The sequence below is a fragment of the Electrophorus electricus genome, chromosome 1 (assembly GCF_041902795.1).
Source record: "Electrophorus electricus isolate QZ-2024a chromosome 1, ASM4190279v1, whole genome shotgun sequence".
NCBI classification, from domain to species: domain Eukaryota; kingdom Metazoa; phylum Chordata; class Actinopteri; order Gymnotiformes; family Gymnotidae; genus Electrophorus; species Electrophorus electricus.
In genome coordinates this window covers 38,703,734-38,834,505 of record NC_137497.1, presented here as the reverse complement: position 1 = coordinate 38,834,505, position 130,772 = coordinate 38,703,734, and the positions used below count along the sequence as shown (strand labels likewise).

Genomic DNA, 130,772 nt, shown 5'->3' with positions numbered 1-130,772 from the left:
GATGCCCATCGGTGGAATGATGTGGGGTGATGCTTCTGGTGCACTCTGGTTGGACCAGAGAGGACGATGAGGGGTCCATGGTCAAGAAAACCGATAAGAGATACGGGTGAAAGAACATGTGAACTGGATGACTGTTTCAGTTCTAGCCTTATCATTTGTAACACGCTCTGGCCACCATTTTGTTGACGAGAAATGATTGTATGGGATAGTATGCGTGCTATCAGGCTATTTAATTGCAACGGGTATGTGTTCCATACCCAGTAGAAGACATTTTTAATATTTCAGATAACACACATAACAATACCTATAATTATAACACAACAATATAACAGTGTATTGTTGTAATTTAAATATTTTAGATGTTAATTTATTTTTACATCTAAAATACAAATCATTGAATTCATCTAAAATTATTCAGTTCAGGTGTTTCATGCAGACTCATTGCCACATGTGTATAAAATCAAGCACCTAGCCATGCAGTCTGTCTTTAGAGACATTTGTAACAGAATTGGTCATTGCAAAGAACTGTCTGAATTCAAGCATGATACTGTAATAGAATGCCATCATTGCAATAAGTCAGTATGGGAAATCCATGAGTGGTATTACTGAAAAAAGGAAGAGTTTAGGAACCACAGCAACTCAGCCACAAAGTTCATGTAAAGTTACGGAGTGGGGTTGCCAAGTGCTGAGGCGCATAGTGTGTAAAAGTTGCCAATGCTCTGCTGACTCAATAACTACAGAGTTGCAAACCTCCTCTGGCATTAACATCATCACAAAAACTGTGTTCATCATCACGTGAGTTTCATGGCATGGGTTTCCATGGTTGAGCAGATGCATGCAAGCCTTACATCATCAAACACAATGGCAAGCTTTGGATGAAGTGTTGTAAAGCACGCTGCCACTGGACTCTGGAGCAGTGGAAATGTGTTCTGTGGAATGAAGAATCAGGCTTGATTTTCATCGTTCGGCCTAGGCCCCTTAGTTCCAGTGAAAGGAAATCTCACCAAGACACTTTGGACAATTTTATGTTTCCAACAGTTTGGGGAAGGACCCTTTCTGTTCCAGCATGACTGTACCCCAATACACAAAGCAAGGTCCATGGTTAGGTGAGTTTGGTGTGGAAGAACATGACTAGCCTGCACTGTAGCACATTTGTCAAACAAAGTATGATATCCGCAGACAACTGACCAGCCACAATTGGGAAAACATTTACATTAAGGAATAACTATCTCTGAGTGTCCACTATTTGTAGCCTTTCTGGTGCTCTTACTGCTTACTGGACACTGGGAACATGTCCCCAACATTTTCCAAAATACATGGATTTATTCATACCACAAATGATTTTTTAATAAAAATACACAGAAAACAATTGTACTACAAAATATAGATTTTGTAAATATATCTTAAACCATAGTGGTAATATTTCTTATATTGTTTAACGTGGGTATAAAACCTTTCATGAATCTCTTCCTTTCAGTCCCAGCGCTGATTTCTTTTCAGTAAATGTGCTTCCCAAGGACTTTTTCTTAAAGGCAACACGAATTTGAGGTGGAGCTGCACTTAATACAAAACCCAGTTCACATTCTTGTACTCAACGCTTTTCAAGTTTTATGCCTCTATTTCTCTGTGTTAGATCAAAAATATTTCTGCACACTTTTCTTGTCACATGCAACCACAGACTCATTTACTCTTCAGAAAAAAAGAACTTCAGAATACCCCAATATACTTAAACATTCACTGATGTTGAAATTAAACAGAGTTGTTTGCAACAAGCTAATGCCCTATTGTTTAGTAAAATAACCCTTTAAATCTGTGTATGTGCTACTGCAATACATATTATTCTATAATAAATTCAAAGAATTCAATGATTTATCTTTAGGTTAATTTTTTTTGTATGATTCTAGGATTAGAAGTTTAGTTGTAGAATTTTATTGTGATAAAAGTCAATAAATCTCAGATTTCTTCAGTGATTCTTGACCACCAGCCAGCTCCTAGTGGTTTATAAATACATTTAAATCTATATATTTATTTCCCCAAAGTCTTGGGTACAAATCAACAACATACACTTTTAGTACATATAAAGATTAATATAGATATAATATAGATAAATATGTATAAAGAGACAGAAAAAAGAAAACACGAAAATATTAATTTTCCTGGTGCCCCTAATAGACCAGGATCTTTATTCTCTCATCCAAGTTCTCAACACTCATGAGAGGAAATTGCCTGATTGTGTCTGCATTATGAACCATGGAAAAGGACTGAGCATGTGTCTGCGGAGCACTTCCCTATGGAAGGACAAGTGGGTTCACAAAGTGTGATAGGTTCCTCTTAGACTGATTCCATTTCAATTTGCTTTCATATTCAGCCCATCAGGCCATTAGACCTATCAGATGCTATAAGAGCATATTTGAATCTTGTGTTTACAGACACAGTAAACAAACAAAGCCTCAGATTGTTATTCCTCTTTCATGGGTTGTAAAGTGTTGGCTACCTGACTCCTGCACTTATGATTTGTATGTCATGTTGGTATCATAGACTGCTGAAATATGCTATGCCATATGGAAGGTTTGGGGTAAAAAAGGTCTATGCAGTAGTATATAACCCAGCAGAAAAAAGCCAAACATTTGGAATACCCATTGGAATTGTGTCTGGCCTCTTCCCCCACTGGACAAGCTTGACATTGGGTTTAAGATTTCTATCTAGCTATGTAAATTTTGCTTCATAAAACTCCCCCATCCAGATGATTTTTAGAATTGCAAGTGTAAACACTGGCCACAAAGACTATATATAATGTAATAAAGCATGGACTTTTTATTAGTTTGATTAGATGGGTTCCCTCTTAGGTCCTTACAAGGTTTCCTCCTTAATTCGCCTATGGCTTGCTCATTAGGGATCTGGATCTAAGCTTGTGCAATGCTTATGTAATGCTTGTTTTAAAAAGTGCTATATAATAAATTTGACTTGACTTGTAATACATTTTGATGATGCGTTGCCATCTAGTGTCAAGTTGCAACAACACTACCAATGTGAAGTGATTGGTCTTTTGTGCTTCTGCTGCTGTTTTAAGAAGAACCTCAGTCTTTCTCCTGAAACCCAATCTTCCTATTGTAAATACGTGATAATTAGCCGCTTTACCAGAGACTTGTTTAACCGTATTTCCACAAGTTAAGAAGTATAGCCCTTAAGTGGCATGGTGCTGTCCAGGGTTCAACAGTAGAGAGTTCAGCTCTCGATGGACTTTGAAATCATCCTACCAGAATGTTTTAAACTTTAACACCACCGTAGATATATCTTTCCTGACATCTACCTTTTTGTTGAGTCTTAGCTAATGGCAGTGATCTATAACACTGCAGACACAGCAGTCTTATCAACTAGTGACTAAAGTACAGTCAAATGTCAGACAATTATTACTTATCAGTAAGGTTTCTCAGATTTTTTGCCCCTGTACATTAAAATATATCAAAGTATTAAAAGTTTATTACTGATTTAATAATCCATGGATTAAACAATGGGTTAAGATTGTAATTTATTGCACATTATACAGTTAGAGTGAGTCAAAGTCAAACAAAGATGTGATGTGACATTTAGTCTGTCATTATCCAGTATGGCTGAAAGTTCAGCATTCCATGAAAAATCCACAATGTGATATGTCATTCTTTGCTATGTAGGCTGATACCCATCATTCCTCAAGCAAGGCACAGTACAGTGACGGTAGTATTGTCTGACCATGCACCCATACACTTCCACATAATATTTACCAGTAGACAGACTGGTAATTTCTTTAATTTCTTTTCTTTTTTGTTTTGTAACACTGCAAATATCTACAGTAGCATTAACATTGTAATTAGTATCTTAGTTTGTATTCTTTTCCCATATTCTCAGTTCATTGGGGTTTTTAAAAATGAATCAGTGTGTTGTAATGCTTCAGTCTGAAGCTAGCAATTCAACTGCATGTTGGATTGGCTAAATAGATTATAATCAATTATAATATTCAACAAAGTAAGCATTCATAAACACCCATTTCTTGGCCAAAATTAAATTCCTGGGTTATTTTTACATGTAAATCCAGAATATTTAGTGAGATTTTTAAAGTTTTTATTATTGAAATCCCTTTACTGCATAAATAGATATCTCAAGGCTTATCGGTATATTCAGTGGGTACATGAAATGTAAGAAATTTATGATGCTTTGAAATTTGCCTAAAGAATTGCTGTCAAAGTGAATCATTGTAAGGACAGAGATTTCCATCTGTTTGTAAACAGATTTACATCATTTGTTGGACACAATGCTGTTAGACACACTGCTGGAGAAGTACTGCATGTCTTGTTTGTTGCTGGTTATCTGCTGAATGTTTACCACCCTTTAACCATCAGACTAACAGACCTCACTCTATACTGGACGCTTGTGTTTAGTGTGTTTATAATACCAGTAAACTGAAACTGATTTGAACTGTGCCAGTCATAATCTATTTATAACGTATGCCTACAATTAAGATTTAATTACAGTTAAAATATCATGCCTGATACAATAATTTCTTCAGACTGTTCTCATATATATTCTACACTTTGCCTTAATTTCTTTAATTTCTCCATTTGCCTCTTCCTGCATTCCTCCACCATATTGTTACAATGGAGAGCAAACCACCAGTAGGAGAGTGGATCTCAGAGCCCTCTACAGGTCATTGACGTACCGAACTTAACTTCCACTTACATGTCCCATAATTCTTTCTAATCAAGAGGTTTTCTGTCTGGTCTCCTTATACAAATACAAATATGAATTGATGTGATGTCCCCTGAAGACTGAATTTAGAAACTTTGTGTTAAATGTGGCATATGAGTATGTAAGACGACTACAGACTCCAACTCACATATCTGTGCATTTGTCTACCTGAAGCGACTTTCATGGTTTTAATTCCTGCTGTATGTGTTAATAAAACTTGAGTTTCACCTTTATCAATGATTATCTATTCTAATGTTAAATTAAAAAAACCTGCGTGATTTTCTTTTTTTTTAATTCACGGAAACATCTGGTAAGAATGGGTAAGGTGTGTGTGGGGGGGGGGTTTTACACATCATGAGAGGAAGGATACAGAAGGGCCAGATTGCCGGTGTTTTTGGTCTCAGAGCAAGTGCTATGGAAAGAGAACAGAAGTCAGTAAATATGTGTGTGTCTATGACCTATGCCATATTTTTATACTTCAAGCCAAAATGATGGTAGAAGTTGAAATGTACAGTGCAGAGAGACAATTTGCAGTATGGGGAGAAATAATTTAGTGATTTATTTTATAGTTGGTATTCTGTAGTTGGCCATAAAAGCAGAAGTCAAGCAAACTGAAACTGAGATGATCCCTGCTAATGCTTCTGTATGAACTGACATAAGAATCCTAGTGGCTAGAACTTTTCCTTTGATCTTGGCTCTGTGTGATGATCAAGTTCTCTTTAGCTAGCTAGCACATGGAGAAAAGAAAAGAAACTAGAAAAGTGTCCTAAACAAGAGAAATATGAATACATTTTAGCCTTGGGAGAACATCAAGTGAGGGCTATTAAACTTGGGCCTGCTCCTGTAGGCATAGCAAAAGTATAGTAGTTTTTCAAAACAAGTGTAATAGAATTTGCAAATGCTCTATTCTATCCTCTTCTCTACTATTCTGCCTTTTGATTCTATTCCCTTTTCTAATATTCTGAATTGTTATACCCTTGGAAAGGCTAGGAAATAGGGACAGTGTCATATAAATACAGCACCCCCTAAGAGTAGCGAATTCCCAAATAATGCAATTTCAATTGAATGAGTTTCTCATTGGTTGTATTATTCTTAGAAATGGTTTTGAACACAGCTGTGGCCACATCCTGCTGACATCTTAATTTAGCTTCATTCACCATTCTTCCTCAGTGTTTGTCAACAGGGTTGTTTTGAATCCAATAATTCAGCCTTCACAACCTCCGGCAGTGACACTCCAAGTCTGTCCGAGTGTGTCCTACTGTGCTTGTGTGCTTCAGGGACTTACTCTGCATTCTCAGACAGTGTCCTGGTGATATGGTTAGACAGCTTTTTTTGGGGGCAGACAGGTCGAAATTCCCAGAAAAATTAACTGGACATGTCTTTATTAGTTGGTTTTAAACATACTCCAGTCATGTTTGTATTGCTTTCTTTTAAAAAATGAAAGCTATAAAAACTCAAGACTTCGACAGTCACTGACCTCTGTTTGACATACTTAAATCACATTATTCATATGTGATTTACAATGCAACAACATTCACCATCAAAATCCTAGTTTAGTCAGTGTGCAAGACCATGCTGCAGTCTGCCAAAACACAATGGTCTTATCAGTGCTCTGATTTTTATACAGCCAGCACAGGTCCTGATCACTGAGGTGAAAGGTGACTGTCCAAGTGCCTTTTTTTAAACTGCAGTTTTTCCCATCTGCTTGAGTACAGATACTGTATATTCAGACGTGAGTCAAGCGTCCTATACACCTGTTTCCTGTTTTGGTCTCTCACTCTCGTTTTCTAAATTTGTCTCTTGTCATCATCGTCCTGCAGACAGTCACCTTGTGGCTTTAGGGCAAAAGTTCACCACAACCAAAACAAAACGAACCCTTCCTTCTCTTCAGAAACAGTATAATGGCATGATTATTAGAGCAAGAAAAAAATAAAGATCCCCACTAGAGTTTTAATCATTCTGCAGGAGGAGAACTAGCATGACTGTTACCATGTCAGTTCTTCCCACAATTAGACATAATATTGAAATACATGTTTATAAATATGTGACTTTATTCTAAGGGGAATTTCCCATGCTCTCTCTCTCTCTCTCTCTCTCTCTCTCTCTCTCTCTCTCTCTATATATATATATATATATATATATATATATATATATATATATATATATATATATATATATATATATATATATATATATATATATATAAAAATTATTTACATTTATTTTTTTCCACATTGGAGAGAAAAGATCGTTCACTGGTCATTTTTTAAAAAGTATGCAATGCCTGCCACTGTCCACAAGAGGGAGCTTAAAGGCTCCTGTCAGAGGCATTATGAGGATACGCCAGCAATTCCCGCTGCATGAAATTCACACACCTACCACCCGCATGTGCCCACATACATTCCATAGTACTGTGAAGATTTGCATGATTTGGTGGAGCCGTCCATGGCTTTAAACTCCTTTAAGATCAGCTTTGCATGTCATTTTCATTTTTCGCACTGGAAAATCTTTCCATTGTCCTTATGACACCAGTGTCCTTTTCTGTGCTTCCCTCTCACTGTTAGATAAGAATCATCTCAACCTTCAAATATTCCGATCATGCTGCGTGATATTTGTTAGTGGTGACAAGTTAATGGCACGTACAGCCATAATGATTAATACGCAGTTAGGCAGTCTTGTGACACAGTAATTTAGGCATTTTCTGTCTCATTTTCTATTACTTGCCGCTCAACTCACCCCACATTCGTCGGTCATGCTGTTATCTAAGTTTCAAACAAACTCTTTCTAAAATGTAGTATACGACATTACACCAAAGGCCAACTTGCAAACCAAACATATTTTAAGATAACATTTAAATCCGTCAAGTTGTGCCATTTGTGCTAATCATGGACCACTTTTTTGGTTTACAACATAAATATGGGACTAAAAGAAAATACAGTCCCAAGGGCGATTACAAAGGCTAAGTATTAATCTTGTAGTCAAATTGTAGTGAGTTTAAGTGTACTAAAACTCTTTCTTTGGGCCTTCACTTTTTGCCTCAGAATTTAAATAGTGAATTTGCTTTCAGACACACCAGACGTATCTGCATCCTTTTGACATGGGCGAACAGTATCCTGTATCGCTTCCCAGACAATTACGTCTGATGCAGTTCGCAGTTCACAATTTTAAAGGGCGACCAAATGGCTGAGAATCGCCTGAAACATGAAGCGTAAACGGTTATCTCCCGGAGGAAGAACACACCGGTTTCAGCTACTCGAGCCGAATGGGCTTCGGCTATATCCACAACCATGCAAAATTGTTACACATTTGCATGCTGTCCTCTGAATTTGCAACCTGTCGTTTTTGTTTTGTTTTTTTTTAAATCAGAAGCAAAGGTAACCGGTCCAGCGCGCTCACCACATGTCCTGGTCTCTTTCCACTAGAGGCAGGCTGGGCTACCCAGCACTGTCGAGCTCCGTTTGAGCAAACAAAAGTATCGCTTTGTCTTTCATTGTTTGCTCGTATACCTGGCACATGTTTCAACAGAATAATGCAGTGACTCAGGAAAAACACATCACATGAAATATTTGTTTAGCCAGCACTGAACGTATCTTGTTGTGTGTCAAAACATTTGTGTTTGCATCTACATGTTAATTGTTACATCCAAACTAGAATGTTTGTGCCCCTTACAGCAATTATTATTACAACTATTATTATTATTATTATTATTATTATTATTATTATTATTATTATTATTATTATTATTATTATTATCACTATTCTTCTTCTTCTTCTTCTTCTTCTTCTTCTTCTTCTTCTTCTTCTTATTATTATTATTATTATTATTATTATTAATAATAATAATAATAATAATAATAATTAATAATAATAATAATAATAATAGTTGTTGTTGCTGTGCATAAAACGTGGAGTGTCTGGATTCTTTAGTGCGTGGGTTAGGAAGTGTTAGAAATGATCATGTTCTCTTATTTATCCTACTTCTAATGATGGTGGGCCAATACCTTTGGACATTCCACAAGTTGAGTTTAAGTGCAATCACATAATATAGGCTGTCAACTGTAAGGGGCACAAACATTCTATAATAATAATAATAATAATAATAAGAAGAAGAAGAAGAAGAAGAAGAAGAAGAAGAAGAAGAAGAAGAAGAAGAAGAAGAAGAAGAACAACAACAACAACAACAACAACAACAATAATAATAATAATAATAATATTCTAAATACTATTGATAGCTATGATAATATGAAATTGAGTAAAAAAAGTTCAATATCGAGAACTTATGATTCTATAATATTGTCAAATGGCAATTTTTTTTTTGTTGGTCACCTATTTGTCAACAGTTGTAGGCTATTTACCTGCATCTTACGCTCGCAAAACCCGGAGGCCTGAGTTTGCCAGCCAAGCGTGTGTGGCGTGTCGCTATCAGTGCAGCGTTACTTCCTGTAACCACAGCGAGCACTGCTGAGTTAAAGGCAGAGAAATACAAACCGAATTTTAGATAGAAAAAAATCCCGAGCGGGGAAAGAGGAGCGACAGCGGAGCCTTTGGCAAGATCCCAGCTTCTGCCTTTCTCCACTTCCAATTATTTTGACTATTGGAGTGTCTTTTAATTGCATTATGATGCATATACTTACAGGATTTCATTGAATCTGTTCGGATTCTGTTTGTAAAGGGGTGAAGGGGTTAAAACGAAACCTTTTTTTTCGTGGCGACGGATAAGTGGCGCACGGATTTTTTCGCTCCATTTGTTCGTCTCATATATTTAAAGTAATAATTAAATAGCCTTTACTCTGCATTGTGTTAACGAGAAGAGGCTGTCTGAATATGGGTTGTTTGGGGAACAGCAAGACCGAAGACCAGCGTATCGACGAAAAGGCTCAGCGAGAGGCGAATAAAAAGATAGAGAAACAGTTACAGAAAGAAAGACAGGCTTATAAAGCCACACATCGACTGCTTTTATTAGGTAAGATACACCAGATGGACGCGGTAACGGATAAGCAATGTATCATGCATGTTTTCAATTTCGCCCTCAGCCCACATCATACCTTGACAGGTCTGGATATTGCGAGCTCCGTCTTGGTGGATGGATGTGACAATTAACATGGATTCGCGTGTATTTCGGCATCGCCGGGGAAAGTGATAGGCGATATATGCTGTCCTACATTATGCTGACAGTGTTTCCTTTATTTGTTTTCATGTCAAGGGGCCGGAGAATCCGGAAAGAGTACAATTGTCAAACAGATGAGGATCTTGCACGTCAATGGTTTTAACGCAGAGTAAGTGTTTGGTTATTCCTTTTTTGCGCATAATGTAGTCACATCGTCTGTTATTTGCCTCTTATTATAGTACGTTACCGAGTGTAGCTAATTGTATGTCCTTTTGTGCTATTTTCGATAAGCAACGCCTCTGCGTCCGGTTTATTTTTCATAGCGATTGAGAACCGCAGTATAGAGGGCCCGCAGTTAGGTCCAGCATGGCGACAATCTCGCTATGTCCAACTGATTTCTAATAGCTGTCAGAGAGATAAAGACGTCATATTGAAAGATATGTATGTAAGTAGACTCCAAGATTCCCAACCCTCAGCTAAACCTCCGGATTCAGGTGAGAAATGATTCTGGTGTTTGTGTGTGAAAAAAGATATCGTGTACAATGGGTAGGGAAACAGAAAATGTAATAACTCCTTTTAACTGCCTTCAATTCCGCACGGGCAGGACCTTGCAGATAGTTTTTAGTATGGTGTGGTGTCCATTCTCTCTTCATTTGTGCCTGACACTTGCAAGCTAAACTGAATACTGTAATGAAGGGCTGGAATTAAAACAACATCTTATTTTTCTGTTATGCAGTAAAACACAACTAGACTGTAACTTTATTTCATCTTCAACAAGAATAAAACAATTAGTTATTAGGTGGCTCGAGGCAGGTCTAACATCAGTTACAAACAGACCTAATTTCGATCCTTAGTAGCCTACTGTTAGGTTTCCATGCTGCTTGATAAGATCACATTTTCCCTTCTTTTGGGCTTGCTTTTACCATGTGGACCACACAGTCTTAACAATGGCTGTTTTGTTATTACTTGTAACATATCATTGATTCATTGTTTTATTTATTCATTTATTAATTTGTTCATTCATTTATTCACTAATTCATTTATCAATACTTTCATTCATTCATTTATTCTTTCTTCACAGAGAAAAAAAGCAGAAAATATTGGATATCCGAAAAAATGTGAAGGATGCCATTGTGGTAAGTTATTTCGCCAAAACTGCCAAATTAAAAACTGATGTCTGTATTTTGTGCTCCACAAGGCCACTGCATTCAGCAGTCCCATATGGGTGATCAGTGAGGCTTAGCCTGTGATTTATCTCACTTTTATTCTGCTTAGTGCTGTGTGTTCTTTTGTTTCATCCACTTCCTAGACGATAGTATCGGCCATGAGCACTTTAATACCGCCGGTACCACTCGGCAACCCCGGCAACCAGTTCCGATTGGACTACATAAAGAGTATAGCCCCGCTGTCAGACTTTGACTACACCGAGGTAAGGAGTCTGATCTCTTGCTGATAGCACTCAGCGTTCCTGCACTGTGTTTGTGGCCTCCGTGCTTACTTGCATGGAGTGCTTACTGTAACCAGCTACTAGCAGCAGGTGCCGTAGTGGGTGGAGAACTGCACACTGTATCAGTTCACTCTCTATTCAAACTGCATTCAAATGCTAAATGGAAAAATGCATTCTGGGTTTTTATTTTATGCAAGAAACAAAAGACTGAAACACCGCAATGCTATATGTGATATGCAGCAGTGGACTAGATCAGACAGAAGCTAATCTGTGGCTCACTGGCAGATTGTGTGCTTTTCTAATGCCCCCATGCTGACTGAGCTAATTCTTAGAAGATGTCTGAAGACATAGTTGGAACAACAGTGATACACCTTGCTGATGTGAGCAATTTTTCTCCATGTGGCAAGCATCAGATCTTGCAGGGGCAGTCATGTGTCTGACACGTTATCACACTCATGCAAGCACATGCCCTGGCTTCGGGCTTGCCGCCCTAAGGGCAGATGTGAACGCACCTGTACTACCTCCTTGGCTTTATCTTGCCAACATTGGTGCTGCGAGTAGGAAAAATCTAAAAACAGGCTGTGCCTTCAGTGGCCATTGTTGATTTGTTTACAGTTACAGGGAAGGAGAGAACACACATACCATGTCTATACATCTGCATAGCCTCACTATGGCATTAGAGCTGCAATGGCCAACCCCCCCCCCCATTGATTAGCACACCTAATGACCTCTTAGTTAAGCATTCACATATTGTGCTGCTCTCGTTGTCTTAAAGAGATATCAGCATACAGTTAGAGACTCCACTATTTTTACTTTTTTCTGGGTTTTTTTTCAGACTGAAGTGAACCAGTAACCAAATTAAAGCCAACCGTTTCTTTCTGTATAACTCTCACAGAAAGAAATGGTCTCACTGACATGCAACAGCCTATGGTTTTTGAACACTAGCCGAGCTGAGCTTGAGGGTCTTGTGCAACTCGTAGGATTTTGGCTACTGCACATTTGACTGAATGGCATCCATTTTGTTGTTTAGCAATTTGAGCCAGTTAAGGTTTGATAGGGCAGATATAAAAGGACAAGGCTCAAGCTGTTGCTTATGGGACGTTATGAAAGATTTTCAAACAGTTCCTCCTTTTGGAGCTGAAATAGTTTGTATTTGATAACTGTTGCTTCAGGGGAGATGTTCTGGAGAGTCATTGAGCGGGGTTGTGTGTTTGTGTGTGCTGCTTTTATCTAATTGAGAATCCTTTTAGTCGAATGTTAGACAGAAATAGGACATGTCTTGAGTTTTATCTGGTTCATTCGAAAGTCAATAGCTGTCAAAAAGTCTTGCCCTCAGTCCCTCTCTCTCATACACAGACTCCTCCTTGCCTTCTTCTCTCAGACCTTGGCCTTCCCCCATGTCCCCTGTCCTAAGATCTAATGGTGTGCTTTCAAATGGCAAAAAAGAAAAATAAGACAAAAAGAAAGAAGCATGTAGGCACTGTTGATGTCATAGATATAATCGTTTCACCCCAGCTTGTAGTATCAGTTGGGTAAGGGTGGGCTGCAGCTTGTATGGAAACAGTGGAGAAGGCCACAGCCACCAGTCAGTACAGTATCTCAACTTCTCCCTTCCTCTGGCAATTGGGTTTTGAGTGGTGGTGATGACAGCGATGAGGCTCGGGTTTGAATCCTTTCTCTCACTTCTCCTCTCAGCCATACTTCATTCATTCCAGGTTCCAGGCGGTTTGGGGTTGTGAGTGGTACGCCTGTATGCCATTTGCCACCACAGGCAGTTTATATATATATATATATATATATATATATATATATATATGTTAGTCAATATATAATATAATATAATTCAAGGCCACAACATGTCCATGTACATACACTCACTACCACTCTATTAAAGGCACCTACCTTGCAGCCACACTCACTGTCTTCTTTATTAGGTACACGTGTCATATGGGTGCATTTTATAGATGTATGATTATAGTCTCCTGCCCATCTGTTGTCATGCACCATTTGTTAGCCAATTTCTACCCAGTGATCCCTGGTTGGTTTCTGGCTGGATATTCTCTAACTGGCTATCATTTGGCTGGGGGACTATTCTCACTTGGGGAGTGGCATGGTTGTGGGGCTTCGCTTGTAAAAAAAAAAAGAAAAAAAAAAAGCCTGAGGCACAGGACTGTTGCTCAAGTTTTTATACATTCCAGTGTCACTGCGATGTTGACGGTGGTCTAGCACCCAAAAATGTCCCGCCAACAATAGTGCAATGGTCAGAAACTGACTGATAGCAGTGTGTTATGCTCAGTGACAGATGGATTCTAATTCTGAGCACTTATATTGGGTTTCTAATAAAATCAATATGTAATGTTAAAAAATGTTCCTAATAAAGATCATAGTAAGTTTATGTTTTGTGGTATGTATCCATGCATGCTTATATATAGAAGGGAATTCATAGACCTCCTCATAGCTTGCATACAAATGTTTTATTTGTTTACAGAATTTGGGCCAGATCTGTTTTTAGGGTCATGTGTACCTGACCTGCAGATTTTAGGTTAACACTGAAAATAACCATTTTATGCTTCCCTCTTCCCCTGTGGAGTGCAGTTCATGACTTGCTACAGATTTTTGCACCTGGGGCTGGAACATCAGGAAGGTGTGACATTGCGTGTGTGTGATAGAAGATGACACTGTGAAATTCCTTACGTATTGCTGTCCATTCATATTGTACTACAGCCCTTTCAATGTTGAAGGTTTCAAATGCTGTTTGAATTCTGAATGGTAGGTAAGGATAGCTCAGCACTAAATGGTTTTAGGCTGGACTTTACATGTATTAGCAGAAGTGCGTGTTTGTGTGTGTGAGTGTGTGTGTGTGTGTGTGTGTTGTTTAGTCCTACATGACTGGTTATGTCCACTGTCTGTCAAACCATGGACTGTGAGAGGGAAAAAAATTACCACCACACTACAAAACTGCAAAAATAAAATGTCCATTTCCAGATTTAGCTCAATTAATGAGGTCTATTATGTAATGGCAAAGGGATTTTGACCACTTTGGATGAGGGCTGGGCACAGGACAGAGGCACCTGTGGTGTTCAGGATTCAGCTCTTATGGGTGTTCATGGTCCTGCTCTGGTGGGTCTGTGGTGTTCAGGATTCAGCTCTTATGGGTGTTCATGGTCCTGCTCTGGTGGGTCTGTGGTGTTCAGGATTCAGCTCTTATGGGTGTTCATGGTCCTGCTCTGGTGGGTCTGTGGTGTTCAGGATTCAGCTCTTATGGGTGTTCATGGTCCTGCTCTGATGGGTCTGTGGTATTCAGGATTCAGCTCTTATGGGTGTTCATGGTCCTGCTCTGGTGGGTCTGTGGTGTTCAGGATTCAGCTCTTATGGGTGTTCATGGTCCTGCTCTGGTGGGTCTGTGGTGTTCAGGATTCAGCTCTTATGGGTGTTCATGGTCCTGCTCTGATGGGTCTGTGGTGTTCAGGATTCAGCTCTTATGGGTGTTCATGGTCCTGCTCTGGTGGGTCTGTGGTGTTCAGGATTCAGCTCTTATGGGTGTTCATGGTCCTGCTCTGGTGGGTCTGTGGTGTTCAGGGACCTACTCTGATGGGTCTCTTGTGTTAAGGGTCCTGCTGTGATGGGTCTCTGGTGTTCAGGTTCACAGCTGTTGGGCCTTGTGCTAAGGAAGGTTTGGGAAGATTGTAACTGACTGAGGTAGTGAAACATTTGGTTTTGTTGCTGTCTTGACTGGCACAGTTTTGGAAAGGACTTCATATTATGAACAGTGTCTATATTCTGTGACAAAGGTGGAATGTTTAGTTTGGAAACAGACCCATCCTAATGTGATGCTAGTGATTGGAGAAATCATCTATCTTTGCATCTTACAATTATTTGAAAAACATTCATTCATCCTGTATAACAGTGTGGTAATATTGCATTTTGATGCTGCATAACAAGCGTTTGTTCTTCCCACCCCCTTAACAAGATATGACCATTAGCATGTGTTATTGCATAACTGAGAATCATTATTATTATTAATAGTAGTACAATGCAACAACAACAGTAATAATAATTATAATATTATTATTATTAGTGTAAATGTTATTTTTTAGTGTAAATGCAGTGTAAATGATATTTATGTATTTATTTTACACTTCTGTGTTTCATGAACAGTGTCAGAGACTAAATCAAAATGCTGATTGCATGCATCGCTCCATGCAGCTTCATTCTCATGACTTCTGTTCAGACTCTCAGAAAGTGCCTCACACTTTCATACTGTCCAAACCGAATATCTTGATGAATTCGGATTTATTTAAACTATTTTTGCACCGTCTACTGTCAAGTATTTATGCATCTATTTTGCAATTGGACTTTATAGTTTTTAGCAAGTCTGTATTTTAGTTACAGAATAAGAATCAAAGCATTATACCTAAGACATGTAAGTGTATAAAAATTTTAGCACGTGATTTAGCATACAGAGAGTGGCGAGTGCACATGTGTACTGATCTCTGTCAGCTTGCAGCCATTTGTGATAAGCAACATTAATGGGCCATGTCCAAGCCTCTCTCTTTCTCTCTAGCTATCTCTCACTCCCTCCCTCTTTCTTTACTCATTCTTGCTCTCTTTTTTCCTTTTTTTCTTTTTCAAGGCAGTAAAGTGTACACTGCTTTCATTCAAAGTGTGTCACGAGCCTCACTGAGCCCAAGCCCTGAGGAGGTCCTCCCCATCTTTCTGTCTCTCTCTCCCTCCCTCCCTCCTCTCTTTTAACCATGCATCTCTCCCCCTTCTCTCTCTCTCTCTCTCTCTGTCCACTTGTCCCTCTGTCTCTTTCCTTCCCGCTTCTCTCTCTCTCAATTCAATTCAATTCAGTTTAATTCAGTTCAATTCAGTTCAGTTCAGTTAACTTTAATTCAATGTTGGTTAATTGGCTAGATAAATATTAACAATTGTTTTGCCAAAGATTTGGTGTAAAGTTTAAGAACTTAAAAGAACATTGTAGTACAAACGAGCATTGTGGAGCATAAAAGAATGAATGTGATTTATGCATTATTGTAATGTTAACAATTAGGTAAGATATTCTAATAATAGCAATAATAAAAAGATAGTAATAAAAAGTAGAAGAAAAAGGTGAAGAAAATAGTGATGATAATAAATGAATAAAAAGTGTGTGCTTATAGGAGTGTATCACGTGGTGTAAATGCAAGTGTAAATGTACCATGCTGCTTGTTTGCTAATTTTTTATATTCCCCTAGAACATAGGGCAGCTTCTCTGTATTGGAAATGGGCCTCACTTCCCTTCTCTCTCTCTCTCTCTCTCGCACTCTCCCCCCTTCTGTCTCTTTCTCTCTCTTCTGAATTTGCTGCCTTATCACTAATAATTTACTAAGTTGACATTCTCTTGTATCTTCTTGTTTTACCACTTAAGCATAAGGTGGGCTTACATGGTCCTTGTAGGCCCCATCACCATGTTATTGATTAGCTTAGGAGAGCACTGAGCCTGCTCTCACTTCAGCAGGAACTGACGTTCCTAATATCAACCAGACAGTGGGGTTTTCACTGCGGAGTACTCTTTCCGTTGGCTTGGTTCTGTATTCGACCACTGCTGAAACTGGTTGTCTTCTATGGATACCTATGATAGAGATGAAATATTATGAAAATTTAATGTCACAATTATAGTAACCTGAATTATCATGGTAATCAGTATTATTATGGTATTGTTCAAATTTGCCGAAAATGTCCAAACAAGTATATTATTATTATTAATTATTATTATTATTATTATTTACATAAGTAAAAATGAGCCTTAAGAAGCCAGTGTAATTACTGTGTTTCTCCTATTGGAAGAATTTACAACAAATTCTATGACTGCTGGATTTTAAATCAACAAAATGCCATGGTTGGGTGACTAAACTATGTAATGTGCTATCATGTGCAATATGTGAATAGAGACACACGATGATGCAGAGAAGACGCGAAGAAGATGGCAGTCAAAGGCGTCATAATTATTATGCCTATTAGTGTTATTGTTGCTAAATACCCACATCAAAAGAAGGTAGTGGGCTAACCTACTGTCATTGAAATGACCTTGAAATTCTGTACTTGAAATGAATTAGCATACATAGTCTACTAGGTGTTTTACAGACAAAATTACGTTCTCGGGCTACAAAAACACTCTAAAGGCAGAAGTTAGGCTGCCTGGTACAACTTTCCCATACCCGGCTCCAGTTTTTTAAATGAGCTTGTAAGAAAGATGTGAATTACCGAGTATGACCACTACTCACTACTCACACTACTCGAGGATGCTCAAATGCAAAGGAAAGAGTCAAGTCTGATTTCTACAAGTCTTGGTATCATAGACTAATTTTAGTTTCCTTCAAAATATAACAATAATGCTGAAGAGGGCAAATTAAATAGCAGTGTCTTCCAGTGATCAGTTCCCCCTGACAGAAATCAAAACTATTTACTGAATTTATATACATACAAATACAAATAATATAAATAATGCTGTCATATTGTAGTTATACTGGACAGTCCATACAGCAGAAGGAAACAATTGGTCTAAATTGTGTTGTTTCAAGAATGTTCAAATACAAATGAACACAGAGCTCATTGATGGACATTCAGCTCTGAGGCTGAGGTGAAAAAGTACCGATTTCACTACATCAGTGCACCATTGACATTGTTTATTGTTTTTATAAGAGTAGGTAACATCAAAATCTTCAGTTTACATTATTGACAAGGTATGATCAAGTTAGACAATTATATTTTCCCCCATTATGAAGTCTCTCGACTGCACTTCAGACTTAGTTCTCTTAGAAGGCACTGTGACTGCCTTCTACCATGTTTTCACTTTCAAAAAACCCATATTGTATGCGGTGCCTGCATCTGAGAGAATGTTGGAAATTTTGATAATGCTAGACAGTATTTGACTTCAGTTTTTCTAATCAACCATATAATCAACAATGGTTTTAATGACAATTACATTTTTAAATGATAATACTAACCATCAGGAATTTTACCATGGTTTACCAAGAAATTGGTAACCACTTCCTCCCTAGTAGTCTGCACAATAGCTATCTCTCCTTATGTCGGGATGAACCAGGTTCTAAGTAATTTGTGGGTCCTGCGCTGCCGTTAAAGGAAATGTCCGCTCTAGGGATTCAACCCTCCAAGTTCACTTTCCCCTCTCATGTCTTCCTGCTAATCCTGTTTCCTGTGATCGTCTGCTTTGGTCTGGACCTCCATTTCCTGAAGCTTCCAGTCCGGCAGTGTAAAGCCTTGCTGTGTGTTTGTTAAAGGCAGTATTACAGACTGAGATTCTTCACCCCAGCTCAGGAAAAGGGATGGCAGGAGAGGAAACACAGAGAGCCCTGTTTTAGCCAGGGTCAGCCCTGGATAACGTACACTGTTTGGGTGAATAGGGTAGGAGCTGAGATGACATGCAGCATGTGGGACGTATATAGAAGTATTGTACGAATATAGATGGCCTGGTTGAAGGAGTGATGATTCTGTGGTAGCTGTGTGTTCAAGCTCTTTGAGTTGCTCTTCCTCTCGCCTTTCCTCTGTCTTTTTCTCTCTCTCACTCTCTCTTTCTTTTGTTCTCTCTCTATGGCTTTCTTGTGCCCCAAGGATTTGAGACTTTTTCATCTCCATCAAACTGTCAGTTGCTAAATATAGTCTTTTCATTTAGTTGATGCCTCACAGTGTGTGACAGGCGTTGCTAAACATAAAGTGCGAGGTAAACTTCCTGTCTGACTGAGACATTACTATAAGCTAAAAAATTGCAATGCTGGGGGCATTGTTTGTGTTTATCTGATCTTCCAAATATACCACTTAGGACCCCAAACAGTAGACTTCTCTTTCACAATTCAGCTTTGATGAGGTGGGGCAGCTCCAGATTAATATATGCAAGTGCACACTGTCTCTTTCTTTTAAAACACTGCTCACTTCTTTTCTGTTTTCCTGTATAGAATAGTGTACAGAGAAGTGTAAATATTGTACTTGTGATGAACGTGATACAGTGCTTGGAACTTATGAAATACTGATTACATGCACACGCACAGAATACAAAATAAAAACAATGGCAATGGAAACTTTGACTAAATTAGATTTTTCATGTGAAAAATCTATACGTTCACACCACATCTTTCCTTGTTTATCTGTCGAATATGTTTATGCAGTAGCAGGTCATACCAGTAGACCTGGTTAACACACTCATATTTAGCCCTCCCCCAAGAGCAGAAAAAAGAAGTGGCTCATCAAAAACGTTGTAGATGGGGAATGAATTTGTTGACGCTGCTGGGAGCTGAGTTTTTCAGATTGGTTAAGGGAGGAAGTGTGTGCATGAAGACCGGATGTGGTTATAGCATATGTTACCAACATCAAAGCCCAAAAAAAAAACACAACCAACATGCATGCCCGTGTGTGCACCTACACACACACACACACACACACATTTTTAAATAAGCCTCTAGAAGCTATACTGAAAGATGAGCATATCACTGTTTAATTGAGCTCATAAGGACCAGTGCTTTTTCTTTTTCTCATCTCGATAGGGAATCTGACAAGCATGTTACACAGAGGACAGAAGCAGCTTTTAGCACAGATGATAGCAGTGATGGACGGGTGAACAAGGAACAAGTGTGTGTGTGTGCGTCTGTGTGTCTGGAAGTTTGTGTGTGGTGTGTGTGTGTGTGTGTGTGTGTGTGTGTGTTATGTTTATTTTACAGTCAGCTCTCGCTTTTTCGCCTTGTTTTTTCACACTGTGAAGGTGTGCAGTTACCCAACTAAAACACACACCCTGTCATGCATGCATACACCGATTAATCTGATTGTATTGGTGTCACCAGTGGACTCACTTTGTGAGGGTTACATCCTCTCTGTTTCTCTCTGTAAATGTGTGTGTTGTCAAGGCTGGGATATGTTAGTACCTCATGATTTTCTCCCACTGGCAGGAAACAGGGGAGACGCATTCTGTTCTTTGGCCAGTTTAACCCATGTCTGCTGAACTCTGGGGGTCTGGCTGCACAACGCACAACAAAGTGAACTGGGCATAAAAAACAAATAGCTGTTGCTATTACTTAGCCATATCTATCTTGCATGCTTTAGCAATAAGATGTGGCCTGCATAAGTACGTGTGAGTAAATTTACTGGAGTCTGCAGTAGATTGGCCAGTGATTCACTAAGCATTAGCGTGGCATATTGCAGGTTAGCCTGGAGAGCTTTATGGCCTGTGTCTAGGACTGGAGGCAGAAAACAAAACCAAGTGGGTCATTTAGAGGTATATCTTTCTCATGGCTACATTTGAACTGTGTGGGCTGTGTGTGTGTGTGTGTGTGTTTTGTGTCATAATTATCATAAAGGACAGAATTTGAATATATGTTTTTTCCTCTTGCTTGTTTGTGGGTAAATAACTAGGCAGCGCAGGAAAGCTTTGCATCTGTAATTTAAGCCAGAGCATATTTACATCTAAAGAGAGCCTAAACAGTTCACCCTATTCTGAAAGAGCATGAGCGTGTGTGTGTGTGTGTGAGTGTGTGTGTGTGTGTGTGTGTGTGCGTGTGTGTGTGTGTGAGCGTGTTAAATTGAAGGGGAACTGTGTGTCCAAACGGCTTAGTGTTGCTCTGTGTGTTTTAGCAAGCGTGCACATGTGTGAGTATCTCCGGATTCGCATGTGCATCTGTTTGGGTTCGAGTGAGTGTGTGTGCATGTATGTGTGTGTGTGGGTGTGCAGTCCCTGGTCTCATGTTGAGCTCCTGGTGGAGGAGCTCCAGTAGGGCCCGTGGGAGTCCCAGGGCAGCAGCGGCTGTCATTAGCCATGTCCCAGGAGCTTGCCATCGGCTCTACTTACCCTTCTCTTAATGACTCTTTTGCCTTCTCCTCGTGCTAATGAAGCTCAGGTAGGGAGAGGCCTGTCTCTCTGAAAGGCCACAAGCTGGCTGTTAACGTTTGTTTTCATGTTTTCCTTTCGTTCAGGCTCCCTGGATGCTTCAGATTGGCATGGCGATATTTTATTTTGTTTTTGGACAGGATCCCCTTGTCTCTCACCACTCTTCTCGGCCTCCTCCGCATTACCAGTGAACACAAACTCTCAGAAACACCCCGGCCTGTTGTTTGCTGCTCAGCCGCCACCCGGCACCAGGACTGTGTCCACTTCTGTAAAGGAAGCTTCGGCGTTACAGGCCTTGGTGCAAATGCAGCGTCCCAGCAATGCTTATGCTAACAGTCTGAGGACTGTGGTCTTACAGTGTTTGGTCATATAGTGGAAAAAAAACCTGATCTCTTTTTGTTATTTTTGGTTAATAACAAGGAAGATGATAACCAGTGATGGCATAGCACTCAGTCTAACTGACACTTTCTATGGCTGTGGTAAAGTAGGAAGTAGTATTGCCTCATCAGAAACAAACACACTTACTAGATCACTCTGCTGCCACTCTTCTTATCCAGAGTGGATTCCTGCTGGAGAGACTGATGTCCTTTGACCAGGAGGACAGCCAATCCAGATTTGAATATGGAGATGAAATGAAGACCTCTCTACTGGAGATCAAGCAAGGCACACATGGAACTAGTGTTGCACTGTATTGACAAAATTCTACATTGGAATTTTAATATACCCTGGAATCGAGTAAAAATATGTTGGTGACTCCATGATGTGACATGACTAAAGTCTTGACCAAAATTCTTTACATTTGTTGATTAACGTTGTGAATGCTGTGATTTCCTTAAAACACCCACAGAACATTCATCTGAGGCCAGAATACTCACAGTGCACCATAAAAACTTGTGTGATTTGTTAGAAGGCCAGTTTGCATATTACAGCCTTCTGTGATATCAATGTTACAAAGGCCATCACTGCAAGAATGATTAACAAACGATACATTGTGCAAGTCTACCTGGAACCAGTGACAAAAAAGGAAAGTAAGGGTTGTGTTAGTTTTATAATGGCCAAAGGAACATGAGGAATCAGTCAAAGGTGGGGAATAGATGGTCTTCTCTGAGAGAGTATATCTGTACAGAATACACATTGTGCATTGTATATGGTCTAAGTAGAAAGATGGGTGTGTTGGATTGCACTCATAAAAAACCTTTGTTGGGTGTTTGCTGTAACTTATAGTTTTAACATCAAGATGGTCACCATTGGATTTGTTGAGTAGGTAATAGCATGGTTAAATTGTCTTAAAATAAACTTCAAATTTGAGTACAATGTTTAGGCAAACATTTGGAAAATTAGGTAATGCTGGCTCTATATTATTATTCTTGTTGTTGTTGTTGTTATGTTTTTTAACTGCATGAATACTGAACCCTTCCTGTAGGTCCCTACCTAGTTTTATATCATTAGTAACTGTTTATGCTCTGTTATTGTACCAGAAGAAACTTATCTTAGATGAGAAGTCCTCTTAGATGCTTCAGGTCAGGGTTGCCATATTTCTTAAAACTACATTACACAGACTACAGTTTAGACTTTTGTTATTTTTCTTTCTTTTTCTTTTTTTCTTTTTTGCTTAGGCCTTGGTGCATTCTCTCACTGGTTTGTTTTGCGTCTCTGTAGCCATTTGTTTTGTTGTATTGTGGTGATTATATGATGGGACCTCACTGGGGGCCTAATTACCGTATAGCTATCTCTACTCTCCAAGGAAGAGGGAGAGAAAAACAAGTCTTTTTTGAGAAAGACCCCCTTCTCTCTCTCTCTCCCTCTCTCTCTCTCTCCCTCTCTCTCTCTCTCGCTCTCTTTCTCTCTCGCTCTCTCTCCCTCCCCTCTCCCCACCGTTCCCACTTGTTTTGGGGTAGGGCAGGCAGGTCGACACACTATAAGCATGAGTTTAATTTGAATGATGGGCAAGATGCATGGCATCTGATGGCTTGTTGTTGAAGGCAGATGACTGCCCTGAAAGCAGATGTTCACCTCAGTGAATTCTGAGAAGCTGCATCAACAGTGCTTCCAACCAACCACAGTCATTAAGAATAACTGAATTACGTGCCTAACTTAGGCAATGTCAGTACCAACAGATAATTGGTAATGGCAGATAACTGTAAATCATAATATAATAAATAAATAATATGATAAATGTTTATTGTCAGGATTGTGAGGAATTAATTATTAACCCATGTTCCGGATAAACGAACATGGTTTGAGATTGAGTCCCTTTTTTACAACTAGATGAACTTCAGGCAAATTTCAGTGATGACATGTTTATTTTCGTATCAGACTCACTGATCTGAATGAATTTGGTCTGTTATCATTGTAACCTTGGTGGAATTAGCTTATACAGGTATGAGCTGACACCAATGTGAAAACTGATCTTTGGCATGAGCTCAAAACATTTATATTGCATCACATCCTTTTCCTGTAGCCTGATTTATGCAGCCACAATGAAGGGGGTTCCTGTCATCCTGCTTCATATGCCTTGGTGGCACTTTTCCTCTGTAAACAGGCCAAGAGAAAGGAGACCTCATGCTAATTCATGAGTCTGATGAATAGTCATAAACATGTTGCTGCTTTACATGTGAATCATGTAGGGTTCTGCTAATTGAAAGTGGTAAAAGAACACCTCAGTGATCAGTGCTGTGTCCACAGCCTTAACCTTTCTGTTTTCTACCCCACCCAACTTCATGGACCACAGAATCCAAAGGAAGGCTGAATTTTGAAATCTCTGTTGGTAGACTTGTCTGTGTTGATTTGCTTCTGAATTGATTGTTATAAGGCAATGTACATACCAAAAAAACTGTTTTATTTCAGTGTTTGATTTTTTGTAACTGTTGCTCTTTCTCTAAACAAAGAAGAAAAAAATTAAAGGAAAGGTGCTTAATAAAGGAAAATAAGTAAGAAAACATTTTACCACAACCAATGAAGGCTCTTTTTTCTCACATGTTTTTTTCTGTCTGTTTAACAGGAATTTTTTGAGCACGCTAAACAGCTTTGGGATGACGAGGGCGTGAAGGCCTGCTTCGAACGCTCAAATGAGTACCAGCTTATCGACTGTGCACAGTAGTGAGTAGTATTTCCCCTTCTGTGAGCCATGTTCATTTATGAAAACATGTTTCAGGTTAATTGTGAAACACTACTGGTCTCATTATAACAGCATTCATCCGTAAACCATACTCTTAATGACTAGCCAAAGTGATGAATGGGAGAGTTTGGAGAGTTGTAGGTGCTTCAGAATAGTGAGGACGCTTCTTTTTTGTTTCCTCCATTAAATGACTTTTTCAGCGTCCTTTCCTACTTCTCTTCCTTTTTTTGCTGGTCTGTTCTGGTTAAACACTTCTTTTTTTTCATGCTCTCTCTCTTTCTCTCTCTCTCTCTCTCTCTCTCTCTCTCTCTCTCTCCCTCCTCATTCTATTGGTTACTTCATCCTTCCTCTCTTCGCTTCCTCTCTCACTCCCACTCCACTCTTTTCTTTCATCCCTCTCACCACTTCCCTGTGTGTTGGGCTGCTGGTGATTAGCGTGAGGTGTAGGCTTCGTGCCTCTGCGTGCATCTCTTCAACCTCTGGAGGGTCAGTGTGAAGGCAGGCAAGCTCAGGTCATGGCACAATATCAGGGAGCGTGAGTGTGCCATCGCCCACGCCTGCACTGTCAGGCTAGCTGCGTGTTGTTCTCCTCACGCAAGCTGAGGCTGAGGTAATTGTTGTGTCATAAGTTGACGTCCCTGAGGTCCTGTTACCTGTCCTCAGAGGAGTGTTAGTATCACACCTGCTAATACACCATTATCCCTTTAAAAACAGGTGGCATAATAATCTGCATATGTTTTGCCACAAATATATTTTGTGTTTCAGGTTCTCTTGTCATTATGGTCTTTGAAGGGATTTTTTTCAGTCCCTCTAACGCAGTTCTTAACATTATTAGAGACTTGATGCTAATTCTTCAATCCATTCTCCATGTCTCTGATTCTCAGTTTCTTCAAGAAATCCTGTACAAAATCCCTAGTGTTGGCAGCTGCATGCAGCTGTTATACTCTAAGTGCAGTCTACTGCATATTCATAGAAACAAACTGTTATTCATGTCAAAACCACAGACAGTCATTTCCTTTATATTTAGTTTTTATTTGCTATTTATTTTGCTGCTGAAATCAGGAATGAACAAAAAATTGCACATTGTGGAAGTGCAAATGCATCTGCAGAGCTAAAAATGTAATAAGTCTCAAAAGTGAATTTAAAAGAATAGGTCAGAAGTCCTAGTATAAAAAGGATTGGAAGTTATTCAAACAAAAAGCATTAAATGCAGAGTCTACTGTTGAGGTCCCTTTTGGTTCAATGATGGAGAATCAGCAGCGTTTGTGGCTCACTTCTTCTGCAGCAGAAGTCAGTGTGTGAGAGCAGTCAGTGAGTTCGAGGACTTACTCTGAAGGTAAGTTACCCTGAGGTTAGCATTTACTTAAAAAAATCTCTAGTGGCTAATTGTAGAAGTAAACCATAGCCAACGATAGGAATGGGACAATACCTAATGTTTTTTGCAGCTTGTTACATGAATCTGTGAGAAAAAGTACGAGGCAGCATTAACAAATAAAAATGGCAAAATTGGCTCCATGCCTTGCAACCTTATCAGTGTATAAGGGTTCACTGCAAATTCATGCTGGGTATATTGGGAACTGAAACATCTGTGAACAGTATATCCAAGTATGAGACATGTCCACTGTTAAATGCATTTGCGAAGTTAATGCTGACGTAGAATTTATGTTGTTGATACACTATACTATGCTGACTTTTGATAGACAGCAGACCATCATAAGCAGCTCTCTTTGGCTGAGATGGCATGTTATCACGATAACAAATGAGAGCATGGCAGAGGCAGACACAAAACACACACACACAGACACACACACACACGCACAGACACACACACACACACACAGACACACACACACGCACAGCGAGGTCAGGACACTAATCTGAAATGCATAACTGCAGTTTCATTGCAGTGGCTTGAATAAAGCTAATGTCTCTCAGGGGCCCAATCATACATAACCGACTTTATTTCAGGGATTGTGGTAGCATTCTTCAAAAAGTTTATGAGCGACAGAGAAAGACAGAGAAATAGACACAGAGGACAGAAGGAAAGCATCCAAAAGCATCATAAAGCTTGAGTCCCTGTTTCTGAGTGTGAATGATTTTGTGGTCTGATTAAGATTTTGTTTTTTGTTTTTTGCTTTAAACACATTTGTGCAGTGTTGATTATTTCTGAGTATGTACCTCAGTTACTTTAATAATGCCTATTGCACATGCACGCGCGCGCGCACACACACACACACACACACACACACACACACACACACACTCACACACACACACACACACACACTCACACACACACACACACACACACACACACACTCACACACACACACACACACTCACACACACACACGCACACACACACACACACACACACACACAAACACACTAAAAAACAAACAAACAAAACAATGAGACCATGAAATGGGTACAGCCTGTCCTCTCCTAATCCATGGTACTGAAGATTGTGTGATGTCAGTAAACATCATACCTTCTCCCAGGAAGTTTCATGTTATTAGTAGGATGTACCTTGGAAGACACGCTCGCTATACACATGTACCACACACAACACACACATTCACCAGCCTGCCTTACAGCCTGGCTTTCTCTTTGAGAAATGTAGAAGGGAGTTATTGGTGTCAACATGTTTTCATCTTATTCTGTAGATTATTCTACACCTGAGACTGAAATGAATTTTGGAACATTCTAACTAGTTTGACTAGTTTAAAAATTCTCAATATTCATATGCCGTCAGTCATGCCTGCACAGTGAGATCTTTGCTTAAGATATGGGTGTTGTTAAAATCAATGCTTTGTGATTTTTTTGTGTCCATTTTAATCCCTGCTTGTCTGCTATATCAATGTAAAATGTCAATCCAGTTTCTTAATACAGACTGCTTCTTTCTGTGATGTAAATTTACTTAATACTGTGCAGTACTCAGTGCTAGTCTGTTGGTCTGCTGCAAACTGTTTAAACAAAACCACAAAAGAACAATTACAACAAAAAACATCTATAAGTCAGTTCAAACATGCAGGCTTGTAGCTGACCAGGCCACGTGATCTACAGCAGCTTTTCCCTGTCCTGGTGCTGGATAGTTGAGAATTTTCTCTGCTCTGACACACTTGATTCTAATTAAGCCTTCAAGAGTGTTTGGAACTGTAAAGCACAGATCTATGATCTTGTCTTTCCTGTTTCAATGTAGGGTGTACACAGGTTGCTTTGCCGTCTGGGTAATGGATTCTGTGTCCGGGCTATACTGGAGACAGCTCTGTCTAGCAGTGTGAAAGGGTGTCCAAACTGGGGATCGTAATGTTGGATTAAGTGCTGTTAAGATTTTTTCAGATTAGTGCTGATGTCGCACTGATGAATAAATGAATATCAAACCACTCAGATTATATGTTACACTTACTTTTTCGGGCGATCAAGTTTATCAGATTGATCAGATGATCAGATCTTTGTGCCATAACAGAGTCATTAATCCAGGTAGTAGACTCATGAGGGCTGTAGCGAGGAAAGCGTTTGCTTCATAACTGGGTTGTTGCTTGTTCAGATGTCTCCCAGGAGGGCCTAGTTACATCAGGTCCGATGGGCTCCAGTAACACCTGCTAAAGCTCCTCGCTTGCTCCTGGGAAGCCTTGAGGATGCAAGAGGAATGGAAGTGCAACAGTACAAATCTTGCTAATGGACTTCATGAGCACCTTGCGCCATCAATGCCTGAAAGTCAATAGACTGAATTTTTCGTTTGCAGCTACGATGCTGTGAAGTCAGGTCAATTCAGCAGTGAGTCAGAATTTGCTGCATTGATAAGATTACTATTTAATCAATTGACTTATTAATGGTAATGTTTACATTTTAATTAGATAAATAAAGATTTGTACGCATTTTTATTGTGTCAAACCCTTGCTCCCATTTTGTCAAACCCCTGCAAAACTCACCTTAGAATGCATTCAGGTTTATATGTAAAAATAAAACATTTCTTAAATGTTAAGTAGAAATGTGAAAAATAAATATAAAATCATAGCATCCTATGAGCAATCTTCTTAGCTGCACAACTCCAAGGTTTCCCTTGTGGCACTGTGGCTTGTTAAAAAACTCCAGTCAAAGGATATGTAAATGTTTACAAATGTAGAGCATGTCCAAAGTGCCTGATGTAGATTGTAAGTGTAAAAGGCTGATGAGCCCAGCTCTGTGTGTGTTTCCAATCAGCCTGCATCAGTCATTAGGTGCTAACTGACCAGGTCTGGAACGAGCTTGAATTGTCTTAGCGTGATTATCACTGCATCCTGGACATAAACACTGACAGAATACTCCTGCAGTTAACTATGTAAAAGAGGATGTCCATATCAATATCAGACTAGCCTATAAGTGCTCTCTCTCTCTACTGTACTCACTTCTTTTTTGTCCCTGTGTTTGTCTCTTGCTTATTCTTTATCTCATACTTCTCTCTCTCTCTCTCTCTCTCTCTCTCTCTCTCTCTCTCTCTCTCTCCCTCTCCCTCCATCTCCCTCTCTCTATCCTACCCATTCACTGTCCTTGAGTCTGTATGTATCTCTCTTCCTCTTTCCCTCTCTCTTAGTCCTAGGAATATGTGTCTGTGTTTGAATTGATTGGGGGCTATATTTGGCTGCACATTCCAGGCCACTGGAACATGGCACATACACAGTCAGATGGGAGGTAGTGCAGTGTAGCTGCGTGGGAGCCAGGCGGACGCCTGCATCTGCACCCCCAGATACCCCTGCACATTTCATGTTGTCCCTGGGCACTCTGGTCTTCTTCCAGCTGCCCATATATATATATATATATATATACATATATATAAAAGCACTAAATGTGTAATGAAAAACAAATCAAAATCAAATGTTTGAAAGTTTTACATTTAAAATCTCAATACTCCCCTCGATCAAATTGTATGGTCCCTTACACGCTGTATAAGGTTTTCATTTTTCATTCTGTTTTTTTGTATTTTTTTGTATGTATTGTTAAAGCATATGACTTTGAAATCTTTCGTATTCCAGTTAAACTATTTAAAATAGTTGGGCTCTTAGGAATATCAGATCCCTTTATGTGAAAAAATGTGTAAAATTATTATTAGTATAATTCCTAAAAATGACCTCTGAATGTTATGATTCCAGTCATTTCTTTTTTCCTCCTGGAACTCTGAGATTTAAGAACAGTCAATAGTATGCCCAGGGTGATTGTTTTCGTCTGATTTTATAAGTGTTGCGTTTCGCTCCCCCTGAATTGTAGTGCCACACAATGGCTGTGTTTTCCTCCCTGGCACTCTTCAGTAGGAAGCATTAGAGATGCGTGGGGCTGATAAGAAGCTGCTCTTGCTCTCCGTGACTACAGAGAGCTCACTGTTCTCCACGCAGAGCTGCCAGGCAAAGAGTAAACACAAAGCTCCCTGCCACAGACGCTCACAAACTGGAGGTGTGCGCTGTGGCTAATAGCCAAGGCTATGCAGAGCAAAGAGTTGAATATTTAAAGAGGTGCTTTGGCTTGGACATAGAACCTTTTTGGGTGTTTGTTTACATTGATTACGTTGATTGCAAAGTCTGATTAAAGTTTAGTTACAAATTTGGATCGGTATCTACAGTGTTTAAAAAAAGTATAAAGTTAACATTTATATCTGTTAATCTGGAAATGTCCCATTTTTATTCGAAAATATACAAATATTTGAAAATATATAAGTCATGTCATAATGGTCCTCACTGTTCAATTATGTATTGTTCGTAAACTTGCATGTAATATACTGTGTGCAGTACACATGCTGTACTGAGTTGTCGTTCATGCTATCCTTAACGAGGAGACTAGGTCAGATGAAGAGCAGCGCATGATACCAAATGTTTAGTTCTGTCCGGTTTTGGATGTGAGGAGGCACTTCCCCTCCTGTGGAAATGCTCCAATACAGTAGGCCTTCAGCTATGGCTCTGCTTTAGAGGAGAGCACCTATCTGTGATTGAAGTTTGATGAGTGTCGGTTCATTTTTATTTTTTATTTTTTGGCTTGTGCTGGTTGTGGGAAAGCTTGGAGCAGTTGAGCTATTTGTGGAGTGGCACTTGCAAGTCCTGCTTTGAGTCAGCCATTGCTGAGTTAACCAGACAAAGACACACAGCGAACAGCGACGTCTGTTTTGGGGTTCCTTTGTTACTGATTTGTGGAACGTATTAAAGTGGACAAAAGGGGTTGAAGAAAGCAGTGGGAGAGAGAAAAAAATAACTGAACTGGTTATAATGTTATAAGCTGTGGAAAAAAAAGTTAGCATCAGCCTCTTCTCTTCTATCTCTCAGTCGATCTCCTTTCTTCCCTCTCTCCTTCACTCTCCCAGCCTTCCTCTACCAGTGTGTGTATGTAAACTAACTGCGGAGCCGGGCTAGGCTGCTGCTAATTTTAGCTCTGCTTTGTGGAGCCCTACCCAGGCTTCGATCACATGGTCTCTGGCCAGTCAAAGGGAGAATCCGACCAATGGCCAGTAAACAAAGGAAGGTCAGTGGCAGAAGGTAAGGGAGTGAGAGGACAGAGGGAGAGACGGGAGAAGAGAGACGGAAAAAACAAAGTAAGACAGAGAGATAGAGGCAGAGATGCAAGTCTTCTGTGTTCCAGTCAGCTTTCTAATTTTCATTTGTCCACACGCATCCTGTGTTGATCTCGCGTACACTGTGGTTGGTGAAAAGGCTCTGGAGAATGCAAGGTAAAGACTAGAGCATGAGGAGCAGGAAGTGACACACTTGACCCAGGAAGTAAACAAGACTGAGGTCCCAGGCATTGCGGAGAATGAACTTGTGACACATGTAGGAAACAGCAAATTCACAGGTTAATATTTTCCTAGTGAACAGTTGGAAGTGTATGCTGAATGACTTTGAGAAGTCAGTCTGTCACAAAGACACTTGCTGCCTTCAGAACTCTCTTAAAGAACTCGCCGAGTGTGTGCGTGTGCATGTGTGTGTGTGTTTGTGCATTTGTGTGTGTCTGTCTGTATGTATTGAAATCTTCTCACTGTATGATGCTTCAGTGAGGTTGGAATTTCATAAGAGAGCAGAGAAGAGGAAGGGAGAGGATAAGAGGGGAGATGAGAGGATAAGAGGGGAGATGAGAGGATAAGAGGGGAGATGAGAGGAGGAGACAGAGGAGAAAGGGACACCAAAAGCTCATAAAGCTACTTATAGTTAAGGAAATTAATCAATATATAGTCTTATAAAAAATCAGAATACTTCAAAGCTTAATAGAAAAATGAAATCATGTAATATGATTCGTTGTGTTGTGGGTTTATTCTTCTGCCAAATTAGTCATTATAAAAAGTACATTGTGAGGGTTTCACTGACCGGATACCCTGTGTGTGTGTGTGTGTGTGTGTGTGTGTGTGTGTGTGTGTGTGTGTGTGTGGGTGGGTGGGTGGGTGCATGTGTGTGTGTGCCAAATGCTCTCTTGCCCAGTTAAAGAGGAAGAGGAGGAGCACTGACTATTGACCTGCCAGTTAGAGTTACCATGGTGATCCAGCTGCAGGTCCTAGCTAGGATGGTCCATTTCTCTCTCTCTGCCCTCCCTCTTGCTCTCCTTCTCTCTCTCTCCCTCTGGGTATGCATCTTCTTTACTTTCTTGCTCTTTCTTTCTTCCTCTGACTCTCATTTTTTCTGTCTCTCTGTCGAACAGCTGCACATTTAGTTCATCCTGTGAGAGTTGGCTGAGTCAATGCAGATTCAGGCTGATACAGTTGTCTAATATCCCAGGCCAAGCACAGGAAGAGCCATTTATAGCTTATGGAGTCCATGAGCAGTCTATGGACCTGCTTGCATCCTCTCTCTCGCTCTCGCTCTCTCCCTCTTCTCTCTCTCAGTCTATATAGTTCTCTGTAACTATTTTCTGCTTCTTCAGTATATAGCCTTTGCATTACAATTAACTGTTGAATTCTAATGTGAATGTGTGTAGTCTTGTCAAGAAGCAGCGTTTACACTGGCTCTTAAAAATGACATTTTCTCAAGCTGCAACAGAGGGATGACTTGGGTATCTCCTGGCTTGGAGCTCAGCTCCAGACAAAATCTCAGATCCATTTTTAGCACGGGTGTGTTATACACCAACCATCAAGAGGTAGCCAAAAATAACACCTCAAAAGTTCCAAACTGCAAGCCAGCAGCTGTTCCTCGAAGCACTCACTTGTAAACAGCACTGTTTTAGCTGTGCCTGATGAAGACGAGCCTGGGAGTCCGGCAGCCATCTTGGGCAGGTACTTCACTAGGGCCTGTGTGTTTATGTCCCCAGGACTGGTGTGAGAGACTCCATACGCAGGCCTATTTTTAGCAGATGTGTGTATGTGTGTGAGAAAGCGTGTGTGTGAGTAAATGTGTGTGTGTGTGTGTGTGTGTGTGTGTGTGTTTGTGTGAAATAAAGGCAGACAAGAACAGACAGGGAGAGTGAGGAAGGGAAAAATAGGCAGAAAGAGAGCGAGAGACGCTGTACTTTTAGGAGGTGCATGGCTTCATGTGTTTACTGTAGCTGTCAGGATGTGAAACGGTCTCATCTCCTCTCACGTAAACCTCCGTTGCTCTTCTAGGAGAGAGAGTTCAGAGAGGATAGAGAGAGTGAGCAAGATGGGGAATGGGGTTTTCGAGAGGAAACAGGAGCGAAAGCCGTGTGGATTGAAGGAGTGAGAGATAAGGAAAAAAAAGGGGGTGGAAAAAGGAGAGAAGAGTCAGTGCTGTGTGCTGATTGTGAGCCATAATGAAGAGAATGCACGAAGGAGAAAAAAGGGAGACGTGAATGAGATTGCATTGTGATGTGGAGGATCACTGCTGACTAAGCACTAGTGAGAGGAAATTGCTGCTCTGTGTGTGCTGGCTGCTTTTTTTTTTTTTTTTTTTCTTTGTGTACATTTTCTGAAATTTCATTGGTGTTTGTTTATGTGGACTTCCTTGATTACACCAGTTCAGTTACGTTTTTGCAGAGAATTTTCTTGCTTTGACAAATGTGTAATCCTGCCACCCACAATAAAAAGGTAAACATTTGTCCAAACACATACACTGGCACATGTGAAAACACAACGTGAATTATGTAACCACAAGACGAGACCCCACCTGAAGCCAAGCCATCTGAGTTATAGCTTGCTGCCGGTAAGAAGCAGTCTGCAAAGTGGAGTGTTTCCGTGTGTGTTTGGTTCCACTTTGCCTTGCAGACAGACAGAGAGTGTATGTTCTGTGAGTCCACAGAGAAGTTCTGCTTCTATCTTCTTGCAAACACTACACATGGGAGGGCCTCAAAATCATGGTGAGCTGTTGAGAGTAGTTGGACCAGGCTTAGGATAGACACACCACTTTGAGCTGCATGGAGGTCTGTCTGCTCTTAGAGGAAGAATGCTCGCCCAGCCTCTGGCCACACCCACCTACACTTTATTTGCATACCAGTGATGCCTTTTTTTTTTTAAAGGAATCTCTTCTAGCTACAATAGGGTTTAACTGGAATTGTACCAGAATTGGAATTGGGTTTAACTGGAATTGCACTGGGTTATTCTTGTAGCCTTTTAAATTATATTTATTTGTTTGTACATTGAAATTCCATAATGGATTATGGAGTTCATCTGAGATGACAGTTAAGGATCATTGTTGCTTAATCATAAGTCTGAGTGCCTTGGCCTTAGCAGTATGTAATTGACAGCATGCGTTACTGTCTGTTCTTTCTCAAACTTTTGTTTTAAATCAGTGTGAAATTGCAGCTAGTGCACTATAGCTGCCTGCACTGGTGACCAGCAACACTGCTGGTTTTATGTAAAATCCCAGCTGCGCAAGTATTTAACATAGTGCACAAGTATTTAACTAAGCTAAGACATTATTGTATTGTATTCTATTGTAGTGCCATTCCAATTTCTGCCCTTTTCACACACCGGACCACAGGAGGCAAACACCAAAAGATCAGATCATAGACAAAATAAGGTTGTAAGAGATGTAATACCTATGTTGATTCCTAAGCAATGACCAAGCAAACACTGTTCACCTTGATTATGTAATGGGTAACTGACTGGTGATTCATTGTAGATTAGGTCATGAATGTAGAACATGAGACTATCTTTAGGGTTGGGATGTTAAATGAGTATGGTTCAAAGATAAAGGACAGGGCAAGGGCCAGGGCTTTGGGACTGACAACGTAGGCATTACATAAAACCTTTCTGCCATTAGTTAAAAGAATCTGCTAAGCATTATTTACATGCCAGAAACAGAACAATGTCAAAAGAGGCAGCTGCACCTGTGTTGATTTTTGCTACATGTGTCAGAGAGCATCTAGGCTATTTCAACGATCACTGCCATTCACAAGTTGGAAAATATCAACACGCACTGCTCCCTTTCAGCCAATTAATAGGGCCCATTCTTTTGATAAAGGTTGCCCAGGTTGAACTGGTTGGGTGAAGCAGGCCAGCTGTAGGAGAATGCAGCTGTCATAGGGCGGATGGGAGTCGGACAGGGGCGCGCGGTCTTGCAGCGCTAAGCCACAGCAGCTGCATGTTCACATGTTAGCATGAATCATAGTCCAGTGGTTCCCAGGGTGTCTTGGAGACCCATGGGACCATTTCTGAAGCACCTTACAGATCTCATGAAGAATCTGATCTGAATCAGTTTTATAAACACACACACACACACACACAGAGTGTGTAACTGCAGTGTACTGTAGTAAAAGATAAAAAATTATAGTGAACTACACAAGGTTTTTTAGAGAAATGGGACGTTTCAGATAGATGTGCTTCATTAGCAGTGCAAGCAAAATGTTTCTAAGGAACCAGTTTATATTTGGAAAAGTAGATGTTTAAATCATAATATTCATTCTATGGGGTTCCAAAAGTGTAGACCAGTTATTTGTCTTTGAGTTTCCTAATTTCATATGTGTGTGTGTTGCGTGTTGTGTGTGTGTGTGTGTGTGTGTGTGTGTGTGTGAGTAAGAGAGAGAGAGAGAGAGAGAAATTCACATGAATGAAAATATAGTGTTTACAAATATATATCTGAGTATATAGAAGTATATACAGCTGTATAGAAGTATATAGCTGAGTTATTGCACATTGAAAATATGAATTCTCTATAGCATCTGATACATTGCACAATTACTAAAGTGTATTAGTGCTATGCACAAATAGTGCCATTTAGGAATGTATAAATATATAGGTCTTATAGAATCTGTTCCTAAATATACCTAAATATAACTATAGTACTTTTGTGCTGATGATTACACATGTCCTAACTGTCAGAGTCAGTGTTTGGCAGTGTTTAGTGCTCTCATGGCCATGGGGTAGAAGCTGCTCTTAAGTCTGTCTCTGATGTGATGGACTTAAACCAGAGGGCACCAGCTCAAACAGATGATGTCCAGGGTTTGATGTCTTTCAGTATGTTGGCTGCTCTACTGAGGCAGCAAGAGCTGAATAAGTTCTCCACCGAGGGAACTGAGCAGCTGACTATCTTCTGAAGGGCTCTCCTCTCCACCGCTGAGCAGCTGACGTACCACGCAGAGATACAGTGTATCGGCACACTCAGCTTTTCTTGCAGGAGGTGGATTCGCTGCTGAGCCTTTTTGACTGCTGTTGTGGTGTTGGAGGTCCAGGAGAGGAGCTTCACTGATGTATGTACCCAGGAACCTGAAAGACAGAACCCTTTCCACACAGCCCCTGTTGCTGTGTAGTGGATTAGGGTCTCGTGTTCTCCCAGAAATTTATTATACATTCTTTTGCTTTTGAAAATTTCAGTGTAAGATTGTTCTCAGACCACCATGCTGCCAGTCTTTGGTCTTTATCCCTGTTTGCTCCTTAGATGAGTCCAACAGCACTTGTTTCATCTGCAAATTTGATGGTGGTGTTGTTGGGGTGGATGGGAGCATATCATGAGTCATAAGTGTACAGGGTGTAAAGAAGGTAGCTCAACACATCCTTGTGGGGCACTAGTGCTGAGTGTGAGGGTGGAGGAGAGGTATATGCCAAGTCTAACAGTCTGAGGGTGTTTAGTCAGAAAGTCTTTGATCCAATAGCAGGTGGGAAAGTGCTAAGTCAGTGTGTTTAGTGACCAGTCTCACTGTGATGCACATATTGAAGGCAAAACTGAAATCTATAAAAAGCCTACTCACATAACCCCCGTTATTCAAGGTGTGTGAGTGCTGTGAAGATATGTGCTATGTGCAGTAGTGATGCCAGCTTCTGCAGACCAATTTGCAAATCTTTTGTAGGCAAACTGTTGTGGGTCGAAGGTGGATAGGAGACTGACTTTAATGTGCTGAAGGACCAGCCTATCAAAACACTTCATAATGATCATTGTGAGTGCCACTGTATGGTAGTCATTGAGACTCCTATGGATGGATGGATGGATGGATGGATGGATGGATGGATGGATGGATGGATGGATGGATGGATGGATGGATGGATGGATGGATGGATGGATGGATGGATGGATGGATGGATGGATGGATGGATGGATGGATGGATGGATGGATGGATGGATGGATGATTAATCTAGACAGGGACAGGTTGAAGATCACTGAGAAGACCCAGGCAAGCTGGTCTGCACATTCTTTCAGCACCCTCCCTATGCCACCATCGGGGCCACTAGTGATGTGTGGATGCCCTGCCACACCTTCCATGAGTTGTTGTTGGTGAAGTGATCGTCGGTCTTCCGGTACACCTCTTTAGCCTCGTTGATGCCTCTCTTCTGGTTGGCTCTAGCAGTTCTGTATAAGGCGGTCACCAGACCTAAAGGCAGAGTTATGGAACTTAAACAGAGTTTTGACCTACTTTGTCATCAATGGCTTCTGGTTGGGGAATACCCGGATGTGTTTATCGATGGTGAAATTTTCACCACTGTCTTGTATGTAGAACAGTACAGTTGATGTGTACACCTCCAAGTTCTGGTCCTCAAAATATATCTTCACATGGAAGCTGAAAGCTATTGCTAGCCAAACTGTAACCTTTATTTTCACAAACCACATGCAAATTCAACTCTGCAGCAACAGTTAGGGCATGCTTCTGTCACCAGAGGAGAGTACCGATGGTGGTGTTTTGGTGTCTGAGCGCCCTCTGCTGGGACTGTCCATTTTGGACTGCCTAAAGCAGGTATCAAATCAAAGAACACCATTGATTGTGTCTTGTTGTTGAGCCCTGAAGTACTCAGTGGAAAGAGGAAGTCAGAGTTTTGTGTTTGGTTTTGTGGGGTAAACTATCAGTCTAATTTATGCCAATCTAACCAGAATATTATGGACTATATTATGAATGTTAAACTGCAGAAATCCATATGGTACAAATGTGTATGCATGTGTGTTTGTATGTGTTTGTTAAGTCAAAGTAACTGAGTTTCATATCCAGGATTAATCAACACTGCACAGACGTGCTTAGAGCAAAGACCCCCCGCCCCGTAACACACACAAATATGATATGTGACTCGGAGAGGGAGAGTGAGGGAGGAGGAGGCAACATGAGATCGAAGGATATAGAGAGATGCATAATGTGTGTGTGTGTGCGGCTATGTGTAGATGTGTGGATTATGAGCCTCTGTCTGGTACAAGTAGGTGTTTAGGGAAGGGTGCACCATGGCAACACTACGGAATGTCTAAAATCCTTCTCACTTTCTCCTGGACTCATCTAGTAAACCCTTATGCCTCTCTCTTGCTCTCTCTGTCTCTCTGTCTCTCTCTCTGTCTCGCTCTCTCTCACAGACACACACACACTCACACACACACACACACACACACTCATATGTTGTCCCTATCAAGAACACACACTGCCATGGCAACAAGGATATGTTTAGATTTGTGAAAGGTCAAAAGGTCATCATGTAGATCTAGCCGACCATGTTCCTACCTGGAATTGTTGGGTATCTCCCAACTTGGAGGACTTAACATTTAAGTTCAAATTTGAATTTCACAGCAAGGACTGTTCAAGATCTGTGTTCAAGAATGACCAAAATGGCACAACAAATTGGGATTAGTGAGATTATTGGTGCAACACATTGTAAACGCATAGGCTGCAAAAGTTGTGTCACACTATGAACCACTGTAGGTTTGCAGAGATTAACTGAGCCAATGTCTTAGGTTAAAAAGTGTATCTAATAGGTCTCTCAGACTAAAAAAATTAATATGAAGGTTGGAACTTAAAGGAGAGACCTCAGGCAATAGACCATGTTCCTGCTTAATGGCTGTCGTGGTTGTTTTACATCCTGGTCTGCCTGTGTGTTATCCCTGTAATGGTGGATTAATGTGTCTTTCATTTGTGCTTTCCAGCTTCCTGGAGAGGATCGACTCTGTACGACAGAACGACTACACGCCAACAGACCAGGTGGGAGCATACTAATATTTAACATTTTTCAGTTGTGGTAAGGTTGGCATGAGAGGTGTAGTAATTAAAGTATGATAAGAGTCAGACTAGTATATCAACTTCTAATTCGATAATTAATCAACTTCTAATATCAACTTCTAATTCGATCATTAATTCAGCTTCTAATGCCCACCTATGTTTCATTTTATAAATATTTATGGATATTGACATTTAGTCCACTGATATTTTGTAATTTTTTCCTTTGAAAATTTTAAAATATTTGTCCACAAGAGGGTGCTTTTTGTATTGTTATGGGCCTTAGAGTGAGACAATATCATAGGTTAAGTGACTCTAAGACGTCTCGCAGACTTTAAAAATTAAAGTTATTTCAATGCAATACCTGTCATTTTTGAAAATAAATTATTTAGATTATTCATCTGATTATATAGAGGCAGTGTATGAATATTTATTTAACACCATAAAATCTGGGAAAGATACACAAAACAAAGTACATTGGTTTAGGGCAAAAATATTTTTTAACCTAAAACTATAATTCAGTTTCTGTTTCAGCCACCAAAGTAAGATGTATCTTGCATTTTTGGAATGAGTAATTCATTTTTTCCAAACATTTTGGTTTTTATTTACTTATGCTTTAGTCCAAAATAGTTTTGTTTACTTAACAATATTGTAGCTTATATTGTTGTAGCTTCTATTGTTGTAGCAGTATTGGAGTTATGGATAATATAGCACTTTTACACAGCTCAGAACATTTGTGCTACAGTTGTGCTCATCTGGGCTCCAGTCTTGCTCATCTGTGCTATAGTTTTGCTCATTTGTGCTCTAATCATGCTCATCTGCATTCCAGTTGTGCTCACCTGGGCCCTAGGTTTGCTCATCTGGGCTCCAATTGTGCTCATCTGCGCTCCAGTTTTGCTCATCTGTGCCTTAGACATGCTCATCTGGACCCCAGTCGTGTTCATCTTCCTCTTCTTGCATCTGGTTTTCCATCTTTTCGCAGGATTTGCTTAGGTGCCGAGTTTTGACTTCAGGGATTTTTGAAACACGATTTCAAGTAGACAAAGTCAACTTTCAGTAAGTCACTGCATGTTGGTGAGGTCTTTGCTTTTACCTTGTTTTACATTCTCAGCGTTAGTGCCACTACATCAGTAACTGCTTGCAGATTGTGCTTTTGCTTTTGCGCCCCATCAAATGGCAGTGTACATGATCTAAACCGTGTACACGAGCCTGTTGATCTGGAGCCCGATTTGTCAAAAACTGTGTTTATCTGTATTTATCATATCAGGGCTTTCATATCATACTTGAAATCATGTTTATTGAATGAAGGATGACAGTATAATAAATGCTGCAGTATAATAAATGCTATGATCAGATTTATTCTCAATTTATAGAAGATCTGTTGTTCTAAAACCACTTGTTTCCATTTTGCAGAAATAATCTTTTAATCTCTGTCTCTCTCTCAGCATGTTCGATGTGGGAGGTCAGCGAGATGAAAGAAGGAAGTGGATCCAGTGTTTTAATGGTGAGTTGTCATGTGTTTGCAGGCCAGTTGACTGCTCCTACAACTCATCTTTACTATTCAAACAGCTGCATTTGACAGCATGAAGCCATTCTGTACAGCATACCCTTTCTAAATGTGGCACATTCAGTTCCAGATTGCAATTCAAAATAAAAGAAAAGGAAAGAAAAGAAAAAAAGGCCTATCTGAGTGCCAGTGTGTTTTGTCGCTCCAGACGTGACAGCCATCATCTTCGTGGCAGCCAGTAGTAGCTACAACATGGTGATCAGAGAGGACAACAGCACCAACCGCCTGCGCGAATCCCTAGACCTATTCCGCAGTATCTGGAATAACAGGTTCCCTTCCTTCTCATTCTCTAGTGTTTCTTCTCTTTCTTCTTCTCTGTCTGTCACTTAATAGCTCCCCTTCTATCCCTGTTCATTACTCTTGCAAGAAGAAAGTGTCAGTTGATTGTGGATGAAGTCCAGTGTTTTGCATGGCAGACAAAGGTGGCAAATTAAGTGAATCATTTCTAAAGAAAGTTTTCGCTGCCGTTGGATAGAAAGGTCTTTCCTTGTTGCGGCTATGCACTTGTGAAGTCTGCCTGTCTGTTTGTCCATCTCTTTGATGTCCAGGTTTTTACGGACCATATCAGTGATCCTGTTCCTGAACAAACAGGATATGCTGGCTGAGAAGATTCTGGCTGGCAAATCCAAACTTGAAGATTATTTCCCTGAGTACACTCGCTACACAGTCCCACCTGAAGGTATCAGCCCTCCTCACCAAAACTAGCCGGATGTAACATTTTGCTCTCTGTTATCAGAGGGATCTCAAAATGTGTCCCATAAGAAAGCTTTGCCGGTTTTATAATCATTAAAGTATCACTCATTTTAGTTTCCTCTCTCTGACATGAACAGAGCTCAGAGCGCCATTAGTAATAAATAAGATTAACACGGTGAAGGTTAGCCTGTAAACTGGAATTGCTGGCATTTGTTTTTGATTCTTCATTCTACCAAGGCCTGTAAGACATACACCATTATGACATGTAATATTTGTCAAGGAAAAAGCATATTAGCACTTGCCTGGGAGTCTAACAGTGGTTGCAAATTGGCAGCAATTAAATTTGGCAGAAAGATAAATATACAGATATTTAAAGATAAAGGATACAAATAATTGTAAAATCTAATAATTAGATAATGGGTGACTAGGACACTTTTGTTACCATGTATAAATCTTTAAATTATTTGTTTTATTCTGTTATCATTAAACTGTCTTAGACTTTAATCACTTGAAAATACATGGTCTGTACATAATCCTGAGGGTAAATAAAAGACATTGATCTTTTGACCCCTGTATTCCTGTGAACAGTGACCCCTGACCCTGGGGAGGACCAGAAAGTCACCAGGGCCAAGTTCTTCATCCGGGATGAATTTTTGGTATGTTCAAAACATATCCAAGTTTTATCACTTGTTTCTCCAGGAGCTCCATAAGGGGATGGATGCTAAATTGTATATATAGATTCTGCATATTTGCAGTGTGTTGGTGTGCATGGGTGGGTTTGGTGTGGGTGTGATGAAGTCTTCAAGGCATTTGAATAATCAACAGTCCTTTACTTTTCTAAATAAAAACTTCTTGTTTTCTTTGTGTGTATTCCTAGAGTTTTAGAGTAATAGTATCCTACCTTAATCCATGTATTCCCATGGTTTAGAGTAATGGTATCTTAGTTTAAAGTGTGTATTCTCAGGGTTTTAGAGTCATTTTATTTTATCTTAATGTGTGCATTTCCAGGGTATTAGAGTAATGATGTCCTAGCTTAATGTGTGTATACCCAGGGCTTTAGAATAATGGTAACCCAGTTTAAAGTGTGTATTCTCAGGGTTTTAGAGTAATTTTATCTTATCTTAATGTGTGCATTTCCAGGGTATTCGACTAATGATGTCCTAGTTTAATGTGTGTATACCCAGGGTTTTAGAGTAATAGTATCCTAGCTTAATGCATATATTCCCAGGGTTTAGAGTAATGGCATCCTATCTTAAAGTGTGTATTCTCAGGGTTTTAGAATAATTTTATTCTATCTTAATGTGTGCCTTCCCAGGGTTTTAGAGTAATGATGTCCTAGCTTAATGTGTGCATTCCCAGGGTTTTAGAATAATGATATCCTGTCTCAAAGTATGTATTCCCAGGGTTTTAGAGTAACAGTATCATATCTTAGTACATGTATTCCCATGGTTTAGAGTAATGGTATCCTATCATAAAGTGTGTATTCTCAGGGTTTTAGAATAATTTATATAAATTTATTTTAATTTTATTTATCCTATCTTAATGTGTGAATTATAACCATTAAGTTAGAACCTTAGTTCTAACTTAATGGTATCCTTAGACCCAGGTCTAGTGTGTTAGAATAAGGATTTATTCCATGGAGACAACTAACACTTTTGTAAGTAGCTCTGGACAAACACATCGGCTAAATGCTGTAAATGTATATAGACAGATAATATCTGTTGAATTATGTGGTTTCTCTGCTTTGTGCATTTTTCTCATTCCTACTTTTAACATAAACCTTGTCTTGTGAGTTTGCATGTTATGTGTATTAAAAAAGTCCATCTGAGTGTTTTGTCTCTTGGTATAATTGTTGCATTCATAGTCTTTAGGTAACTTGGTCTCTCTCTGTATGGATGTGTGTGTGTGTGGGTGTGGGTATGTGTGGATTGTACAGAGGATAAGCACAGCGAGTGGTTCGGACAAACACTACTGCTACCCACATTTCACCTGTGCTGTGGACACAGAGAACATCCGCCGTGTCTTCAATGACTGTCGTGACATCATACAGAGGATGCACCTTCGTCAGTATGAGCTCTTGTGATTGGCTGCTGCAGTCTTGTGACTGGCCACTCCTCCAATAAGATCACTTCTTTTACACTCCCAGATAGCTGCAGGACTATGTGAACTACTGACAAGTGACAATGTTGTCATGTGATCTTTTCCCCCACCTTTTGACGCTTCCCTCCGTTTCATCTGATCCTTATTTATAGCCTTTTTTTCCAAGATGAGTGTGTGTGTAGGTGCACACACAAGAAATTCTTGTTTTCAGTTTGTTTGGTTTTTTTGCTTTTGCTTTAAAGTGTTTTCATTTTTACATTGTGCGAGCACTGGTTGGATGTGGACCAGTTATACTAATGGAAATCTGTGGTAACTTCAGGCATGGTAGTCTGAACTTAGACCTTCCGACTTCTCCTCTGCAATCTTGTGAAGGTCTTTTAGGAGTACTTGACATAGGGTGGATAATGCACTTTGCATCAGGTTCCTAAAATGAAGGCCAGGAAGCATAATTCACTATGTAGCACCACCATATTTATTACTCATCTTTTTTTTTTTTTTAATGTGTTTTGCATTTCTTTTATCACTTTTATGTCAAGCGTGCAGGGGTTGCAGGGATAGATGGGGGTTTGGAATAATATAAAGAGCACAGACTTAAGAGTAGAAGTGGTGGATTGTAGGACTTCAAGTCCTCTGCAGCTCTAAGCCAATAGGCACCAGCCGCTTTCTGCCTAGGGAGAACCACCACACTGATTGGCTGATAGATATCGCTCATACCATGGGGGTTGTCTTGGTGGGCGATAAACCTATATAAATAAATATAAATAAACACATAATATATTTTTGGGGGAGGGGGTGTTTTATTATACTAAGGAATGTGTAAGGTTGCTTTCTCTTGTACAGGCCTGCAAAATGTAATGTTATTTTGTACAACTTAATTGAGAAAGAGAAGAAACTTTGACTTGTAGAAGCTCCTTGTGCCTTTGATTACGGCTGTACCTGTAAATGGGGATTAGATGTAATTACATTTTTGACAGCGTTGTACAGCTTGATGTCAAACCTTAACTGCAGCACAGCCGGCTGATGGGAAGTCTTTGTCTCTCTGTAGAAACACATTTTTTCTTGTGATTTGTAAAGATTAATGAAATCTTTAGTATAAAATGAAAATTAGGCAAAAAAATCTTGTATACAATATGCAAAATTAACCACTTACCTATGTTGAGAACTTACAGATAGAGTACATGTCTTTTTTCTGTTCATTTTCCCTTTCTAGGACTCTGACAGCTTTAAAACCATTGGAAATCCTTTTAAGTGTCCAAACTTGCGGCCTGCTGATGTTTTGAGTAGGAAGCAACTTTTTAGACATGGACTGTGTGCTTGAGGCATGTGCACAGGGTTATGGCATTAAATGTGTGAATGCGTGTGTGTGTGCTTGCATGCACATGTGCATGTGTACACTCACATACACACACATTGTGTTAAAACCCAAATGTACATCTGCATTTTTATATTTATATATGTACATATACATTTATAAAGTTACAAAAAGAAGCTATATTCTATAAATATATAATTATACATAGAATGTGTGTGCCTATGCGTATACATATTTATGAATGTCTAGCAAGGTTGTTTGCATAGCAATGCATACACGTAGGCGTACTTTAGAAGCGGGAAGGAAGGTGAGAGAGACTAGTTCCTCACTGACTGTCCCATAAACCTTCAGGACTACGCAAAGGTCTGGGACATATAGGCACTGACTGTCCCTCCTCACAGCCACTGAGCAGCACTGAGCCTCTTCCGCCTGCCCACTGAGTACATCACAGGACAGTCATATGTGAACACGGAGAGCTGGCTAGATCAATGGAGAATGGAGTTGTGTGAGAAGTTTGGGAGAAAGCCCACCTTCACTCATCCATTTGTCACTGCCTGTTTTTGTGCATTAGCACCCACAGCTCACCATTGTCACAATCACCACCATCTGCAAAATGCCAGGCCAAAATACTCTTCCACATTTCCTTTCTGCCCTCAGTGTCCAGGTTTAGTGAACTATGATAGACCCATTTCACTTTATGATGTAATCTGTACATGTGAGTCACATTTCACCGGGGCCCAGATAAATCTGCAAATCAGATGAACAGAATTCTGAATGAATGACCTTATCCCACCTTCAGCTTGCACACGGAAGTGAGGTAAAGGTGAATGTGTCCGTTGGCAGTTCATATCTGTGTGGTTCCCTAAATAGCTCCAAAGCACATATGTCCACCATTTCACAGGGAGACCTGGCCAGAGAGGGGGGTATGGTACTCTATTGTACTCTATCTGGATGGTTGGAACAGGCTATGTGGTGCCACAGTCACTGTATGGTGAGGCCATAGCACTGGTAGATAGGCTAATTCTTTCTTTTGAGGCTTCTTCATGTTCAAATACTGAGTGATGACTGAGTGAAGAAAATTAAACAAAACAAAAAAACCCAACTCTATCTGGCCTTCAAGGACTTCACCATTTTTTTTTATTATGTTTCTTAATTTTCATTTTAATAAAGAGGCACATTAGAAGACCTTTGTCTTTGTTTAGAATGAGAATGTCAGGAGAAATGTAATTTTGCAAATAAAATACCTCTAAAAGAAATGTTATGTTTTATTACTCAACTAGCATAAGAATAACAAATTCCATTAACAAACAGATTTAGATGTTCATTTTTATTTGCATTTGTTTCAGTCAAAACTTTATTCAAAACATTTCTCATAGAGTAAAAAAATCTAATCAGGCCTTGCCACCTGAGTTAGTGAAGACATTTTAAGGTGAAAATCCTTAAAGACTTGGGAAAACATAGGTGAAAGAGACTTTAAAAGTAAATGGATTAATACACAGCTTTAAATAAAAGTAAAGCCTTAGTCACACACACAATCATTAACACAAAGGTTTCAAAAAAATTCCTAAAAATACTTCCAGTTTCAGTTGACTCATCACAGTTCAGTCCAAGTGCATTAGCTGGCATCTGGATCCACTTCCCTGACAGTGAAACTCTGTGCAAAATGGCTCTTTAAAATACCTCGAACGTGTAATCACTGAGCATATATTCACATTAGTGTTAGTGTGCATTTTCAGATAGACTTCTGCTTCCCTAGAAGCCTGTTTGCCAAGCGCAGCGCCCTCCTGAACACACTGAGGTGGCTGAGTGTGATGAGCGCAATTACCAAGACGCTGCCACAGTATACTGCTATAACACTGCTCTCTTCGGGCAGGAAGCACTTAGACAATGCAAAGTCAGACTGAGAAAATGATCCCTGCACATGGAAGCGTGCACACACACACACACACACACACACACACACACACACACACACACACACACAGTAGGAGGCAAAAACAATTGTCAAATTGTCAAAAAGGTATACATGTACCAGAAACAAAGCGCTTTTAGCCACACTCCATTCACTTTGGAAGGTATATGGAGCCCTATCTAGCAGATTTGCAGATTCCTCCTCAAATGCTGAACTCTGCCCACAGGCCCTACTTGGGAGCTCATTTTTTATTACTCCTTACTTTAGACTTCATGCATGTTAATTTGCTTTTATTGTGATATTGTGTGAGTGCCCTCAGATTCTTGATCTACATTGTCAAATTAATTTGCAGAAACTAATTCAGTCATTTCTGATGATTTATACATTTAAACAAGGACACAATCCCTCATTATGAGAAACCATATTAGCCTCAGAAGTATTAGCGTACATATGTACTAACTAAATGAGTGAATTATATACATTGGATATTATTGAAACTAGCTTCCTAACCTACATTGTGTAGCTTCAAATAAATTACCAAAGAGGTTATGGTTACCAATATGAAGCTGGGGTTGTTGCGGTTCCTCCAGCTGAAAGACGGAACACTGACCTCGGGGAACCGGTTTTCATGGAGAAACTCACAGCCACTGTGGGTGTGGCCACTCAGAATAAGGCGGGGCTGGAACCACCACAGCAGCTGATGATTGGAAGAGTGGCAATGTGTGAGTGTGTCTTGTTCTCAGTTCCCTTATTTTTATTCATAATTTTTATTTTGTACATCATAGGTACCACAAGATCAACAGATGTGTTACTGTGTACGCGTGTGCCTCACCATCTTTGAGGCATCCTGAGAGAGCACATCATAGCGCTCATGAAATTGCTTGTAGCGTTCGTTAGGTGGCGCTGCATCTACCCCTGTGCACTTGCTGTCACTGGCCCGATACAGGGGGTAATGCTGGAAAGCACACACAGGACATATACTTGAAAAGTTATCCTTTACACAACTGTCCATTGGTACACCCACCCAGGTTTATTGAACTATTTCAAAGGATGACAGTTCACTTATTTGACTTGCCCACACTTACCTGATTATTTTATGTTATTTTCAGTATTTTCTTAAAGACGTATAACTGAGTGTTACAGAAGCACACTTAGAATAGTGATATTCTGTAAATCTGACTCACGTTTAAAGTGTGGAAAACACACACACCCTGCCCTACCCTTTGTCCCATATTGCACTGCCCTCTATAGGCAAATGAAAGATTTGCATATTTGCTTATATTTACAGCATTTGACATTCATTTAAATAAAATTAGTATGACAGTGTGTGTACTCTGATGGGTATCAAACCCATGACCTTGGTGTTGCACCACCTATCACATTAGTTGAGCTACAGGAACACATAGACAAATGCTTACAGCTAGATATTAGTGCAGTGGCACAATAGCAGTTCTGTGATATAGCTGGTTCTGATCTGCCTGTACAAATTGAGAACACTGGTGTTCTACAACTGACTCAAAATGTTGATTAAGGGAACCATGCATTAACACACCTGGTTCTCCTAAATTATCAAGATGTCAGCCTATACAGTTGCACTAAAAGTGCAAAAAAAACACTGCAGCATGGCATGCCTATGGGTCAGCCCTTGCTGTTATCTTCAGTCTGAAGATATCTTAATATAGAGGTTAAAATTATCTGCAGGTTGATTAAGGAACTGAACAGCAAGGACTGGAGATCTGATTCATCCACAAAAAAAAGAAAGAGACAAAAAACTCAATACATTCAAAAGCAGGTTAGTTGAGAGGTTTATGAAACATGATACAACACTGTTCCCTGAGCTTTGGTCAATGATTGTAGAGTGTCTCTGCTGTATAATGCAAACCAGAGACTGAAGTAAACCAAAGGATTAAAGATTAGAAGGTACATAGACCAACACTACAGTGTTTGCCCTTTAAACACAAACATAAAATGTATAAGGGCAATAGCACTATGCCACTGTGATTAAAATATAACCAAAGAGTACCCTGAACATCTCAACACCTTGCGTACTTAACATTGAGGCTGACCTGCTGTTTTACATAATTCCACAAGGACTGCTAATTTCTGACCAGTGTTCAAAAAACAAAACCCTGATTTGTGCATCAGTATTGCCTGCACACGAGTCAGTACTCATCTCCACAACTCCCAAGATTTTGGGCCAAGCTCTACTCCCTGGCCTGAGCACGCCCTCTCATGCCTACCTGCAGTATGACGGGAGGAGAGGATGCATATTTCTGCACATCTTTGCAGCGATGCCTCTCTCCACCAGCATTATGGCTCTGAGGAGATCCACAGGGACAGTAAGCCTCAGTCAGCACAGCAGTGGACGGCTCTTACAGGACCCATATGATGAAGAAAAAAAATAAATCTCATATCTTATAGGTTTTCATTTTTTACACAAAAGATAAAATCTACGAGAACTTGTAAGAAATGTGTCCATATGACATTAAAGGCTTTTGCTAAAAGAAAATAGGTGAACAACATAACTAAGTGCTTCAGTGTACGTCTTGACAAAGATAAAATGCAGGCACATGATGTATGACTCTGGCCTCTGGCTACATGGCTGCAACACTGAAAAATCTTATTTTGATGTCTCCCTAAAAGTCACTTTGCAGTATACATCTGTTAAAATGATGTGCATAGTAATACAGGAGTAAGCTGTATTTTCATGCTAAAATAAACTGGATAATGGATGAAATCCTACCTTGAAACCCTGAATTCAAATCAGCATGGCCCTGCCTACACCAGCCCCCCTCCCTCTAGACTGCAAATACTTCAAATGCAAGTCAATTTATTTTAGTGAATCACATGCTTAACTACTTCCGCATGACCTTAACCAAGCAGATGATCACTGTAGCTCAGAGCTGCTATTCAAATGTTTACCCGGAATTAGGTTCTAAATCTGAAACTGTGCCAAATAAATATGTTATGAGAATCTGACAGTCGAAATCATGACTATAATCCACAAAACCAAAAAGCTGCGAATAAACTAAGCTCTTCTTTAAAGATGGCTGTGTAGTTGGAGTCTTCTGCTCCTTAACATTCTCTATAAGCAAATCAAAAGTATATTAACCAGACCACTATGAATAATGAACCAGACAACCTCATTAAAAATACCCTACTTTAAGGGCAAAAGGTACCTAACATCTTTAGCAATTTCGTAATAAGGAAACTGTCTGTAAAGGCCTACAGATGATTCATTGAAGCCAGCTTGGGGGAGTCCCTAAAGGGTTGTCGTTATTGCTAAGATATGACGGAGAACGAGAAAGCTCCAGCATGACAATAAGTCTGACCTTCTACCCTGCAATGATTCATATACACTAATCACACAGAGATAGCAATAAGGAGTACATTGACTTTAAACAATACTACAACACAAGTCCTTTATGTGAAAGAGAGACAGACAAACAGATAGATATTCAACAGACAGATATTCAGCTAAAGATATCCTGAGAGATTAAACAAACATTTCATAACCAGTGATAAAGGCGAGCAACACTGATGGTACCTGCTGATGTGATGATGGTGATGATGATGCGTGGGTTGCCTGTACAGAGCAGTTTAGTGCCTGTGAGAGATGGTGCAGCTCACTCTCCACACTTTTACAGATTGGACAGTGATCCCCATGCAGTGCCACACTGTTCACTAGCAAAAAACTATGATGCCCCAAACACACACACACACACACACACACACACACACACACACACACACACACACACACACACACATGTATCATAGTTTACAAGACAAAGTGCACATAAAACACTAAAAAAGTAGTGCAATCTGAAAGCTTCTGTAAAAATGGCTTACTTGACACCTCTCTTAGTGATTATGCGTGCCGACGTCAAATTGAACACTTTCTCAAAGCGCTCCAGTTTATAGCGTGTCATCCTGTTTAGAAGGTAACAGACCTTGGGAAACGTTGCAGCTCAATAACATAATTCCTATGCCTGTTTTGACATTTGTTAACCTGCTAGACTATCAAGTTTGACATGTTCATATTCTTCTTTAATTTCTCAGTAACATGTCCCAACACAACCCATTTACTTATCCTTGTAACTCTCCATACACTTCACTTTTTTCCCATCCCTTTCTCTCTCTCTCACACACACACACACACACACACACACACACACACACACACACACACACACACACACACACACACACACTTTCAGTTCAACCTTAGCAATTTTTTTGCTGAACACTTGACCCTGGTGTCTTGATTCACTGTCACTCTCCAACCACTCATATGGAGAAACCAACTAAACACTCGAATGAAAGCTGGGTTAGTTCATCACAATTTTAACCCAACACTGTCCATTTCTGTTAATTCTTAAACATTAGACAATAGAATTGTAATATTGTTCAGTAACCTTTGAACTCACTCATGATGGAAGCCGATGTCATGGTTGCCAATAAGAACCACAAGTTCCATGTCACTGGGGTGACGGAAGATTTGTTTGAAGCGTCTAACGTCATCTTCCCAGTCCTGAAGGGAATCACAAAGCAATCCATCAGGCAAAAATACAATTAATTAAAACAGCCTTTATGTGACCAGATCAGTTGTGTAATAAATAGGAAATAGTCTACATTTACAGTTGAAATGGCAGGTAGCGGAAACTACAGCACAGTATGACTGGAAGAATTTTAAGAAAGGCAAACATGGAAAACTATACAGTGTGAAACAAAGCAGCAGTGGGAACAGGGAAAATGATATATTATCTGAGACAATACCATAAGGTTAGCTCGCTCATATTCATTTGCATTCATTTGTAACACCAAACCAAATCTACATACAGTCAGACCATTCTGGGGCCTACTCAGCATCCGAATGAGATCTCAGAGCATGAAGAAACGTAGGATAGTTAACCAGGAAGAAAAACAAACAGTGTCATTTGACCCAAAGAGATGTCACAATAAGATGTCACAGTAACACAGTAAGTTATTTTTCCTTTTACTTCTGCCCTGCCCTTTAAATGTCAAGCAAATATGTATGACTGCAAAAACGAATTCATTTCAGATTCAAAATAAAATGAATGATGACGCTGACTTTGGTTGACCTTCCAGAGCCTCAGCTTTACCTTGGGGGAGCTCCATTTGCCCTCATCAAAAATGTCCCCCAGAATGAAGACCACCTCGGGCTTGAGCAGCCACAGCGCCGTCTGGAATGCTCTCTCCATCTGCCACTCTCTAGCAGGTGCAAATGGAAGCAGTTAGCGTGCAGAAGTTCAGCGATGCGCCTGTTCAAGGTTCACTTTAACATTCTCTGTGCAGCACTCCTGTGTCTCAGACAGAGCTGGTGTTAATACATACTGATCTTACACTATATATGTACTTTTATGTGTAGTATCAGTCTTCACACAGGTTGATTTGCCTTGTCAACTTTTTCCTGAACATTCTAAAAGACCATATCCAAAATCCAAACATTTACATTTGCTGAAAAAAAAAAATCTAAGAATAGGTTACAATCCAGGTTTTTAACCAGGTCCCCCTGCCATGTACATATATTTCAGCTCTCTTAAATCTCTTTAAAGATGAAATATTAGACATTCTTCACAGTCTCTGAAAAGGTATAGTTACCTAAACTGGAACGTGGCAGCATGCTGAAAATGTTAAATAGTAAACCTGCATATTTTAACATCTTAATTGCATCGGCCAGTGGGCACAGACAGTGACTTAAAAAAAGGGGATAAAACCTTTAAGGAGAAAATATGACGGCATAACCCGAGTGAATTTTCCAGTAATCAAATTTTCAATATCAGTTATATTCACTAATGGCAATAGGTATTTTATCAAATGAGCTGCGTTTAGGTAACAGATACTGTTTAATCAGTTAACTAGTCTTTATGGCCCTAAAAAATCTCTTCACTTTGTCCATGTAACGTACTTGTACGTGTTCACAATTAGCTAGCTACTTATTTCCCGAAAAACGAAATGCTACCTCAGCTAAGGAGCCAGATAGCTCAATCAATAGTGCATTCAATGATCATGGAACTAGGCAAATATTTATAGTATTACAGCAATGTTATGACTGATATGTCGTAACATCCATGAACATTTCTAATTATTGCTAAACTTTGAGTCCTATTTATGACATGTATCATACCTTCTCAGTTTGTCGAACCAGTGTCCTCTAATAGCCCCGAGGAGATGAGTATCGGACAAGAACAGCGCCCGGAGAGGAGCCCGAAAGTCTTTGTGGTCGGTCATCTCCGGCCACGAGCATCGTAGAATTGTAGGGAAATATATCACATATTCACAGAATATAAAAACGCAGCTAACCCACAAAACGAGCACCATTAAACGCAATTTACCCGTAAAAGCAGGCATGATCTCTGGACAAACAAAAACGCGGCTAATTCATCACTGAATCGCAATGATTTAAACCATAAATCACTGTCAACGAGCTAGCTAGCTAAATTGTTTCACTATTTAGCGAACGAAAGGATTACGATACTACACGGCGATAATTTCCCAAACCATCTCCCATTAAGGGTAAACGAAGCAAACGCGGCGTTGTCACAACATTGGACTTGTGAGTCATCTTCGTCACCAGCCAGTGACTATGTCGATACGCCCTATTTAGGTTGGCGTGTTTGCGATCAAAAATAACGATGAAGAGTCCTGTTAATAGCTGGTACGTCATACATGTGGATTTCACGAAACACCTTGCACGGACTCTTGGCACCACATTCAGTCTGCAATTGCCAGTGGTATCCTCAACACTGAATTCTGTAAACCCCAAGCATCAAAACCCAAATATAAGTCTTTTTGTTGTAGGCAAATCAGAGAGCCGGATGTACAACTGCAGCTGAACTGCTTTGCACTGCCTTACAGCACCCTCTTATGCAGCGGACTAAGACATCATCAGAACTGAGCTGTAACCATCTGCGTAAGCGACAAGTAACAGAAAAATCATGACTGTGCACACAACCTTTGCAAACGCCATCTTGTGCTAGTCACGGATGCTGCAACCACATAGCTGACTCAGTATTCGCAAACCAGAATTATTCAATCTAAATTAATTACGTGTAGATTCGGCACAGTACTGAATAATACAGTGTTAGTGGTGTAAATTAATGGATGACTGTTAAACGTAAATATTAACCCCCACCACTTCTGAAAATGTTTATCATTACAGAAATAGATAAAAGGTTCATTTGTTGAATATTTGTCAAAACGGTTTCATTTGGTGGAGAGCAGCTATAAGGCCTGTTCTTAGTGTTAGCTAAATCATTTCAGATCAATAAACAGTGGATATGACTAAGCAGTTTTGAACATGATTACATGTTGCAAAATTGTTCTACAAATGTTGAATCCAAATCGTTTGTCCCTTTTTCATGGTGACGGCTAAAGGCCTGGATGAAGGTAAAAGGTTTGTGGGAAACCGCACCCCAGTAATAAAAATCGTTGTGAAGAGAGTTGGAAGATAGTCAAAACAGACACAGTACAACAGCAAGGCAGTGTGACAGGATGTAACTTTAATTAATTTGAAGCATGGTTAAATAGTAGTACTTGCTGCATGAAATCTGTAAACACTGTTCCATATGAAGACACAGAGAGAAATTTGCATACTCGGGGAATTTTTAAATTTACTAAACTTCTTGTGTCTGTATAGCTACGGGCAATACTGGGTCATGTGTGTGGTGAGGATCCTGTGGATGGAGTCCACCGTACCTAAAAAAAAAGCAGGACTTATAAAGATTACATTGCATTATCAAGGAAGTAGAATTCGTGATTTATCCATCACCCATTCACTTGCACACTCATGTACTAACAGTGATTCATTCACTCCCACACTCATTTGGCCATACTTGAACATACATATTGTCTTTCAGCAAAATGTAAAAAACTAATTTTTTAAAAGAAAGCCACATTAGCTCACCTGTGCTTTGGCAACATGTAACTCGGCATGGATTCTCTTGCACCTGTTCGCCAGCTCAGTGTACTTTTCTTTCAACCTGTCCTTGTCTCTCCTCTCCTTTAAGAAGTCCTCCTTATAGACCTGGGCCTGATTTACACCACACAACAACAGCCACGATCAGCTCTAACATTAAACACAGAGGGGGAATCAAGGGAGAGTGCTGCAGGGCACTGTCAAACACATAACCAAATATGACACATGCTTTATGAAACATGACCGTCACTCCGCACTCCGTCATCAGTGATTCACACGTCGTCCAGTAACCGTTTGCGCAAATATTACCCTATGGGAAATTTGGGGATGTAAGGCTGTTCAGCTTCTCGTTGCTATAGTGGTAAAAACAAATCTTGGGAATTAAGGGATTTGTTATGCTTAAAGTTTATGTTAATCGGGTATAAATAGTTTTTTAAAATGTGGGCATCTGATCATCAGAACAAAATTTTTTATTGACCGGTGCTTTTTTTTTTTCCATCCATGGGTCCTTATGATAAGATTCTATGAACGGATATGTTTCAAAATTAAATATAGAGAAAAGTCACTTAGTGGGCTTCAATGTGTGCTTCAGTTAATACCTGATGCATCCATATGTTCTGTCCTGCCTGTGAATCATCCTGGTGACACACTGAGCTCTTGTGCACCTCAGTCAGGGCCTAACAGAAACCACTGTGTTAAACAAGCAGCAGGGTGTTCACTGTGTTCACACGCTTTCGAGTGTTAGTGCTGGCTTTTTATATATGTGTAGGATTTCTGTACCACCTGTATTTCTTTTTTGTTGCTTGTTGATGTTTACTTATAAGTAAAAATAACACTAGGAATAGTTTTTACTATTATATGAACAAATTATCAAATTATCCAAATGAATTTAGTAAATTGCTGAATAACTGAAAGTAAAAAAGCATAGGAAACTCAAAGATGACTCCATTTAACTGTTTAACTATATATATGGAAGGAGAGAGAAAGAGAAACAGGTTTCACTTTTTGATCCTCCAAAATGCAACTGATTTTTATCTTTTATTTATCATTTTACCTTATTTAGTCGCCTGATCTCTTGTTCTTGTTGCTGCCCTCTACTAGTCAAAGTCTCACATTGCATTCTCAGGCATTCGATCTGTCCATCAGCCTCATGAAGCTGAGACTTCAACTCCTGTCAAAATCCGACAACCAAAACCTTGCAGTAATCATAATTATGATTATTAAAAACAATTTTAAAAAGAAAGAATAAAAAAGAAAAACTGCAGAGACACACTATCACTACATTTATAAGCATTGATATACATTAATTGATTACATATAATAATTTATAGTGGGTTCATGAATGTAGACCTGATTAGATTCAGATTCTAACAGGATGGACATGACATGTGCATTACACACTTCAAAAGAAGTGAACTAATAAGGTGCTTAGTCATATCCTGTGTAATGTAATGAGGGTTATGCCTGCACATTCTATTCTAGTGTAACTAGTTTAATGTCAGAGTCCTTGGTTCAGTTTACCTGCTAATGTTCACATAGAAGCTTTTGTTTCAAAAGTATGTTATTAAAGATCAACTTTAAAAAAATTGTTTACCTCTGCTCCCCATGGGGACAAAAATTATAAGCTTCAGATATTCTGTTTTAGTAGACTAAGTATAAATAGGTCTACATCAGAATGACCAGTTCACCTTTAGTCACTTTTGTGAAGTTCTCCATCCTTTTCTCTTTATCTTCTTTCATCTGCTGCCAGTTTTTCAATTCAGTGTGTGCACAAGACTCCTCTTAAAGAGGAAAGAGTCCTTACCCTGCATTCACATTGCTGTTTCAGAATTCTGTACTGTTCAGCCCATTTTTTGTTGATGTAGAGAAGCTGATGGCAAAAAACACTACATTTCAGTGTGTGTGTGTGTGTGTGTGTGTGTGTGTGTGTGTGTGTGTGTGTGTGTGTGTGTGTGTGAGCGCGTTGTGTGTGCAAGCATGCGTATTCGTGTCTGACAATACTGACCTCTTGATTTTTTTCCCTCAAGGTAGAAAATGTGATGTATAAATTTGCCATACTAACCTGCAAAAATGCACAACAGTCTGACCCTCATAAAATAACATTTTATTTTGAAACTCTGTTAATCAAATGAGAATGGAAGGGAAGAGTTAGTACAATACTGGAATTTTAGTCCTGCAGACCACATCAGCTTTTTTTGACATGGTTTTCCAGTAATGCATAAAGACGTTAACACTTCTCTTGCATTCCCTTTGTCTTTGACACACACCCATTCACCCACCACCCCCAACATACACACATCTACACACATATCATCTTTTGCTTCTGTCTTCTCCTTTTCGCTCACCTGTGAGTCAGGTGTGTGTTCTATGTCTTGGTCTGATGAACTGTGTGTGTGACAGCAAGTTTTAATCCAATTCTGTAGAGAAGTGTCAAGCTCTTCACCGTCACACCTTAAAAAAGACATGAATAAAACTAATACTAGAAATACTATTTTACATTTATACAATTTAAATTTGCATTTAATTTTATAATACATGTATTATTTTTACAAATACAAATATTTTATAAGTAATATTATATTTCTGCAGCCCTCTAGGAAAGGTGTACATATTTAAATTCAACTAAAATAAATACATGTTAATTATTAAAGATAATAGTAATTTGCCATCTTATATTGTAATTTGATATCTCTAATGAAATAATCAATTTGACAATCCTAAGAACTGAGATTCATTGAAGGTGCTTCCAGTTATTTAAGCTGTTGGTGAATAGCATAAATACCTATTGTTGACGCTGAGAAGATATCCTACCTGCCAGAATGCAGCACATCCATGGCACTCTTCAGTTTTTCTGGCTGCAGGTGCTGACTGTGAAAACAACACTGAAAGCAAATGTTTCAGTTCATTACTTAACCACCACGTGGCTTTATCTTCTCACATTTGCAAGCCCACAAGAACACTCACCATTAAAAAGAAATCCTGCGATACATTCTAAGAAATACTATGAGTGCAGTCTTTATAAAACAAGTACCCAGTAACTTTCATGAGTCATTTAAATATTTACTGGTTTTTTTTATCATCTTTTTTTAAGTAGCCATGTTCTGTTCAGAGTAAATAGGCTGTATTTTAGCTAGTTAGTTTGTTTTACAAAACGTACAGTTGGCTTGTTATCACTGTGGTAAGTTATTATCACTGTGAGTTCAGGTAAAATGTAAAAATTAAATACTGATATATCTCACCGGTTTTGGTTCGCTGTCAGTGTCGGCCTGAAGAGATCTGTGGAGCGTCGGCAAAACTGCTTATTTAAATATACAGGGAACACCCAACCGAGGATTCCCCAAACCAAGCAATTGTCGGTTTCCTAATACAGGGAATCCCTAACCTGCGCGTGGGTAGGAAGAAACGCAAGCGAAGGTGGGCGTGTGCTCTGAGCAAAAGATTTACCACATTTTCACATTCCGCGTGGCACATGCCGGTCATTACACACAGTATGCTATCGGTAACAGGTAATGAAACATTTCGAGCAATATCCTGCTAATGTCAAATCTGACTGTATTGAACAAATTTAGAAACCCCCTCGTGTGTATGTGCGTACGTGTGTGTTTGTTTTTACAGTGTGTTTTAGCCTATTAGTGGAGTGTCTCAATAAGTGGCACAAGATGGAAATATAAATTTGTAAATTTATACAGCGATAAGCTAACCTATTTTCCCATTCCCTGTGTAACTCAGATCTTGTAAATACTATTAATTCACTTAGAAATAATTTTTAGGACATAGTTCTTAAAATGGGTCTTCAAAAAGGACACTGCCTAAGAAAATAAACACCACCCACAAAATCCTAATGCACACATGTTCTAAATCTTACTGACCAGTTGTGTCTTTCTCATTTGGAGCGGATGAAAAGTTAGAATGGCTGTTCCAGTAGGTAACAATATGTCAGAGGTTAAGCTTTCCTAAGATAACATTATGTGATAGACTGATTCAATACATACTGACAGCAAGCAATATAGAGATTTTAAAAGAAAATATCAAACAAACTAACATGTTGGAATGGCATTTGAATTATTATTAGTTGTCTCTTTAAAAAACATGATGTAGATCTCACCCATATTTTTTAGATAATAAATATTTTATATTAGAATTTGTAGGAAGAGAGTTTTGCATGCGCACGCACACACACACACGCGCACACACACACACACACACACACACAAAACAATAATAGAAATAGAATGGACACTTCATAAGGTTCTGTAACTGAATTTCATAATTTGCATTTAACAGTATGTTTACTAGGATATAGACATACTGTTAGCCTCTAACTGTAGTGTTTCAAAAATAAAACCATGGTGTCAAGATCACACAGCACAACCATTAATGTAGCAACAAGCTGTGTCTGAAATGCATGCTTTCCTACAATACTTAAGATATACTTCCTATTGTATCTAAAAAGGCAAAAGTGTTATAATCAGTGTCAGTAGAAATCAAATGCTGTACTAAAATCTTAAATTCAGGGCCCCTGGTGACACATACACAGTTTATTATAGATTAGGTCATATTTACATACTTAATACATGGTAGAATGATAAAGGTAAGGACAGAATAAAATTTTCTGCTAGCATACTCATCATCTATATTATGTAAACCTTAAGTTAAGAAAAGACAAGAAAAGTCCTTATTCAAAATAAGGTCATCCCTTAGATAGTAAATCTAAAAGGATGAAACCACAAGTTATGACCCAGGCAACAGCTTGTAAGTTTATAATGGGAACAGAAATATTTTTGATTGGGAATTTTAAAGGCAGTTGCAAGAAAACCTTAAAAGATTTCATTGACATCACGAAAGAGATTACATCATAGCTTGTTTTCATGTATTGTAGGTTTAAACTTAGGCTTTGGTTAATAGAAACAACTGATCCAAAGTAAAAGCCTAGTTTGTCAGTTCATGACATACCACATCTGATAATATTGTGGACAGAAACATAATTGACTGGGAAAATGAAAGCCCGTGGCAACAAATCTTAAAAGATTTCACCCAAAGATTAAAATATTTTCAAAATAAAAAATCTAGAATTGTTAAGAAGTATGTTGGCTATTTTAAAACACAAATTACCTGTTCATTCATAACATGTGAGCTGCTCTTCAGTAAGCAGGAGGATAGGGATGGCTAATTGACCCATATTACCTAGGAGCCACCCTGTGTCTCCTTCTGGTGCCCAAAGGTGGCCTATCAGATGGCCTTCTTACAGATTCTTACAGGCAGGCCTGTAGGTGCCATTCATCCCTTCCAGATGCATTCTTATCTTTCCAGAATTATCATCACCCTTGGTAAATATGAGCAAAAAAGTGAAGAAATTGTGTCTATTTCATGTCAGTTTGATCTTAAACAAAACTATAAGAGAAATATAACCTTTCAGAAATAAAATATTAAAAGAAAAAGAATATCACTGGTTCATATTAAAACAAAATCTCAAAAACGTCATAATAATTGGCAAACCTAGAATCTATTGTTAATAACATATAATTTACACTATTTATATATTCCCTGCTATAGTCTAAAGAATGTATGATTCACGGGTGTACTGTAGGTTAGACTGCATTTTTCACAAATAAATATATATATGTTCAGCATGTTCTCTGTTAGTAAACATGTTCTCTGCACAGAGGCATATGTCAGGATATGTCAAGAGGTGACACACACACCACAAAACAATCTTGATTAGAGGTGCAATTGAGTTATTTCAACTTATATGTTTTGGTGCCGTGGTGGGTGATGTAGAGCTAGGCTGAACTGACTGTCTTCTTCAGCAGCTCAACTTGTTTAGAGACTATGCTTTGCTGCAGTATTCCAAACCAGGCCAGATCTCCTGGAGCCTTTCTTAAAGCAGTCACTGCAGGGGATGTCTAGATTCGAAATGCAGCCTTGAACTGTGGTCCTACAGATCAAGAGAGATAGTCAATCACTCATACAACAGTTACAAGTACAAGCCTTTTAAGATAGTGCCATGAAGATAGCTAAGTTAAGATCCTGCACCATTACACTTTACTTACAAGGGAACTTCTCTGCAGTTGTAAGTAATGTTTGGGTTCAAAGCACTTTGTAGATCCATGAATGAAGCATTTTCACAGGTAGTCCTGATGACAAGGAGAAAAATACACCTTAAGGGAATGGTGGAATTTTATCTCCAAGAACATTTGCAGTCTAGTAATTACATGGCATGCTTTATATCCTCTTTCGTTTGTAAACATTGCTGACTTGCTTTATATGAACTACTCTTGGTGAAGTTCTGTTCCTGGAAATTATTATAGGTCTATTAATGCTGTAAAACAATTGCAAAACCTTTCAGCATTAATTATTAATAAAGTGCACTTGTAATAAGACAGTGTGTCTAAGACATTGGGCCCTAGTCCTGGTCCTGGGGCAAGCACTATCACTGCTATGTCGTTAAAAGTCCATGCGATTTTCAAGCATTTCTTCACACTGCGGACAAAGAAGGTGAAGTGGAATAAAACAGGAGGGTGATTACACAGTCTCCCAAATGTCAGTCTATTACTCCTTCCAAAAATCCATGCTCACATGTTACACATCTCTTACAAAGCAGTCCAAAAGGCAAAAGCTAGACATAAAAATGTTCAAAAAGAGGTTACGTGGCTCAGCAAAGGTCTGCATCTCTCTCTTTCTATCAGTTCCCTCCCCCACGCAAACTGATCTTATGCCTTCTCTTTCAGACCTGACCTTCACCACAACTAGCACATCCTACCACATTAGCATAATGTTAATCCAGTTATTTTAAGTGATGTTGCCTATCCTCTTCCTAAACATCTTAAAATTGTCTTTTAAAAGTAACAATTTAAAGAATTTCTACAATCCTAATAAGATGGACTTTTTTTTTTTTAAACTGAAATACTTAGATATGGTTGAAAGCAAAAGAAAATGTGCTCCTGTTCCGGTCAACATATTTATTTTTGCATACATTTTTGTATTTTTTAATTTTAATGCCACACCAAACCTGTAAACAGGTAGACTGTCCACAGTAATTTATGTTTGGTCAGATTTATTAGTCTTCAGTCCCAAATATGTCCTAACATAATACTACAGTGTGTATGGCAATCTTTACATTCTTTATTCTGATATTTGACTTTAACCTTGTGTGCCCTGATGTTCTGGTGTCATCTTTTATGGGTACTTGCCACAAAAATGCTAAAAATCACTGCTATTGGAAAATAGGTGCTAAATAGTAGAAGAAAAGTACTGCCATATAAGGAGGGCACAAGTGTAGGAAAATATGCATTGGTATGTGTATTTACCATCTAAAGCCCCATAACTGTTTTGAACAACTGTGTTCTTCTATGATGGGCCTTTGATAACTAGGTCACAGTAGCGTAAGTCATTGTGATGGGTTAGTGTGTGGTATTGTTGTTTGTTTGGGAGACTAAAATACTAAATGGAAAACAAAATGACATGACTGTTCTACTTTGTATTTTGCACACATCGAAATACAATTGTGCTGTTCCTAAATTACATTTTCTTATTCCATTCTGAAATTCTGAGTTTTTGTTATTCCATTCTGCACATACTCTCAAGCATAAACCACAGACCCCTGTCTCAGCCTCATGAAGGGGAGAAAGAAAAACAGCCTAGACAGAACAACACCCATCACTGGGCATGCAGACATACAGTCACTCATGTTAGGCCTCTTTTCCCTGTTAACACACTTTTATTACCTCACTACCCATGTGTTTAGTGACAATCTCATAGTAGGATTAATTGAACTGCACCCAGTTGAACTAATTATGAATGCCATGTGGCACTGAGACAGTAACAGGCAGTGCTGCCTCTCCCACAGTCTGCCAGTATCATGGTCTGTCATTCTCATGGCTATTGGGATATCAGTTGCTTGTTAACAGAGGTTGCAGTAACTCACATACAAGAAAGTCACAAGCAAGTCTTAAGCCCAGTCAAGGAATCAAGCAACACGAGTCAAGTCAGTGCTCATGTTCAAACAGGTCAAATCAACCCAAAATTAAAAAAAAAAATTAAACACTTAATAAAATTATATATATATATATATATATATATATATATATATATATATATAGAGAGAGAGAGAGAGAGAGAGAGAGAGAGAGAGGTGTTTTCACAATAGGGATAGCACAGTTGGCACTCTGAAAAGTGCTAGGTGTTAAGGATTATCTTTTCAGAAAGTAGGAGGAAATCAAGGAAATAATACACTGCAGAGAACATAAACATTGAATGAAATGTATATGCTTACCAAATTATCCCTCACCTCTGTTTCTTAAAATAAAAAACTCTAATGCTGCTGGCTAATTTGACAATGCTGATAGGACTGGATCAGTACGATAAAATGAGGCAAGGCAGCTTTAATTGTATAGCACTTTTCATACACAGTGGCAATTCAAAATGTTTTACCCAGACCAAAGCATTTAATAATAATGTGTATTACATCCAGACATTTATTACCTGAGGAAGGTTTTAACCAACAACAGAGAAAAGAAAGGTGACATATACTTAACATTTTATTGAACTAAAATGCAGTTGATTTACATAGAAAGCCAATTAAATAATGAATTATTGTGAAAGGGGCTATGTGGGTGATAGGCTATGTGTGTGTTTAGCTAGGTGTGGGCCAGAGTGTGACAGATATACTGGCACTGACTATGAAATATGAAACTACCTTTTTGACATTTTCACATTTACTAAGAATATTGGAGATTTCTCAGAAAAAAATGGTATACCAGGAAAACAAGGGGCAAACTGTTTCAGCCAAGGTTTTTAATCTGACAATGGGCATTCCTTGAACATAATCACCTCTTTTCTAGCTGTTTGAGTGATGGCTGAAAAGGATAGGCAATGAGTATTCAAAACATGTTTCAAATTTCAAAGAATCTATTTCTCTCTACCCTCCTCTCTCTCTCTCTCTCTCTCTCTCTCTCTCTCTCTCTCACACACACACACACACACACACACACACATACACACACACACACACACACACACACACACACACACACACACACACACACACACACACACACTCACACACACACACACTCACACACAAAGATTTAGAGTCCAAAGCAGGCTACTTACATGTCTGTGTCCTTGGTGACAAGCAACACAGTCAAACTATGCACTTTTGTAGAGTCAAGGTTCCTCACTTCTACATCTCCAAAAATACTCGAGTTAAGAAAAGAAAACACAAACATTAAAAGCAAATACCACTACAGTATACTTATGCTTTAGGATCCACATTAATGATGGCCCCACCTTGCCTCCCTGCTAAACCTGCCCCTAATCATTTAGATCTCTTTGATTGGCTCTTATGGATACTTATAAATTAGCTTGGGTAAGGATAAGTGGTCCACAAATATGGGTTTCTCAATGGCCAATGCCAATATTTAGAGAGCAGGGAGCTCAAAAGCTGTTATATATGTTACTATTGTTGTTTTTTGGCATCTTATAAAATTCAACAATATAATAACAAATAACAAATTAGGCACCAACTTAAAGGAACATTTATTTAACACTGTTACCGTCTGAATGTCTCTGTTTTCTTAAGTAGATCTACACTGTCTGCAGTGCAATTGTTTTAACTAAATAAAAAATGTTCAATTGAGTGCCCACATATAATCACAAAATTAAACTTTGTAACACAAGAACAACTGATGCTAGGAAAAAAAAATTGGACAATGCTCAAAATTGACTTTTACTAGTAAGCAATTGTCTGCTCAAGACTGGCAAGGTTGTAGTGAAGAACACAGTAATTTTACAATTTAACAAAGGTGTTAGGCATTTACCATTGAGGTATATAGTAAGGTATGCTATTATTAATAGTCATGAAAAAAGACAATGTGTATTTTGGTTTCTAACAGTGTTAGGTTTCAACTTTGGTTGATTTTTATTGGTTAATTTTTCATTTCTAAGTAATCAAGTCTGATGTAACAGATGATAATAATATAAGTTGGCAGTATTTGTTTGTGTGCAGTAGTCTGCTTGTTTCCTGACTGTAGGCTCTCTTTTCTCTTTTATGTTTTTGCCTCCTTTTTTAAATTAGTGAAGTGGAGAAAAAGAATTTAATACCCAGAATCCTAATCAACTAATAAAAAGAAAGTGATGCCCAATCAACCAAATATAAATAACATGTTATTTTGATCAGTAAGATGTAACATGAATTGTTTGTAAAGAAAATATTGTTGGCAAACCAACAGAATAGGTCTTTTCATTATTTTATGATATAAGATGTATAATCTGGCATTATTTCGACAAATATATGTTGATAGTGCCATGGATTTAGGGAATTGTAGGCATAAAGTCACAGGCCAGGTGTCCCGAGAAATCTCAAAGTCAAATGCAGGCACAAGTCTTATGGAAGATCTGTTGAACAGATGGTATGGACTGTGTGTGGTACCTGGTGGAGCTGAATGGGGATTCTAGGGATCCATTGAGCATTGTAGACACATTCCCACATGCAATGGCTGCAAACTGGTAAGTAAATAAGATGGAATGATTCAATGTTCCTTGCATGGCATAACTTACACATGTGTATACCTGATACACTTTTCAAACTAAAACACTTCCTTGACAATGTTATTGGTATGATACATTAATGTGTAATTCATATTAATGTTCTGCTCAGCATTTCCCTGATCTTCTGAATTATATCTGAAAAATCTTTAGAACAGACTCCAGTCCTGGAAGACCAAAAGTCTTGTTTGGTGATTTTTTGTTGTTGTTGTTGTTCTAATATATTATAATATAATAACATAATCTGAACTTTCTCAATGAGCTTTTCATTTTGTAGAGACTAGAGGTGCTTGTATATAGAAGCAATATTCATTTACATGTTCAGCATTTGCTCATATGTGTCAGTATGTGTGCTCCCTGGGAATCATCTCATGACTGTGACATTCCTAGCACCTTGCGTTACCTGCTTTACTCAATGAGCTAGAAGAAAAGGCTACTCTGAGTTCATGGAATCTGGGCCTATATAACTGGGTAGCACCAAGGCTGATACAATCTGCTCTTGCAGGACACTGCCCACATTCAATCTGTTGCATCCAGTACTTTAGATCAGGTTTTCTCCCCTACCCTGCACATTCTAGTATTTCTCACTGTTACAACACACCTGATTCCAATCAATAACAAGTTCTTCATGAGGATAATATGGGTGTGCTGGGTCAGGGAGAACATTAAATTGTAGAGAACACTGATACTGCAGGACCAGGATTGAGGAACAATTATTTTGATTACTCCCCACCAGTGTTGCATTGTTCATAAAATTATAACTAAACAAGAGGCTCCACTGTCTTCTATCACAAAAGTACTATTTGATACATCCACAATAAACACTTTCACTTTATTCTTGCATCATTGACTTGAAAGAGGATCAAATTAATGCCTTTCCATAGTAACTAAGGCCAAGGTCCATTGAGTTCTACTGTGTAAAGACACATCAACTCTCGATTAGTTCATTAATACCAGATTATGCTTCCTATCATTTTAGTATGCTGAATATAAGTAGACTGGAAGTCTTTCTAGGAAACTAGAGCAACAATCTATACATTGTACTACCTCTCCTGTGGGGGACCAGGATTCAATCCCCATCTGGGCAAGTGCTCTATGCTATACCAGTAAGTCTTTTGGCAGGAATCCTACCATGACCCTCACCTACTTCTGTAACATAACTGAAAATTGTAAATTGAGCAGGCAAAGAGCATCTGTTAAATGTCAATTCCCAAAAGACAATTTGCCTGCTTTTTCAATTTTACAGGCTACATTTATTTATGTTAGTTCATGTACAAAGCATGATTTTGACTAATTTTCATGCTTCGATTAATCATTAATGCTTCTTCCAAAGCAAAACACCAATCTACAAAACAAAAGCAAATCACTCAAAGAAAACCTTGTTGTCAATTCATTTAACACTAGGAGCTGACAGAGTAATGAAGAAATATACTAATATTGCCTATGCATACTCACATTAGCAGAAGCTTTAATCCAAAAAGAGCGTACTGGGTTATTCACACAGTATGACCAAAGAGGACAATCAGTAGTGAAGGTTTCTGTTGACAGAGAAAGTTTAATCCATATCCATTAAATATACAAACACCATATATAAAAAAGCCCATATTTAACAGACTGGTTTTTGATTTAGACAACAATACTATCATGGCTAACAACTTATGGAATTGAGCATGATATGAACAAAAGCAGTTAGCATGGCCACAAATAAGTTTTTGTGCCATGTAAACATCCGACTGTATGTTTGCTACGTCTGTGGGTTTGGCTAAAATATGTTTTTAAACCAATTATGATAAGCTGTACCTTTGCTTTGATTTTTGCTGCACCAGGTCAGTTCATTAAATGTGAACCCAAGCAGTGTATCCTCCAAAGTTACCAGGCATTCTCTGTTCTCTGTAAATTCATGTACTAAGGTTTTTGTTTTACTCCAAAACAGCATCTGCACAAATGCACACACATATGTACACATGCAAATTAAGTATATATAATTCTGGAGATGATTCTAGGTGAGTAACTGCAGTGTAATCTATGAGATGTAGTAAGAGATGTAGAGATATTCAACATTGTAGTGAAGTACACAAGGTTTCCAGAGAAACAGGATGTCGAAGGAGGTCCTGCATCAGCTGTGCAAGCAAAATACTTTTGAATTAGTAGGATAAACCAGTTTATATATAAAGAAGTTATAAAACATCAAAACATCTACTTTTTCATGTACAGTATCTTGTCTACATGGGCCAAGATTCCTGCAGAACAATTTCAACACTGCAGAATCTATGTCAAATGTCATAGTTCTGAACTGCATTAGACTATAAAAAAAAAAAATGAATGCACATAATGGGGGGAAGGTGGGGATGATTACATTCTTACAGTATTACAGGCAAGCTGGTTTTTGACAAGGTTTATTAGAGGGTAGTATGCCTCAGGAGGAACATCACATGGATCTCTCCCCACATAGGCCTGCTCAAAGACTTGCCAGATTGTCTCACAGTCACTGTACCTGCAGAACAATAAGAGAAAGGCAACCCTGTCACCCTGGTACTGGCAGAAATATGCTCCAGGAAGGAATAAGAAGAAAACACATTAGTGACCAGTATAGTTTCTGACAGCCAGTTGTGAACTCTTAAGTATTCTGTATATTCTGTGCATTTGGAAGTTGGCTGTCTGCAGAAAGTAAAATGGGGAAAACACATACACACACACACACACACACACACACACACACACACACACACACACACACACACACACACACACACACACACACACACAAACAAACAGGTAGAGAAGTTGAGATGTTCTGTGTTAAGATGTGATTTTCTTCTTTACGATGAGAGGAATGCTTCAGTTAATAAGCAACTTTACGCCTACAAAATGTGAAAGGCAATTGGGGATTTAGGTCATGTGGTGCTAGTAACTGCCTATCTTATGTGACTGGTAAAGTAATTATCATATATATAAAGTACAAATTTCACAAATGTTTCACATGTGCAACGGCTATAGATAGGTATTGAGTGTCCTTAAATATAGAGCTGATAATGATTGTACATGTAATTATACAGTGGGTTCTTAGTTTGTGTTCCAATAGCAATGTAACATAAACACAACACACACTTTATTAGAAAGATCCACGCCTTTTACGTGCACCTACACTCACTGGCCCCTTTATTAGGAACATCAATCTTATAGGATCATTTTAAACAGGTACAAATATACAGAGTGTAGCCCACATGTTTTATTGCGCGATGTATGATAAACCTAATGGCTACCGTACAGCGGAGTCCTTTGCTGTCTTCATACGTACACAAAGGCCCAACCTCTTCACGTAGCACTTAAAATGATGCATAGCCACTTCATGTTACATGATTGATCACCAGTCCAAGCAGATTTTCCCATGTATTTCCTTTGTTTGCATTCCCTCTGAGAGGGTTCTATCTTAATGACATTCTTACGCTAAGATATACTAGAATAAGGATTTCTACCATGGGGACAACTAGCACTAATTTAAGTCGCTCTGGAGAATAAGTCGCTCTGGAGAAGAGCTCTAAATAGAAATGTAACGTATTCATTATGGGGTAGTTTCTGGCCACCTGAAGCAATGCTGATCAAACTGTTTCTCAACACAGCGGCACTGATGTGTTAATAGCACCGCAATGTTTTGTTACACTAACAACAGTGCTGTTAGTGTATTTGCAAGTGTCAGTGTTACATCTGTATTTGAACCGTCTGCCAACCAAAAATATCCATCCAACAGCAGACCTGTGTTTGGAAACTGTCACTTAATAAAGAGTTGGCTAATACAAGCTATTTATGTCAACTTATAAACCACAGCCTCAAAACTTGCAATGCGTTTTTAATATTTCTGATAAAGACCATAGTGCAGACTAAGGGCGAGTATATGAGAACTAACTATGTAATCCCTTTTCACAACATATTTAACAATTTTCTAATTCCTCATTGTCTTGCACTAACAGATATGCCTACTCATGTTGTAACCACCTCAGTATTAATAGCTGTTTTCATGTTATAATTTCCAAAGATATAGAGGTTTTATTAAAGGGTGGTTTAACACATACGTATATTAATAGCCTGTAATATGTGTAACATTACATATATTAAATGAACTAGATTGTGCCATATATTCCTCGGGTAATTAAAAACATATGTCTGGATACTTTCTAACAAAATAAACCACACAAACTTTCACGCAAAGATAAGCGAATATGAATCGATAAATTGTGGCTTCAGAAGTAGCCCGTATAAAATAATAAAATTATAATAGTTTCAACTGTCATATATGGAGAAACGATAGCGACGAGTGTATTCCAAAAAGAAGAAGCATTAACTCGCATGCTTTGTGACAAGGCGTTGATTCTATGCTTTAGCACAAGTGAAATCATCGGTGCTGTTCAGCACTGCAGGTTACTGAGCAAGCGTAGAAATAGTCTAAAAACAGAACTGGGAATTTATGCAGTAACCGCTCCCTACAGCTGTCAAATAGCCTACATATAAATTTAATAACTCAGGAATTCTATAGGCTACCGAAATGTATCAGAATGCCTTACCCTGACAAGTTGGTATTTTCTTTTAGATAGGTTTCACATTTACCAATGACGACATTCTTGAAACTGTCAGGCTTTTTGAGATTTTTCACAGTGACTCCAAGGACAACGGCGAGACCGATTACAATCGCAAGGACCACCGCGCCTACAAAAATGAAGCGATATCTTCGTTTTCTGTGCGAATCGTTGGTGACATCTTCAAATGACATGTTTGCTCAAAGGAGAAGGCGAAACAAGTCTTATGGAAACAAGTTTTGTTTCGTCACGACTCGTATAAAACAAATGTTTGCAGTAATTGGAAAATTGCGCGTGTACTACTGTAAAAGCGCCCTATTTTAGATGCAGTAACTGTATATACGTTTCAGTGTAACAGGCACGCGCACCAGCAGACTAGGGGGTGGACTCGGTGAGTGCCATCCAGGACATCGCAGTCACGCCATCTGCTTCGCAAAAGTTTGGTCGCGCTAACTGCACTGACGGCTTAAGTGCGAAATGTGTTCTTCAGCTTAAAAATATCTTACTGAGGTTTAATGCATTGAAAGAAAAGTACACTTACTCTTATACCCATGGTATGATCCACACTCATTTCTACTGTAGGAATTTGGACTAATGGGGTAGGCTACGTATATGCAATTTTTGAAGCTGTATAAAATAATCAAATTATCAGATCTCTTCACTAAATTCAGTAAATTTAATATGATTTTGCTACCTCACTACTCCAAATATCAGGCCATGGGTACAGGAATAAGTGTACTTTTCTTTCGATACATTAAACCTCAGTAAGATATGTTTAATTAAGATGAAGAACACATTTCTTTTAGATTTTCAATGTCTGCACTAAAAGTGCGAGAAACCTTTCCCCTACATCGTTTTACACACTGGCTACCGTATTACAAAATGTAGGCGCGCACTTAAATCGACAGTGACGCTAGCGCTAGCTATACTATACTTCCAGGACGATTCTCGAAAAAGAATTACAGAGTAGCTTATGGTTACGTTATACGTTTTAGATGAATACAGGAACAACAGGTATATGTTTAGTTCCCAATAAAGCTCAGTACACCCTACAGAGCAGTGGTAGTTCAGTGGTTAAGGTGTTCAACTTATAATCAGAAGTTCAAGCCCCACAACTGCTAGGCACTTATTGCTCAAAGCTGTGCTCGTAAATGTAGTGGATTCAATACATTCATCAGTGGCTTTTCACAAATCTTATCAGGTGATGTGGCAAAAGGATTTTTCTAGACCTTCAATATTAGCTAAAAGAAAATGGTATTTTATAGGATTGCTTAGTTCATTTTAATAGTTTTTTGTCAGTAATTATATTGTGCCAGATTTGTCACGACCCTGTCTAGTCTTGGAGGCCATGACAAAGGGTTTGAGTGAAACAGCAGTAGAAATGATTAATGGAATACAAACCAGATAAAGTTGACAGCAAAGGTCAAGTGTTCAATTTTCAGTGTTCAAAGACAAGAAACTGGTGCGATAGCATCAGGAGTAACCCAGGCCAACACAACAAACAAAACCACACTAGAAACAAAAAGACAAGCTAACAAAAAGAAACATACACTGACTACATTGTTAGAAACAGAAATAAACCCACACTCAAACAAACAAAATGGCAGCTACTCCCTACCACCAGTGTGTACCTATATACAGGACAATACATAAAAGATACAAGAAACATATATTATCCAGCAACCAAACCAATAAGGGGCAAAGCAAACCATAAATCAAGGGACAAGGCCAAAATCATACACACAAAGCCAAGCAAACACAAGCTCAAAATGCAGCATCACCAATCTCTTTTCCAATGAGCCCCAAGCCAAAGCCGTCTTCTCCTCTTCCTTTTATATAGTCCTTGCTCACTGGAAAACCTGGTATGGATCGGGATGGGGAATACTGGAGAGTCAGAGGCAAAACCTGGAACACAGGGAAGACAGACGCACAGGAGGACATAATACATGCATGATAGTTGACAATTTATGATAATCAAATTATGCAGAAACACCACTGCTACTCATAATGCGTCTGAACTACTGAGCCTTGCTAATCAAACTATTATAGCTACACAATCACCTACTGTTAATGTCCATTGGGACCAAAGTTCTTTCTATCTATCTATACTTAATAATCTAACTACTCCATAGCATCACCTGTTATAATTAAAAAAGAGCGACTGAACAACTTGTCCCACCTTTAACGATGGCCAACGTTCGTTTTTTACTGCCACTATTTGTTGAGTCCTTTAACTGAATCTCCCTCTCATGGTTGAAGTTGCTACAGAATGCTAACTCTTAGCCATTAGCTCCTCTGTGATATTTTACGTGAATTTGAGGGAGAGCAAAACTGAGGGATAACGACTCCAGAGCACACTTAACCTCTTATTGCACTGCCATGGTTACGATAACTTCACACAACACCACTCAAGGTAAATGCCGGCCCATCCAGGGCATTTTGACAAGGCGTGCAGATAGGAGACTAGAAAAGGGTTCAAATGTTCAATCAAACACCCAGAACTGCCCACAGTCTGGTCATGAGCCAGTTCCTGTTTCGACAAGAGTGTGCAAGTCCCAGCAAGCAACTGGCAATTCACATTGCTTGCTAATATTTTGTCAGTCCAACTGTAACACATGCTTGCTTCATTTAATACATGAAATGGTTGTTTATGATGGATAGCATTTGTTCAACTAAGTAACTTGTGGCATATTAACCTGTTAATTTTTTGTGTTATCCTTCCGGGCTTCTGTACGCCTCGGCCTCATCAGTACTGTAGATACATTTTGCATGGAACAGCTTGCTTAAATTGAGTTCCAAAGAGATTCTTCGTTCTTGGGTGACTCTTTTTGTACAGTATTGGGCCCCTGTGATTGAACTCACTGCTGCGTGTCTAAGTCAACCTTGTAGCCTTCTCTAAACAATTTTGTCTTATTTTAGCCATTATTCTAACCTGACATGGGTAAATGGTTAGTACGTCTTGACAATAAAGACAGCTCCAGCTATCATCATTAACATTACTTCCTTTAATGTTACAAGACAATGTACAAATATAATCTCATCATGTACTTTATTAGAAACATGGTCAGCAGTGGTTCCGTGGTTAGTAAATGTCCAGAAATAAACAAGCTAGAGGGTGGCTTACCAGTTGTGTATGGGAACAGATGGCCTAGTATGTAATAGCACACCTACAAATAGACCTATAAATAGGTATAGGATTGTAAACAAATGGAAGATTGTGCCATAAAGAGAAACAACAACAACAAAAAAAGCAAAACAGAGAATGAGCATTCTTCAGAGGGAAGTAAACAAAAAGAAAATTTTTAGAAATACGTTGGTATTAACATTAACATTTGCAACATATATTTTTAGATTTTGACATTTGATATTTTGTTTGTGAATCTTTCTGTTTAATACTTGTAATTTGACTAAATAGGACAATCATGATGTAATACTTGATAAATGAGCTTCTCTATGAGCATGGACAGCAGCCCCAACTCAACAGAGCAGAGTCAGTTGTAGTCATAGAAGCTCTAATTTATTCGCAGCAGAGAGAAGGTATTTGTAGAGTGGAGGTGCACATGGGGGAAAGGGCAGTGGTGTGGGAAGCAGGATGTGCATGTGTGACAATGTCACAGTGATATGGAACAGAGCTAGTGATGAGCAGTTCTGAGATTAGTCAACTGCTACCAATTGTCATTATTTCTACTGATCAAAATCTGCTCTTATGACATTAAGGACAACTTAAGGTCAAAGAGGGCAGTTAGTTCTTCATATGGAACATAGAGTACTGAATCAGCAGATTAGGGGGGCGAGAACAGTCCATGCCTGAAAAAAACATGATTTTCCTCCTTATAACAGACTGATTTTATACTAACAATAAGATTTGTATTCTTACGATAATGGTCTTTAGTTTCATTACATGAAATGTAAAATCTGCTTTGCCAGTGGGCAAGGCAAGTCAGCAAGCACTTTTGAATCACAAGAATACATCCAACATAAACATTTTAGACCTGTGTTGAACAACACTCAAGTGGAAATATATAATATAAAGAGGTGAAAATGTACGGAGATCACTGACCAGTTGCAGTAGTCAACAAAGTACATTTTGTTATTGCACTTAAATACTTTTTGAACGCATCTGTACTTTATTAAGAAAAGGTCAAGAGAAACTTAAACTGATTATTGTGCTCTTTTAACATTTCTTCAAGTCTTTCTCATTTCATTTTTTTGTTTGGCATAAAAAAAAAAATTGTACCAAAAATCCATTGTTCTTTATCACACAACACAATTACATATACTCACCAGCCATTAGAAACATTAATTTATTAGAATTTTAAAATGTATAACATTTATTTCACAGTTAATGACTATAGGCTCTGTGCTTATCAAATGTGGGAGAAACTGATTTAAAGCACCATGCAAGCAGGGATCAAATAAGCAGCAAATATATAGCCAGACTATATATTTAACAGTCCTTTAATAACAAGGTTGCTACTGCTGAGGATGTTCATTTATCATTTATCAGCAGTTTGACCATCTGCCAACTGTTCATTCAAACTAACCCAGTCACTACACCACTACCAAATAGAATAACACTATGTTGCATGGAGAGGATTTTACATTTACATTTACATTTACGGCATTTAGCAGACTCTATCTAGAGTGACTTACAAAAGTGCTTTATCATTTACTCATAGAATACATCCTAGCCAATAAAGCAGGTTAGAGTCTGATATACAAATGATCTAGAATACTATAGAAATACAGGGATCACTGCTGATGCCTAGAGGTACAAAATACATACGGTCTATATTAAACATTGATAAGTGTAATAAACAATAAGTGCTAGAGTTTGTTAAACAACATCAGTGTAATAAACAATACCCTACAATAAGTACTAATTTAGTCAGTCAATATGGGAGCAGGGTCAGTTGTCATTTAAATATTCCACAAACAGATGGGTCTTCAGTCTGCGTTTGAAGACTGCAAGGGACTCTGCTGTCCGGACAGCAAATGGGAGTTCATTCCATCATTTTGGAGCAAGGACAGAAAATAGTCTCGTTGCTTGTCTTCCATGAGACCTGAAGCATGGTATTTCAAGCCGAGCCATACTTGAGGTTTGAAGTACGGATCAGGCTTTGACCATTGACCTCATGTATGAAGAGACTTTTCCATTTGTGGCTTTGTAGGCAAACATCAAGGTTTTAAATCTGATGCATGCAGCTACTGGAAGCCAATGAAGGGAACGCAGCAGCGGAGTAACGTGTGAACTTCGGAAGCTTGAAGACCAGTCATGCTGCTGCATTCTGGAGAAGTTGTAAAGGTTTGATGACTCTTAGAGGAAGACCAGCAAGTAGCGAGTTGCAGTAGTCTAGCTTTGAGATCACAAAAGACTGCACAAACACCTGGGTAGCTTCTTGCGAGAGAAAGTGCAGAATGTTACAAAGGAGAAATCTGCAAGACCGGGCTAGATATGAGACATGAGTTGAGAATGACAACTGGTTGTCCAAAGTTATGCCCAGGCTACAGAGCCACATCTAATCCATGTAAACTATCCACTGGTGTCCCCCAGAGCTCACTATTAGGCTTTCTTCTCTTCTCTTTGTATACTCATTCTTTTGGTGATGTAAGATCTTCTCATGGCTTCTCCTACCACTGCTATGCTGATGACACCCAATTAATTCTTTCTTTCCACCCTCCGACATGAAGGTTTCCAGACATATCTCAGCATACTTCACTGACATTGCGTCATGGATGACAGCCCACCACTTGAAGCTCAACCCCAGTAAAACCGAGCTTGCGTTTATCCCAGGATCTCCCAGTTCTTACCATGACCTCACAGTTTTCTTCAAGAACTCCCTGATATCACCATCTGAAGCTGCTCATAGCCTGGGCATAACTTTGGACAACCAGTTGTCATTCTCAACTCATGTTTCAAATCTGACCCAGTCTTGCAGATTTCTCCTTTGTTACCGATGAAGTATTCAGCCCATTCTCTCACAGGAAGCTGCCCAGGTACTTGTGCAGTCTCTTGTGATCTCAAAGCTAGTCTACTGCAACTTGCTACTTGCTGGTCTTCCTCTAAGGGCCATCAGACCTCTACAACTTGTCCAGAATGCAGCAGCATAACTGGTCATCTATCTTTTGAAGTTCACACATCACTCCACTGCTACACTCCCTTCATTGGCTTCCTGTAGCTATCTGCATCAGATTTAAAACATTGATGCTTGGCTACAAAGCCAAAAATTGATCAGCCCCTCCATACATGATGTCAATGGTCAAAGCCCGATCCGTACCTCAAGTACTTTAAAACTCAAGTAAGACTCGACTTGAAACACCATGCTTCAAGTCTCATGGAAGACAAGCACCACTCCGCCCTGGCTCCCAGATGGTGGAATGAACTTCCGCTGACTGTCCAAACAGCAGAGTCCCTTGCGTTCTTCAAATGCAGACTAAAGGCCCATCTATTTGTAGAATATTTAAATGACCACTGCTCCTGCTCCTGTGTTGACTAACTGAAACCCTAGTACTTATTGTAGGGTATTATTTATTGTACTTATTGTTGTCTGTTATAAAGTTGTCTGTTATATGTTTTGCCCTTCTAGGCATCCGCATTTATCCCTGTATTTTAACAGCATTCTAGTTCAATGTCTTCTTGGACTTCTTGGACCTACTATATTGGCTAGGATGACAAGAGTGAAAAATATGGTCTTACAACAGGGTTGACACTGTGAGCCTGTTTATCAGTAATTTTTATTTCAGTTTAATTTTTCACCCTACCGTGATCTTTGTTTTTGCTTATCTATGGCATTAAACATTAAACAAACCTGGCAAGATGCTAATGTTTATGCATACTTTTGATAACACTACTACAAAATATTACCTGCCTGCACAAGTTTTACCACCATCGACCTGAAAGAATGGGGTCACTTGTGACAGTACTTGCAGTAATATTTGTGATAACTGTGCTTAACAATTTACTGCTGCAGTGGGCAACCAATTACATCTCTTGAATGCTACAGCTGAAGTGCCAGTCCATATCCCCAGTGGGATAACACTGTACAGTAAGTTGAATCTGTCATTGGGTTAACCTCAGTATCAGTTTTGTTTCCAACTGAGAAGGAAAACTAATACTATTGCATCAAAAATGCTACACGTGTGTCAAGAAGACATGGAGTTAAGATATGTCAAATATAGTGGATGTAAACATAATAGCATAACAACCCCCATGTGACGTGACCTTTTGTTTATGCTTTTCTGTTACAAGTGACTTTGTTTTGATTTCTGGCCACATCTCCATCAGGTGTTGTGTATTGTGCCTTATTTGCCACACCACCTGATGGAGGTTTGGCAGGAAATCAAAACAAAGTCACCTGTAACAGAAAAACATAAACAAAAGGTCATGCGCTACTGTCATGGCATGGCCTCCCTCTCCTACACTCCTCCCCGTGGGTGTGTGTGTGTGTGTGTGTCCATCGTCACACCCGTACTGGGTTAATTGTACATACTACACCTGTTCGTAGGTATGTGCATTGTTAGCACAGGTATTTAAACCCTTGTTGTGCTGTTGTCGCTATTTGACCCTTTGTGTAAAACACGTAACACTTAAACGCAATTATTGCCAGTGCTACATTTTTGCGGTTTTGTGCTGTTTTTGGTGTTTTGGTTTCAGTTTTGTTTGAATTGTCAATCAACCCCTTTTTCGTTACAGAGACTTGCCTCGGCATCCCACTCCCTCATCACGTTGCGTTATAGCTGCCTTTTGTTGCATTGCCACCTTTTGTTGGGTGCACATCATAATATCCATATGATGTATCTGTTATTCTTACAAATATGTGCATTTAGATGACTTAGCTGTCATGCCATTGTTTAATGATCTATAAATAAAATATTATGTATTGGAGATTGAATTTAACAATCTACTACAAACTTAGGTTCAATAATAAAAAATGAAAAGAAACCAAAAGCACATTCTGCTTGTGCATCAATGTGACCTCAAATTGCAAATAACAATCTCCAAGACATGATTCATATGAAAAGTTACAGCTGGTTGGAGTTGGGGCTACTGCCAGGTATCATGATGATAACTGTTTTATGACTTAATACTTCTTGAATTCAGTGACATTTTTCTTGCTTGTATCAACTGGTATGAATATTTGCAAAATCCAATTTTGGAGTTTGGATATACTGTGTTTTGAATATGCTGCTCGATGTAATGTTAAACAGAGCAAGCATTAAATGTCACTTTAATAAGCCTTCAGTACTCTAGAAATAGTGTTAAGTACAGTGCTATGTCTCATGTTAGTTTATCAGCCCCCCCTAATAGTTGTCATAGAATTTGTGTGTGTATATGAGTCCTAAAATATCCTGTTTTTTTCTGTTTTATTCTTATACAAAGTCTAGGACAGTTGGCAGTACAATTTTTAAAATGATGCAACAACTGTAGAAATGTTCATAACACTGATCATTTAAGTTGTACTTAGGAATTTAAAAATACATTTTAGTTGTAATTTATGGCATATTCCATGGATGGAATAAAATAAGATGCTGTAGTTGCTCTTCTGCACTGCAGGTGTGTGAGATGCTGTTGGAACATGCTTGACAGGTTGGCTGTCCTGGATTCTTTGTGCACTGGAGAATCATTAGTATCCTTTTATGAAACATAAGGTGTATGTCATAAATTACAAACCTAGAAAAACATGCTCTATTTTTAAAAAAGGAGTGTGATACATACTCATCACTGTCTGTGCAGGACCAGTGGAACCCTCGCAACTGTAGAATATTGATGAGTTCCAGAATTGAGCCTTTTGAGCAGGATTCTCTAAAAATGTAAAAAGCGCTCATTGAGTAATGTGAACAAACTCACGGACATTTTAATCTTGAGCATTGAGAACAGCATATTTCTCTCTCTCAGTGACTTATTTGGCTGCAGTGTTTGTGTTATTTTCAGTTACTCCTGAAATGAAAAGGTACCCTTCCTTAGGTATCAGGCAGATCCTTGCATTCCTTATAGCAAACATTCCTTGAAATGTCAATAACATAAACACAATCCTGTAAAATGGAGATTCAGAAGTTTACAGTTTGATAATGATTAAGTGTATAAACCCAGACATTGCCTATTCCAAGATATTTACCCAGTGTCTATACCTAACAATAAGAAGACAGAGCCAATGTACATGATGTGGGCATAAAACAGATTTGTAAACCAAGATAACCAATTCTCTTTCTCTTACATGAATGGGCCCTCCAGATTGGGAATAACTTTAATATGGATGTGAGACACCGTCCTGGGGTTCAAATTGCCAAGCTCCACACTCGCAAACATGCTGGAGGAAATAAAATCACACAAATCAAGGGAAATATATTGGGAGGGGTTATTGTTCCTAAATCCCTAATTAGCTTGTTTTAAAGTTAAACATTCAGTTAGAAAATAAAGATACAGACTTCAGAATTAGTTGAATAGCCGGTCCCATTCTTTATTGCAAGTCAAAGATAACATGCATGTAAGGCATCCTCCAGAGAATGTGTGAGGGGTAGACAGGAGCTTAATTTTTATACACTTTTTCAAGGGCAATTATGCCCTCCATTTTTTCATATAGTTCTCTGAAGTTTCCACTATTATGTCCAACTTGTACATTATTCCTATTACGCAAATTGATGTTCAATACCTATACTAGTTAGATCTTGGTACCATTACAGTCCATGAGAAGACTTCTCTTATTTATTTATTTATTTATTTATTTATTTATTTTAATTACTTCATTTTACGTGAGGTTGGATTTCTACACCATCCTGTACCTGATGGAGAGATGATGTGTCTTACACAGAAGTCAGCTGAAGCCTACCCAGAATCCTTTGCAGAAGCCTGCAAGCCTCTGCTCTGTACACAAATCATTTTATAAGTATACAGAATCCCTCTGACCCTTTATGTTTTATGTTAATAATACTTCTAACTCAATGTTCAAACTTCTTTTCTCTGTAAACACTCTTTTTATTACCTCAGGCTTGTGACTACCTTCGGGGAAAGGTGAAAGTGTAGGATTATACTGTACGAATTAAATTAAAGCGTAGTTAAACTGGGCCATCTGTTGGAGCCAGTATGAACTGCAGTTGTCAGTTATCACTCAGATTTTCAGAACACTTTGACTGTTAAGTATGCTAAGACTTTCTCTTTTGCATATTTTTTTCTGCTTATCACTAGACAAATGTGTTCGATTACATTAAATTACATTAAAAAGTGTTCAATTACATTAAACATATGCAGAGTAATCCCACAATTACTCCAATCTATTTTATGAATAACATTAAAATATATGTAGATACCATAGCCACAGAGAATGTACCTGTAAAATAAATGAACAACAGTGTTCATGTTAATATTTCTTACCTTTCCCTGCTGAAAGCATTCTCAATTGATCCATTTAAAAGCACTGTGATGTTTCCACAGGCTGCTGCAGCAAACTGTAAAAATAAATATGAGCATAGAGGTTACAAGGTTAATCGCTGGGATTATACATATTAGCTGACATTGCTGAAGCAAATCTGATCTAGAGTCTTGTAGTTGGATACTAGCTATAACATTAATGTTATAACATAAAATAAATTAAATTAAATTAAGTTAAATAGTGACCCCAACACTTGGCAGTGCACTCAATTTTGAATATAGTTGCCATGTGTTCTGTGATGAATGGTCACAGAATGTGACACTGCACTAGGACAGGCTAGAATGCGAAATCACTATGTCACAACATTAAATCCATTCTTGTGTAGCATGTTCTTCAGGATTTCCAAACTGGATTTCCAAACCAGTAATAGTTTACTGGTTAATTGAAAGTTCAATGTAATTTCCTGTTTTTTAAACAAAGAAATATCCAATGTGGAATTCATGATGAATTGTTCAGCCTCACATTTTGTGACGCCCTCTTCCAGAGTGAATACACAGGATGTGTCACACATGATGACCATTCTGGACATGACTGAAAATCAAAACCTGTTGGAAGAGAAAGACTTTGTTAAAATAGCAATAACAAAATGTAATTTCACATCAACGTATATTTTTCATATCATGTTGACTTTTACTAATGCATTCCATCTCCTATGCACTAATAGCTTGCTTGTCTAAATGTGCAGCAGTATCTTCCTCTTTGTAAGCTGTATGTGTGCTGAAAGCACCTCTGTCTCTTTCCTGCTGTCCACACCAGTTGAGGTCATTGAACATAAATCCCACCAGTGTGTCTTCTAAGGTCCAGAAACTTCCTGTTATAGCTGAGTAGGTGTGCATTAGCCCTTGTGTCTTGCTCCAGAACAGCATCTGTTTTTGATATTGAAGTATGGATGACACAATACATTTAAAACAAGGGTGCATATGTCCAGTTATAAAGAGCCTTCAGATGGACACTTAAACTGATATAGGGCTTCATAATCATTCATAATTAGTTCAATCAAGCGTGTTAGAATATAATTACTCATATCTGTTTTAGATCAACATGTATCAAACAGCTGGAGACCATTATACAATATCACATTTTTTTATATCAAAATTTCAGTGGGGATGTCTGATCCTTTAAACAAGCTTCATCATGGACATCATTCTCGATCATGACAATACGATTTGAGGTATTAAAGGCATTTTTGGCATGTATTGGTTGTGTAGTTGAAAATGGGGCCCAAATGCCTGAGATTTATTGGACTCTATAGTCTGTTCAGTTATCTGATATGTCTGAAGAGAAAAGGTTTAAATGACAGAGTGTAAAAATAGCTACATTTTTCCTTCATGTACATCAATGGTGGGTCAGGTTCATCAAATTTAAACAAGCCTAAACAGCACTTTTAATCATTTTTGTGATTAAGTATTATTAAAACTTAATTTGGGTCCCAGAATCCTAGATGGATATTTGATAAAACAGTCATCTCCCATTTCCCACTTCTGCACCACGTGTGACATCTCCATAGAGTCTCTCACTTTGTCACAGGGGGGAGTCTGAGTTGCAGCCTGGAACATTCTCTGGTAATCCTTCACTCCCACACTGCATGGTGTCCTCTGGACCACTGCTTCCTCAAACTCATGCCAGATCTCCTCACAGTTATACCTACATAGTGCACACACATACACAGGCATTACAGCAATTATGCACATTCACTTTTATGCTAAACTAATAGTAAAACCTGGGTTAATATTCTAAATTTTTGCAATTTTTAAAACTCATACACCAAAACAGATTCAGATTAGAGTTTATTTATATATGGAATATATGTAAGAAAATGCTCCATCTACTTGTCTCACCTGGAACTGGGGTTGACCAGGGTAATGTAATTATAACATCGCCCAATCACAATTTGTTTTAAATAAGGGGTGGTTCCAGGCCCTGAGTTTACTTGACCAATGAGGAATAGAACAATGAGTTCTTCAAATAAAAAAAGAAAAAAGGGGAAAGGAAGAAATAGAAACACCTTTATTTAAATATAAAGTCAAAATAGTCACATAATCAATTTTCAGCATTATTATTGATTGGTTTATTAACTCGGATCCCATTTGTTTAGTCGTAGGCATGGAGGAAAAACATAGGTCTCCATCTCAAGTAAAAAATAAAAACTGTTAGTTTGAACTGTTCACATTAATCACCAGTGTACTTACCTGCAATCATACTGCAATTTCCTTCCTTCCTACTCCCCCTTCTGACAAACATGTACATTACACCTGTGAAGCAGAATTGAAAAATGCAAAACAATCCTTTCGGGTACTAGAAAATAGATCCAAAGTAAGGACCCAGCCATTGAGCAATAATGGCTGCAGAAAGCTAATCTAATATTTGCTGCTCTTCACATAATAAAAACACCCTAATGCTAATAACATCAATGACATATGTGAAAAATAATGTATGAATTTACAGGGATTAGAAGAGAAACACCATGTGCAGAATCAATTTTAAATACTTACTGTATAGAGTCCATTTGTTCATGAGTAAGGGCATTGTGTTTCCATGCTTTCACATAAATGACTCAAATCCATCTAATGGGCAGATGAATGTGGCCATACCCCCTGAAATTGCTTGTCCCATGCTACAGATGAGAATATGGTTTCCTTGTAGTGATTCCATGGCTTATGTGTACATGTATTTATACACACACACACACACACACACACACACACACACACACACACACACACACACACACACACACACACACACACACTATGAAAACACAAAACATGTGATACAAGGTATGAAATCTGCAATACCTATGCCCACACGAATTATGTTCTAGTCACATCTAGTCACAAGTTTTCAGAGTTAATTGAATGCTCAGAGAAAAGTATAGTGCATACCTTCATAGTGAACCTTTAGACAAAGAGCAGCGAGCATTCTCCCACGCTTCGCTACACAACTCCACTGCACACATATGCAGGCTCCCATGACTTTAATTACAATGGGCAGCACCTCTGCAAAAGGGAGAGGAATATTTGCCCAAAGAATGCTCCTGTTTTCCCCATTTGGTTAAAACTAAATAGGCTATAATGCCTATGACAATGGTTGTATTTTATTCTAAAATCCCCATTCCTTCCTATCATCCTAAAGGAATTTATTGTTTTAAATGAAATTCTTTTTCAAAATGTGTACATGGTTATTCACGTATAATTTCTAACTGAAAACCCCCTTAAAGCAGTTAGATTGACTCAGAAATAGAACTAGATTCTGCTTTTAAGCACACTTATACATGAAGATATACTGTTTACATGAAGAATAGGCCTTCATCACATCAAGCAAAATGAAACGGAATTAAATCTGGCAATGTCACTGTGTAATGGTGAAACTACCCACCTTCATGCCTATTAAGCAATATTCTTTACTAAGTAAAACAAATATGCAAACGAATATAAAAAGGGCATTCATTTTTCCGCGTGTTTGGCATGAATATCTGCATCACGTTGTGAATCACAGTGCCCACGTACAAAGGCGTTTACATTACACAAGATATTAGAGTTTAAATATATAAAGCTTATTTATTCCAAAGCTCTATTCTTTTTTTTCTTTTCTTTCATCTTCTACAGAGTGTCTCTTTCGTAATTTCTAACACTACGAATGTCACTATGTGTTTTGGCTTTTTCCAATAGACCCCGAGCCAAAGAGACTCCAGCCATGTCAAGAGTTTATTACAGAGGCGTGGCTTGTCTTTTGACTTCTGTCGTGGGTTGCCATTCCAGCCAACTGAGGAGGGTCAGGACCTCAGGACCGTAGTTCCAGCGCCTTACAAATACACCTCTAGTGGCTCATTTCAGAATTGTAGTCACACTTTCCTGTCATTTACTATGACGTTTTTGTTGTTTTTTAGTACCAAGGCCTGTACAGTACGTTAGCAATAACGTTGCTTTCAAGTGCATGTGGGGCGGTAGTTTCGTTAACCTTACGTTCATGTAGTAGAAGTGACAGATAAGGAGAATGCTGAGGTTGAGAAACAGGTGCTTTAGTTGATTAGCTTGCTGGTATATATCGGTCTTTAATTGATTGTTGTTCAAGGGTTCTTTAGTAAAGGAAATGGTTCTATTTAGAACCTTGCGTTCTATGTAAGGACATCTTTAGAACCATGTAGGAAACAATCAAATGCATCTGGAATCAGTCTCGGAACACCCGTTTCTCAACCTCAGCATTGTCTATCTTTATCTACCGCTTGCACCATGAAGCAAAATTATTACGTACGCTATACACTGGTACACCCCCCCCCCCCCCCAGAATTTTACATAAAAATTCTCTCTTAAGGTCAGGAAAGTGTGAGAACGCAGTTCTGAAATGAACCACTAGGTAGCTGGTAGTGGGTCTGAAAGTGCGGTTCTGCGGCTCAGCAGTTGGATACTGTCGTAACCCAACGCTAGCTATAATGGCTATAATCAGTATTTACTGAGCGTTTAGTGTCGACACTGTAGACTGATTTCTGTAAGTTTGCTTGCTATGGTGAGTTTGTGTTTCGTCTTATTTTCTGCAGCGATAGCTAGTGTTACTAGAAAATTCACTGGCTAACTAGCTAGAGGAACATTCAATGAAACATTCTAGTTATCTTAGCTAGGTTAGCTACTAAAATGTTTGATTGAAAGGTCAGGGACACCAACACATGCAGGTTTTTTGAGCTTTTAGTGCCACTATTAACCTAGCTAGCTTTGTTTTATGTGTACGGTTGCTAACCTAAGCTAGCTAAATCGTTTTTTTCGTTTATCTAGAGCTTCGCAAAATCGATCAACATGTAGCTAGCTAAATGAGAAACCATGCACACCCCTTGGTCAGCTGTAATAGCTCGCTAGCGTTAGGTGTATTCAACGTAACGTTACTAGCTAAAGTCGAGATGAAAAGCCAACGGCATGCCAGTCTAATTGTCGCTAATCTTTACTTTCTTTTATACTACTGTTAGGTCATGTATGATGGATCCTTGGCAAGAATGTATGGATTACTGTCTTGGGGTTACAAAAGAGGCAGGAAAGGTAAGCGATGAAAATAGCTGTTCGTTCTTAGGAGCTACAGTGTATTACAAGATACAGTATTGTAGTTTATGAGAGTTCACCCAAAGGTAACACGATTAACATCTTTTGATATCTTGCAAACTAAAGCCATCCTTCTCTGCCTCTTGACCACTGTGTCTATCATCCTGTGTTTCAGATGATTCGTGATGCCGTACAGAGAGAGATATCCATAATGCAGAAGAGCTCTCCAGTAGACCTGGTCACAGAGACAGACCAGAAGGTGGAGGAACTAATTATATCCTCCATCAAGAAGACATATCCAAGTCACAGGTGCTTAGAGCTTTAGTGCAATTTCAGTACTGTTAGGATTAAAGACTAATAATAATCTAATCAAAACAGCTCATTATGTTGCCTTGTGAGTGTTGTTAAGATGTTAGCAATATTTCAGTTGTGTTGCAGTCACTACATAAGGCTCATTGTGATTGTCTCTCTCTCTCTCTGTCTGTCTGTATCTTGCTGTCCATCATTCTTTTCACTCATTCCCTCCCCCCTGCTTTCTTTCCTCCCTGATGCATCTTTAAGTTTTATAGGTGAGGAATCAGTGGCTGCTGGAGCATCCAGTGTTCTAACCGATAACCCGACCTGGATCATTGATCCTATCGATGGAACCACAAACTTTGTCCACAGGTGTGAGTGACCGATGGACTTTTTGTGTATTAAAACACTATAGGAGTCGAGGGTGGCCGAAAAGTTTTATATGCTAACAGATGGACTATGAACCTTCTTTTAAACCCTTAAAAGGCACATAAGTATACCAACAAAATGGCAAGTGATTGTAAATAGGTGCAAGATGAGTTTTAAACTGAGTAGTGAGTTTGTTGCTCAATTTACTTTCCATACAAAGGGAAAATAATTGGATCACCCTGTTTTAGAATGGTAAGCCATTTGCTGGGGGGAAATGTTGAGAACTGTAAGGAATACCATGTACTGCTTGTAAATAACCTACTTCTACAAATATTAACAGACCCCTTACACTCTTTTGAATAAAAAAAATGTAAAAAGTAATGAATTAATAATAATAAAAAAAACAGCTCTCAGAAGAAATATACTTTTTGTTCCTGACTTTGTCCAGGTTCCCCTTTGTGTCAGTCTCCATTGGATTTACAGTGAATAAACAGGTATTACTTCTGGTGTTTATTATCTTGTAATCCCAAGAGCCACTTGGGAGTGTTAAATTGGTTCATATTTTTTCTCTGCTTTTGTCCTTCAGCCCAATAAATGCTAATGGGATAAATAATGGACACAAGCTCATGGGATCCAGTTTAAATCAGTGTCATGCTAATGGCTTGCTTTTGTGCCATACTACCTGTCTTGGCTATCTAGGAAAAGTAGGTTCTTTTAACAGTTAATCTTTTTTTAGTTTCATATGCTAGAAAAGAATGTATATCTTAGGTAAACTGCTCCTTTTTAAATTATTGTTTTTGTCTGCACAGTGAGCAGATGGTTAAGAAATTAATATGTTAGATATTCATGTTTAGCATTCTCTCTATGAATGACTCAGTTATTTAACATGCCTGTACTGTAACTGTACCTACCAGCGTTATGTTCAGCTGTATGCGGCACAGTCCAGAATGGCTCCCTTTTTCCACAATGGTATACCACTATGTAGAGTATGAGGTAATGGCTTATACAGCATATTTAGTTTTACCTGCTCTTTTTTTTTTTCCCCCCTTAGATAGAGTTTGGTATTGTGTACAGCTGTATTGAGGACAAAATGTATACTGCTCGCAAGGGTAAAGGAGCATTCTGCAATGGAGCCCCTATCAAAGTCTCACGGCAGCAGGGTCAGTCCATGCACACTGAGAGCCATGGCCACCAGGGCATTTATTAACTTATGGCTGCTGTTTGCAGCCATTGCATATTTTTTGTTTTTGAATATGAACTGGTCTAGCAGAGGATGATGCTTACAGTACTCATTTTGCCTACTTATACATAGACATCACCAAGTCCCTGGTACTGACAGAGATGGGTTTCAAAAAAGATCCAGAACACTTCAGGATCATGATGGCCAACATGGAGAGCCTCCTTACTATCCCTGTTCATGGGTGAATACTGTCTCATATTTATAACCTCTCTTATTTCTTGAACAATTTTAGATAAAGTCATGTCCAAATGCAGTAGTCTGTTTTTTTTCCTATTCTGTACAACAGAATGGACCACTGATCTGTAGTTACTGGTGTAGTTACTTGGTGTATCCTCTAGGGAAGCCCTATTTGTGGAATCCGACCACAAGGCAATGTGACAGTGCAGGAGCTTTTAGATTAATTTTGTACAAAACCATAAGAGACAAGAAACCAAATTTTACACCTTTGATGATTTAGTGAGGGTGAGCATATTTTGATATGCATTATGGACATTTATGACCAGTAGGCCTAAACACCAATGTAGGTCTGAGATAGTTGTTGTCATAGCCATAGGTTATGAGTTTGAATTGGACAGCAAGGAAATGTTTTACAGGCTGCATAACTAAATAAATAAACCAGCTAAACTGTTTCAATTGGACCGTAGGATCCGGGCCCCTGGCAGTGCGGCTGTGAATATGTGTTTGGTAGCTTGCGGGGCAGCAGATGCCTACTACCACATGGGAATCCACTGCTGGGATATGGCAGGAGGAGCAGCCATAATTACTGAGGCTGGGGGAGTCATCATGGATGTCACAGGTACTGGTCATCAAAGGATATTGTGCATATCGTACATTATCAGAACAAAGGTTAGGCGAGTACTGTGAGTGACAAATTGTAAGCCAGTTTTGGCAGTTTACTGTGTAGGTCAGATGAGCTTAAGACTCAGATGCTACTATGAGATGTGCACTAATGACATGGTGCCAGCTTTATTTTGTTTTAGTTGGAACTTGAGTGTTAAATGTGTTTTAAAGTAACCTGTTGGCCATATGTCTTCTTATACACATGTTCAGTATGGTTCTTAGCTTTATGCAGTAGGTAAGGTTTGCTACCATTAAAAATACTAGCTGGCTGAGTTATCCATTGGATGGGTAAGAAGGGCAATTTCTGCATTCTGTTAATAAAGATAGAATCTTAAATTTATTTAAAGGGAATTGATTGTTGATAAATATATATGAATATAAATATTTAAATGAAATGATTTATACAGTGTTTGTGTGTGGATACCGCTTTACATCCTGATTACGTATTAATCTTTGTGACTGTGCGAGACAGTAGGTGTGGTGTAACCTACAGGTGCTCAGGTGGCAGGTGTGAGCTCTGGCAACGTGTTTCTTTGCAGTGATTAATGCCAAAAGGGAAGGTAGTGCAGGATGGTGCTCAGTGCCTTGAACTACATGTTGCAGCAGTTTGGGGAGGTAGGTGTGGAAGGTTCCAGCTGTCCTTCCTCCTTTGTGTTGGGAATCACAAGGAGGGGAGTGCTTAAGAGCCTCAGAGAAAAAGCATCGCCACTGTTATTTGCCACCTGCTGTTGCCCTGCGTTACTGCTGCCAGCACTGCTTCTTTGTATTCCTCTTGATGTGCTATCGGCCGGGAGCAGGTGGGGTAATCAGCAGGCAGCGGCCGGGAGCGCTTGGGCCCACCTTCTCTTGGGCTCTGGGGTTGTTTTGTTGTTGTCCTAGCTGAAGACTGTGGGGCTGCTTCTGTGTTTTGTGTGAAACCAATGCTGCATCCAAGTGGCACAAAGTCACAGTTTTAAAATGTTATTTTTATTAATGTATGTCAACAATCTATACAGTTAGAAAATATTTGTACAAGGGGTTTCCAATTTCTGTTGTTCCTCTTCATTAATCCATAAGAAATAGCTGGTCATTTATACTTGGGAAGTAAATCGAGTGCTTTACATCCCCTTGACAGAGTTATCACTAACAAACCAAAAACACCCATTAACTATTATTCTAAGATGCACTCAAGTGTGCTTCAGTAAATCCAGTTGTCCAATTGTGCTGCAGGGGGGACATTTGATCTGATGTCTCGGAGGTTGATTGCAGCAAGCAGTAGAAGCATAGCACGGTGCATCGCCAAGAAAATACAACAGCTCCCTTGTGGACGAGATGATGTGGAGAACTAGATCACTCGCTACAAAAGAAAAAGAGAGGCTTTTGCTTTATATGTGAATATAGGCTTTAAAAGGTCAGATATCATACCATCATACTATCTCTTTGCCTTACATCTGAGAAGAAATGAAGAATTTACTGGAATTTATGGGTTTTGTGTAAATGCTTGAATTTTGAAATAATTTTTGTTTTAAGAAATATATGCTGTACTCTGGCTCAGGTAGATATGCAGGTCCAAAAATTGATCTTAAAGTTATTGTGATTGACTAATACAAGTATGCATGATTGAATTATTGTGGAATTGATATGATTGCAGTTTTAACAGTTGGTACATTTAGAGCTACATGTTTCAATCCAAACCTTTATTGTAGGCTTTTTTATTGCAATGTTTGAGTTCTTTGGTGTGAACATAACATCCAAATTATTTTTTACAAATTATTGAAAAATTCATCCAAAAGAGTTGAGACTTAGTTTGGTTAATATTTTCCCCGGATGTTTTAAGAATAAAGCTTTTTCCTTTTTATTTATTGCTTAACTGTTTTCTCTTTGTTACTTCTGCTCTTATAAGAAACATGTAAAAAAAAAAATTGGAAAAAAATTTTGGTTGAAATAAAGTAGTGCTCAATTGTTTGCCCTCTGTGATGTAAATGTCTAGAAGGTGTAAAATATTGTACATTTGTTTTTTTTTAAACTACTATTTAAGGTGTCATTGTTAGGTTAAAGCATGAAGTAAGTTTTATTAAACTAATAATTTAAAACTGCTACCCAAACATTGGTTACTCTGGCAATTGTGCATGTGTTTATCTATCTGCAGTGTCTAGTTAAACTGGGTTTCTTTATTACTATTATCTAGTAATGTCTTCTGGTATATTTAGCAGTTCCCAAAAAGCCCACTAATCTGCTGTAACGCATTGACCTTAAAGGAGCATAACCTAGTTTTTTGGTCAATTTGAAGACTAATCTGTGCAAAAGGCAATGTTCTAGATGAGTATTCCCTACTTTTAAGGTACGTTATCTAGATGTAATGTATATTTATTTCCTGCCATGCACAAGTGGAGCAGTGTTGCTGGCTGACTCATTAAACAGGACTCAGAATGTGTAGCTAGTAAAGCTGTATGGGATGGTCAAAATATTATATTGTGATTGTCACACAATATGTTAAAAACACTTGTGAACCTTTCATTTAATGCTTATTTAAATATTGGTCTGAACAATCTTGACTCCATAATAGCTGAAATTGGACAGAGCTCACAACACTCAATTATAAATAAAGTGATATATTAGAGGGTTCTTTATTGCAGTGTTGTGTGATATCAGTATAAAGTCTGGTATTAAGATACCAATTGATGAACAGTATGCAGTGTTTCCTTGTGGGTCAGTTTAGCTGGCTGCAGTAGTTAGCATTCTAGCTCAGATGAAGGACCTAACAGGATTTTGAATGATTTTAAAATCAAAATTGCAATCAGTTCATTAATCACTAAGTTGTCCAGGATGCGACTTTCTATTTCAGAAACACAAGGCAAATAATGAAAATTAACTGCAAACACAATGAGTTTCATAAAGTCAGTGCACATGACCAGTACTGGGCTTATTGAATTACACTGGATGACCCACCAGATTGTGTGTCATTTAACTGTTTTTCTTTTTTAACATGAAACCTGGTCTATAATACATTATAGAGCATTAAAATGTTCTATTATTTCTCTCTGTATTCGTTGAATATTTATTTCCAGCAGTGATATCTAACAGCTGTTACCCTTTTTTGATTTCCATCCCCTGTATTTATTGACTGCTTCTCCATATGGTAACCTGTCTGTTCCACCATTACCATGTAGGAACTCATGTTGTATTAAAGGAGATGAAAAGGTTCCATTTGCTTATCTGTAACCAAGGGAAAAACACATTGTATTGTGAAAATATTAGAATTGTAAGAATGTTATATTAATTGTTTTCTGCTGCAATTGATCCAAACTCCAAATAGTAAATTTAAATGTCTTGGAGTTCATGTCTAGGTGATATGACACTGCCAATGTTAAATGAACACTTAAGGTTTTGTGCGGTGCATTGATTGAGTCATAAGTGACAAAACCATTGCACCAGGGACAAATATAATTCTGATTTGAAATATGATCGGAACATGGTTATGAAAGCAAACAATAAAATAAACATGCAGAATAAAAATGTAAATGCAGTATGTTTGTAACTATGGAGCATTTAATGTTTTCATTACTTAGACTCATATCTCAGTAATCATTAACATGATATGATGCAAAATTGGTATCTAGAGATGGCATAATGTGAAAGTGAACTTTTAAAATAAAACAAATTATTTACCATTGGAGTCTTAAGGTACTTGTTTTTACTGGCTGCTTCATTAATTTTTCTTAAAGAATACAAAAATATCTTTCATTTTTGAAAATATACAGGCTACACACTGCTTATTTTAGTTATCATTCAAGAGCTCAATATATATTTCTTGGAAAAAGATTTAATTAAAATGGAAAGATAAAGTCATACGTGTTGTAGTAATAATTAAAATATTATAAAATACTGTAGAATTTACTCTTCGCTTTGGTATTGTTAGAACGTAAGTACTCACAAGGAAGACTGCTAAATCTGCTTAGTTTTTTTCCTCAAGAGTCATTCATAATAGCCACAAGAGGGAAGCAGAGGACTACTTGTAGCACGCAACGCTTTTTCTCAGCGCTGATGTTGCATTCTATCCACCATCTCATCATATTCCACCCAGATTAACATCATGACTTTAGTCCTGGGGCAATAGCTGACTCAGTATCATTTAGTTACTCATTTATGGCTGAGTCAGATAATGATCTGATTTGACACATGATGAGAGTTTTGTAAAGTAAGTTTTTACAAGGGTGCAAAAGGATACTGTTAACATTCATCTGTCTTCTCCTTAGTGACTCAGATGCTGTCAGGGTATTCAGTCAGTTTGAAACAGTACAGAGATACAATTTGTTTAAGCTCTTAAAGAATAGTTCTCAATAAAGGCTATACAGGCACTCACAATCATCAAGTAAAATTAATTGTGCTTTCCTTACTCAACAAATTGCTGCAGTATTCTGACAGAAAGTCTATTTTTTGAGACAGATTTTATGTGATTGCAGTTATTGAGGAGATGCTTTCAGGGTGTTGAGTAGATAGATAGCTGAGCTGTTTCTTGTCACTCCTCTTTTATTGTTCCTCTGAATAAAAGGTACCTTTATTTATAAGAACATGTACTTTAATTACAAAAGATTTATTTTTCCTTCTTTTGGAGCGGTTTGCCTCATCCAGTTCAGCTTTTAGTCTGAATTGACTGAGTGAGTTATTTCTCATGGTCGTCCTTATCCATGACTCAACAAAGCTGATCCAGCTTCATTTCCAGCTTTCCATTAGCAGACCCTAGTAATGGTGTGAAAAGCTACGTATTTATGTTAGGAACACCAAGATGGATTTCCTGAGTGAACTGAGTGAACTTTATTCACAAGAGGAACTTTGATCTTTAGAGATGAGAAGAGAGCAGCTAAGTTCAAGTTCAGTTCTGACAATTAATGTACAAATTATAGCAATTATTTCAATTCGTAAAGGGTAGAAAGCCTAATTTTTAGTTACATTTTCAGTATATTCATATTTTGTATTTCAGTATATTTTATATTTCAGAATATTTGTAGCTAAGCCTTGAATCAATTCATAAAGTGAACAGAGCCCTGAGAAATGGTTCACAAATTCACACTGGCTCACTGGCTTCTGGTATTTGAAGTGCCAAATGAGCCTTTGTGCAGAGTAAAGACTTTTCCTCCCAGCTTCACCATAAAACATCGAGTGACACTGAGAAGCCGAAAAACCCAAACCCCACCTGCGCCATTCTCCATGCACGGCGTTAGAGCACCACAGTCATGAACTCATGCTATTTTAAGGCATGGGTTTGGCCATAGGAATTCACACTGTGCCCACCGGAATTAGCTGACTTGGAGGCCCAAGTGAAAGCAGCTAATTCATGGCCTCTGCTTCATCGATCTCCATATGTCATTCAGCTTGTTTGAAATGTTAGGATGAGCAATCAATAAACCCACCAGCAGTGGCCAGGGCATTTTGCAATTAGCAGTAAGGGGCTGTCTGCTCAATTTAGCTGAAAACAGGCTGAGTAACAGACACTAAAAGCAAAAAAACAAAGGCTTAAGTGGGTATTTAAAACAGAATTGACCTGTATCATACTACCTCTGGCATTCTGTTAGGGTGAGTAGGGCTGGCTCTTGATTTAAAAAAATGTATTACTGGTACCGCTTCCTGGGATTCAGTAACAGCTCTAGTCAGTGCATTTTTAGTACCTTTAAGAGTAGAAGCAGTTTTTCCTAAATAAATAAATTTGCTTATTCAAAATATACCAACACATCTCAAAAATGCTTAAACTGCAGCATAATTCAACTGTATAAAAGTTGTTCTGTAGGGCTGCATATGACTTTTTTACCCACTGCCACTGCTTCTTTCATGTGGCATCCTTTGGGAGGCAGTCAGGCACCATTTCGAAATGCTGCAGTTGGCTGCTTATTTGGCAGACTGGAACACTTTCAGAATTGAGAAACATGTTTTAACTTTTAAGAAAAAAGGACCAAGTGGCATCGGCTGGAAGAAAGGGCTTCTCAGAGGGCTGTCAGCTTCCCATCTGCCAGATGAAAGTTTCATTAGAGAATTAGTATTACTTACTTATATCTAGTAACCTGTGTTAGTACTGAGATTTGGGACACAGCCCTGGGATGAGGCCGAGGACCTTGCTGTGAAACTGGGGATGCAATTGTCAATAAGCATGTGCTTACTATAGCCTCCTGCCATTTCGCTGGCAATTAGGAAGAGTAATTATCTGTTATTCGGTAAATCTTCAATAAATAGAAGCTCAATCTTTGACACAACAACAAGCTCCTTAACATCAAAGCAATAATTGTATTGCAAGTTCTAGGCAGATAGAGTTGTGATTGTAAGAAAAATGAAAGCTGTCCCTCTGCAGCAGATCACTGATCATGTGGCCATGATATTCAGTTGGCAATATCTGCTGGACAAGAGTCATGGAAGTGAAGTTTGGCTCACCTGTCTAGTGAAGGGTTTTGTGTTTCAAATAATTGCAAGTAATTTTCTTGAGCAAAATAAATATCCAAACTCCAGAGACCACTTGCTCGAAATTTGTATGGAGATGGGGTAATTTATAGCATAGCTCAGCATGTGGGGAGGAGTCACAGCGTGACATAACTGTAATGCATTTATCATAATTTTTTTTTTTTTTTTTGTATGGCTTGTCAGTGTTGTGACAAAGTGTTTGCCCCCATCTGAATTTGTACACATTTTCCACATTATAATTAGTCAGCTTTTAAAGCAGTTGTAATTATAATTATACACAGGATAAAATGTGAAATATCCTATGCCAATCCAGTAGTACTAGTAATATTAGTTATATATGTATAGCTTGTCATTTATGTTCTTCATTTTGTAGTTCTTTCATATTTTTGATGTGCAAGGTATCAATTATGCAGTCTCCAGGTATGGAAAGGTCTGCATCCCCCCCTTTGAAGAGTAAATTAGGATCAGTAATCAGTAACCAGTGTGAGTACTTCAGTTAACTACCAGCAATTATTTGGCCAGCCCTGTCCAAATGTCCAATCAAAATCTAACTTTAAGGTTTTAAATCAGAGTGAACTTAGCAGCACACAGGTTGTCCAGTCAGACACAACATTCCAGGAAGAGAGATTCCAGAAGACCTCAGGAGAGGTTGTGGAGGTCTATCTGTCTGGAAAAGGTTACAAAGTCTATTCTAAGACTCTAGGGCTCTAATGAACTATAAACCAAGTCAAATTGTCCAAATGGACAAAGTGTGGAACATTAAATAATCTTCCCAGGAGTGCCAAAATCTCTCCATGAGCAAAATGTAAAATCATCAATGAGGTGACAGAGAAGCAAAGTACAACATCTAAAGAACTGCAGGCCTCTCTTGCTACAGCCAAGGTCAGTGTTCATGACTCAACCATCAGGATTGAGAAAAGGGCAAAAATGAAATGTATGGTAAAATGGCACAATGGAAACCATTGTTTATCAAGAAGAATAAAAATGATTGTCTCAAGTTATATTATGGTTTTTGCAACCTTACTTCCTAAGCTCCAAACTCCTGTTTTGTACTATTACGAAGATATTCTATTCTGTTACATTCTGTTTTATTCTGTTCTAGTCTGTTCTATCCTGCTCTTGCCTGAGAAACACCTAGATCCTCTTTAGTTCTGTAACAATGTGTTATGCACAGATGGATCAAAAGTGGAGATATTTGATTAACATGGGTCACATTATGTTTGGTGAAATCCTAACACTGCTTGTCAAAGTATGAACCTCATACTGACTGTGAAGCATGATGAGGGTAATATGATGGTTTGGGGATACTTTGCTGCACCTTGCTATCGTTGACTACGCATTCTGCTCTCTATCGGACAATTCTTCAAATGAGTGCCAGGTCATCTGTCTTGGAGCTGGAGCTGAAGCACAACAATCCAAAACATACAAACAAGTTTACACAATGGTTAAAAAATAAGAAAATTCAACTTTTGGAATGGTCTAGTTATGCTCCACACCTAAACCTTATTGAAATATTTGGCAGGACCTGAAATGTGCAATTCATGCTTGAAGGCCTACAAATCTCACTGGACTGAAGCAGTTTTGCAAGGAGGAGTGGGCCAAAATTCCAAGGCACTGTGACACACTAACTAACAACTACAGAAAGTGTTTGTTTGTAGTTATAACTGCTAATGGGGATGTAACAACCTTTTAATGGAGGGGAGCAGTAACCTTTTCACACAGGGATTGGGCATTGAATATAACTTCTTAACAAATGCATATGTCTATTGCATTATTGTGTCTTAATCTTGGTTTAAGATGTAATGTTATTCAGTGTTTGAAATGCGCACAAATTCACAAATTCAGACAGAGGGCTAACACTTTTTTCATGGCATTGTAATGAGTGACATAGCAGTCTAAGAAAGCTATATTGGCAATAGTGATAAAGAATATTTGCATCAAAGTCTGTTCACTTGTCTGCAAGTTAATATTTCTGCCATTACAAAAGCTAGGATTCAGAGAATAAACAGCTGAAATAATCAAGTTATTTTAGTTAGTTTAGAGATACAGCTGTCATCCAAATGACTATAATCATGTTGCATAATATATCAATTTATTTTGGGCCGTCACCCAATACTCAAGATACTAAAGGACTGGCAACCCTAACCCTAGACATAGGCCTGACATGTGTCTGCTGGCCATTGTCACTGAAGGTGGCCGTGCGTAGTTAACATGTTATAGTTTAAACTTGTGAAGGTGATGAAGTAGTTATAACCGGACTTTAAGAAATCCGTAACCAATTTAATTGCAATTACAGCCAATAATTCAGCTGGACATTGAAAATAGCAAACAGCTGTTTTGCTCAATACTAAATACCTGCCTGTCTTAGCACATTTCAGCAATGCAAAATAAGGCAAGGGCAACTGGTATGTAGCCCCTTAGCATTTCAGTCAAAGCCATAAAGTATAAGAAATCATGATGAAGTGAAATAAAAACACACATTCGCCTGTGTTAGTTTGGTCTGTGCACACAATCTTAAAGAATGAATACTTTTTCTTCTCCCACATAGATAAACCATTCACCATAGATGTACCTGTCTTTTATTGCACACACACGCACGCAGACACTTTTGCAGGAATATATTTAAATTGACACCAAGCAAGTAGGTGTCTTTCTAATCAACCTACTAAAGCTATTATGCATTATTTAAGTGATCACTCCCATACCAGAGAAAATAATCATTTTAAAGAAAAGTCAGAGATTTACTCAGTTTTGTCAACTGTGATAAGTCAAACTGACTGGTCACATTTTACAGCATTTAGCTGATACCTTTTTATCCAAAGCAACTTACAATTATGATAGAGTACAACTTGAGCAATTGAGGGTTAAGGGCTTTGCTCAGGGGCCCAAAAGTGGCAACTTGCTGGTGGTTGTGCTTGAACTGGCAACGTTCTGATTACTAGTCAAGTAGCTTAACCACTGCCCACGCACACTATTATGATTATTTTAAAGAGGTGGCTGGCTTGAAACACCACCAACACATCCATATGCTAAGGCTGGTCCTACTGCAGTGGCTCTGCTTGTCCAGGGAATATTGTGTCCTGGAAATCAAGTCACATATTTAGACCCATTTGAGTGGCAGCTATGCTTTGGACTGTATAATGTTACTTACCTTTAAGGTAACCAATGCAAAGACCCATTACTCCTGACTCAGCAGGGATCAGGAGGTGAGCTAGGGGTTTGTTAGTAACAAATTTAAATATTTGTTAACACAAATAGCATGAAATCCTGCCAGGCATGTGACCATTCATTTCACAACCACCTAAACTACCTGTTGAAAAGTCGTGCACTCTAAATGTGATGCATCTCACATTAGCTGAACTCATCCCTTAATTATAATTCTTATGAAGCCAAAGCATTAGCTCAGTCTGTGCACAGAAAAACATAAAACACTAACAAGCTACATCCATTGCCATACACTCAACATGCAGCTCAATCTCACAATGTACTGAAAGAATATTCCACATGCTCTGTTGGTATCTAGCTGGAGACCTTCTTGTTAGGAAGCTTAATCAATGATGCTGGTTTGATTAGCTTGCAAAAGTAAGCTCTTTCCCCTGCATACCTGGGCTGACTTTTCAAATTTTAAGAGAAGTTTTGATTCACCTGTATTCATGTGCATGTGCTGTTAAAACTTAGGCTTGTTGTAAATAGTGTTCCTCATTTTTGCTATCTGAATATGACAAAACCTCAGCACTGTTGTATTCATGTCACATTACAGCACTTGGCATATGTATGGTCTCTGTCAACATGATTAGACAGTTCTAGAAATAATGTTGAAAATGTTTTTGACAGTTCCCATAATAGTACCGCCTGTATATTGAGAACATTTTGTTAATCTTTTTGTCTTTGCCTGATTTCCTTCTCACTTTATTCATGCTCTAGTATAAGGCTGTGCATTATTAAAGTATTGTAAGGCTCTGTATTATTGAAGTAAAACTGCTTTAAAGGAGTAGTAAAAGTCTGAGCAATGTTTTCCCCCAGGGGTGGTCATATAGAATCATGGGGATGACAAATTGATCTTGGGCTGTATTGCAAAACTGTGATTCAGAATGATGGTGAAAATCATTACAAAAAAGGATTTCCTGGACAGAGCAACCAAAGCACAGCCCGTTTGAAAGATGAAAAAGCTGTCATTCAGGCAGACTTGTGTATCTTGAATGTAATTCATTAGGTTTTCTTTCTATCTAGCTAATTAACAGTTAGTCACTGTTAGTAAATTTAGCTACCAACCTAACATCACAACAAAGTAATACAAAGGATTGTTGAAAGCCCGATGTACATACATGTATGATTTTATCAATGTAGGACCCCCATTCCTGCATAAATAGTTTTCAGAATAGTACAAAAGGGGTTGTCGTCATCCTGATGTATACATAATTTAATCATTGTAATTCTGCTTTTTCTTGATTAAGTAATTTAATCTTCTCAACATTAAATTGTGCAGAAGCAGTATTTTAAATGTTGGAGGCTCTTTCTTCACTTCAGAATTCATGAATCAGTCTCTTTTTAGGGTGGAATGTACCCAGTACTGCATTTGTTTGTACATGTATTAGCTGATACTCTGGATAATAAAATGGGGTGTCGGAACACTATAGACCTTATGTAGAGGTTTAGCAACAACGACAATAATTTATTGCGTTTATTTATTTATTTACTCGTGTTTAATGTTACCTCAGATCTGTAGGTCTTTAGCCAGTATTGTGACACCGATACGCACTTAATACCATTCTGAAACATTTTAACAATCTACCCAGCAAACTCGAAACAAACACCTAAAGCAGCACGATTCTTTCAAATGCGTGACTGCTCCACATTGCAACCCAAAGAGTGAACGAACCGCACCTTTTTTTCTGAGCGAGGTTGTTTTTTTGTTTTTTGGTGAACATTCTGAAAGTGTAGGAGACAGGCATTGCAACGGTGAAAATAAAGGATGTTGGTCTACCCATCCGTCACAAACGGTGCTTTCTGCCATAGGCTGGCATGCTGCACTAGGTCAGCGTCCCTGAAGCCTGAGTGGGTCTCATGTCACAGCCCCGAGAACGGCGACGACATCGGAGCATCAGGATAGTGTTCCCGCACGGAAGCGACATACTTGTTAGGATTTTTACATTAGCAATGCTTCATGCTCTGTGTTTGCGCGAAAAACAGATCCCCAAAATACTAACTCTAGAAATACATCTTGATAGTAGGGATGGGTTATGAGATATACCCGCGTGCGTAGAGAGCTTGCGCGGTTTCGTCCACTTGGAGATACCACGTTCATTTAAAAATGCCGCAGGAGTAGCCGTTAACCAGTAGTTGGGTTGGACATACAAGTCGTTTTCATCGCCAAGGAGAGAAGAATAACGGCTTGGCAAATGACAAGTACATTTTTTTGCTGGGGTAGTTCTTCAAAATCGACACTGTACGTCTAAAGAGTAGCTTTCTGTACACATCGGTAGAACGTAGTTATGGTCCAGTGGGTTGTTGAGTCTTTTGGCCCCTTGGCACACTTCTTGTCCACTTGGAAAACCTTAGGCATTTCCAGTCTTTCTGAAGTTAGTGTATTGAGGTTGTAGTGATGAAGCCTAAGCATTCGAGCCTGGACAGAAGAAGTGGTTTTTTTTTTTTTCTTTTTTCCTCAATCACCTCTGCACTATTTGTACCTTTGTATTGCTATGAACGGTGCAGTATGTGTTTGACATTGTCACAGATGGGAGTTTCTATTGTTCATTAAAATCCAGTTATTGACATTATTGTATATGTATTATTTATTTTACCATTAATTGTTATTACCAACATTTGAGAATGGATATGGACAAAAGATTCTAATGGTCTCAATGTTTGTAGATGGATTTTAAAATGTTAAAGAATGTAATCATATTTCAACTGTACACCACAGGAATGCACTCACTGTAGTTGTGGATTAGATAATTACAATGAATTATATATCACAGCCAAGCAATTGTAGCAATTTATTTAGTCTGAGTTCCAATAGTTATTATATTGCTTTTTTGCTTGTAGCTTTCTGGAAGGCCTTGTTTCATTGCCAATTATAAATAATATAAATGATGTCATTGGATTTTATCTTTCTACAGCATCATGGTGGCCATAGTGATGAGCTGCAGTTGATGAAATCACCAGCTAAGTGAGTTCTGCTTTACGAAAACAATTATAGAGTGCTCGGGAATGAAACATTCTTCAGAGCAAATAGCCAGTCAATAGCGAGAAGCAATTGGAGAGTTTAAGTTCTGGGATAAACAGCCACACACACATATACACACAAACATGCAGTGTATTAATTATGTCAATGACAAGGGCACCTGCTGAGTTTGAATGTTGAGCATATGTGTGTGTGTGCCTAAGTTACAGTGTGTGAGTGATTTTGTGTGCAGGGACAGAATGCCAGGCACTGTCTAGTGCCTGGGGTGGCTCTGAGGCTGTCACAGTTGAGCACTGGCCTCTGGACTGTACTGGGATCAGTTCAGACAGCTTAGTGGACAGAGAAGCAGCCTTCCTGTCTCTCCAAGGCTGGCCTCTTGCCATTGCCAAGCAATCCAGCAATGTTTATAAATTCTACAGGAAATTTGTGTAGTTTTTATCATCTTAATTGCAACATTTTCACTTTGCCAGGTGGTTTTAAATGCTGAATGAAGTGTATCGTATTTTTGTAATGTATTACGAGATGTAATTTGTTGGTATTTTAAAAATCACACTGAACTATAAAACAAACTAAAAAATAAAGTTCACAATAAATAACATTGAAAATGTTTTAATTAAATGGCAAAACAATTCTTACCTCATAAGTTACAATTCTCAGTTGTCTTATTTAACTTGTTCTCAGCCTGTGGGAAACATATCATGGGCAGGAAAAAAGCTGCTGTTTACTTTTAACATCAAATCTTGACTTCCCCCAGATATTGCATGTGGATTTCACAAGGTCTACTCAAAAGCACGTTTTCTTCGTTATTATAATAAGGGAAAACAAAATAGATAAAATTTGAATATCACTGGATGGAATGGACAAACATTTTAATCATATTGATTCAGAATCATGGTGCTTTTATGAGACATTGAGATCTTAAATAGACTATATAGACTATATAGACTATTATAAGATTTTCATTCTTTCTTTCTTTGTAGGTGTAAATGTATAAAGAGGTGTTGGTTTATGGCAAATATTTAGTCATTAGTTCTGTCTAGGCTAGATAAAAGACAATAAAGTTTTATCCATTGGGTGTGCCAGATCAATGAATCAAGCATAGATATTTATATATAAACTATTATAAACATGTTCAACAGCTACCAAATATGTGCTTTTTAGTTAAATGTAGCCTCACGTATAGCCTAGTGTAGTAAGTAAGGCAGTATGGAGGCCACTGATAATTAAGTTTTAAACAAATTAAGTAACTTAACTAACAAATTAATTTTAAAAAAGTGATCATGAATTTATCTATGTATACTGAACAATCAAGTTTCAACTTTGTTTGGTTTGTTTGTCAGTAAAACACTCTAAGCTGTTCAGTTTTCAACCCCAGGATACTACAACAAAATACTTGATGTGGAGCTGGACACATCAGAGAAGAATGAGCATGTATGAACAGATGGTTTGTGTTTACAATGGTTTGGAATTCATAATTTGCATTCACATGACTTGAAATGAAGCTATTTGCTTGCCTGTGCATCTTTTGCCTGTACAACAGAAAGGAAGAACCAACGATAAAGGATTTTGTAGGGTGAAACATTTCCAATCCATCAAGACCAGTAAATTCTGTTACATATTTTGTGGAGAATTTTCTTCCAGTTCTTACTTCTGTCATTTTCAGAATAATGAGCTGCATCCTGTATTATGCAAATATTGCAAGTCACATTACTTCTAAACAGCTGGGTACCCATCTGCCTTAAAAACAAACTGAAAAGTCAATAATAAATGAAGGTACCAACATTATAGGGTTCATAACAGTTCTGAAGTTAGTCATAATTATTTAATCTCATAAGCCACTGCATAAGTAAATCTTTTGCAATAAATGTAGGCACATTTTAAAATGTATTTCCTTTTACTGCTGCAACATGCAATGCTTTGTGTAATTGTAATAGCCCAGTTCACATAAAGGGTTTTCAAGCTTCATACCCCATACAAGTGCTTCGGGTTTTGTGTTTGGGGGATTTGCCTTATGAAGGTTTTGCCCCTAACAGCCTTGGCAGGACTATGACATGCTTCCTGTGTCTGTTATGGTGGACATGCGGGCACTCTTCCTGCTGCTAATACCCAATTAGGGAGATGATTATTGATCTGGGTGCTAAAAGTTGACCACTAATCTCCTCTCTCACAGGGGGTGATTGATCGATTGGCTGGCATAATGAGCAATCCAGCTTGTTTACAGATAATATAAAATGGAATTAAAGTTAGCCTGAGCCTTAAATACACATAACAGTTAGTCTAATGAATAAAGAAAGGGCACTTTGATTTATTCTTCATTTTGCTTTATCACAAAGATGACCCATAGCTTCATAGTCTTAAATAAATTAACCTTTTCCAGATTACAGTGAAAAAAAAAAGGCAATTATTATTTAGCTGCCAGTGTGTCATAATGATCGGTTTTCTTGTTTGCTTTTGAATTTACATGCATGACCCCCCCTGAAGCTAACAGCTACCCACTAAATGATAATGCTAATCAAACTAGGTTACTTTTCATATCCTCAGGGGTTTATATGTGAACAGTATTTAGGAGGAAAAAATGCCACCACTGGCCACAAACAGTGATATCATTGCTAATTACCCACTGACAGCAGTACTGCCTCCCTTTGCGATTTTCACTGTGAGTTCTTTAGCTGGTAAGGACCATTGAAAGTGTGCAGGGAAGGGAACAGCTTGTTGCCAGGGACTTCAAGTAAACCTAAACCCATCAAAGTAATATTGTGTTTTTCTTTCTTTCCTTCTTTTGTTTTTTTTTCTTTCTTTCTTCTCGTCCTTCTTTTTTGTTATGAAGCGCTGTGGACAGAGAAAGCTTGTATACATGAGTGTGTCCTGGGATAGAGATCTGTGTGAGGGAGGTGCGATGAATAAAGTGACAGATGTCTCCCTGCTTTACTGCCCTAGGAGGACATTAGATTTGTTAATCGAACCAGATTTGGTAATCTGAGGTTAGACAATATAATTTAATGGATTTTTGTTGAGATGCACAATATTATGTTATTACATAATATCAGTATTAATAATAACAATATTATGCTACAGTGTCTAACACAGTGTCAGTTAAGTATCTGGTAGCAAAAAAGTAGTTATTTATTTTTACCATGTGTAGAAGAGCAATAAGAGATAAGTGATATGTTGAATATATTTCTGTGCATCTGTTTACTTATGAAATGGGAGTTTGTTAAAGGTCTCCCTGCCAGTTCCTACAGTATCTATTCCGGTACCAGCAGAGCATGTAGTTCAGTCTCTCCATCTGGTATCCAGAGGTCAACTCACACTGATGTTAACCATCTTCCAGATTTGGGATGTGAACTGTGTAGCCAAAAACATTGTAAGGCATGATAGTAAATTGCTATGCCATCTGGAATGCAGTAGGACCTAGAAACATAATAGGACTACAAGACCAATCACCCACCACCAGGATAGTAGTTCTGCTCTCTGATTCCAGACAGGCTTGGCTCTAATGCCAGAGTCTTGACATAGTGCATATAAAGGTAATGAGTTTGCCCTTTACAGATGCTGAAATGCAAGTCTTTTCAGTAGACATGTCTGGTGTGCTATGGTGACTGGCTTTTTTGATCTTCCAGACGATTTTCCAGAGATTAGGAACAACCAAGAAGGTGGGGCAATGATATGTGACTCACTTCCTATTTTTTTTTTTAATTAGGATGTGTGTTAGAGGATGATTTATGGTAGCTGTATTAAATAGGTAAAGAAATGAGCCCATCTGTCTTGGCAAGGAGTGAACTACCTACTAGTCATGCCACAATCTGAGATCCTTGTGATCCTTTTCTAAGAAGGAGCCATCAGTTTTTGTTTGTGGGAAGCAGTTTTTTGGGGTGGAACTTACGTATGAAACTTGGTTAGATGTCCTTGATGTGCAGCAGCATGACCTCTTATTTTAAAATATATTATGCTAAACTTGTACTTAATGGCCAATTACTGGTAAACAGAACACAGTGGTATGGGCTTATAAGGAATGACTATGTACTTGTAATGCTGGGAATCTGATGAAAAGGTAATTTTCCACCCAAAAAAATGGATTGAAAATCTGGTTGGCTGTTCCACAAATATAATAATTTCAACAAAACATGTCAATATAAAATCTAATAGCTATGTTAAAAAAAGGTTTTGTGAAAAGTGGGCTGTGTGAAACACAGCCCTATGTGAAACAGATAATATATGAGTGTTTTAAAAAATGTTTATAAGGCACACAGCTCCATTTAAAATACAAATTAAACTAGTATAATTCAGATTACATGGTGAAACTCTTCCATCCAAACGTGTTCATTACACAGACCTCTCTAATTATTACTACTAAACCAAAACTAACAACAGAGTGAAAGAGAGAGAATGAAGTGCAAACTTCATCTCATTTGAACAGCTTATGTAAAAAAAGCCGCATTAGGGGAGTTCTTTGGAAGCTTGGAAACAAACACTTACCCCCCCTTTGACAGGCAAGTGACAGGTATTGAAATGCAACCTGTCATTAGCAAACATAACCCTCAGCGACACCTGCTTTAATCACGGCAACAAAGACACAGTTAGTGGCCGAGTCCCAGTTTCCCCTCCTTCTGATATTCAAATGAAGGGGAGGTGCTTTCTACCAAAACAACAACATCAAAAGAATGGTGAACTCACAAGGAAGAAGAAGATCCTCCTGTGTGTTTCTCTCTTTAGCAATGTGCTAATCACCTTTCTTAATACTCAAAGAGAGTTAAGAGATCATAAGACAGGCAAGGAAAAAAAGTAGTTGTGTTACTGGTGTGTCAAACTTGTTACCTCTGTTGGAAAAGTAACCTGGAGTACGATAATGGGCATTTTGTGGACTTTGGAAGAATATGGATAAATCTTTTGACTGTGGTCAGTTGTAATTTTGTGTGTCTGTGTGATTCCAGGCCATAATAGCACATACAAAGTACTATATGCCTCAACTACTGAGCTGTTTATCTAACAAATATTAATATTTTCAACAAATGTTGAAACTCTAGAAACTGACTCTCTCTTTCCTCTGAGAAATGATCAATGACTCCTGACACTACTAACCCCACACATATGCTTGTTCCAGTTTGTGCTCTCATGAGACTGATGTAATTTCCCAACAGGGCTCAACCTGGGACGTCAGACACGGGTGGAGGATTATGGCCATAGTGGGACTTCTGGAACTGTAATTATGAAACATCTGCGTTGTGTCTCTGAGGAAATAAATCGGAATTCCTCCAAAACAGCTTAATCCTCTTTAATTACGAATGTGATATCTATTGTGTCATATGTTGGATGTGTGGCTATATAATTATCCTCAAAAAATTATTTTAGGGGCATGTGGTGCTAAAGTTTTAATGCTTTCCAAATTATCTTCAGGAAATATCTTTTATTTTAACTTGTTTTTGGTACGTAAAACTGGATGTTAGTATGAACTGGTTTTGTACACATTTTGCCTAATCTTGCTACATTACTCCCTTGACCAAATCATACAAGACTATGGAATATCTTACAACATCTTTGCAGATGATACTCAGATTTATCTCTCACCAAATGACTATGGTCCCATTGGTTTACTGTCTAAGTGCCATGAACATGTTACAAACTGGATCTGACAAAACTTCCTACAGAGGAATGAAGATGAAACTGAGACTATTTATTTGGAAACCAATATGTGAGATGTAGACTTGCTGCCTATATTGACTGTAGAACTCTCAAATCAAAAGAATTGGTTCATAATATTGGCGTACTAATAGACTGTGATCTCAATTTTAGCAGTCATTTGAAAGCAATTGCAAAATGAATATTCTATCATTTGAGATTTCTTCTCAAAACAAGATCTTGAGAATGTCATCCATCCATTTATTTCTAGGGTTGATTACTATAATGGTTCCCTTACTGGTCATCCTGAAAAGACAATCACACAACTTCAGTTGATTCAAAATGCAGCTGCCAGAGTTTTCAATAGAACCAAAAGAATGGAATGGATCACCCTAGTCCTTATATCCTTATACTGGCTCCCAGAGTGTTACAGAATTTAATTTAAACCACTATTACCAATCTATAAATCAATAAATGGTTTAGGGCCAGTGTTTCTATCTGATATGCTCAAGCAATATAATCCAAATGGTACTCTTAGATCACTAGGAACTCCTCAATTAATGTGGTCAAGACCAAGCACAGAGGAGCTGCATTTAGCTTCTATGTAGCTCTTATTGATAAAAGCAAAACAGTTGTCATATAGAACAACTGTCATGCAACTGCCAAATGAAATGAGTGTTTGTATTCGTCTCTTTTTATTTTTATTTTTTGAAAAAAGCCCCTTGATTTGCTTCATGTACAAAATGTGCTTTATAAATAAGTCTGCCTTGTCTTACCTTATACATATTCATTTTCTGATTTATTTTCAGCTATTGTGGTTGTGGGATTGGCTTTGCAAAACCTTGATTCTGAGTTTACTGAGCTATGTTTTGTGTGAATGTGGAGGAATGCAGTGGTTCATTGTACTGCTGGAAGCTTAAAGCCCCCAAGCACAGGTAGCTGCATTATTTTCTAAACTGGAGTGTCAAGCTTGATTCCTGGAGGGACATGGCCCTGCAGAGTTCTTTCCTCCATTAACACTCTTTATTCCACACATCAGGGTATTAACAAGCCTTCATTAGGCAAGCCAAACACTGAACTGTGTAACTGAACTGTGCTAAAAGTACTGTGGCCCTCAAGGAGTTTGACCACCCTGCCAAAAATGTCCTGAAACTTGTGTCCATGATGCCGTGTATTCTAATAAGCTTTCTCAGGATTTTAAAAATAAAATAGGCATTTATAATCAAAATACTCAAAACACTCAAAATGCTCTATTGAACAAAGTTTCATTTTGAACAAATTCCAGATTTTTATGTTTGTGGTTACATGAGAGTACTGTAGAGGCTTGCTTCACATTAGCCTTCCATATAGATTTTTGCTAACTAAAAGGCACATGCAATTTGACCTACTATACAATTTGACCTACTCTACCAAATAGCATGTCATATTTTATAATCAGATAATAGTTTTTGTCCAAGATAGACAGACATATCCTCCACAGTCAGTAAACTCACTGCTGAACTCCTGTTTCGACATGTGTTGCTGTCCATGGTGCTGAACTGGCTGGTCATGCGAAGGACAGATATTATGCTAGTATAAGTATGATTATGAGAGCGGTTTGAAACTTTGAAGGCATAGTCTACAACTCATATTTAAAAAAAGATAGATAGATAGATAGATAGATAGATAGATAGATAGATAGATAGATAGATAGATAGATAGATAGAGCAAATTAAACACTTTTCTGTTGCTTTAAATCTATCAGTACAAATGAAATCAATTTCCTGTGGCATTTACATTGGCATGTTGATTCTAATCTATGTGTACTAACATGACATTGTGCACCAAAATACCACTAAGAGGCCTAACCTGCATAGAGCATTCCATTTTGGTGCCACTTGGCTCAGTTAACCTTGTTATTTCATCAGATGGGGATTTTTCTGGATTTTCCTTGCCGAGGATGTTGTATGATCTCCAAATCCCTGTACAAGGCATTCTGAATGACATTTAAGAGAAGGTCCAGAAATACATTCAAGTGGAAGGGCAAGCTTAAAAACACCACAAGAAGTCATTACAATAGAAAGAATGTGAATTGCCCCTTTCCCTAGAAACTGATCAGTGGCAATATTGGTATTGGTATCTAAAAACAAATATTGATTTTGTAAAGACAAATGAAGTTTGAATGCTAAAACTGTGAGGTTGTAACTAAAAGCAAAATTCTGGGCAATTAATATATTTTCTTTAGCTGTATTCATTGTATCCTCTTTCCCAGGGGCCCTTTTTCTTGGCTGTATTTTTGCTTAGTTTTTTAAATTGAAGTTACACTCATGGTCTTTAAGAAGTCTTCACTTCCTCCTCAAACTATGAGCCAAAAGAGGAAGGTTAGTCATGAAAAACTATTTAGGAATGTCACTCTGCTGGCTGTTGTTACATGTGAGTGCAAGAAGCAAAGCTGAACCATGTATTGTGTGTGCGTGTGCGTGCATGCTCATATCTGTGTGTGTGTGTGTGTGCGTGTGTCTGTGTGTGTGTGTGTGTGTGTGTGTGTGCATGTATTTAAAAATGCTGAGGAGTGGAAATTTTGACTTGGCCCAGGGCGGCTCATGTCTATTGTAATAGAAATGTTTAGGTAAATGAATGCTAAGTCAGACAGAGATGCTCCAGGGCTCCACTATTCATTTTGCTGAAGCTTTATGACTGAATCAGTATTCATGTGGGTTGAGGTGAAAGGAGTCAGAGGTTTATAGGCCATCCTGGCAAGCCTGGCACCCTGACAACAACAGGCAAATGATACAGTAGGAGGAACAGAGCTTCAAAGCTTCCACCAGCCAAGATGCATGCTGAGGTGGCACTTACAAACAGCTGCCCATGAAAGATGGAAAATATATTCCCACACCAAAACTTTCCATTCACAGTCAAGGAAAGGCAAGGCAGGTTTATCGCTATAGCACCTTTCACACAGAATAATAATCCAAAGTTCTTTACACAGACAATAAATGAAGTAAAAGTATTAAATAATAAAGCCTATTGATCTATCACCCCAGAAAAGCCATCACAAAAAAGGAGTAAAAATAAAATTACAAATGGAAAGTGCTAAAAATGCTAAAACCTAAAAGTGATAAAAGAGTTAAAAAGAGTAAAAATATATAAAATTGAAGAAAGTCAAAATAAAAGTCTAAATAGGAAATAAAAGAAATGAAAGTGCATTGTAATGCTAGAAATGCAAGGTTCTGTTGTAGAGAACAAGGTTATTGTTTCTGTTCAAGAAAATAAACAACAAAAAAAAAGATTTGTAGTGTAAAAATTGTTATAGTTGGGACATCAGGAAGTGTTTTACAAGTTTTGACAGCATACTAACTTAAAGTTGCCTCACCCTGTTTGGTTCTGATTCTAGGCACTACTAGCTCACCAGTTCCTAGTGATCTGAGAGTATGAATGTACTTTCTGTTCAAGTAGATCAGAAATATATTTTGGTCGTAGGCCATTCAGTGATTTATGTACAAGTAGAAATACTTTAATGTCAATTCTGTGGTGAACTAGTAGCCAGTGGATTTGAGAATTCTTAATTGTTAACTGGGAAAGCTGGTATAAAGACTGAAGGATATATTCAGTCTGATGGATATAAAGACATAAATAAGTTTCTCTAGGTCCTGTTTAGACATGAAATGAATAGACATTATATATTCTTAACATGGTAAAAGTTTACTTTATTATTGATTTGGTGTGACTGATGTAAGGTTTAGATCTGAATCCATTAATATGCCAAGATCTTTGACCAGGTTTTAAGTCACCAGGGCTCTGGTCTCAAGATGAGAACTGACCTCTCGTCTTTCTTTCTCTTTAATGGCAAATATAATTACTGCTGTCTTTTTTAGATGTAGAAAGCATCCTTTAATATATTAACTCTAGGCTCAGACAAACAAAATGAACTGTAGTTATTTGGGAAGAGAGATATATAGAGCTGCATATCATCTAAATAGCTATGATAAACTAATTTATTGTTTTTGTGGTCTAGAGAAAACATAGGGATTGAATAGAAGGGGCATAAGAATGGATAATTGTGGGACACTACAGGACAAGAATGCCTGTAAATTCATGATTGGTGATGGCAATAAAGTAGCTCCTACTTTCCATCTATAATCTGAACCATTCCAGTTAGCCTTACCAAGTTTTTCAGTCTGTCTAAAAGGGCATCATTGATGTATGTCATTCAGTATCTTTTATAAGAGGACTCAGTGCTATGAAGTGCCTGGAAACCTGATTGGAAAAGTGTGGCAGAGAACTATGGCCTGACTCACACATATCAGAGCACTTGTTAAATTGCAGGAGGCACTTTTTATCAACTCTCACATAAACTTTAACTTCACATATGGACCAATAACTGTGAGTTCCCTGAGCTGCAGCATGTGACAAAAATACATAGGTGCAACTTCCTCTTCTAAAAAATACTTCACAAGTAAAAACAAACCTGACTTCATCTTATAAATGATAAAACATCACAACACAATGGTAGCATCAAGTTTAGAAAAAAAATCTTTCTGTCAGATCATCCATGCATTTTGCAGAAAACTTGAGCAGCACTGCACTAAGGGCAGGCACTGTAAATGTCGTATGTGATTGCAATATGTGTGGGGATCCAGCATGTGGGGATCTACCAGCCACTATGTGCCTCTGCCCATATTTGTGAGTCTGACTGTCTCCCTCTCCCCTCCCTGCCTCTATCCCCACCTCAAGCTTGCTGTGTCCTTGCCTGTTTGATCTTGGCCTCACAGTGCACAGCATGAGGGAGGTGTTCAAATTAATTCAGCTCCCTTGGTTAGGCACAGGGAGGAGACGTCTGTTTTGATGGGGCGACTGTATCACTTACATTCATAATCCTTACTATGTTAAATAGACAAGCTGGCAACCATCCAGAAACATAAACATAGCCCACCCAAATAAACAAACTACCTCCATTTGTCTAAAGAGTTAAAAACGCAAGTTTATTTGTGATACATTTTGTCTCTAGTTTTCCAAAGAAGTCGCTAGTTATCTGCAATGTCCAAGAAAGCATGACAGAAAAGATGAGAGGCACTATTCCCTTCACTGAAAAAACGCTGCGGTCTTTAATAGACTTGACAGAGGCCTTGTATATAAATAATGGGGGAGTGGTGCGGGTGGTGGGGTGTTGGTGAATTAATCTCTAGGACTTTGGGATCCAGTGAGTCTGCCCCCAAGGCACTTGTGCTGAGAACAGTCAGGTTGGTTTAAGTTTTTGCTGTGCAGGTTCAGCAGGCTCTTCCGTACTTCACAGAGAGGGAGAGTTACTGCTGTGGCTTTTATTCATCTGAGAAGAGGAGGAACTGGGGATGTGTGAGCCCAGCTCTGCAGTGCTGATCGGAAGTCTGCTGTAGTGTCCGTGTGAGTGGTGCAGACAGACAAGTGCATGTGTGGGGTGTGAAGAAGTATAGCTCTAAGAGACAGCTGAACGCTACTTTTCCACAGGGCAATCTCGACAGCCCATTCTCCCATTCCCATTTAAACAAGAGGTTGACAAAATAATGGAAAATCTTAATAATGTTAATATTAAGTAATTAATAAGGAGCAGGGCAACACTTTTCCTTTAGAGCAGCTTCAACCCATCTTTGAATGCTATCAGACAAATCCTGAATTCTGTGTAGTTGGATATTTTTCAAGAAATAAACACTTGGAGGATGAAGTAGTAGGGATTTTACTCCCATATTGTGCTCTAGAGCTTTCGTAGAACTTTCTATAAAGCCACAATAATGTTTAGAACTTGTGATTGGGAAAGAAATGGAGGGCAATTGACTTCGTCTTGGTGTGCATGAACCTACTTTGGACCTTGTTCAGCATTGTGTATGGAAGCATGATCATAATTGAATATGGAAGCATCATGAGGGAACAGTTTGTGCCATAAGGTGCACCTGTACCTGTAAAATGGTCCCATCTTACCTGGTTCTTATATGAGCATGCCAAGTAATTACTGAACCCAGTGACTCCTACATGGGAGCTGCCAATATGATATGAATTCACTGCCACACTAGAAAGACATGCAAGTCATCAAATCATATTACTTCCTGTATTGAATAGTTTAGATTCTGTGAATCCTAACTTCAGGTTACTTCAGCTTTGTACTGCACATTGGCTTTTACACTCATATAGCAGTGACCAAAACTCGAAAAACAGTGATATAAATATAAAAAAATATAAATATATGGGAGAACATAAACACTGAAATTATTTTAATTAGCAAAATATTAAGGTAATTAGCAAGATATTAAGATGTCCTTTCTCCTTTTCCTTAGCAGAAAAGCAAGAGCAGAAGAAAATCAGGGCTCTGTGCTTCTGAGTTTCCTCCTGTTCTGTATATCTTATCACTTCAAAGACCATCATGGGCATTCCACGATTATCCTTAGTAGTTAATTGAATTGTTGCACTCTTAAAGATGATTTTATAATCTATATATGGGAAGATAGACCAGTCTTGCTGACTTTAGTAAACATACCAGAACTCTTTGCTACTGGTGGATTTGCACCTAACTGCTCTCCCTCCTTTCACTGGGCTAGTGTACACGGCTGTGTTTTATGTAATTTCCAGAAATAAAAAATAATGCATACTAAACTTGGATCTAAGCCTTTATGGATAAAAATTACATCTGTCTGCTGAATACTTGCCTTCCTTTTACATTAAATTTTGCAGTTTAAAATCCCACTCCTTTTAGTACTCCAAACATTCCCATGCAGGCCTTCCTGGTCTGTCTGCAGAGCTCAGATAACATGTATGCGTAATCACCCCTATTCATTTTTCTAGAACTGGGAGCTATACATATTGTGGAGGATGTGGTCTGCCATAACCTACCCATGTGAAGGTGATGTGATGAGGCTTGGCAAACAACTAATAATCCTGGTTCCATGCACAGTCAGTGAAGGGACTTCTTAAAGGTGCAGATTCAGACTCTTGGTGAGAGGTATTCACAATGCAGATAGCAATAAAAAAGACTGAAAAAAAACAACAAAACATTGAAATGTAATAGCTTTATTTTTAGTACCAATATACATAATCCATTTTGGACAAAGTCTTAAGTGACCCCAAGGATAGTTCCAACGAGTCTGAACTTTATGTTTTGCACATGCACATATAATTATGCATAAAGCAATGTGAAAGTGTACCAATAATACACCTAGAGTAAAAAAGTACAATTACTCAAAACAAAACATAAACAATCTATAAAAAATAATGACCTATTTTCAGTTGCACTTAAGTAATAAAATGTACATCACTGGTGTCACGGTTTGTCCATCCTAGCGTCCATGTTTCTATGGTTTCCCTGTCTCGTGTCTTTGTTTTGTTTTACTTCCTTGTTGTGGTTCCGTTCCTTAGTTTCGTTTTCTCCACCTCTAATTATTTGCACCTGTGTCTTGTTTAACGCTTATTAATTCATTTATTCAAACCTTGTCTTGTTCCCTGTTCGCTGTAAGTAGAGCCACTGTTTTTGTAAGCGTAGCCTTCTTGTATGTAAGTCTAGCAGTTGTTTTGCAAATCTAAGCCTGTTTGTGAGTTCATAACTCTGTTGTGTTTGTAATTCTATCCATTTGTTTATCCTTCTTACTACCACGTATTACATCTTAGCCCTTGTTTCATATCATGTACTTTTGTTTAGCTTAGTTTATCATGTCTTCCCGAACTCTACATGTTAGTAATTTGACTTTGGACTGTGACAACGACTATGACTCTGCATTTGCCCATAATAAATCTTGCTCTTCTCCGTACGTGTCTGCCACCTTAACGCCATTACAACTGGCTTGTTTAGGTATGCATACTTTGTTTTTTGTACTTTAACTTGCATCTAGGCAGACACAATTTATCAGTGAATTGGAGCGCAAGACATACGTGCAAATTATAACTCGGGATCCAGGGCTCTGATCCAGCTTGTAAGCTATATAGTGAGTAAGTCCATTCCTAAACCGGTTTCCGAGACCTAACACCAAGCATGAATACTCCATACATCAACTAGAATCCTATGTCTAGATTAAATGTCAGATCTCTGATTGGCTATGTTATAATGTATTGGCTCATAATCACCCCCTTAGCCTGCGGGCTGGACCTCAATGTGCTGTAACAGCCCAAAGACAGGATCTGCTAATGAGAGTGATTAGGTTGTTATAATTACAAGACATGACTCTGGACAGCCAATTGATTTATGTCGACCAGCCAACACTATTAAACCAGAATGTGTGGGTTTTCTCTGGACACGCATGCTCATTGCTGTAATTACATTGAGCATTTCTATTAGTGAAGTGGAGTAATATTCGCTTCAGATGGTGCTAGAAGACTTTCTAACCTCTTGTCATGAAGATGTAGAGCAAAGATGGATGAAGGACCCATCGCATTGGGATAAAGGTCAGTCAGAGAATACTGGCTGCACTGAATGGTAATCTTCATTGGTTTAATGTGAGAAATGCAGAATCCTTTTCCTTTGGCTGTAAATGTTTCACTAGTGTGGAAACGCCTTATGTTCATGGTTGTTGCTTTTGATGTTTTGGGTATGTTGGTAACAGTAAATCCAGCCCAACTATAACAGCTAGTATAAATTCTTGTGTTTAATGCACAGTTGATTTAATATGTTGTTTTCCCCATTATTTATGCAAATTTAACTATTCTTCAAAGGTGCATATTAATGTTTTGGTGCAGACATGCATATCAGCTTTGCAGTGTCAAATCTGTAATTGTGTTGCACAGCATATGTGTTCCAGAGTTTAAAGGTCCAAAATGGCACTACTTGAAATAGTGTACAATTCAAACATAATATTGAGTGTAATTACATTTCATTCAATATCTCAGACTCAAGCATATGAGGGATTGGCTTACACAGAAAGATGTGCTAACATTTCAGCCATGCTTCATAAGTTGTACTTCTCTCCACCTATCTTCTTTGATCTGTTTACCTTCCTATCCCCACCCCATGCCTGTTTCTGATCAGATAACGAACTGGTCTGAGAGTATGAGTGCTTGTATGGAATTATTTTACATCCACTCCACAGGACAGGGAAAACAGGAAAAATATTAATTATTAACCTAATAGAAATACAACACATAATGAACAGGAATATGGATATGATTGTAAAAAAAAAAAAAGATGGTTATAAAAGGAATATTCTGTGTAATCTCTAGCCTATAAACCCTTAAACTGTTTCTTTGGTTGCTTTCACTCTTTGATGTAAATAATGAAAGTATTGCCTGTAAGCAACCCCTTTGTTCATTTTTGTACACAAAAAGTGAATCTAGGGTCACCAGCAGGAGACAGACATTGGCACACTGCACCGGCGGCTTTGCATGGTGTATAGGTTGCTGTATAATTCACTTAGCAGCAGCAGCTAGAATAAGATGTGCAAATGAATGTCATTGAGGGATATAGGAATGCCAATAGCAGTTAATTACAATTAAATGCTAATAATAATCTTCACCCATGGAGTCTTTAATTGTGAAATCGGTGCTGCCAATTATCATGGGTTATGCTGCTTACTGATTCAGGGGGAAAAAAAATCTTGTAGTTTTCAACCAATGTTGAGCATGTCTCTTTGTCACAATATAATAAAGCTCCTTGGTCTTAAGAACACTATATATGTCAGTAGGCAAATGTGAACTAATGTGAACTTTGTTCTTTCTTCTGTAGTAGCACAAAAGTGTACATTTTCTTTCAATCTAAGTGAATAACACATTGATAGTATAGTAGTTATTTGATTAAATGTTTACTACTGCAGTGAATAGAAACCACAATTTGTCAAGCTTAGAGTGTCAATCAGGGACAGAGCTGACTCTTTTGAGATGGCAATTATTTTTGAATACATTGAGTGATGGAGAAAATCATCATGTCACGTCCCATTGATCAACAGAAGTGTCAGTAACATTAGCAGGGCCCAAAAAAAGATAATGTAATGGTTGCTATTGAGCAATAAAGATGACAAATGACTCTGTCTGATCACAAGCTGATTATGACATCTGTTAAGAGCTTTCTTCATGCTGGATATGATTTCACTGTGTGATTCACACTGATGGAAAGAATAAGTAGGGTTAGAACCATTAGACAGTGGTGCTTGGCTATGCGAGATATGGAAAACTAAACTAATGTTTTCTGCCATAATCCCACTCTTCCTTCCCTTTGTATATACTGTCAGCCACCTGTCCATCATCTAAGCTCTCTCGTGTACTCCAGCCGCCCACCTTGTCTTCACTGGGGAAATTTAAACACTCCCACCTTTTTCTTTTCCCCATTTGCCAGTCAATCTTTTCACTTTTTTGGACCAGTTCTGCTGGAAAGCAGAATGAGTGTCACATTGTGAAAGATATCCTGAGTGCCAATCACAAGTGAATCACTGATCATATGCACACAGCATTAGTGTTAGATTTACGTTAATAAAAGCTAGCGAACTTCAAAATAAGCTAAATGTGCTGAGCTTTTGAGAAGTAAACCCTCCTTTGTCCTGACTGTTATTTATCAGTTAGGATTCGTTGGAATAGACTTCATAAAAGCCACTTCTCTGCCCTTTTTGGGAAATGCTTTTTATTGAACAGTTGTCATAACCCTACCTGCTTGTGCTTTTTTGATTGATATGTAAAAATATGGGCGAGGTCCACCTTGGATGAGAGTTGTATATCTGTAAGCTCCAGTCTATCACTGACGTTGCCATCATCATTTACAGCGCCATAAAATGAGAGACGACAGATGAAAGCAGCCAATTAATGTGGGAACGAAATTAAAGCGCAAGGCTGGCCTAGTTCTGTGGCAGCCCACTTTCAGGAGTCAGCACTTTCTACTGGAAATATCATCCAGCGTCAAACTGCAGCCAATCACAAACAGATGCTTTTGCCCTCTCTTGCTCTCACATTCTCTTTATTCATATAGATGATCAAGTTGATTACCAAAGCTTTGAACAATGGATATTGTGACAGCTCAAACCTCTTTGTAAGACAATTTTTTTTTTTTTCCTGGAGATGTTAGAGACCTCAGAAATATTATGGCATGCAGTTTTAATGTGCCCCGAATTGAATGATGGTATGTACCAAAAACACAATAAGCAGTGGTCAGATTTCAGTGTGTTTTGGCAGGTTAAGACAGATATGAATATATGTGATATATGAGGATGATGGTTTAGATTATATCTGGGACAAGAACAAGACATATACATAGACATACAAAAAGACAGACATCAGAACAAGATTCGGGTTTATATCACACTTTGTGTCACGCTGCTGGTTGACTTCCCTAAGCCACAGGGCTCTGGCTCTATTGAGTATTTGGACTCTCTCTTGGTCTCCATCTACAGAATCCTGTGTTTTCCCCATCTGCTAATCATGGCTCACTTCTGCATTTCCTACCACCTGAATACTAAACATTTTCACCAATTTCCAGTCTCTATATATAATCTGTTATTCCTGTTTTTTTTTTATTCTGAAACACTGCTTCAAGTTTATGAGCATATGAGCAGTTTTCTGCAGCCTAATTGTATGTATGGTGTTTGACCCTGTTCTTGTTGCTCTGTTTTTTCCCTTCACTTTGGTTGCTACTTTTGTCTCTACCTCTCGATTTTGACATGGACCTGTTGTTTGTCTACTCTTTCGTCTCACCCTGATGTACTGTGTGCTTGCTACCTTGGTTATGACCTCTGTTTTTGGATTGCTCTTCTCTTATTAAAACTCAAGTGTTTGCTTTTATCTGCGGTTACATTCTATTTCACTAGAGGCAGGTATTTTATACTTGCTCATGTATTTCTTCTCTAGGTTGTTTCATTTTCTTTTACAATAATAATCTGGTCAAAAATTGTTGAACACTGGCAAAATTGTTACCCATTTTGTCATGCATGAAATTTGCACACATTGAAATTGCTGCAGTGTGCACCCACACAGTCTACACTAACATTCTTAAAGCAAATACTCAACAAACAGTGCTTCCACTGATCCCCAGCATGCTCATAATACGCCAGTAGGAGTCACCTGCATCTCTGCCACCACCATCTCCTGCTGTTCGCAGTAACCTTGTTAGCAAGGCTCCTCGGTGCGCTGCACAGGCTGGACACAGAGATGCGGCTGCTCAACTGTTGTTAGGAGGCAAAGAGTCCTCCCCTCCCCCACTGTTTGCCATTCATGGGGGAGCTGAAACAAAGGAGAGGTGTTTCGCTCCTGTTCAGGGGAGTGTAAAGAGAGAAAGACACATGATTAGCTCATGGAGCTCATGGACTGTTCATTAGAGAAGATGTGCCTTCCTAGGACAACCCCCAGGGGGTTTTGGGTTTGATGCGGGTTCAGAAAACTACCCCAGTGACAGCATCAGGCAAAGAAATGAGTTAGCAAGAGTGCCCATCCTATGACCACTATGGGTTTTAACAGACTGAACTGTGATTATCATCACTTTCTCCTTTACTTAAAATCTTAAGCAAATTGAAATAATTTTTCATTTCATTGAGATTTTGTTTCATAACAAAGATTATAAAAAGTAGAGAGCACAGAGCAAGTAGACAGTACAGAGACCACTGATATAATCACATATCATAAACATATAATGAGACAGACTGCAGAAATCTGTCCTACGTCTACAGGATTGAGAGAGAAGCGAATACTGTTGCTAAGCAAAACAGACTGTAATTTTGAAACGATCTCTGGAAGAGGAATACCTTGTGGCAGTCTCAAAGAGCGATTCCAGCTGTGAACAGCTGATGGAAGGCTCTCTGGCAGGAAAAGGCATGGCCTCTGGTTAATGGTACTAGAAGCGGTACATGGATATGCAAGTAAAGAGGAGCTCTGCCAATCATCTGTAAAAGAAGATAAATCACAGTGTTCTGTGGTATGCTTCAGGGAATGACATAGCTAAATATATATAATATGTGTTGTAGTGAGCAATAAGTTGCTCAGGGAATAACGATATATTGTTCTGAGTTTATGTTAGCATAGCTTTGGCACATCATGGCAAGTAATAATGACAGTAATTAACCTTGAGAGAATGCAGTCTAGATTGGTAGGTAATGGTAATAAAAAAGTGTCTTGTGTTTAACATCAATATGTTTCACACATACCATATCTATTTTAGATATTCTAAGACCATTATTTCCTAATTAGAAGGGCTGCATTAAAACACCTTCATATTATTATTTTAATTACTTTTATGCACTCTTCAAAACATTTTCTGCCCCACTTCTTTATTAGATGGAGTACCAAAAAGGTTTAATTCTTCTTAATGGTAAATGAAGTTCACTGAAAGAAAGGGGTCAAAACAGGAGTACTGAAGCCCTGTAGAATTACATATAGATATTGCCCCATATTCAAGTTATAAAGTGTGGTAACTGGAGGATGATGTGCATGGTACACAGAGAAGTAAATTTTGCAATACAGTGTTTCTCCCAGTGTAAGGTTGGGATCATGAGACCACTTTGATAATTGCTCAGAATCAATGGCCCAGAGCTTGTGCATGTGTTGTAGAGTGACTAAATAAAGGATAATATACAGCTAGCCAGCAGTTTTGCAAAAATAAACCTGAAGAGAGTGATCAGGATTCCAATGTGAACCAGATTTTGATTCATTTAAAAATGATTGTCTTTACCATTTTTCTCAGTTTTTACACACTGGCAATTACAGTGTGTGAAAAGCCACTTTAGAACAAGAAGAGTATAATTTATAATGACTGTAGATAAATTATTATGACCACTATTAAAAACATTAAAATCTTAGCCTGTGCATCTTTAATGATCTACCAGCTTGGATATCAGGGAAGAGACTTTAACTGCCATGCCACTGCATAATGAATGACTGTGAAACAGCAAAGAAAAGCAACATGTTTTCAAGAGAGTTCCACCAAGTGTGTATTATTGAACACAGTATGGGGCTGTTCTGAATGGTCACACAGTTTCACAAAGCACACATCCTCCTTACTGCAGTAAGATGTGACACTGGACTCGCAGCAAACAGCTCCACAGCGTCTCAATACAGATATGGACGGCATGTTCTTTTCTCTAGAGGTTATGTAACAAACATTTCAATGGATAAAAGTGCAGAATTTAATTCAACTCTTGTTCTTTTGGGGATTCTGGCAGTTTATAGAGTTCTAAAGATGATTTCCTCTTGATTCCATGCACATAGCAGAACACTTTTTCTTTCTTCCTTCTCGTTTGCTATGAAGATTTCCTTATTTGCTGGGAGTTTCAGTAATAAACATAAGGTGTGGCTTTCGTGTGTATCCTTGAGCTGAACCCACTCAAGTTGAATAAAATATGGAAAACAGAAACCATATTTTGAACTGCTTATTTCTGCTTTCAGTACCTCTATGCAGTCCACAAATTCAGTCCATATAGCATAGAGTACTAAGTTCTACATATCCATCCAGTATTCTGAGACGGCCAGTGGGCAGCTTCCCTGTGCGCTGCAGCAGTGTTGTTTCCTTTACTGAGAAACTTGACTATTGTTGCTCTAATATACTGCCTTTATGACCTTCAACCACTGAAGGAAATTAAGTTAGAAGCAGCATGAAAAAGGTAATACTGTAATAATCAAGTTATCTCTAATGGAAATCAGATATTCCTCAGTGTCTGTGCGAGCTTATGCTTCCATGGCTGTGTCTTAGTAACATCCTAGGACAAAACAGCAATAGCCATATGTAAAGCCATGAATGACTATTTCCTGTCCAGCTAGCTAAAGAAAGACACTCTGCCTTGCATCTTCTCTCTCTCTCTCTCTCTCTCTCTCTCTCTCTCTCTCTCTCTCTCTCTGTCTCTTGCTCTTTCTCGCTAACTCTCTCTCTGTCTCTCTTGCGCTCTCTCTCTTTCTCTCTCTCTCACACACACACACTATTGACTTTCCGCCAGGATGCACTTGTGTGTTGGCAAGACCTGACATTTAATGAGGGAATTATGAAGGAATGTCCCATTTTTCACCAGGATGGCAAGATAGACTGCAAGATGAGATGACGTGTATAGAGAGGGGGGGGAGACAGAGAAGGACAGAGAGAGATCATAACTCCTCCAATTCCTGTCCACAGACACATGTATGAGAACTATAGTAAATAATTCTTCCAATCTCACACGACTGAACAGAACTTTCTGATCTGTCCATGTATACTTATGATATATATATATATATATATATATATATATATATATGTGTGTGTGTGTGTGTGTGTGTGTGTGTGTGTGTGTGTGTGTGTATACATCACACACTCGCCCACTGTTCTATGCAAAAGTTTTAGGCAAAAGAGAAATCTAAATCAAATCAATATCTGTTGTGACCACCCTTTACCTTCATAACAGCATCAATTCTTCTAGGTACACTTACACACAGTTTGTGAAGGAACTTGGCAGAGCGTTTTTTCCAAATATCTTGGAGAACTGTGGATGTAGGCTTGCTCAAATCCTTTCTTCATGTTTCTTCACGTTATCCCAGACAGCCTCGATGATGTTGAGATCAGGGCTCTGTGGGGCCATATCATCACTACCAGGACTCCTTAATAATAATAATAATAATAATAATAATAATAATAATAGTAATAATAAATTGTATGTATATCGTGCTTTCAATGACCCAAAGATGCTTGTTTATCTTTACACTGAAGATAGATCTTAATGACATTGACTATATGTTTGGGGTCATTGTCCTGCTGCAGAATAAATTTGGAGCCAACCATACACCTCCCTGTTGGTGCTGCCTCATGGATAATTATCTGCCTGTATTTCTCTGCATTGAGAACACCATTAATCCTGACCAAACTCCCAACTCCATTTGCCAAATTGCAGCCCAAAACTTGCAAGGAATATTCAACATGCGTCACTGTGGCCTGCAAACACCCATTACTGCAGCTACCACTCTCCAGCCCTTCGATGAACAAACTGCCTTCTGTTACAGCCAAATATTTCAAATTTTGACTCATCACTCCAGAGCATCTGCTGCCATTTTTCTGCACCCCAGTTCCTATGTCTTTGTGCATAGTTGAATTGCTGGGCCTTGCTGCCGCATTGCATGTATGGCTTTTTGGCTGCAATTCTGCCAAGAAGACCACTTCTGGCCAGACTTCTCTGAAAAGTAGATGGGTGTACCTGGGCTCCACTGGTTTTGCCAGTTCTGACCTGATGGCACTACTAGACATCTACTGATTTTCATAGGGAAGTAAGCATGATGTGTCTTTCATTTGCTGCACTAAGTCTCTTTGGCCAACCAATACATCTATGGTCCTCAAAGCTGTCCATTTCTTTGTGCTTCTTCAAAAGAGTCTGCTTTGAAATCTTTTCCTGGGTGAGACTTTGCTGATGCAGAATAACTACCCTATCTCTTGTTGCTGTCTTTCACAACCTCACCTTTGTAGCAGAGTTTGGCTGTTCCTCACCAAGTTTTAAACCTCCTACACAACTGTTTCTGTTTCATTATTGTTAATGTTAACAACTGTGTTTCAACCTACATATGATGATCATCACATGTTTATTATTGGTTAATCATACACTATAAACAAAATCCCTGATTTTGTGCAAGTGTATCTTGAAAAATCAATACTGCTTTGAAGGCAAAATGTGGTCACACCAAATATTGATTTGATTTAGATTTCTCTTTTGTTCATTCACATTAAATTTTCCTAATCACCAAAAATAAACTATTAACAGTTCTATTTATGAAAACATTCTTACTTTGCAGCCAGTATTTATGTTACACCTGCCTAAAACTTTTAAACATGCACACACACAAGTGCGCACACACACACACACACACACACACACACACATGCATGGTGTCATTATGGGCAGGAAAGGGCTTTCTCATTGGCACTGCTACAAGCATGACCAGGAACCACAAGTGCTTTTCCATAGTGCTGAAGATGCATTTCAGCACCTTTGTTATAGAATGTCACAAGTACATCCCTCTAGTTTGTGTTCTGCCTTTGTGGATAGAAGTACCCTCAAACAGTCTTTTGAAATGTAAACATTTGGATACTTGGATTCTTGAACATTTGAAGTCTGTAAAATGGTAAGAGATGAGTTAAAGTTGTATTGTCATCCTAAGGTAGTGATTTGATTGTAAATAAATCTATGACACATGGTAAACTAGAACAGATGCTACCAGCTGTGCTGCTCTGGTCACACAGTGGCAGTTGCTCTTCAGACTTCAATAACACTAGAAATGAGTGATTTGCTTTGAAAATAATCAGCTCTCATACAGAAATGGTATTTCTGAGGTTCTCTTTTGAAACATGTCTGGTGACCAAAAGAGTGGGTACAGGTTTCTCTCATGTGTTCAGTATCCTTTGCTCTACCTGGCAAGATAAATAGTTCAACAATACATATCTCTCTGCAGCAGGCATGTCAGCTCCTTAGAGAGCGAGAAGAGAACCCAGGACTGCTCAGACACTTGTGAGTCTATCTGTATCAATAAAAGAAAAGGAGGATAAAGAAGAGCGATGGAAACTATCAGCACTGAAGGAGAATGTGCTCAAATGCAGGACACTCAGAACAGAGTGAAACAAATTGATTGAAGAACATTATTTTTACCCCTGTCCCCCAGAGACAAGATACACTTTTGTGTTAAATACTGTTGGAAGTTCATTCTTAGTTCCTTACATACTCACACCCAGACACTGACACACCACACCCCCACATTCTAAGATTTCCATGGTGATCATTAATCATGTACTAAAACCCTAACCCTAGGTCTAAAAAAAAAACCCTGCCACTCAGTTTTCATAGGTCACATTAATCTTTAATCTATCAATATTCAAGTCCAACAGACCATTCAGTGTAAAAAAAAAAAAGCCTTAGTAGCTAATAATCCATCTTTGCTTGGGTTTATCATATTTATTTTCGATCATAGAAAAGAACACAATGGCCAGAGAAGCAGAGTGAGACCATGACTCAGGTGTATTAAGTCACTAAAGAATATATAGGGTGATGCCAACCATTAATGCATAAGCAATCATAAAAAAACATGCAAAACACACTCTGCAGAGAGTTTCTTTCAGCTCCTTCCACATTCCAGAACCAGTTAAAACTGACCTATGATCTGTAGAGTGTATCTATAGCCCAAAGACACTATAAGCTGTAGTTTTCCACAAATCTTTGGCTTGATTAGGATCCTACTGTACAATTCAACTGTGTTCCTTTTGCCATAAATATGCCATAATCTAAGCATCTAAGTATCAAAATGTTTGTCACAATGATTTTTTTTTTTCACTAAATAGTGTGGTCTCCTTGTTTTTCTTAAATTTTCTTGTCTTAAATCAGTAACAGGTTGGAAACCCAGATATGTGTTAAATAGTTCCTTTACTATATTTAGCTTGTAGCTTTACTTTGAGAAGACATATACCAGAAGTCTGGAGCATAATCTTTCTATCAAAAAATCATATGCTGACTGTGAGTTTTTGATGTAAACTTTAATTTTTTTTTTTTATAACATGTTTTGTACTTTTGTACTTTGTGATGCCCCTAAATGACCCATCATAATACTTTATGGATCTGGCCAGGCTTATGATGAAAAAAAAATGTTATAAAGCATGATAGAATTATTGTCAAACATAGTTTTACTAAAATAATATCATGATGGTATACAAAGCATGCCAAAAATGTCTTAGATCCCAGAGGGTTTATGATACCCATGTTCAGTTTGTCCCTGCGGTCCTCTGATGATAAACCCCACTGCAGCACTTTTAACATCACTGCTGCTTCAGCTTTAAGTCAGGGCAGAACTCTGCCTTAAACTAGCATTTGAACATAATTGAAAAGCAGCCGTGATTAAAGTGGTGGCACAGCAAAGCCTTAAGGATAGACAGTGGTTTGTTTTCTGAGGCTCCTTTCGCTCTAATTGCATGGCAACAAATGAGTTGCCAATCACGGGCATGCATTGTCTGTGCTTATCAGGGGGACCCATCAAGTCGAGCCAATTAAAAGCCTCAAAACGCAAGACACAGTGTCGGCAGGCGAGTCTCCCGCCATTCACTTAATTTATGATTGCCAATTAAAATAAAGTAGCACACCGCATTGTAAAAACCGTCAGGAGAGGCGTCTGAAATTAGCCTTTCCTGCGTGGAATGATGGATGCTTTCATTCTTATCTTATTTATTCCAGAGGCAAAGTGGTGGCTTCAAATCAGTTTTTTGTCTGTGTTTTTTCAAATCTGTTTTTGTCTGTGCTGCTGCTGCAAGGAAGAATGACTAGTTGCCGGGGGGGGGGGGGTGTCTGCAGTAAAGTAACATTTAAAACCTGTCTGTTTTAAATTGTCTAATTTATCCAGTTGGCATACAGGTCATATAAAACATTATACTCTGAAATTTCTGAAATCTAAATGACATATAGTTCCCCATATAAAACAAAGCCACTGCATGCTAACACCGTAAATATATAAGGTCAAAATATTTTTCATTGTCTGCTTAGAAATCATTTGGAAGCCATTTATAAAACTAATTGACTTCTGTAAATGCTTCTTCTTTTCAGCAGTCCACCTGTGGAAAGGTGGATAATTTATACTTTTTAATCACACAGTAGACCCAAAAGCACTAGCCTGGTATCTACACTCACAGGCCAGTTGATTAGGGATTTAAAGGTGTTTTTTTAAATAAGTTTACAATCACAGACTGTAGCAACATTTATCAGCCACCTTGTTCATTAGTTTGCCTTGTTTATCAGTGGTGGGTTTCTGAGCACAGAAACCACTAATGACTTGATATCATTTAGGTTCTAAACACAAGTTTAACATTTAATCCCCTTGGGTAGTAACTGACACAAATGTTCCAGGCAAAGCAGGGATGGCTTTGTTGACTTAATTTACTTACGTGTATCAATGTCACTGATGGTTTGGGAGAAGACCACCTCCCAAAAATGTCCAGCCATCTCCTGTCCTGTGGTCACAAACAGAGCTCGAGAGCAACTAGCACAAATTAATAGACCTTAACTTTAAACCTGCAAAGTGCTTCTAATAGTCCAGAGTGTACAGAACTAGGAACAATATGACAATTCAGACTATTGCAGTTAGTATAAGCCTCAAATATTCAAAGTAACCCCCTTCTCCTTCCCTAGTCTTATTTTGATGATTTTGGCATGAAAACTGGGCCAGCTAGGACTTCAGAAAAGTCAATGCAGAACAACTACCTCAGCTATGGGGACTCGTTGGTCAATGTTGTCTTGGGTTCAAGGCTTTAGGAAGATCTTATAAGTTGCAAACTCAATAGGTCCTCAGTTAGGAATCTCTTCTGATAAATCTCTATTGAAACTGCCAGGACTTTTGAAAGATGACACATGTTGTCCATTCTAAAATATACTCCAGCATTTTCTGGTCTTGCCAGCATACTGTTTGTTTATTCCTTTTTGGATGAAATCTAAGTATAAAAATCTTCCATGGGCCTTTTTAAATGATTGCAGCAAATCACCATAAATCTTTTAATGGCAAGAATGTTAATGGCATATCCTAAGGCACCCAAATTCATTAACAGATTGACATAATTTTCTAAACACATATGAAAATTACTATTACTGCATTGTGGGGTTCACAACAAACCTGTTATTCATTGATTTGTCAGAGTAGGTTTGCTACATGTCTGACCTATTCACATAACTAAGTAGTCTTACGGGAATGTGTTCAGGTGACACACAGACATAGATGGAAGAGCAAACCTCATCCAGTGGGAGTGGAGCCTGGGTGGTGTCTACTGCCCCATTAGACACTGCTGCCACACTATTGATGATCTAATTAAAAGCTGTCAGCTTGAAGTGCGTCACATACCGTAAAGCCTACAAATTGATGGCCCACATTAATTTTCACTCTTTCAGGCCAGTTCCTCATTTTCGCCAGTCCAGTGTGAGCCTGTATCTGTCATGCTGTTCCTTAGTTCTCTCTGCTCCTGTCAGGAAGTGGGAAGCCCAATAATGCTGCCATTTCAAATTTCACTACATTTTACTTTTGCACTTTAATTTGATTAAAATGAAGAAGAGATGATTCAGGATATAGGAGATGCATATAAAAATCTACATGGGTTTTGAAAGCAGGGCCGACATAATGCTTGGCTACTGTCATGCATCATACTGTCACTGAGATGGAAAGTAAAATGGATGCAGAGAAGTTTGGAACATAAAGTGATGAACTCTGCAGTCTCTTTCAAGAAAACTCAACTTGAGATGAGTTTCCCCTTTAGCTGAAACATAAAGCATGACAACAGCAAGGATACTTCAGGAATTTTAGTTTTGAGACTGATCTAAGTTTAGTAGACTTCTTTGAGATGTTGAAAGCACTAAGAGCAGGCCTAGTGGGTGGCCCTTTGTGGCATTACCAGCATAGTAATGGGGTTTTGCAGTGACTGCAGTTTGGAGGATGGACCACGACAACACTATTTTTGTTCCACTAATATATAAACTCAGCCATCACTGCCTTGCTTCTATTTTATGCTTATTTTTTAAACCTCAGAGGAGTTTTGGCTATTAAACTACCACAAACATTTGCTTTATGGCATCTTCTTAGTGTACAGTGTCAGACTTTAAAAAAAGTGTCTCTCCTCTCTATGTACTACAATAGGTATCATTCTGACTGCCCATACTGTTCAAAAATGTAATTATACACAGAACATATTTATCATCTTAGACTATGAACTTCCCTGGTAAGGTTTGTTAAACATCTCTTTCAAAAGAAGAACATAGCATTTTTACAACAGAGTCAGGTCCATGTGGCAGTCCCTATAAACACAAAGTCTCTATAAATGCAAATTTCAAAGTCTTTTAAAATTGGATTACATGACTAAAATGACTACCAGCCTATTTCTAATACTAATCAAACCCTCAAACTGCATATGTTTCTGGACACACTGACAGATGTCTTAAATGGTCTGGTGTTCAAGGCAAAAGTTATCTATTACATTTGGATGATGTCAAAGTTTGAATTGTCTTCACAAGCTCATCTGAATTCTCATCTCTCTTTCTTCTTCTTTCAACTTGTTTCACAATCTCTCCCCCTCCAGAGACTGATCGATAGAAGGATGGGGTAAAACACATCTCTCACAAATCTTTTGTTTTCACAACCCCATCAGCCTATATTACAGTTGTGGGGGATGAACAGAGCTACATAGCTAAACACATATGTATACATGTTTGTTTATATACCTTGTCACAAAATGGTGTCAAACATATGTATTATATATGTAATTACTTGTATGTAATAAGAATTTAAATCTAATTTTAACCTCACTCAACCCGTACCTGTACCATAAAAGTAATATTTTGCCCTTTCAGTTTTTAACATGTATTTATTGCAGGTAGTTTTTACACTTTGTCCTGACATGATCAGTTACCCTTGTTTTCCTCAGGCTGTCCTACAGAGTCAGGATATTACTTATGTACAAACAAACAAGCTTATTGCACGTGAAATTTTTACCTTGGCAGTTGTTTTTTTTTTTTTTTTCAGTTCCATTTTTTACATTTGTGTTCTGCTCAAACCTTTTCAAATGTAATGTAAACTCAGATGTGCCCATTCTGGAATTTCTGCATACCACTACTTTGTAGTTGCAGATTCCGCTGAATCACACATGCTGTAACTACACACTTATGTGCAATGCAAATATTTCTTTTTTCTTACTAAAAACAAAATGAGAGAGCTGCCATTTGTTGTCTTGAACCCAGCGAGAATGAGGGACAGGTCCCCGGGGGCCAGCTTCCGTGGGTCAGTCTTTCTGTGCTACATTAACAGAGGAATCACTCCAGAACTGGCTCCCAGGGATATGGAAGCCTGCCTGCTTCAAATGAAAACCACGACAAATGCCAGTGACCGCATCAACCCCTGTCGGTCAGCCAGACACGGCCTACTGCTGCTCTCATCCACAGGGGGACTCACCTGACAATCAAACACACAGTGGCCGATGATGTGGTATCAGCCGGGGGTAGAAAACAGTGAAGTGACTGGCAAAGAGGTTTTCGGCCACGCTTGATTTGCTCATCTTGTTTGATTGAACTCTGGAAGTTGTGGAACTACAACAATGATTAGTACAAAAGTAATAAAAAGTCAAGTGTAATATGTAGGTTTGTCTTATGTGTGACTTGAGGTGTGACTTATGCCTTCACATTCCCTCCCTGTATCTACACTTCATTGCCTTTGTAATTATTACTAAATGCACTATGTGCAGTTCACAGAGGACCTTCTCAACATGAGGTGATGGCTAGATTGATTGTTAACAGTTTTTTTTTTTTTTTTTCATGGCCAGTGAATTGTGGGTTGCTACTGTCCTTGTGGGCATACAAACATGTTGTGGCTTGGCAATGCTGAGCTTTTCAAATTTCAGTTTAATGTAGTGTTAGATGTTGATTTATCACTTGCTCTGAGGTAGGATGTGTTCATGCTAAACTGGCCTCACTTATGATCTTCAGGGAAAATAGAGTCATCTGTTTTCCTGGTCATTCCTCCTTGATAGTGAATTTCAGCCATAATCAATAATGACCTACATTATTATCTTTTAGGTATATTAGGTTATTTTTCAAATATAATGTCCACTGTGTTTAGCTATACACTTTCAAACAAAATGCAAAACTACAATATTATAATATGTATAAATTGATAATCTCTCAGAGTTGCCTTAACATTATTCTATTCTGAATATTAATGAAAAACAAAATTAAAACAAAAAGTTATTAACTGATGTGAGCATGACCACAGCTCTCATTGGCTACAAGACAATCAAGACATGGGAGTTTCAAGTTGCTTCAGACTTGCTCAATGTGACTTCACATTAGACTGCAAATGTAAACAAGCTGTACCTGTTTTCTATAAAAAGGGAAATGTATCACAATGACAGATACTTCACATTTTATCATTTTTACCTGGTAGATACAATAACAAGTCACATATTGACTGGCAATGAAAATGTGATTTTGTTTACTATATGTCACAAACTGCTATGTTCCCTAATTCTGTAGGGAACAACTGGTTTCAGCACATAAATATATTTGTTTGATTGTCACAGACATGAAGCCATCAGATCATTTCTGGTCTCTTAGCCCTCACACAAGTTTAATGGAAAATGTGCAGTGTTTTCTTTCTAATTATTTCTGAAGCCCTTTTATTGTTGCTCTTCAGTAACATCTCAGTGGCAATCAATGACAGTAATGAACATTAAGTTCAAACTTAAAAGGGAACACACTGCAAGAATTGATTACAGTGTTCAGTTAAAAGGTCTGTCACCTCCATCTGCCACTTTCTGATTATTACTTTATTTGATTCGTTCTTCTTCTTACTAAATTCAGATTCAGTGCTTCTCAAACTCTTTCATCGTTCTCTGGCAGCTGTCCATTATTGCTACAAAACCAATTAACAGCTAATCAAGCCAAGCCACCAACTAATAGCTGTGGGCCCTGGTTCCTCAGAGGCAACCGCTCATTAAAATCGTCTGAGAGTGTTACAAATGATAACATGCACTGCTGTCTAACAGTTCTGCCTTTTGGGAAGCCGGGCCCAGGACCGCCCTTCACTTCAAAAATGACATATTTACACGCATATTCTCTTTATATAACCCATGTTTTGCTATTCTGAATAGTCACATGCAGTAGTACGAGTGATTTCATGCTTTCCTCTTGGCCATAGTTGTCAGCTACCAAGTGGTCTGATTGTTACACTTGTCTATTAGGAGAGTGCACCTGACCCATCCTACTGGTTCCTTTGCTATGCCTGTTCACTCAGCACTGCTCAGGAAGGCAAGGGAAGTGAGAGGGACCGGCTTTGTTTGCCGCCTCCACACTAGCCGGTGTCTCAACGCGACGAAACTCCCGCGGCTGAGAAGGAAGGCAGTAAGAAAGGCAGAGGCTGAAACGAAAGCATGGTGGTGAGGCGGAGAAGGACAGGGAGACATGGCCTCTGCCAAGCGCGAGGAACTGTTTGTATGTGTGCGTGCACTCGCGTGTGTGTATGTGCACTCGCATACGTGCGTGAGAGCGAGTAAGTCTGAATGCAACAGGCAGGGCTTTTTTCAGCCAGAGCACTGAAGCATGGGATGCGTCTTCCCCACTGGGAGTGAGCTCAGCTCTGAGGCACTCTCTCTCACACACGCAAACATTCGCATGTTCCTGTCTGGCTGTATGCAATGTGAGATTTTCCTCTAGGAGATGTAAGATGATGAGTTTTTGCTATTCCAGCATATGTTTCTGTTCATATACACATGGATAGGGACACAGGCTCTGAATA

The 130,772-nt window shown here is 38.5% G+C and overlaps 6 protein-coding genes and 1 long non-coding RNA gene across 12 annotated transcripts; 2 read left to right on the top strand and 5 right to left on the bottom strand.

The window, feature by feature from the left end:
* Positions 1-9,210: 9,210 nt before the first annotated feature.
* On the top strand, positions 9,211-45,495 carry gnal (guanine nucleotide binding protein (G protein), alpha activating activity polypeptide, olfactory type). Of its 3 annotated transcripts, XM_035526445.2 has the most exons (12): positions 9,211-9,685; positions 9,926-9,998; positions 10,911-10,965; positions 11,139-11,258; positions 24,152-24,249; positions 38,498-38,552; positions 39,550-39,623; positions 40,013-40,071; positions 40,283-40,403; positions 40,683-40,813; positions 41,416-41,483; positions 42,764-45,495. In XM_035526445.2, exons 1-12 carry the CDS (start codon positions 9,547-9,549, stop codon positions 42,908-42,910), a joined length of 1,140 nt encoding a protein of 379 aa, XP_035382338.1. In that variant the 5' UTR covers positions 9,211-9,546; the 3' UTR covers positions 42,911-45,495. The 3 variants fall into 3 exon arrangements, with proteins under 3 accessions (XP_035382338.1, XP_081575109.1, XP_026873958.1); XM_081718983.1 differs by lacking the exons at positions 9,211-9,685; positions 9,926-9,998 and adding an exon at positions 10,170-10,323; XM_027018157.3 differs by lacking the exons at positions 9,211-9,685; positions 9,926-9,998; positions 10,911-10,965; positions 11,139-11,258; positions 24,152-24,249 and adding an exon at positions 32,434-32,489.
* Positions 45,496-45,551: 56 nt separating this feature from the next.
* Positions 45,552-53,113, bottom strand: mppe1 (metallophosphoesterase 1). 2 transcript variants are annotated; one of them, XM_027018147.3, is made up of 9 exons: positions 52,303-53,113; positions 51,278-51,386; positions 50,582-50,685; positions 50,004-50,084; positions 49,699-49,846; positions 48,392-48,469; positions 46,984-47,106; positions 46,708-46,848; positions 45,552-46,154 (listed from the first exon to the last, which is right to left on the bottom strand). In XM_027018147.3, the coding sequence occupies exons 1-9, from the start codon at positions 52,524-52,526 to the stop codon at positions 45,972-45,974; spliced, it is 1,191 nt and encodes a 396-aa protein (XP_026873948.2). In that variant the 5' UTR covers positions 52,527-53,113; the 3' UTR covers positions 45,552-45,971. The 2 variants fall into 2 exon arrangements, with proteins under 2 accessions (XP_026873948.2, XP_081575101.1); XM_081718975.1 differs by lacking the exon at positions 50,004-50,084 and having other exon boundaries at positions 52,303-53,112.
* Positions 53,114-53,678: 565 nt separating this feature from the next.
* Positions 53,679-55,935, bottom strand: LOC113582407 (uncharacterized). Its single transcript, XM_081695376.1, has 5 exons — positions 55,782-55,935; positions 55,148-55,264; positions 54,693-54,770; positions 54,082-54,207; positions 53,679-53,873 (listed from the first exon to the last, which is right to left on the bottom strand). The coding sequence occupies exons 2-5, from the start codon at positions 55,211-55,213 to the stop codon at positions 53,832-53,834; spliced, it is 312 nt and encodes a 103-aa protein (XP_081551502.1). The 5' UTR covers positions 55,214-55,264; positions 55,782-55,935; the 3' UTR covers positions 53,679-53,831.
* Positions 55,936-56,433: 498 nt separating this feature from the next.
* On the bottom strand, positions 56,434-57,552 carry LOC145650627 (uncharacterized). The gene is made up of 3 exons (XR_014116725.1): positions 57,333-57,552; positions 56,905-56,975; positions 56,434-56,544 (listed from the first exon to the last, which is right to left on the bottom strand). It is a non-coding gene; the product is annotated as an uncharacterized LOC145650627 (long non-coding RNA).
* A 1,064-nt stretch (positions 57,553-58,616) lies between these two features.
* On the bottom strand, positions 58,617-69,658 carry LOC113582404 (ADP-ribosyl cyclase/cyclic ADP-ribose hydrolase 1-like). The gene is made up of 8 exons (XM_027018148.3): positions 69,198-69,658; positions 67,003-67,132; positions 66,439-66,574; positions 66,094-66,176; positions 64,523-64,596; positions 63,205-63,291; positions 60,144-60,227; positions 58,617-60,028 (listed from the first exon to the last, which is right to left on the bottom strand). Exons 1-8 carry the CDS (start codon positions 69,401-69,403, stop codon positions 59,914-59,916), a joined length of 915 nt encoding a protein of 304 aa, XP_026873949.2. The 5' UTR covers positions 69,404-69,658; the 3' UTR covers positions 58,617-59,913.
* A 7,973-nt stretch (positions 69,659-77,631) lies between these two features.
* On the bottom strand, positions 77,632-81,835 carry LOC113582405 (ADP-ribosyl cyclase/cyclic ADP-ribose hydrolase 1). The gene is made up of 9 exons (XM_027018149.3): positions 81,826-81,835; positions 81,475-81,595; positions 81,154-81,280; positions 80,364-80,502; positions 80,099-80,181; positions 79,579-79,652; positions 78,425-78,517; positions 77,926-78,012; positions 77,632-77,841 (listed from the first exon to the last, which is right to left on the bottom strand). The coding sequence occupies exons 1-9, from the start codon at positions 81,833-81,835 to the stop codon at positions 77,703-77,705; spliced, it is 873 nt and encodes a 290-aa protein (XP_026873950.1). The 3' UTR covers positions 77,632-77,702.
* A 2,112-nt stretch (positions 81,836-83,947) lies between these two features.
* LOC113582411 (inositol monophosphatase 1-like) lies at positions 83,948-90,904 on the top strand. 3 transcript variants are annotated; one of them, XM_081718963.1, is made up of 9 exons: positions 83,948-84,121; positions 84,591-84,660; positions 84,836-84,969; positions 85,222-85,326; positions 85,772-85,817; positions 86,375-86,483; positions 86,636-86,744; positions 87,208-87,359; positions 88,613-90,904. In XM_081718963.1, the coding sequence occupies exons 2-9, from the start codon at positions 84,598-84,600 to the stop codon at positions 88,729-88,731; spliced, it is 837 nt and encodes a 278-aa protein (XP_081575089.1). In that variant the 5' UTR covers positions 83,948-84,121; positions 84,591-84,597; the 3' UTR covers positions 88,732-90,904. The 3 variants fall into 3 exon arrangements, with proteins under 3 accessions (XP_081575089.1, XP_035382471.1, XP_026873957.2); XM_027018156.3 differs by having other exon boundaries at positions 83,950-84,139; XM_035526578.2 differs by lacking the exon at positions 85,222-85,326 and having other exon boundaries at positions 83,948-84,139.
* The last annotated feature ends 39,868 nt before the right edge of the window (positions 90,905-130,772 follow it).

Excerpts from the sequence above, each read along its gene's own strand:
- gnal (XM_035526445.2), top strand. The coding sequence starts at position 9,547 with ATGGGTTGTTTGGGGAACAGCAAGACCGAAGACCAGCGTATCGACGAA. Across the intron at positions 40,072-40,282 it reads GTGGATCCAGTGTTTTAATG|ACGTGACAGCCATCATCTTC; the intron begins GTGAGTTGTCAT and ends TTGTCGCTCCAG. Across the intron at positions 40,404-40,682 it reads CGCAGTATCTGGAATAACAG|GTTTTTACGGACCATATCAG; the intron begins GTTCCCTTCCTT and ends TTTGATGTCCAG.
- mppe1 (XM_027018147.3), bottom strand. The coding sequence starts at position 52,526 with ATGCCTGCTTTTACGGGTAAATTGCGTTTAATGGTGCTCGTTTTGTGG. Across the intron at positions 47,107-48,391 it reads CTCCTCCCGTCATACTGCAG|CATTACCCCCTGTATCGGGC; the intron begins GTAGGCATGAGA and ends TGTGCTTTCCAG. Across the intron at positions 46,155-46,707 it reads ACAACCCCAGCTTCATATTG|GGATCATTTTCTCAGTCTGA; the intron begins GTAACCATAACC and ends TTCCATGTGCAG.
- LOC113582407 (XM_081695376.1), bottom strand. The coding sequence starts at position 55,213 with ATGCAATGTGAGACTTTGACTAGTAGAGGGCAGCAACAAGAACAAGAG. Across the intron at positions 54,771-55,147 it reads AGATCAGGCGACTAAATAAG|GCCCTGACTGAGGTGCACAA; the intron begins GTAAAATGATAA and ends GGTTTCTGTTAG. Across the intron at positions 53,874-54,081 it reads TACATGTTGCCAAAGCACAG|GTACGGTGGACTCCATCCAC; the intron begins GTGAGCTAATGT and ends CTTTTTTTTTAG.
- LOC113582411 (XM_081718963.1), top strand. The coding sequence starts at position 84,598 with ATGATGGATCCTTGGCAAGAATGTATGGATTACTGTCTTGGGGTTACA. Across the intron at positions 85,327-85,771 it reads ACCACAAACTTTGTCCACAG|GTTCCCCTTTGTGTCAGTCT; the intron begins GTGTGAGTGACC and ends GACTTTGTCCAG. Across the intron at positions 86,745-87,207 it reads CTTACTATCCCTGTTCATGG|GATCCGGGCCCCTGGCAGTG; the intron begins GTGAATACTGTC and ends ATTGGACCGTAG.
- LOC113582404 (XM_027018148.3), bottom strand. The coding sequence starts at position 69,403 with ATGTCATTTGAAGATGTCACCAACGATTCGCACAGAAAACGAAGATAT. Across the intron at positions 63,292-64,522 it reads TCCCCATTCAGCTCCACCAG|TATTTTTGGAGATGTAGAAG; the intron begins GTACCACACACA and ends TCTTAACTCGAG. Across the intron at positions 60,228-63,204 it reads GTCACCAAGGACACAGACAT|GACTACCTGTGAAAATGCTT; the intron begins GTAAGTAGCCTG and ends CCTTGTCATCAG.
- LOC113582405 (XM_027018149.3), bottom strand. Across the intron at positions 79,653-80,098 it reads GGAAGAGGGCGTCACAAAAT|TTTGCTGCAGCAGCCTGTGG; the intron begins GTGAGGCTGAAC and ends TTATTTTTACAG. Across the intron at positions 77,842-77,925 it reads TCCTGCACAGACAGTGATGA|GATACTAATGATTCTCCAGT; the intron begins GTATGTATCACA and ends GTTTCATAAAAG.